Raw genomic sequence first — 144179 nt, forward strand, 5'->3', positions numbered from 1 at the left:
AGTTAGAATTAGTTCTAATAATTCTTTTATAAGCACTCATAGATAAAGAAAATCAAATGAATCAATGTTTTAAGTTTAAAATAGTTTAATCACCTCAATTTTTTACAAACTCTCATTTAATTTCATCATATACTAAAGTATAAATTAATTTTAATTACTTTTCTGTAAATCTTTGGAGATAATTTATTTAAACTGAACCTTAATCTTATTTTGGACTCAAACATAATTCAGATAATTGTAGTCTTAGATAAAAAAAAACGTTCCATATAGCTAGCTAAATGACATAAATTTACAAACCAGAGTAATCTTTTTCACCATCAAGGTCATTTTTTTTTTTCCCAGCATGTGACTTCCCAGCTAATGGCCAATCGACCACTGCAAACCCTTCTTCTCATGTAATCTTTCTCTTCTCTTCTGCTGAAACATTTTATTTACGGTCCCCACAAACACCTTCAGTCAGCATGGTGCAACAGACCACTCCATTGAATCCAAAAGTCCCATGGTCCTTTCTTTTTAGGATCAAGGATGTTTCTCTCCATCTCGTGTCAATGTCCCTTCAACTCAACCACTTCTTCTTACCCTTTTACACTTACACAGTGACACATCATTTTATTATAACAAACTTCTCAGCATGCACACGTATTCCCATGTAATTGGACTCACCACACTTTCATTCTCAACTTAAATACTTAATAACCAATATCAATGCAACAAAGAAAAAAAAAGAGCATGTGTAATCATCAATCTCATTAGTTCTTAAAAGCCTTTGTATTTCTTTCTGTTGGACAAAGATAGCTATGCGTTTTATTTTAATCATTGTTGGTTATTCTATAAGAAAGAACATAGTTTTTATGAAGTTTTACAATGTTGTAAATTTACACCGACAACTAATTAAAAATTATAATTTGGATGACTTTTAAGTAGTAGTTATTATAAAAATCACTAAATTTATCATGCATGTGATAAATTATGATTAGATGAGAGTATATACCTAATTTTTTTATAACTTATTACCCATTTTAACTATTTAAGCTACAACTTCATAAGGTCTATTATTAGTTAGAGGGTACTTCCCAAGGACCGTGAAAAAAGGTTGAAATTCAAAGATCTCATTCTCAACTAGTCACAACTCACGATGGATATAATGATTTGGCTGAAAGAACCATCTGTGAATGGGATTGTCAGCACCATTTGTAGTGGCTGCTATCTAGGAAGTGGAAACTCTTTTCCTCCAATGCTAATGCGTAAGCAAAGTAGCCAATGAGCTCTTCTGTGGGAGCTACAGAATTTTGTTAGAAATAAGCATTTTACATTGTAAACCGAAAATAAAAAGATACTATGGACAAAATTAAAAAAAATAAAATAAAGAAACAGCTATTAGGTCTTCTGCAACACTAGAAGAGCATGTACTGTATTGATGTACACAGATTCTCTCTCTCTCTCTGTTTGTTTGTCTCCTGTTACTGTTTCTATTATGCAATGAGTCCTGTAAATGGTGAGTTTTTATTCTTTTTTCTTGGGATTATATCTCTCAAATCAGTTATAGACCCAACCTGAATTATCATCACAATTTGCCACTTTCTAGTTGTACTGTACTTGCTTTAGCCTCAGCTCTTTCTAGAGATCTAAAATTCCATGAGCTTTTGCTGACAAAGATCAATGTTTTTGGCTTTTGTAGTTTACCATTCTGAGAATCATCACTTTAATCTTTTACCATGGTCCACGCTTGCAACATTGTTCTGCTCTCATTGCACTTTGCCGGACCAACAATGCTGTTATATGAAAAAAAAATAGAATCCTGATTTTGCTTTCATAAAAATAATAACTCTTTGCTGAATCAGTGAATCTATTTTCAGTTCTTTGCAGGTAATCGAGGATGAGCTAGGAAATACAGGTAATGGGTTTGAGTAATTGAATATATTTTCTTTCTTTCATCAGTGCTTGGAAAAACACTTGGCTCTTAGTCCAGGTTTTGAGATTCCTTGGGAATATTTTGGGATTTGGAAACTCCATTTCCCTGCTGGTGAAACTAGTGGGTTTAACAATGTTCAAAATGAAACCAGCAATTCCATCTGTCCATTTCAATGAAGACAACCTGTTTAAAGCGTTTTGCAGCTTTTCTTAGCTGGATAGTATACTTATAGTCAACCAAGACCACTGTTTGGATTTTCTGGAAGCTAATGCTAGAGACTAGAGTCTTAGTCTTACACTAACCTTCTTTTTCCAATCACTTTCACAATTTACTTCTCTTACTACTTCCACATCTCCTTGGTAAATATGTAACTTACTCTAGAAGCATGCAAAGTGTGAGTTCAATTCTTTCTCTATTTTGACCGCTATATAAATCAGTGTACTGTGTCTAATCCATTTCCCATTATGGCACTTCATTACATTTCTTGGTATGTTTCATTGCTCACTCATGAGCATTGTCCCTTGTGCTATTTCTTGTTAACAAATACACTTCCATTGTAACTTTGAGGTGTCTCCATTATTGTGTGCTAATTTCTCTGTGAAATTTGACTGATACTTACTCATGTTTCACATTTATTTTCGCCCCTTGAACATGTCTTATGTGCATATATACTTTACTATGTCTCTTGAAGAGCTTATAAGAATGAGTTTTTTCTTAATATTTAATGTATGTCTTTTGAAACAATGTAGGGGTGGATCAGGGACGTTTCAGAGGCGAGTTTGATGCCTTTGCTTTTAAATAAAACAAGAAGAAACTGAAACTGAAAATTCATAAGGAGTTCATATGTAGGGTGATGCAAGTTTACAATGCGATTGCTATGGGGGCTAAGGCTGCCCCTACTCATACTGATTCAACTTTTATACCCCAACAAATCAACCTACAAATTATACGGTAAGCTTTTGTTATTTTTTTTCTTCCTTATATCATATTCAAGAACAAGTTCTCTTTATAATAAGGTTTTGGGAACTTCAGTCAAAAGTGAGCGAATTTTCCATGATCTTTGTGTTTAATTTATTGAGTTCCAAGTGCTGCTGGCTTGGTATTTCCATTAGCATGCTTTGAATGTAATTGACATGGTTTAGATTTTGACTTGGGTAGAGTGCAGTTAATTGGACCACTTAAATAATAAATTTTAAACTATGTTCTCATTTTCTCATGGAAGTACACATAGAATGTGGGAGACCCAATGATTTCGCTAGTTACCAGAACTGAATATGCATTTATTAAGTGCAGCTGAGGCTTTGTTCACTTTCAAGGGTTCTATTGGAGGTCCACAACAATTAGGATGCAGCATTGTGAAATATCCATGTCAAATGCAATGGCCTTGTCTTGACTGCTATAAACTAAAAGATCCAGGTGCTTTTTTCTCAAAGTCTCTGTAAGCTCCTTCTCTCCGTCTCTCTGAATTTGTGTGTAGTGATTGATTGTCAGAACTGAGTAAAACATTGAGGTTCACTCTAGAATTTAGTTGCTGAGGACATTGATCATTATGTCCATACAACAACAACAACAACAATGAGAGTACTCTGTTATGTTTACTTGTTTATATATTTTTTTAACTTAAGGTTTGGGATATTAAGAGCATCTTCAATGAGAGTTGTTTGGTGCTTGTTGGGTTTCTTAAGAGAAGAAATTATTTCTTTAAGAAACCCCACCTTTAGAGAGAGTTTACACGGCATAGTCAGTTTCTTTGGAATAACAATAGTTCTTTATATAAGAAACTGGTCCTTAACATTTAAAAATGATTTTTTTTTCTATCAATAGACACAACTATAATTAAAAAAATATAAAAAATATAAAAATGTGAGTTTTTTAAAATTTCTTATTATTGAAACAAAATTGTGTATAAACATCTTAAGAATGACATGATACTCTAAGACCACAAAAAATAACCTTATATATGCTAAGAAATTCATTTAAGAAACTTATATGAAGATGCTCTAAACACTTGTTTCCTCTTCTGACTCCATAATAAAAAATTGGCTAAAACACATTTTCCCCCTTATCTTATTCTTTGATTTTAGTTTAGTTTGTTGAGTTTTAAAAAATTCATTTTGGTCTTCTGAAGTGTTTGTGTCAGACAAAATTGATTCTTCAGTTAATTTATCCACTAATTTGATCAACTTGATAACACTTGACTAATTGTAGGAGATGTCTGATCATTTGAGCATTTGCCACATCAATTAAAATTAATTTTTTGGTGAAAAAACTGTCAGAAACACTAACTTGGTCTAATAGAGAACACTTTATGGAATCAAAGCCAAAAATTTTCATACCTAAAAATAAAAAAAAAACGAACAAAAGTGTATTTAAGCCTAGAAAATTTCACTTTTCATTTCAAATGTTTTCCTTGAAAAATTCCAGTTCAATCATAAGAATTGTAAGGAAAGCTCTCTACTTGAGAAACAGGTGGAATAACAGCAAAGATAGATGGGAATAACGACGTTCCAACACTTACACCTCTTCAAGAAACTCAAGTTAGAAAACCAGGAGGAACAAGGGCTGCTGCCATAGTTGGTATTCTTGTTGCTGCCTTAGTCGTCATTGTCATTTTGGTGACTGTCTGTATCTGCTTGATGCGTGTTAAAAGATTTATGAGGCAAACATCTGAGGCTGCTTCTTCTATGCCATCTCCCACTGGTAAGTGAATTTAAGCACTTTAATATGAGTACAGTAGATAGAATTAACTACCTATTCAGAGTTCTGATTCATTTTGTCATAATTACCATGTCATTATTTTTTGACAGTTGAGATGGGAAGAGTCAACAACACTCAGAATGTTAATGCTTTCCCTCCACATTATACGCTGAACACAAGACAGTTAACAATTTTGGAACTAGAACAAGCTACACGAAATTTCAGTCATAGTAATATTATTAGTGAAGGTGGATTTGGTTTTGTATACAAGGGCTTGCTTCAAGATGGATCCATTGTGGCTATAAAAAGGCGTCTATTTGCTCTGACACAGGATTTCGTCCTTGAGGTAATAAAATATGTAATGAAGTGTCTCTTTGAATGTCATAATATATGTATGAAAAATTGAAAACTAGCATCCATCGCTCCAATATTGCCACATATGAAGGTTTAGAAAGCTTTTACTAAGTATTTTAATTGAATGGCAGGTGAATCAGATAGCTCATATTCACCACACCCATCTTGTGAAGCTCATAGGCTATTACGAAGATAGCTATCAACAATTACTTGTATATGAATATCTCCCTAACGGCAATGTAGGGAGTCACTTATATGGTACTCTTCCCCTCTATGTTCATGTGACATTTGTTTCACCTTGCTTTATATATCTTTAATGCTTAATGCATGTGGTTATGCAAATGTGCAGACAGTGAAGGTTTACCTATTGGAAGGTTAGACTTGTGGCGAAGGATATCTATTGCTTTAGGCGCGTCCAAAGGTAAACTTATCTTTATCTTGACTATGATTTTTGCTTTTTGTTGTATTTTTTCTATTAGAATTCAAAACAGTCAATTCAGTCTCTACTTTGCAACAGGTGTGGAACATCTTCATAGTTTGGTCCCTCCTTTGGTTCACACAAATTTTAGAACTAGCAATGTTCTGTTAGATGAAAATTACACGGCCAAGGTTGCTGATTATGGATTCTGCAAATTGCAAACACAAGTTGATAATGCTGGCTCATCTTCACATGTAGACTGCTTTCTAGACCCAGAGTATGCTACAATTTACTCTTTTATGGAATCCAAATCATTTTGACTTTGCATGTTGATTTCAAATTAAATAATGGACTTTTTCATTTCCCACTTAGGTTGAGCTTTCCACAAAACTATTCGGAGAAGAGTGATGTACACAGTTTCGGGGTCTTCTTACTAGAGTTGATTAGTGGTTGTGAAGCACACCGCAAAAGCTTGTCAAACCCAGATGAAAACATAGTGTTTAAGGTATATCAAATTATATTTATACGTGCTTCCAAACTTGATGGATGCTGGATTTTTCCACTTTAAGTTTACTTATCCAAACTTTAATTAATAATTTGAAGGCAAAAAATAGCGTTGACTTGGACAACTTTGTTGACATAACGCTGGGAGAGCAAGAAAAGCATGGTGCTAGACGAATGATGAAATTGGCATTGCTATGTGTGGATGTGACTAGTAGAAGACCATCAATGGCGCAAATTGTGCAAGAGTTGGAGCAGATTCAAAGAGAAATTGCTCCAGTGTATTCTCAATTCAACGAGGAGATTGGTGCCGTGACTCTAGGGAGTGAGCTCTTTCAGTAAGCCTTGCGAAATGCGAATTGCGATGTATTCTCACTTTAGAAACCATTTTTTGTGTTTGTTGCACAACTATTATTGTTATGGTAATTGACTTATTGTAGGTATAATTGGTCCTGGAAGGATGTTATTCATTTGTAATTACTTCAAAGTAAATAAAATGTTGAAAATAAGTAGATTTAGATAGGATAATTATAAATTTGAGCAAAAGACGTTCAATTTCAAAATATCTTGGGTTCCCTCGCCTAACCTGTAGAGGGAAAAAGAAGTGATATCAACATATCATGGATTGAATAGAAACCAAACTATATATTTGTTTTTCTTTTATCATTAAACTATATATTTGTTTAAATAGCTTTTAGAAATGATAATTTTAAAACTATTATAAATTAATCAAAACAAATATTTGGATGAATAAATTAATATGTACAATAATAATTTAAGTTAATTAATATTTGTTGGGTAACATTTGTCTTTATTAATGTTGGCAGACTGTTGTTGCTTACAAAAAAATCTTTTGATCTCGTATAATTTTATCAATTTTACTATTCATATTTATTTTAAAGTAAATAAAATTGAAAAAGAGAAATGGATATGCTCTGTACCATGAGAAAAAAAATCTATTTAATTGACGTATTCTAAAAAATAAAATTCTCCCTCCGTCCCACAATATATAATTATCATTATAAATTGTTTTACATACACAAAAAATATATATAGATAAAAGGAAATTATTTGTCGACTTTGATATGTAATTTGCTATATTATCATGCCTATCAAAATGAAAAAATAGTATTTATAATATATATTTGTGAAATTAATTTATGAGTTTACAAATGTGAAAAAATATTTAAAATGAATTTTAAATTTTAGTTTATTGATAATATAATCAGTATCTAATTCGTAATTGAATGATCATAATTAATTGTTAAATCTAATTTATAATTTTTAAATTAGTAATTATGGGTTTCAATAATACATATAAAATATAAAAAATATGGTAAAATTGCACTTTTGGTTCCTCAGTTTATCTCCAATTTCGAATTTGGTCCCCCTATAATTTAATTCACAAATTTGGTCCCCTAGTCTTATAAATCCTGCAAAATTGGTTCTGGAAGCCCGATTTGGACGTTGACTGTCACGTGTCAATGCCACGTGTCAACGTCTGAATGGTTCCCTGTAAAGACTTCATTTTTTATAGGTAAAATTACACTTTTGGTCCCTCAGTTTTACTCCAATTTTGATTTTGGTTCCCTTATAATTTAATTCACACATTTGGTTCCCCAGTTTTATAAATCCCTTTATAAATTCAGCCAAATTTCATTATTGGAGAAGTTGTATTTCAAATTTCAAACAAAAATACCATTGTCATATATAAGTCACTTAAGCAGTCGTATACACATAATATCGCATAGGAGAGCAAAAAAAGAAAAAAAAAGAGGGAGTTATTACAAAACTTGTTAAAGTAAGAGATCTGAAAATTTCAAACCCAGGTTGGGATTCATGCGCCACTTTCCCACGTTGAACAACCTCGGAAGTGGGAGAGAGACGAAGAGTGATTTTTCTCTGGGTTTCAAGTGAGTGAAAAACTTGCGATGAAAACGAAGTACGAGATTTATCAAGACCTACCATGTCTTTAGCATCAGTGGTTAAACCATTCAAAAAACCAATTTTGCAGGAACAATTTATAAAGGGATTTATAAAACTGGGGGACCAAATGTGTGAATTAAACTATAAGGGGACCAAAATCGAAATTGGAGTATAACTGAGGGACCAAAAGTGCAATTTTACCTACAAAAAATAAAGCTTTTACGAGGAACCACTCAAACGTTGACACGTGGCAGTCACACGTGGCAGTCAACGTCTGAGATTAACGGTCAACGTCCAAATCAGGTTTCCAGGACTAATTTTGCAGGGATTTATAAAATTGGAGACCAAATTTATAAATTAAATTATAGGGGGACCAAATCTATAATTAGAGATAAAATGAGAGACCAATTTTGCAATTGCCAAAAAATATAATCAGTATCTAATTCGTTGTTGCCCTGGACTTGACACATGTCTAACGTAGGTTTATATAAAGTTTCTAATACTATATATGCCCAAAAAAACAAAAAACTTAGCCTCCATCTTGGAAATTGCTTCTCCATTCAAACAAAAAGAGAAGTCAATTCAAGGAGCTTTTATTCCAACTATGGATATACTTTCACGTCAGTGTCTCTAGCTAACTATTTTGTTAGTTCGTTATTAATATACAAGTTATTGACTTATTTAATTGAAACGACAACATTCAGTATGTTTCCCTTAACAATCATAATTATGGGTGACCAAAGTTTTTACAGTTAATATCGATATAAGATATTTTTTATTGATGTTGATCAAGATTTTTTTGGTTAGAATTTTTTTGTATGATGTCAATCAAAGTAATTTTTTGTCGATATCGACTAAGTTTTTTTTTAGATGATGTTGGTTAAGGTTATTTTCTCATTGACGTCAGTCATGAGAATTTTTTGTTGACGTCGGCCAAGAATTTTTTGGCCGTTGTCATCCAGGTTTCTTCAGTTGATGTTGACCAATGATTTTTTGATCGACGTTGGCTAGATTTTTTCTATTGACATCGGTCATGACTAACTTTTGAGTAGACACCTGCTAGGGTTTTTCAACCGACGTCAACTAAGGTTTTCTAGCTAACATCAACCAAATTTATTTTTTAGTCAATATCGGCTAAGGTTATTTTTCAGTCGATGTTAGCTAGGATGTTTTGGCTTATGTCAACTAGATTTTCTTAGCCAACATCGGTTAGGATTTTTTTTTTTTGACATCGACTATGATTTTCTGACTGACATCATCAAGAGCTATTTTTTAACCACATTAGCTAGATTTTTTGGTTGATGTTGGCTAGGGTTTTTTTTGCTAACACCAGCTAGGTATTTTTTACCGACATCGAGTATGACTATTTTTAGTCGACATCAATTAGGTTTTTATAGTCGACATCCACTAGAGTTTTTTTGATCGACATCGGTTAGAGCTATTTTTTAGCCAACATCAGTCAATGTTATTTTATAGCCGATGTTGGGTAGGTTTTTTTTGTCCGACATTGGTCAGAGCTATTTTTTAGCCAACTTCGACTAAGGATTTTTTGGTCAACATTGACCAATGATGTTTTTCGACCGACATCGAGTAGGTTCTATTGATTGGCATCGACCAAGCTATATTTTAGTCGATATTGGATAGATTTTTTTGTCAACGCCTACTAGGAATTTTTAGGCCAACATTGGCTAAAAATAACCTTGGTCAATGTCGTTCGAAAAGATCCTAGCCGGTGTCGACCAAACAAACCCTAGCCGACGTTGGTAAAAAATACCTAGTCAACATCAGCTGAAAAATAGACTCAACCAACATTAGCCGAAAAATAGCCTTGACTGACGTCAACTAACAAATATTCCCGACATACTTTGACAAAAATCCTATTTGATGTCGACCGAAATAAAGCCTTGGTTGATGTTAGTTTAAAAACATCACTGGTTGTGGTCAGACAAAACAACCCTAGTTAAAATTATCAATATTTTGTATTTTAAATTACTAAAAATTGAAAAATATTTTCAATTAATATTTCAAAATTAGATTGTGTTTGTTTTCTATAAAGTTTAGTATTAAAATTTTATCTATTTAAAATATAAAATTTAAATTTTGCATATGGAGGAAATTGAATCGCCCTATCCAAACAAAGAATTTAAAATTGAAGAAATTTGAATTGATTTATCCAAACAAAGTATTTAAAAAATGACGGAAATTAAAATCAAAGCAATTCAAATTTTAGGTATTTCAAATTTATTGAAATTTTGAAATTTCTAATCCAAACACAAGTAAGTAATTTATTAGAGAATTTAAATTTCTTTAATCTAAAATTCATTGTTTTGATGTTTTTTATAAATAATTTAAATTTTTAGAATTTTAAAACAGAATTTTAAACAACTAAAAATGTGAAATTTTAATTTTCTTCTAAAAGGTAAGAAATTAAAGTTCTCTTTCTTGATGAAAGAACCTTCCAAAATGTTTTTATATTTCTTTTATAACCTTCATTCTCTCTTTCACCTAAAATCTTGTTCTCGAACTCGCGACTCATTTACTTTCACCTTAATAATTTTAATTTTTTTATCCAAACACACAATTTAAATTCTTAAAATTTAAAATTTCTCAAAATTTAAAATTCCTTCCTCCAAACACACTCTAAAGATTTTCCAAGACTATTTTTTTTCTTCTAATGTTGCCAAATTTTTCTCTCTTTCATCAAACAAACTCATCTTCGTTTTGATGCTTTCTCCTGTGTATTGAACCCTCAGAAATTACTCATTAGAATTGTTTCGTACAATTGGTTAAAAATATATTTTTTTCTCCATTGTTGCTTGTGTTTTTATTCTGTTTTTCTGTTTCGCATGCAGGATATATTATGTTGGGCATAAAAGAAAGAACTTTGATGTGCTTTCATACCCAAATTTTATAAGTGTATTTTTTGTTTGTAAAAATTGTATTGTTATGATAAAAACAAAACTTTGTTAATGAGCCTCTAGGTGCACAGGTAGTCTTTCATACCCAATACAATTGTGGCTTGCAATGGCCTTGCGGTTATTTTTTCAAATGATAGAAAGTGATTTAAAATTCTTTTAAATCTTATAAATTTTTTAAATCTCATAATTTAAATTCATCAAATTCAAACTAATAAATCTCTGATAAATAATAATATTTTTATGTAATATTTTAAATTTACGTGATTAATCTTTTAAAATCTGAATCTAATACACTTTTTAAGTTATCGATTTGGTAATATAATTTAAAATTTATTATATAAATAGTATTGTAAATAGATATTGAAACTAAAAATATTCAACACAACAATTAATTATCAATAAAAAAAAAAGCATTAGTGTAGTGGAATAAATTTAATTAAGAAAACCAAGATTTGAACATGTCAAGGAATTTGCAATAAAAAGTCCAAGTGTTAAAACTGGATAGTTTTTTGAGGCAAGGAACGGTGGCGTGATAAAGAGGATTGATTTCCGTTTTGTTCAGCCCGCAGTTGAAAGTCAACCAAGTCTCGTAGCACACACTCACACACTCAGATCTCTCTTCTCTTTCTGCAATTCCATTGTTGTTCTCTTCACTCTCACAATGCGAATCCTCGTTGTGCTCTCTCTCGCCACCCTCCTCCTCTTCTCCTCCCTCTCTCTCACCCTCTGCGACGACCTCACCGACGACGAGGACCTCGGCTTCCTCGACGAGCCCTCCGCCGCGCCGGAGCACGGCCACTACCACGACGATGACGCCAATTTCGGCGACTTCGAGGAGGACCCGGAGGCGTACAAGCAGCCCGAGGTGGACGAGAAGGACGTCGTCATTTTGAAGGAGAAGAACTTCACCGACACCGTCAAGAGCAACCGCTTCGTAATGGTCGAGTTCTACGCGCCCTGGTGCGGCCACTGCCAGGCCCTCGCCCCCGAATACGCCGCCGCCGCAACGGAGCTCAAGGGCGAAGACGTAATTTTGGCGAAAGTGGATGCCACGGAAGAGAATGAATTGGCGCAGCAGTATGATGTTCAGGGTTTCCCTACTGTCTACTTCTTCGTTGATGGCATTCACAAGCCTTATAATGGCCAAAGGACCAAGTAACTCTCTCTCTCTCTCTCTCTCTCTCTCTCTTTCTTTCGTTACAACTTTTGATTTTTATTAGATCTGCCGATTTATTTTTGTTTAAATTTGATTGGAATGCAGAGATGCTATAATGACGTGGATTAAGAAAAAGATCGGACCTGGTATATACAACTTGACTACAGTGGAGGATGCTCAACGCATCTTGACCAACGAAACTAAAGTTGTTTTGGGCTTCCTCAACTCTTTAGTTGTAAGTATTAACATTCAGATTTCTTTGTGCATCGTTGGATTCATGTTGGTTAATCTAGAATCATGTTGAAATACCAGTTAACGTGAATTTAGCTAAATGTTAACATTTTTGGTTCCACATTAGGAAATGATTTTATTTTGGTTCCAGAATTGGTTTTGAGTTGAAGTAACTTTGGATTGCTGCTACGTTGGATCAAAATTTTATACCGAGTTTTGCTACTAATTTGTTTAATTGTTTTTAGAATAAAAACATTCTAAGCATAACTCACATTACTTTAGAATTAGCTTTAACCAAAATCAATTTGGTAAACACTCACCCAAAAAACACACGAGACTGACGTTTTGGAATATAAAGGCCTTTTGCAAATGTTGATTTGATTCTCTGGATTAAATTACAGGCTTGACTCTTGAGTTGTAATACTTGAATGTATGACATTGTTGAATTTTATGCTTTATTTATCTTGTGATGCATAATGTGCAGGGTCCTGAGAGTGAGGAGCTTGCTGCTGCTTCAAGACTTGAGGATGATGTCAATTTTTATCAAACTGTGGATCCTGATGTGGCAAAGCTTTTCCATATTGACCCAGATGTTAAGCGCCCAGCTTTGATCCTCGTCAAGAAAGAGGAGGAAAAACTTAACCACTTTGGTTTGTTTTTTATTTTCTCATTCTTAATCTTTGTTTCCCTTTGCCAGGTTTTTTCCTTCCTTGTAGACTTGATGTATTTTCACTCTGTCTCTGCAGATGGCAAATTTGAGAAGTCGGAAATAGCAGACTTTGTCTTCTCCAACAAGCTTCCTTTGGTAACAATTTTTACAAGAGAAAGTGCCCCATCCGTCTTCGAAAATCCAATCAAGAAACAGGTAGGTATTTATATACATGTATTTTATTATATTGTAATCTCTCGAAGAAAAATATTCTTGATAACATTGCTCTGTGTTTGAAACTTCACTTTTAGTTGTTGCTGTTTGCAACTTCAAATGATTCAGAGAAGTTGATCCCTGCATTTAAAGAAGCTGCAAAATCTTTCAAGGGAAAGGTATATTTTTTACAGGCTACTGACTATTACACTCTGTTATGTCATTCTTTCTCCAGACAAATTTGCATGTCTTTAATTTCAGAAATCAAAACAGTACAAATAAAATAGAATTCATTGTTTTAAATGTGAATTCAGGGGCGGGGTATTGCTTAGTAGGTCATGAAAGTAGATTGAGAGGAAGGAGTTCTGAAATATAGTTAAGAAGATGGCATGGGATTGAGTTGAGTGGTGGATGTAATTTTGTATGGTTGTTTGCTAACTTATAAAGTGGATAACTAGGTACAAAGTAGGTTTAAAATCTTACAAGTATGGTAATTGCTGAAAATTTGAAAGCAAGTTCTTATTTGATTAGCTTATGTCAAGATGAGTACAGAATTAAGTGCTGTGCAGAACTGTTTCTAAGCTAATCACTTTTAACCTTCATCGTTTCTTGTTTTCTCTTATCTCTGTCACTATCCATCTGTTTCATTCTACTTTATTTGATATTTTAAAAAACGCACTAACATGTAGCTAACAAATATATTGTGTAAAGTTTGTTTAAAACCAATTTTTAAAAACAATTAAGTACAAGTGAAACATGTTCAAATTTATATAGATTGGTAAAGCTTAAACTTGACCAGTTATGAATTTTTGACCATAGGTGTATACCTTACTATAAGTAGTGACACTGCCCGATTTTACTGAGAAAAATCTCATATATCTTTCATTTAGCTCTTGCCCCAAAAGGGTACTTAGATTTTTCATAACAATTTAATTGTGTTGCAGTTGATCTTTGTATATGTGGAAATGGATAACGAAGATGTTGGAAAGCCTGTTTCAGAATACTTTGGTATCAGTGGGAATGCTCCAAAAGTATTTGTTTCTTCCCTGCTCTAATTTTTTTAATGATAAGTAATGAAATTCATTACATTAAATATTACATCCTTTATATAATTTGGAAGTATATTTAAGTAACCAGTTGAATTTCCAATATAGGTACTTGGGTACACTGGGAATGATGATGGAAAAAAATTTGTGCTTGATGGAGAGGTGACTGCTGACAAAATTAAGGTACTTTTTGCTTCCTTTTTGTCTAATGTTCAGTTAATTTTGCTAACATGTTAATGTTAGGAAAAGTACATGGATGGTTTATCTATCACTTAATAATGTTTGAAAGCAATATTTTGACTAAGATTCTAATCTTCATTTTTCCACAGGCATTTGGGGACGATTTCCTTGAAGACAAGCTAAAACCTTTTTACAAGTCAGATCCAGTTCCTGAAAGTGTATGTTACTTAATTTTTCCACCATAATTATGTTCTATTAATTTAGTTTTTCATGTCTAACGTGTTTGCTAACTTGGTAACAGAATGATGGTGATGTGAAAATAGTAGTTGGGAATAATTTTGATGAAATTGTCTTGGATGAGTCAAAGGATGTTCTCCTCGAGGTAAAATTTAACCCTTTACTTTTTGTGTTATATTTGCATCTGCACATTGATCATGTTATTTAATGCTTGTTGGAATCAGATTTATGCTCCCTGGTGTGGCCATTGCCAAGCACTGGAGCCAATATACGACAAGCTTGCAAAACATCTTCGTAATATTGAGTCTCTTGTAATAGCCAAGATGGATGGAACAACAAATGAGCATCCCAGGGCTAAGGTAAACCCAACTTTTAATCGCAAGTATGTGGTACATGCTAGGTTTTGGATTTTCAATCAAGAATCAGAAGCCGTTATTCCTTTCATAATCCATCTTTACTGAGTAATGATGAAAGATGTAAAAATTTATTGATCAATACTGATTTGTTTTAACTTTGCAGCCTGATGGATTTCCCACTCTCCTCTTCTTCCCGGCAGGAAACAAGAGTTTTGACCCTGTACGTGAATATTTAACAACAGTACATTTTTTTAAATCAATTTTGCTATTCCAAATATGCGTATGTATGCTTTATCATTGGGTGATTGAACTATATATAATTGGTTAATTGTGTCTGCAGATTACTGTTGATACAGATCGTACAGTGGTAGCCTTCTACAAGTTCCTCAAGAAACATGCATCAATCCCATTCAAGCTCCAGAAACCAACCTCAACTTCTGATGCCAAGGGGAGCTCTGATGCCAAAGAGAGCCAGAGTAGTGATGTGAAGGATGAATTATGAGGAGTTAAGTGATATATTTTTATTTATTGAAACTGATTCAGACAGATGATGACATGGTGACTGAGGGAGAAAATACCAAGCTGCTTCTCTCCCCTAGCCAATAAAAACAAACGAGGAGTGGGGGGAAGGAGACAAATGCGAGGCACATATGTATTACTATTAACTTAAATTTTTACAACTGGGCATTTTAGAATTTTGGGTTGAGACTTCAATAAATTCCCCCTTAAATTTTACATTTTTCCTCCGCCCTTGTGTAATAATAAACAAAGTTTCATGTATACGCGTTGGTTAAATATACGCAAGGGAATCTAACAAATCACACGGACATCGCGGAGAAAAATGCTTGAAATTTTAGGTTTTCTCAGCATAGTCACCCTTCCAAGTAATTTTTTCCTTGTGCGAAACTGCATCTAATGTACAGAGGCAGTGTACAGGCGAATTGGCTATATGGCTATAGTGATTGGCTTAAAATTGAAAAATTAACTCATCCATTGGCAGGCATCGAGTTTCTTATCTTAAAATATTTAGAGTTAATTTATTTTTATATGAAAAAAGTAGGATAGGATCAATTGATAACTGATAAGCATCGAATTGTGTACCCTTATACATTTAAAAATGCTTTGAATAATTATATTATTATTATTATTACAAGATTTTATCATGAATGATTTAGTTAATGAATAATTATGATTTAACAGTTAAATTTATAAAACATTACATCATAAAATTATTGAATAAATGTATAAACAAATTAAGTCTACATCAATCCCTTCTTTTATAAAACAAACAAATAATTAATTGCCGTGCGTGAAGGAGCTTTAATTAAAATTTTTGAAATTGAAACCTATAAATGGCGTTTGCGTGTTTTGAACATGGCATTCCATCACTGCCATTGATAGCTTTCCATTATTTAAACCAAGTTGACGTTTGGGAAATCAGAGTGGACGAGGTTTCCTTTTCTTTTGTTCCTTATATTTAGACGCCAAATTATTATATAACAAATGTGCGAATACACTATCAACATATCTTATGATTAGAAGGAAATTTTTTATTAATAATAAAGAATCAGATTTCCTAAAAAAAAAAGATTAATCATATGCAAAGTTAGTGGAATTTACACCACTATAATAGCGACCCAAACAATATGCAAATACACTAATTAAGAATAAAAAAATGAAAATATTAAGAAAAATTTATTATTAAAATACTAAATATTATTTTTCATCAAATTTTTTTCACTAATCAATTCTTTCACAAATATTTTCAAAGAATAATTATAAAAATCCTCCTATAACATCTTAGTTACTAATCCTGCTACTTCTAATGTGTTTTATATTTTTTAAAACATAAAATATGTACATTTTATTTATTATTTTTTATTTATAAGATAATAAGATGTGTAAGAAGACCTTAAATTTTGGAGCAATTGATGTTTTTATATGGATATAGTTTTCTATTATATGTTGCAATTTAGATTTAGGAGCACAGTTCGTGTTTTCATTTGTTACCAAACTTCAAAATGCAATTGGCAATTTGGGGGAATTATGTTATATATTAAATACCAATTTCATATCAATTAATTTAACAATCAGTCAGTGTATCCTTCAGCTCACCCAACTAGTTATTCAATACTCTCATTACTCTATTTCAGTATATTCTAGATGGTTCTACTAGATCATGTATATTTGCGAAGGCCACTTTAATTATTCCGAAAGAGAAGTAATACCAGCTCACTAACTAAATACTTCTCTGCTTTGAAAATATTAAAAGATTGTGGTCATTTTTTTTTATAAGGATATCAATTTCTTATTTTTCTTCACAAAGAAACTCTCGCACTACTCGCCTCCTTTAAACGGCAAGCAAGAACATGACAAGACCATGAAACAATTTATACCCGGTGTGGGATAAATACACGGCGTATGAAACTATGAATCAACATGCGCAGACGTAAAATAGACATGCATATTGAAATTTAAACCCGCAGAAAATGTGAACATCTTTCCTAAATTACATGAAAAGCAAAGTTTGCTATCTCTTTAAAAAACGCTTCTGCGTGTGTCCAAATACATAGAATCCAATCGACTTTTCCTTTTCCTTTGCATGTACACCACACCATATCATAATTGGTTAGTCGTGTATGTTTGATTTGGCGTTAAAAAATTTATTTGAAGTCTATAATTGATTTTAGATATATTTTCATATATTTGATTAAGAATTTAAAATTGATTTTAAATTAAAATAACTTTAAGTAGTTTTCTTATTAAATCCATTATTATATATTAAATTTTTTTCATAGTTTAATTTTATAATAAAATATCTAAATACAAATTATGTCAGTTTAAAGTCAATCTTACAAAATTAATTTGATTTAAAATTAATTTTAACAACGTTACCTATCAACGTGATTTTGCATCACGTCAACTCTCACGCTAGCTTCTTTAAAACCCCTAAACTCTAGTTTCTTTTCCGTTGCGTGCATTTCCTTCCTTCAGCTAATACGAATCCACTTTTCCTTTTCTACACTGCCACGTGTCCGATTCCATGCCATTCTGATTTTCTCGCATATTTAGGTCTTCCCTCGCTTTTTAATTTGTTGCAGACTCAGATCTATTACGGTTTTCCATATATCTTCAACTTTTCAAACACTTTTCTCATTCTCTTCAGAATTCAGATCCACATTATCTCTTCTTTTTCTTAGAAATAACTAACATATGTCAAGTGCAAGATTATTCCTTCTTTCTCTTCTCTTCCTCTCTCTTTCACTGCACCTCGCTCTCTCCGCACCATCTCCGTCACCGTCTCCGTCATATTCCGTCCATGCTCCGAATGCTTCCCCCGCCAGCTTACCTCTAGGTTCATCACCGCCTTTTCGGAGTCCCGTCGCCTCTCCGGCGCATTCACCGGGATCCTCTCCGGCGCCTTCTCCGGCGGACGGCAACCACATCGACGTGTACGAGGATGACAGAGCAGAGAATTCATCATCGAGAGGAGGATTGAGCGGGAGCAAGAAGGCAGGGTTAGCGATCGGAGTAATCGTGGCGGCGAGCGTGATCGTGTTGGCAGGGATGGTGTACAAGAAGCGGAAGCAGAATATACGGCGCTCTCAGTATGCATACGCCGTAAGGAGAGAATTTCTCTAAACACGTACATGCATACACTCTAATTCCTCTATAGAAGGTTTTTTTTTTTTCATCTTATATATACTCCTTCCTTCCCTTCCATCTTATTCTAGATTCTTTCTTTTTGCTTCTCTTTCTGTTCCCATTCACACATTAAGTGTAATAAACATTTTTTATTCACAGATATTAATTATTAGAATGTTAATTTTTTTTATAAGGAAGAATTATGGCTTTTTTTTCCTCTTAACCAGTAAATTTATCTTATATCTTTACTTGTAATAAAAATTCTGATATCTTTATTTTTATATTTTTCAAGATTAATCATTCGATTTCATAATTTTTCATTTTATAATGAAAAAATATGAAATGCATTAATTAGTGTGATGAAGAAGAAGAAAAAATTATAGGAAATTATACATTTTTCTGATATCCGTCTATGGGTTGGTTGAGTGCACCCTTGTTAATCCATTTTATGTACCATCGATGTTTGGAAATTGGAAGTTTATTGATGTTAAACTGAACTCCTTCTAAATATATACAACTTTTTCTTAAAAAAAAATGATATAAACAATTGTTAAACATTTTGTAGAGATTATTAAAGGAACAATAAATAAATAAAATAAATAGAGAAGAAAAAACTATGTACTAATAATATAAAAGTTTTACACCTTCATCTAATAATAAAATATCATATATGATATATTTATTATCTTTTATAAAATTATCTTAAAAATCATATTAATGATAATTTATAATTAGATGATAATATCAAATTATTTTACATTATCAATGTATTATCATTAAATTCTATTAAATATAATAGAAATATATTGATAATGAATCTTATATATATATATATATATATAAAACCTTTTACTCTATTCCTTATACATTATTCTTAACATAATAATTAACAAACTCAAGAATATAATTAATTTCAACATGTTTATATTAAAATTAAATATTTTATTGTATAATTAACTTTTGTTTATATCAGCGAGTATAGTAGAGATTTGGCATGTACTCAATTTAGCTTATTATAAAAATATTCTTTATTATTATCATTTTTTAAAGATATTTTTTTTATAAAAATGGTTGTTTCTCTAGAAGCAATTTAACTAAATAATTACTTAATAAGGTCATTTTTTTGTGAATCTTAATAAGGTCATCTGGTCGAAAGTGAGAAAGAGAAAACGTTACAACTACATCAATGAATACAGGTTTGGCTTTCGCATTGGACAGTAATTGCACACCAATACTATTTGCTGAAATTTTCGCTCCCAAAGAAGAAAAAAAAGATAATTCATGTATTGTGGTTAATTTGGTTGATTTTTTTTATTTATAAAAATAGTCTAAATCAAATATAAAAAATACAAGTATAAAATAATGTGATTCAATTTAATTTAAATGTAATATCAAATTCAAACTAAATTCATGTATATTATAGATCACATATTATCATTAATAAAAGTTTAAATTAACACTATATAATACTAAAAATCTATTGAGTAAAATCAATATAAGTATACTTAATAGTTCAATTTGATTTTTATAATAGAAACCAAAAACTGAACCAAATCATTAAAAATATGACTTTTTGTTTCTTTCACCCATGGTTTATAACGATTTTCTGCTAGCATTAATACCCTTACAATCTACTCCCCCTTTTTCTTCATTTACAAAAAGACACATGTATATTCTTGAAACTGATGAAAGTCTTCTCCATTTCTAAACCATAAAGCAATGTCTCTTACATGCATAACCCCTTCACATAGTATTTATTTGCTTGTATCTTCAGTAAACATCATAATTCAATTCAAATCCATAAATATTCATCCCGGTCTAAACCAAATTTTAATGAGAAAATCCACTTAAATCAATCATACGACTTATGACCTATATTAATCAAATAAAATTCTTCTTTACTACATTATAGTTTATAATTTTAATGTTTTTTTGTCTATATTAATAAATAGTAAAATACAAGCAAGATGATTATGTTATACAATTATCGTACCCCCTGCATAAAAATGCACCAGCATTAAAATCCTACCCAACAAAATATATATACATATATATATATATATATATATATATATATATATATATATATATATATATATATATATATATATATATATATATAATTCCGTTTAGAGACATATCCCCAACCCCATAAATACCAAACCCGAGCCAACAACATATGTCTCAGTTGCTATTCATCCTACAACATTAAAGCCTCAACTATTAGAAATCGGAACCCGTGTCCCTCCCCATCCATCATAATTAAGCATTGAAACAAGAGAATGAGGAGGTTTGTATCACAGAATTATATTGTATTCCAGAGAATATAAAGATATGTATGTTTATTCCTATGTTTGTTGTTAGATGGTTATCTAAAAATATTAATTCCCTTTCGGGAAAGTTGTATTTTTATCTCTACGTAATTTTTATTCTCACACCAATGAGAACGGAAATTTACATTCTCACGAGAATGTGATAAATTATTTTATAATTTCACTATAACTTTCCTTTTTTATTTTATTTTTTATTTATTATTTTCCAATTGTTGGAAAATCTAAGAAAGATAAATACCGGAAAAATTAATATTAATGAGACTTAAGGTTTTATGTTAAAATATGATATTAAATTTATTTATGTGATTGTTTATGATTATTATCTTTTTATGTTTTCTCGTTTGAATTTCCCAATAAAAATTTTTAAAATATTTTTAAAAATGTTAAATAAACATATTTTATATATGTCAAAGAATAACATTTCCAAGATATGATTCCCAAAAATATAAAATGATTCTTATGAAACAAACATAGAAAGGAAAGGAAAAGAGGAAAGAAAAGATTGAGTTTAGCCTCCAACCCAAGACTTGTATCTTATTGCCTCCAAAACAGAATCCAGATCAAGTAATTGATGGCGGAAGATGATGTTGAATTGTAGTGCGTGAATGAACAAAAGAAATGTACTGTAAGGAACTAATTCGACATTTTCATGTGATATCCTTAATAAGTTTTTTTTAAACGATGCTATAACAAATTATTAAAAGAATTAGAATAGATAGATTTATACCAATATAAATTAAATTATTTTTTCACTATTTAATAACTTTCTTTAAATAATTGTTTTACAAAATGAATTATTAAATTAAAATTTTATATCATATAAATATAAAAAAATCACAATATATAATTTGAAATCATGTAATATTTTATTGATGTGACAAAATTAATGTTATATATGATTTAAAAATATTTAATTATATTTTTTATTATTTTAAACTTATTATATGGTTTAACACAAATAATTTAAATAAAGAATAACTATATACTAGAAAAAATATTTTTTAGGACGGTGAAATGATGACGGTTCCTTAAGAATTGTCTTGGTATATATAACTGTGACAATTTTGTAATATGAGATTTCTCAACAAAGACAGTTTTACCGAAAGACTGTCATTCTAAGACAATTTTTACAAAATCGTTTTAGAAGTGAATGTATTTTTTAGTTTTAAATGTCTTCGTCTACCCTCTTGCGCTTCACTCTCCGACTCCTCTTCTACCTCTTTCGGCTTCTCTCACCCACCTCTTCCACAACAAATCCCCTCTCCCTCCACCTCCTCCACAGAATCTCCCAAACCCTCAATGATGTCGTTTCGCTCTCCGCTATGGTTCCTAATTTCTCTCCCCCTTCCCACCAAAAACATGGCCACTAAAACCCTAGAAGACACCAAGCCTCCCCTCCAAGACGGCGTCCGCGCAAAAATGCGTCCTTGTTGTCGGCATTGGCGTCCTCAGATGTTGTAGCGACGTTGTCCAAGGAAGCATCATTCTCAGGAAGTAGAAGAGGAAGACGCTGCTAAGGAGAAGAAAGAAGAGATTGGCGAAGACGAAGAAGAAGAAGAGGAAGGCGAAGCGGAAGAGAAAGAGAAAGACAAGAGTAAATGTAATAAAAGTAAGAAGGATATATAGTTACGCCAGCGCTGAGTGAGAGGCCCACGATGGAGAGGAAAATGGTGGAGCGCTTCTCTATTTATAGGCAATGAAGAAGGGAGACACCATTTTTATCCATCAATACTTATTCACAGGAAGTGAAACTGTAACAATCGTGTCTTTTGACTTTTCTTTTAAATAAATAAATAAATAAGAGAATTAGGTCATAAGTTTCCTCACTATATAAAGGAACTTTTTAACCCTAAGCGGCTTTAGAAAACATTTCTATTCCTTTTTTTTAGAGGAGGAGCTCTAGAGAGCACCAGAAACACCACCATTGCTAACGAAGAATGCTTGAGAGACTACATCGAGATAAGGGGTGAGTTACTTCTGCTTGGGGACTAGAATGAACATGGGATTCCTAGAGGATCAATTTTGAGTTATTTTGAGTTGTTTCTTTTTTTTTAAAAAAAAATAAATTAAACTCTATTTCCCCTAAATTTTTCACTTGTCATTGTGATTAAATTTCACTCGTGCAAATTTGATTTATTTACATATGTTGCAGGTTTTGATTTCACTTGAATTATTTACACGTTTCAATGCTTTGATTTTAATTTGAATTATATAATAGTAATCATATATATATAACCCAAAGTGACTTTCCAATTTGATTTTCACTTTCTTAGTGAATTAATTCTAACCATTTTGTTGATTTGCGCGTTCATGTTTACGAATTGCAGAGAAGAAAAAAAAGTGGCGTTCCAATTTGCGTGGTCCTGGTTTTCTTTTCCTTTTGGTTATATGTATATATATTAAATATATATATATATATATATATATATATATATATATATATATATATATATCAAAAATATTTCAAATAATAAAAGTAATAAAAATAAAAATTGAATAAAGTTATAGAAATTATTAAGTTGTAGAAATTGTTGCTTAATAATGATTACTTTTGCTAGATTTTAATTTGTTTGTAGTAGAAGTTCTTTTTAATTAAAATAATATAGTTTGATTTAATTTATACATGTTTTGTGCCATGTAAATATTAGTACTGGGTGATATGTGTATGATTCATGAGATGTGATAAATTATTTTATTGAGATCATGAAATTGTGATTGAGATTGTGTGTAAATGATAAATTTTAGTATGTAATGAATTATGAAATACACAGGTGTTAAAGATGTTATATGTATTGAGTTGTGAGCTATGAATTATACAATCACATAATTGTAAGACCCTTTAAGGACGACGAGCGATGAGTTTATGATGGGTTTCACTGTTGGAACCTGACGAGTTTAATCACTTAAGGCGCGACGAGTTAAAATCATTTTTTTGAAAATAATTGAGATTTTGAAAACAATTGAGTAGTTGTATGTATTGCATAGTTTATAGGCAGTGTGTTAAAATATTTTTTGGGTTGAACCTGAATTAGAAGGGAAAGACCCTGACGGACTTCTTGGAGTCTAGACTTTGTGGGTAAATACACTCGGTTTGAGTGTTCCTTTAAGTCTATGCCGATCTCATATGGTTGGATCATTCTCGCAAGATAAAGTGACCCTGACGGGTCTCCCTATGATTTTACTTAATGAGAGTGACCTGATTTACCCATTGTGAGGCGTGTCTTGTCATGTACTCCTAAACATCCGACGAGGTTTTTCACTGAAAATGGTACCACATTGCATGTAGACTTGAGTCTAGTGTATCTGTTTCATAATGTTTGTGTTTGACTTTCATTGAGTTTAACGACGGATGTTTTGATGTTATTTTTTGGAGTGTGTGATTCATGTGTAATGTGATTGGTGATTGAAAATAAATTTAAACGATAAAGCGGTGAAATGATGTGGATTGTATTAAGTTGAGATATGTTTTAAATAATTGTACAATGTATTTTGCTTATATTTTTGTTTATCTGTATTTTATTTATAAATGTGACAACTCATTCGTGGTGTATGTTTGTGTTTGGATTGATTATTATTTTGTTTTAGATGAGCCAATATATGACGAGTTTCATGTTAGAGATGGAGAAGCTTAGCATGTGCCAGGAAAATGCTCTGATTGGGGCATAGGGTTTTATTTCATATGTTATAATTTCAAGAATAATATAATTATTTTATGCTTTCTGCTTTAGTGTGACTTCTTTTCATTCAGAATGAGCGACCTTGTTTTCAGTTGAGATTGATTTATCATTATTTTTATCACTGAGCAAATGTGAATCTTTTATCCTTTTGAAATGTTTTTATTTAAATGTGTTTTAAAATTTTCAATTTATTCCACATTCTTATTCCTTTTTATTATTATTAATATGTGTGTGGTAGAGGGTGTCACACAAACTACTTCTGTATGGCTAGAGGTAATATCATTGAACCCAGAATGTTAACTTTACTGTGCAATAGGTCACTTTTTATTATTGTTTGTGTTCCACAATATCTTTTCAAATGATTTATTTTGCTTTATTTGTTTCAGGTTATAAGCACCTGGGGTGTTAAAAACAAATTTGGAATTCTGTCACTGTCATATACTCGGCACGCTGAAGATGTTCGCCAGGTAGTTTGGGATCCAAATCCTTTACTTTAATTTGTGATCTTAGATTCACTCATAATTGGTAATTTGGTATTTATATTTATCGATGTTTCAGGTTTTCTACTAACAACCCTTTTGTTTTGTAGTTTGTAGTCCTTGTTAATGAGTATTATAATGTATATTATCACAATTTTATAATTGTAGTTATAATTGTTCTCTCCAGAGTGAATTTGAGAATGGTGCTTGTGCCTGATTGGTTTCTGTATTATGGGAAAAATAGATAAAATGAAAATCTGAAAAAATGGATGCAATGAAAATGGGAAGACACAGTGAATCTATGGCCATGTGCTGCCAAAAGATGGTGATCTTGTTATATATTGCATTGGTGAAAGAAGTGAAGTTGGAATGCTTGATACAGGAAAAAATACAGTGGAAAAGCATTCACAAGCATTATAATACTTACCTATTTTGGAAATCTTTCAAAGTTACTATGATTCCCACTAATCATAACTCGTAAGATCATTTCTTGCATGAGCACATGATAGGCAAAGTTCTGAATTTGGAAGTTACAATTTTGTATTAGGAAGTTATAGCATAATTATTTTATATTAAATTCAAATTAGACAGTTATATGTTATGATGTAACATTTGTGTAATTAAAATGGAAACAAGAGACATTTTCTGAATTCAAACTCCCCCTTGTGTATCTTTATTCTATGTAAGATCTTGTGTGCTGAAAAAAAGCTTTTACAAAATAGAAGTCTTTGTTTTGAACTTCGTGAGTTTTGGGTGTTTGATGATTTATTCATTGGAAGAAAATGTTCAGCTGATTTGATAAAGGCAGTGTAATTGTATGGGTAAACCCTCAACTTTGTCCGTAAGATTGTATCCGTCAATCACTTTAGTCCCTTTTGTCCCTTTTTAAAATTTACTCCCAAACTTTGTAAAAAGGCACTCTCCTTAGTCTTTATCTTTCGCTTCGTCCAAGCAGGATCTGAAGTATCTGCCTTATTGGGTCGAATGCCTTCTGCTGTGGGTTATCAACCCACTCTTAGTACTGAAATGGGTTCTTTACAAGAAAGAATCACTTCTACCAAAGAGGGGTCCATAACTTCTATTCAAGCAGTTTTAGTCCTTTTCTATCTCATTTTTCATTGACATTAAGGACGACAATGAATGACTACAAACTCAGGACTAAATAAGAATCTTTAAAAGTCAGGACTAAAGTGACTGACACCAAAAACTAATTTAAGGGTTTACCCATTATTGTACAGATGCATATCAAAGACTGGTTTTCTTCTTCCTTGCAGAAATTAATTCCCAATGATAATGTACACTTCAGAAACACCCTTTTTCTTGGCTTATACTCATTGTATTATAATATAATATTCATGATCACACAGGGTGATTTCTTAGTACATTTTATGGATATTGCCCGAGATGAACTGGCTAAAAAGCATGATGAAGTCTCAGTTGAGAAGCTGCAGGTATAGTAATGAAATATCCTTCAATTTACCCTAAGAGTGTGTTTGGATGGAGAAATTTTAAATTCTGAGAAATTTTAAATTTTAAGAATTTCAAATACTTCAATTGAAATTCTTTTATTTTCAAAATTTTGTGTTTGGATAAAAAAAATTAAAATTATGAGGATAAAAAAAATGAATGAAAAAAAAAGAAAAGATATGATTGGTGTGCTAGTTATACGTGTTCCTCTATGCTTACACCGGAATAATATTTTAGGAGCTCAGACCGTATTTTTTGAAGAAGACGGTAAGAAGAGAATTTCAATTTCTCACCTTTTAAAAGGAAATTGAAATTCCAAAATTTTAGTTGTTTAAAATTCTATTTTAAAATTTCAAAATTTTAAATTCTTCATAAAAAGTATTCAAACAATGAATTTTAAATTACAGAAATTCAAATTCTCTGATAAATTACTTTCCTCAGTTAAAATTTTCTATCCAAACACACTCTAAATTTTTTGTTCTCCTAGTAAATTTAATTTGTCAATTGCCTATTTTAATTTTGAAAGGGGCCTATATTCTAATTATGTGGTTTTCCTTTTCTATTTTATTGTTTTCCTCTCTGTTGTTTACTTTCTTCTAGACCTTGCATTGCGTACTACAGCAGCTTCACCAGATCTTTTTCATGAAGGCTTAACCTGTGTTGTGGTAAGTAACTAACTCAGCTTGCACGAAACTCTCAGAGCTGTAAACTTCAGTATTCACACATGAAATGAACATTTCACTTTCAAGAAAGATCTTCTCAGCTTAGAAGGTTGGACACATTTAATGATCTTGAAGTTACTCTGAGAAACTCTGGTGTCAATGATCTGGAGGAGCCTGTTAGCATCACTAGCCTTGAAACATTTTCACTAAGTTACAATGTCTTTTCTTCTCCATAAGTTTCTCAGTGTCCCTTGCATTTGCATCATTAATGCTCTATTTTTGGTTTTGGTTTCATGTGCACTGGCCACTGTCTATAGTGTTATCACTGTATAATGGTTTGCTCTCTATCACTGTGGGTTGTCTGCATTATTCTCAATTTATTATATTTCAATTAGCACTAAAATCTTCTATTATCTTACTTTGGTGACTAAAATATATTTTATTTCATAAATCTCTCTTGCAGGTCAGGTGGTCTTAGATGCACCATTGCACCTCAAAAGTCCGCAAAATTGTCAAATTTTATGCGTTAATCCACTTGTTGTTTCTGCAAGTTCAAGTGCTCAATTGACTTAGTGTTAGAAATGTGAGGTTATTATTGTTTAGTAGCTTTAGCAGGTGTGATATTGTTAGATAACAAAAGCTCCAAAAATATAATTTGTCTGAGTGCATTTGAATGCTATAACTCTCTCTTCTCAGTCTCTGAATAAAGTTAGAAGACTGAAAGGCTCGTTAGTGGTAGTGGTTTTAGTTCTTTCTACTTTTGAGTATGTCATGGATCAAGGAAAAAAAGCCATAAAAGAAAAAGTCTAAGGTTGAAGTAGGAGCTTTCCAATATCGTTTATCAAATAGAAATAACTAATTTAGAGTAACAAGTATTTCTAAGTTGTTCCATTTAATTTTACAGTCATATAGTATAGATATGTGAACATTATTTTAAGTTCATGTAATTTTTTATTTTATAAGTTGTATCCAGATTGCTCTGTTTCTGATGCAATCCTACCCCGCAAGGGCATTGGATAGAAAACTCCAAGTAGATTGGGCCAGATATGCAAGAGAAGGCCCTAGGGTTCTTATGAGCCTTAGGGTAGATTTCGGGCCCATGGGCTAAGTACGAGCCCACTTATCTTTGTAAATATTAGATTAAGGTTTCATTATTTTTGGGCCTTGTATTTAGGGCTCCATAATGTAGGTAGGGTACTCTAGAAATATAGGATTTTTCAGCCCTTGAATTTTAGGACACCTAGACTAGTTTTTGTATTAGGGGTAGTTTTGTAATTTCACATGCACTAAGTGGATATTTGATGTGTGTGGTTGGAAATAAATTTAATTGAATTGGTAGAAGCCCAATCCAATTAAATTTTAGAGGGGGAGGTGAGCATTTGCTTACTACACCCCATTGCCACATCATATAGTCACATTTTGTGCATGTCCTTCATGCTTTTCATGCCTCATGACACCTAAGCACACTTAGTGGAGAATCTTGAAATTAATCTTGGATTAGTGGGCTGAACCATAACTAAAATTCACTAATCATAATTAGTGAAATTTTGGCTCCAAAGTTTGGCTCCACAAATTCAATTTCAAATTCAAGTGAAATTTGAATTTCCTTCCAATTTTGTGTGACACTTAGGCTATAAATAGAGGTCATGTGTGTGCATTTTTTTCAACTTTGATCATTTGAATATTAAAATTCAGATTTCAAAGCTCATTTGGAGCACAAAATTTTGTGCTCTTCTCTCCCTCTCCCTTCATTCATCTCCTTCTTCCTCCAAGCTCTTATCCATGACCTCCTATGGTGGTGAACTTCTTCTAGACTCATCTTCTCCTTGAAGTGGCGTCTCCTCTCTCTCTTCCTTCTCCATTCGGCTGTCATTCATCTTCCAAGAAGTAAAGGAATCCATTGATGAAGAAGATCCTAGGCCTACAAGCTCCAATGGAGCTTGCATCAGTTTCTCTAATAATACTGTATTCTAGAGCACAAAATTGATCAAAAGGACACATTACTCATTCAGTTCCCTTCATTGATAATTAGTCTCATAGGATATGCTTATACATTTTTTTCCCGTGCTACTTAGTTTATTATTGATATACTATTATTTGTTTTGACTGATGAGTTTTTCTTGCTCCACCAGGTTAGGAATTGGGTCCGGTTTCACCTCACCTAATTTGGCACCCTCCACAATTGGACCAATAGTTTTGAAGGGTGTAAACTATGCCTCTGGTGGAGGTGGAATCTTTGTGACCATCATGATATCAAAACTCGGAGTTCAGCTCATTGTAATATTTTTCAGCATTATAATTTTATAAAGTCCTTTGTTTTGTTTCTAAATATTTCTCCTACAAATTTTGGTGTTATGGTTACTAACTTACTATTATATTAACATTTCACCACATGCAAGGGTTATTCAATCTGGGAGCTAAAAAATTTGTTGTGGCAAATCTGGGGCCTACTAGTACTGGGTGTGTATACCAAGCCAAATGTAGTCAAATGACTGATAACTTGAAAGATGGAAAGGAATCAAATTATAGTTTCGGAAAAAACTACACATACATCTCAAATTTGGAGTATACATGTATGAATGGAAAAGGAAAAAAAACAAAAATAAATAAATGAAGAGAGAGAAATTAATAAATTTAACAAATGATGTGGTGTGAAATAAATATAAAAATAGGAGAAAAGGATAAAAATGAGATAGAAAAATAAATCTGGGTGTATGAATATAATAATCATATAGTTTCTAATTTATTCTCAATATCACATGACTGAGATTTTCATGTGGATGTTGCAGGTTCTTATTATCAATTCCTTCAATTCTCTTAGTGTTACCAACCTGAACATGATTAATAGTCCAAAATCTCACATACACGTAAATGGTTGTGAGAGTGCCACATTTTCTCATATTAATATTAGTGCTCCTGGTGATAGTCCTAACACTGATGGATTTGACATTTCTACTTCCAAAAATATCATGATCGAAGATTCAACTATAGCAACTGATAAATTAAAAAAAGTTTTCATCTAATGAAAATATATACAGTATCGAATTTCAAATTAGTGTCTTTTTTTTTTACTATATGTGTAATTTGAACTTACACTGTCTTTATAATTAAACAGGTGATGATTGTATTGCCATCAATGGTGGCTCCTCCAACATCAATTGTGCATTTGTATGTAACATTTTTTGTTTCTAACACATGGAGTGATGCATAGCTTTTCTTGGGAAACAAAAATAAGGAGACTCCATTGCAAGCTACGTCTCCACCTGGAACTCCTAATGGTCTAGTGAGCAACTTTGAGATGAAATCATTTGATGGTTCTACCAATCCATACTTGGGCTTAACTGCCATACTTGCTGCTGGCATTGATGGACTTTGTAGGAAGCTTTCTCTTCCTGAACCTGTTGGTAAAGATCATAAATCCTTTTATTGGTTGTTATGAGATTTAAATAACTTAAAATACTAATCTCAGGAGGGAGAACATATCCGTTTTTGGTAGTTTGATTTTTCTCCTTCAAATTTTTTCTTGAATGAATTTCAAATGATATTGAATAGAAATTTTTTCTTGCCTGTTCATACTGTCTTGTTTATAATTACTTATTGTCTAGTTAGAGAAACTAGACCTGCACAATGCTCGCTACCTTGTAAAGAAACAACTTGCTCGTGGTTTAAGGCTCAATTATGTTGAAATTCTGGCATTAAGAGGTACAGTGTTTTTCTTTTTTTGCTGCATTTCCTGTAGTATACTATGATTGAAATTCCTGTGAAATTAAGATTGAAGAAATAATATTTATTGTTTTAGGTTGATTGATTATTATGATTGGTATATAGATGTTTTAGAGGTTTCAAGGAAGGAGTTTGCTACCAAGATCAATCATTTCCCATTTTTATTTATTGGGCTTGATTATCATGAAATGATTGGTTTAAAAATATTTTGATGAATCTAGTTTCTATTTTTTTTCTTCAGAGTATCGTACCATAGGCCTGAATAACATGAATCCAAGAATTTTTGTTGCCAAATGTAGCTTGTTTATCATAACTTTCATGGTTTCAAGTTAAGATGTTTCATAACTTATATAAAGTAATTTTCCTGGATCATGAATTCCTGATGCAACAATGTTGCATTTTTCAATGAATGAATTTTACTCCTGATGTTGTTACTAATATATTCACTATGGATTAGCCTTATGCAGTTTTTTACTGTTGGCAGGATCATGTGGGCTTTATTATATTAAGCCTGAGTAATTTCATGAGTTTGTCTGACCTTTTTTTTTTTAATTTCACTATTCCCTATGATATAGAAACATGGAGCATGTTCTTTTTCATATTACTTATACTTATGTTACTTGTGCATCACAAAAACTTGTGTGGAAACAGCATTCAAGGGCCTATTCTTTCCTCACTTGGAACAATAACTAGCTTGCAAGTGCTGTAAGTGATTTCTTGTTCTTCTTAGTTCTTTTGGCAGATTGATTTATTTGTCTTTATTTCTTAGGTCATACAATATATGGTACAATGCCAATATGATATTCTCATCTTCAGCACAGGAATATTAGGAATTGATGAAAACTCCAATCCTCTCTTCAAATTTTGATTTTGAATTAAGCCTTAGAGGAATTAGTGGACACAATGTGCCTTCTAGATGTGTATGTTGCTTTGCATCTCTTCCTTTCCCCTTTTTCTGATGTTGCTTATTTATATTTTTGTGTTTGAACTCATTGTCGAGATTAAAGTTTTGTGAACAATTACTACTTGAAGGCTAAAAATAGTTTACATCTATTTTCATGGCATGTCTTGTAAATATTGTCACTTTGATATTTATTTATACAGGAAAATTGTGAGTCTAAAAATAGTGCAGTTGACTGAGTCTTTAGACAGGTTTGTCCATATACAGATATCATTGAAATTGCTTTTAGATGGTTTTAAAATTTGGAATCAAATGGAGCTGAAATTTTTGTGGGTTTCTCTTAATAGAAGGAATTCGGATTCCATTATTTTTTTGGGATGAAGCAATGATGGCTGGAATTCCTCACTGTTGTAAATGCTGATAATTTAATAAATTTAAAGATGAGTTTTTATTTTATTATTGTTTTGCTGGTGAAGATGGCCAAATCAAATTTTGGGACATGGATAATATTAATCTTTTAACAAGCCCTGATGCAGAGGGTGGACTATAGGTGGAGTTAACTTTTTTTAAATCTTTTGTATTCAAAATTCTTGCTAATGCTAATGGTCTTAACTTAACAATTAGAAATTTATATTTAAGTATTATGACTAATGTTTCATTTCTATTAATATTTGCACAAGCATGTTGGATTAGCTTGTTATTTTTCTAATTTATTCTACTGGTATCTTAATTCCACTATGCCATACCCTTACATACCGTGGAGGACTTGACATCTTTTGGATATCTTTATTATTTGATGTCTGTATTTCTTTGTGAAATTATTTGGTTTAATCAAGTTGTTTGAAGTTACTTTATTAGACATGAATTATGCATTGCATCTGTTTTTTTTTTTTTCATTTTAAATGCTATTATTTTTAATTTGTCTCATATTTTCTCTTGGGGCTATCTTCTACTTGATATCTAAATTGTAGGGTCATTAAAAGCGAATTACTGGTTTGGCCTTTTCAACCTGTCTTGACATCCTGGTTTCATCTAGTGCTAATGCTCAAGTACTTCTTTTAACTATTCTCCTTTCATTTTGGATTCAAGGTGATTTGGAAAACCTCATGCATAATAATTTCTTTTGGAGATCTCTGTTAGTTATCTGTCTTTGGATTATTTGTAATTATTCAATGTTACCTTAGATTTGCTTCCCAGTGTAAAGGATAACAGGATAGGCTTAGAGGAAGTTGCCAATTCTTAATTTGTTGTTCAGTATAATTTTTTTGTTTTGTTTCTGTGAATGTATAGTGTCTTTTCATAATAATTTACTTAATTGAAATAATTTCCGTACAACTTTTAATTTTTAATTGTTTTTACAAAAAAGACATTCTAAGACTTCTTTCAATTTTTAAAAGAGAAGAGAAAAATGGTGTTGGCTATTGAATCTAATACTGCAACTTTTTTCTCTAAGAATTAATTTGGGGTATTAGGGATTTACTATTATTTATGAATTTATACGAACATACATGCATGTATTATTTTATTAAAACTTTCCATTTTTTATTATTTTATTAGAATTGATATAGAAATTTTGTTATTAACCTTATATATTATTTTATTAGAATTTTCTATTTTTGTATTATTTTATTAGAATTTTTTTATTTTTTTAAAAAAATATTCTAAGATTTTTATATAAAAAAACGTATTAGAAAGTGTATATTCTAAGACGATTTTTGGAAAAATCATTTTTGAATCCTCCATATTTTAATTTTAAAAAAAGAGACTTTTTTAAACGGTTCTTTAAAAAACAGTCTTAGAATCTTTAATTTTTTTGATTTTTTAAAAAGAACTAGGATTCTTAGATGATTTTTAAAAAATCGTCTTAGAATCTTCATTCTTTTTTATAAAAAAACATTCTAAGATGATTTTATGTTTAAAACCGTCTTAGAATGATAATTTTTCTAAAATATTTTTTTAGAAACTATTATAAAAAGTCTCGACTTTCCACAAGATTGACTACAAAGACGATTCAAAATCGTTTTAAAATTTATTAGAAAACCACCATGGAAACAGGTTTTTTAGTAGTGATAATTTCATAGTTAAATTGATAAATAGATATATTTTATATAAAACTGCTAAATAATTAATAGTATAATAAATACTAAGTTTATGCACATCAATCCCTTCTATTATAAAAAAAAATATATCAATCCATAAAATAATGCATTGGTCCTTTATAATGCTCAATATGCAATTTTAATCCATCTATAAAATAAAGAAAGAGAATATCATAAAAAAGATAGATAGTAAACATAATTAAAAATATTTGACAACACATGGGACCAAAGCGTGCAGGTTCCTCCCCTCCCACACTTATTATTTGCAAGACCACAAATAAAGAGGTTGAAACTCTTCATAATATATTGAGCACTTTTGAGAAAGCGTCTGGCCTCTGTGTTAATTTTTCCAAGTCAAAAATTTTCTTTAGGAAAAATACTCAGCAAAGCGTCAAAGATAATATTTCCAGCTTCCTAGGTGTTTCTAAACGCTTAGGAACATTGAAATATTTGCCATCAATGATAGGAAGAAAGAAAAAGGCTATGTTCAACTGTTTGAGAGATAGGATCTAGAACAAAATAAATCGTTGGTCTAGCATACACCTATCAAAAGTTGGGAAAAAATTTCTACTTAAACTAGCCAGTTTAGCCCGTGCCAATCCATGGGCCTGATACTTCTATTTCAGTATTGAAAAGTTAAAATAATTAATATTGAGTTACATGTAGATAATAAAGTATGATTTTAAGGTAATGTGTTAATATTATATATTGTTTGATATATTGTTTGAAATAAAAGAAAGGATATACAATAAAAATATGTGGATCAAACGCTTACATTATTGGATAATATATACCTCACTAAGTCATGAAACATCAAGAACACTAAGTTATGAAACATCAAGAGACAGAAAAAAGATATGAGAAAAATATAAGTTAACGAATTAAGTCCATTATTAATCAAAACAAATCATAAACTGTTCAGTCAAAATTAAAAAGAAATTGAAAAATTATTTGATACTGAAAGGTATTGAACTTACAATATTAATAAAAATATGAAAGGAAGGCACGTGAAAGAACCTTTGGGATGCACATAACTAAAATTAGATATTAGTAGTGCTAGCCCATGTTTTCAAATTGTTGGATGCATTTTTTTTCTTTTTTTTTTTATTGAAGAACCTTTGGAATGAACATAACTAAAATCAGATATTAGTAGTATTAGCTCGTGCCTTTAAATTGTTGATTGTATTTTTTTTTTATTTTGATTGAAGAACCTTTGGAATGTACATGATCAAAATCAGATATTAATAGTGTTAACTCGTGCCTTCAAATTGTTGATTGCATTTTTTTCTTCTTTTTGATTGAAGAACCTTTGAGATGCACATGACTAAAACCCGTGCATTTAAATTGTTGATTGCATTTTTTTTTAAAAAAAATAGTATTTGTAACTAAAATTATTTAAATGTCCTAACAGAATACGCTTATTAATTTGAAAATCATGATAATTTTAATATCCTAACAAAATAATTAAAATTCATTAAGTACCTATTAATTTGGAATGAAAACTAACAAAAATACAAATAAAATATGCTTATTAAGTAAACATTAACAAATTGACAACGATTACGGCAAAAATAAATACAAAATCGAAGCTGATTTAAATAATATGTTAAAATTGATAATACAATATTTAAAATTGATCGTTAAGTAACATAAAATTTTTAGTAACAAAACAATAACTGCATCCACTTGACATTAATGGTTAAGGAACAGATTTTAAATGTCTATTAGATCGTTTTAGCTTGTGTTGGTTTAAGATTTAATAACAGAAATTTTGTATTGAATATTACATTGCATTAAAAATTATGGCAGGGTATGTCATTACTGTTTTCAATAATTTTCTTTTTAACTTTTGATGACATTGGTTAGTATTTATCTAGTATATCTATTAAGAGAAATCTTATCCTTTCTCTCCCCCTCCTGATTTTGTAATCTCAATACATTTCTTTTTTACTTAAATATGTTTTCAGGATCCATAAATATTTTTTTATTATTTTTTATCCCTTTAAGTTTATATTTCTAATTTTAATCGTTCTTGTAAGTTGATTTTTTTCTTCAATTTGATCCTTATAAGTTTTTTGTTTGTTTTTTGTTCCTTTTAAGTTTGTGTATTTTAATTTCTAATATTGTTTTGGAATAAAAAAAAGAATGGATATTAATTTGAAATTTATGACGGTTAAGTACTTATTAATTTGAAATGAAAATTAACAGAAATACGAATAAAATATGTTTATTAATAAAACATTAATAAATTGACAATGGCTACGACAAAAACAAATACAAAATTGAAGCTGATTTTAATAATATGTTGAAATTGATACTGTAATATTTAAAATTGATTATAATAATAATTATTATTATAATAATAAATCATTATAAATGATTATTATTATAAATCATTATTATTAATTATTATTATTAATTATAAAAAATATTTTTGTTATTATTATTTTTTAATTTATTATTGTTATCAGATGCAAGGGGAATATCGAAAAGCCATCATGTCACACAGTTAAATTCAAAATGGGATTGGAAGTTCAACATTATTTTTATTGGAAACATTAATTCAGCAAAATAAACATAAAAGACAAAAAATAATAAATGTTGATTGACATTGACGAAAATAATAAATGCTGATTGACATTGATGAAAATAATAAATGTTGATTGATATTGAAGCAGCAAAAACGTAGAAGACATAAAATAGTGGGAAATTGAAGGAAAGAAAACACAGAAGCATTAAAAATAATTTATTTTTATTTTTAACCTGTATAAGCACAAATGTCAAGAATATCTACTTCAGGGATTTTGTACACGTTGATACGTTACCGTAATAAGAACAAAGATATTAGAGAAGATTGAAGATCACTCGTGAACCTCAAAATTAATCATAGTAATAAACGTCATTTTTTGTAAGTAATACAAAGATGAACACGGTAAAGAAATGAGTCCAAACATGGAACACAAAAAAAGATAAAAATAGGCATTTTTGTTCGATGCGATTCAGTGACTCGCCGTTGTCCCGTTTCCCATTTTCGTTCTTCTCCATTCGTCTGAACTCTCCTTTCTGTTCCTCTCCATCACTAAAGTTGTAACCTAAATGCATAAATGAATCTAACATCAAAACTCCATTACCGCATTAATAAACAAACAAATGAAGAAATGGGGAAGAAACAAAGTTGTAGTTATCGGATACCTATGAATGGCGTCCGTTTCTGAGAGTTGTCGTTGTCGGATTGTTTGTTGTTTGTTGTTCTCAGCCAAGAAAATAGCAAAAGTGCAGTCAGTATATAGAAAAGTTAAAGATGTTAAAGCAAAGAATAGAAGAACATGCAACAAAAATAGGGGAAACATATGGGAAACATTCGAATCTGACCGGCAAAACCCCAAGAAACCCAAAATGTTGGACCACAGTCAAGAAGGGTGAGGAACACACAAAAAAAAGCAGACAATCGAAGAACACATGGAAGAACATATGAGAAACTTATGTGAACCATTCGACCGTCACAGGAAAAACCCCCAGAAACCAAAAAAATTAGGTCTTGGAAAAGCACAAAAGCGAAGCACACAAAATGATGAACATGCAATAGAAATGAAAGGCAAAAAATTTGAATTTGACCAAGCAGGAGGAACAACAAAAAATTTCATCTTTTGTACTGCGAGAACAAACAAATAAAAAAAAAGGTAGAGCAATTGAAAAAATAACAAAGCCTTTGTGTTCTAAAAGATAATAGGACGAAGGCTTTAAAAGTAAAATAGTTAAAAAAAGTAACAAAAATGTGGGTATAGGCCACAAAACAAAAGCAGAACAAAAGAAACACTAAATGTAAAGCAAGAACAATGCTCAACCTTAGTCAAGAAGGGTGAGGAACAAAAAAAAAAAATCTTTTGTACTGCCAGAACTAACAAATCCAAACAAAGGCAGAACAATGGAAAAAAAAAATCAAGCCTTTGTGTGTCGAAGGGTCATGAAACTAAAGAAAATAGCCCAATGATATAGATTTGAGCTGTAAATTCAAGGCAAACAAACAGGATGAAGGCTGAGGAACTTAGAAAACATAACAAAGGCAGAACAAAAGCAACACGAACCTGTTGAGGTTCTAGCTCTAGCGTAGCTAACGTCAAACACGAAATGGAAGAACATCTATTTTTTTCTTCACGTGATGAAAACGGAACCGGTACACAACAACACCAAGGCATTGTCTTCCATTGCAGTGGGTTATTAAGAGAGAGAAAGAGTGCAGACATTTGGTGTGAAGTGTAAAAAGAAAGAGTGTTATGAAGAGAGAGAATGAGAATGGAAAACGGTGAGTGAGAACGGGAAAATGGTAAAAAAAAAATGGGCGCTTGACATTTCTTATGGGAAGCAGAAGAAATGCAATAAATTAATAAAATAAAAAAAATAAATGTTTGACAATGACGTTTTTGGGCAGGAAGGTGGATTGTTGGCAAGATGACCCGTGGCAAAAAAAAAGGCTCAGATGGCATTGTCAGAGCCTTGTTTGTATATATATAATAGAAGATTAGTGGCCCAGGCAATCCCATCCTATTGCATGAGTACCTTTTTGCTTCCTAATTCCCTTGGTGATGAGATTCAAAACATGCTAAATTCTTTTTGGTGGGGCCCAAATAAGAATTCTGGAAGAGAGATAAATTAGTTTAATTAGGATCACGTAACCTAGAAAAAAGAACATGGAGATTTGGGTTTTCGTCATCTTTATGGCTTTAACTCAGCCATGCAGAGAACCAAGGTTGGAAATTCCTATCTGACTAAGATGCTATTGTAACTAGAGTCTTCAAAGTTAAATACTTTGCTTAGGGGAACCTTTTGGAAGCTAATTTGGACCACAACCCAAGCTTTATTTGGCGTAGCATCTATTCTTCACAGGTGGTCGTTAAGCATGCATTAGGTGGCGTTTGGGAAATGGTAAAAGCCTCATTGCATGGAATGATCCTTGGTTACGCGATACTGACAACCCGAGATAGTTTGGAAGATCTTAGAGTTTGTGAACTCATTGAGCCTACTACTAAAACTTGGCCCAATGATGATATTCAGCATAATTTCAATTCGAGTGATGCTGCAAGATTCTATCCATGCCAATCCATTTTGTAGAGGATGAAGACAAACTGGTGTGGAATTATAGCAAGGACAAAGATTACACCATCAAGTTTGCGTATTATCATGCCATGGAATTATTGATTTCTCACTTACGTGTGGAAGGTGACTAGAAGCTCATTTGGGATATGCATTTTCCTCAAAAAATAAAGCTCTTCATATGGAGATTGGTTTGAGATTGCCTCCTAACTAGACTCTGGTTATCTACAAAAGGAGTTCAATGCCCCATCATTTGCCCAATGTGTAACAGGGAGCCAGAAACGACATGACACACTTTCTTTGGATGCTCAAGAATCACTACTCTTTGGGTTGAAGCTCAATGTCGATGCATAATCCAACCAATAGTGGACAACTTAATTTTATTTCCACGCTTCGCACTATTACATGTGACTTTTAACAACAGTTTTTGTGTCTAACACTTAATAAAAATGTTACTAAAAACCTTTGGTCACATTAAAAAATGTTGTCAAATTATAAATAAATGTTATTGATATGTTTTTACGATACTTTATTAAATGTTGTATATAGTTCATGTTGCTAAAGCCTAAAAATATCACAAAAAGATTTTAATAACATGGATTATGCAACATTTGGTAAATGTTACAAAAACATTAGTAACATTTATTCATAATTTTGTGACATTTTTCGAATGCCATAAAAAAACATTAGTAACATTTATTCATAATTTTGTAACATTTTTTGAATGTCATAAAAAATTTTTAGTCACATTTTTATTAAGTATTAGATAAAAAAATGTTGCTAAAGATTACATTGTGGTAGTGTTGGTACATTTGGCATTGTCAGAATGAAAAAGTATGGGATGATATTGAGAAACCAGCTATTGTTTCATTTAATTTAGCCAAGGACTATATCCTTCCCAGGAGGAATTCTTCCAAATCCAGAATTGTTGGAGCACATTCACATATAGTATCCTAGGGTGCTAGCATTTCTCAATGGAAAAAGCCAACTGCAGGTACACTAAAGTGTAATATAGACACAACAATTTTTCAATAGGAAAAAACCGTTGGGCGTGGTGCTTGCATTGACAATGCTGAAGGTGCTTTTGTAGCATCCATTAAATCCTACAGAACTGGTGTTCTTCCAGCACTAGAAGCAAGAACTTCTTTATTGGTTGCTATAACATGGGTTCATGATCTGATGTTGCAAAATGTTGTTTTCAAAATGGACTGTAAGTATTTCTTTGACAGTTTGCATTCTCCATCCTCCATGGAAAGCAAGCTGGGTACTGTTATTAGAGCTTACAAGAATGCTGTCACCTTGATAAGCAACTCATCTTTGAGTTTGATTCCTAGACAAGTTGTTAGGAACGCAATGGACAATTCTGGACTTCGAGGGCCAGACCTCCTAAAATAAAAGAAAGCTAAGTTTTGTGTTTTCAATTCATACTCTACCTTATTTCATTAGATGGTATTTATAATGGATTACAATAACAAAATTTGTAATTCTATGATGACAAGTCCTAACAGAAATGAGAGAATATTCCTAGTAATGGCAGACAGGATCAAGGCACAGATCCTTAGATGTCCAGCTCAGCAGAAACGGTTATCCAGCTCAGCAATCCTGCTCAGACAAAGTCCTTGAGGGATGTTGGTGCTCTGTTCTTCCTTCTTGGTCTAATTTCTCTAGCTGCTGCTGCCTTGCTATCATCCTTCACCCCTTCCGGAAGCACCTTGTCCTCAAGGTGATAAGCTTCACGCAACTGATCCCAGTTCTCCCAAGTGGTATCATCAGGTGATAAACCTTGCCATTGAACAAGGACCTCTAGTTTAGAATCTGCAGAGTTACGCGTGTTGAGGATGGCTAACGGGGTAATCACAAGGTGATCATTCTCATAGCGAGCAGGCAATGTGCTGCAATACTGGTCATTATCGGGCTCTGGAGAACGAAAAGGCTTGAGGAGTGAACTGTGGAAGACAGGGTGTATATGAGCATCCTCTGGTAACTTAAGCCTATAAGTTGTTGGCCCAATATGCTCAATGACCCGAAAAGGCCCATAAAATGTCTTGTCATGTTTGGAGAACCCACTGGGTTAACCCGTCACTGACTTCTGACGATGTGGTCGTAGTTTGACCAGGACCATGTCGCCAACGTTGAAGTGAACATCGCGCCTTCTAGCATCAGCAAAGTGTTTCATACGACTCTGGGCTTTCTCCAATTTCTTCTTAATTTCCTCGAAAATAGCTTGACGATCAGTGAGCATGTCTTCAACGGCAGCAATGGTGGAATCACCTTCCAAGTATCGTGGAAAATTGACAGTCTTCTTACCAAAAGTAATCTCATACGGGGAGAGACCGGAGCTTGAATTCCAAGAGGTATTATACGACCATTCCACCCATCGCAAGAGCTTGCCCCAGGAAGATGGCTTCCTATGAACAAAAGTGCGAAGGTATTGCTCGATCACTCTGTTCAGGATCTCGGTCTGTCCATCAGATTGAGGGTGATATGCAGAGCTGAGCCTGAGCTTCGTGCCACTCAAATGAAAAAGCTCCTGCCCAAACCTACTGAGAAATAAGGGGTCACGATCGAAAACTAAGCTGCGGGGCATTCCATGAAGTTTTTCGACGAGATTCATGAAGAGAACGGCCACCGTGTATGCAGTGTGTCGCGTGGGCAACATTTCGAGATGAATGCCTTTGGAGAAGCGGTCAACGACCACGAGAATAACGGTATGGCCTTGGAACGCCGGGAGCCTTGTGATGAAGTCGAGGGATAAGTCCTCCCATGGGTGCAAGGGTATCGGTAAGGGGCAGAGCAATCCCGCCGGCTTGCGAGTTTCATACTTTGTGTGTTGGCAATCAACACAGGAAGCGATAAAGCGTTCTACATCCTAGCGAATTCCCTTCCAGTAGAAGTTCTCCGTCAATCGTGCTAAGGTCTTGGCTATGCCCATGTGGCCGCCGGTTGGGGTAAAATGGTACTCCGAGAGCAGTGTTGAAGTAAAAGGTAGAGCTTGGGGAAGCCAAATACGTCCTTTATGGAGGATCAAATCATTAGTGACTGAAAAATCTTGATGGACATCTGGTTGATCAAGGATAGATTGGCGGAGTTGAACAAATTCATTGTTTTGGTTCAATTGTTGTCGGAGTTCCTGCAAAAAGGTTAAACAGGGCACTGACAAAAACATTAAATTAGTGGAAGAAGATTCCGGCAACCTGGAAAATGCGTCTACAGCCTTATTGGAACTACCGGAACGATACATGATGGTGTAATCATATCCCATCAAGCGAGCGAGATACATTTGCTGCTCAGGTGTTTGAATCACCTAAGTAAGCAACTCCTTCAAGCTGCGATGATCAGTCAGGATATGGAAACGGCGACTGAGGAGATACTGGCGCCATTTCTTAACGGCAGTAGTGATTGCAAACAATTCTCAAACATATGTCGAAGCACCCATTATTTTCGGAGGAAAAGCTTTGCTAAAATACGCAATGGGATGGCACTGTTGGGACAACACAACTCCCATGCCTGTCCTAGAAGCATCTGTTTCCACCGTGAAGGTGAGGGAAAAATCTGGCAATCATAAAACAGGAGTAGATGTCAGCATTTGTTTAAGGTGAACGAAGGCAGCATGAGCTTCCTCAGTCCACTGAAAAGGATCCGCCGTGACCAATTTGGTCAGAGAGGCCGCAATGGTTGCATAGCCGTGAATGAAGCGTCTATGGAAACCAGCAAGGCCCAAAAAACTCCTGAGAGTGCGTGCTGACTGCGATTTCGGCCATTGCTGTATGGCCTGCACCTTGGCCATCACTGGTTCAACTCCCTGTGTCGATACCACATGGCCCAGGTATTCAACTTGAGGTTGAGAAAACATGCACTTGGAAAGTTTCAGGACGAATTGTTCCTGCAACAAAATTTGAAAAGCTTGCTCTAAATGAAGCACATGATCCTCCAACGTGGCGCTGTAAATTAGAATGTCATCAAAGAAAACAATAATGAATTGACGAAGGTAAGGACGAAAGATTGTATTCATTGTGGCTTGGAAGGACGAGGGGGCATTGCATAGCCCGAAGGGCATCACCCGGAATTCAAAGTGCCCATGGTGTGTGCGGAAGGCAGTCTTGCAGATATCTTCTTCAGACATGAGAATCTGATGATAACCTTGTAATAAATCTAATTTAGAGAACCAGGAAGCGCCACCTAATTCGTCCAATAGCTCGTCTATCGTAGGTATTGAAAAACGATCCTTGATAGTGAGGGCATTAAGTGCTCTGTAATCCACGCAAAATCTCCAGGTTGCATCGTGTTTCCGAATGAGGAGCACCGGAGAAGAAAATGGACTCGTACTTGGGCGAATAATCCCCCTCTGCAACATAGAAGCTACCTGTGATTCAATCTCAGCTTTCTGATAATGTGGATATCTATACGGGCGCACATTAACAGGTTGTGAATTTGAGGTTAAGTGGATATGGTGGTCTGTTGGCCGGGAGGAAGGGAAAGTAGTGGGAGGTTGAAACAGTGAGGCGAATTTGGTTAAGAGTGACTGGATTGCGGGTGGGCAGAGAGGATTGGATGTATCGGAAGGGGATACGTCTAGGGGGATAACGAAAAGGTGGAAGTAAATGCTGGCTTCGGCAGTGCGAACCAGACGCCGGACTTGGTTGGAAGTGAGAGGTTGGAGGGTGGAAGTATCTTCGCCCGTGAATTCAATAATGCGTCCATTATGCATGAATTTCATCGAGAGTGAGGTGTAGTCCGTTAAGATTGGACCTAGAAAGCGTAACCACTGGACCCCCAGTACAACGTTGGCACCACACAGAGGCAACATGTGAAGGTCAACGAGGAAGACAATGTTCTGAATTGTCAGTGGCACCGCTTGACAAACTTGGTGGCAATGAAGGAATTGACCATTGCCCACCATAACTTTCAAAGGCATGGTAGGACGAGGAATAAGGCCCAATCCAGCAACCATGGAGTCTTGAATGAAATTATGGGTGCTACCCCCATCTACAAGGATTAACACCTGATGATCAGCAACAAGGCCGAAAAAGCGCAAGGTTTTTGGTGCTAATGGTCAAGTGAGAGAGTGCAAGTTGAGTTGGGCTTCGTTTAGAACAGATGGGTCAGGCGGGTCGGGTTCCAGGCCCAACACGTTATATTCTTCAGCGGGTTGCTCGTCCTCATCAGCCACTAAGAGGTTTACCCTAGAATTGCAACGATGACCACGATGGTAGCGTTCGTCGCAATTGAAGCATAAGCCTCGCTCTCTGCGCGAAATCAGTTCCTCTGGGGTGAGGCGTTTCAAAGGGATGATGGAGAGAGGCTTGGCTGCGGAACCTGAAGGAGAAAGAGGTAGCGAAATTGGGGGTGGGCCTGAGGGTGGAGGCTGAGAGGGAAATGGGGTCGAGCGAGGGCGCATCGCCCGTCGCGCCTCGAAGAGCTTTTCTTCTTGCAGTCGTGCAAGACCAGCAGCTTGGGTAACCGTTAATGGTTGCAATGGCTGAACCTCGCGACGAATATCCGCATTGAGGCCTGAGACGAAGCAGCTGAGGAGAAAGTGAGGTGGGAGACCCACGACGCGGTTCGCGAGATCCTCGAATTCAGAGAGGTAAGCCTGCATTGTGGTTTTCTGGGTTAATTTGAACAGGGCTCCAGTTGGATCCTCGTACTGGGAGGACGCGAAACGAGTTTGCAAGGCATGAAGGAAACTCTGTCAGGAGGAAAGTTGGCCATTACCGGCCATCCACTGATACCAGGCTAGAGCACGGCCGTCCATGTAGAAGGACGCGATGGTGAGCCGGTCGTGGTCTGGGGTGTGGTGATATTCAAAAAATTGAGTGATTTTGAATATCCAACCCAAAGGGTCAGACCCATCGAACCGGGGCACATCAAGCTTGACTCGAGGAGGATGGGATGGGGGTGAGGATGGGGAAGCATGGTGAGGTGAGGTGGGTGAAGGTTCAGGGGATTTAGTGGCCAAGGTTGAGATGAGAGTGTCAAGTTTATGGGTCATGGTCTATAGGCTTTCGCTGAGGCTGAGCTGATGGATGGTAAGCTTAGCGATGGCATCTTCCAGTTTGTCAGAATTGGATTTCGAAGCCATGAGTGCGAGACGAGAGCACCAAATTGTTAGGAACGCAATGGACAATTCTGGACTTCGAGGGCCAGACCTCCTAAAATAAAAGAAAGCTAAGTTTTGTGTTTTCAATTCATACTCTACCTTATTTCATTAGATGGTATTTATAATGGATTACAATAACAGAATTTGTAATTCTGTGATGACAGGTCCTAACATAAATGAGAGAATATTCCTAGTAATGGCAGACAAGATCAAGGCACAGATCCTTAGATGTCCAGCTCAGCAGAAACGGTTATCCAACTCAGCAATCCTGCTCAGACAAAGTCCTTGAGGTATACTGGTGCTCTGTTCTTCCTTCTTGGTCTAATTTCTCTAGCTGCTGCTGCTGCCTTGCTATCACAAGCAAATCTAATTCTTCACACTCTAGCTAGGGTGCCTAGATTTAATGCTAATCCACTTTCTTTTGATATTGTACCAGATTGTATTCATCAATTGATTATTAATGAAATGAGATAAGTTCTATGCATTAATTTTTTTTAATAATACAAGATAAAAGAATCAAAATAAATGAAAAATATAAATGCTACTAAAATATAAAATGTAAGAGAAAAATGATTATGTATTGATAGTGTAAAATTATTTTAAATGTAAAAGCTTTTAAAAATAAAAATTAATTAATAAGTTTAATGTATATACACCGATAATGTAAAACTGAGTTATTGAATTAGTTTAGTTGAAAAAAAGTTGAACCAATTGCAATTAATTTATTTCATGTTTGAAATAAAATTAGAATTTAATTTTTATGTATTGCCAATGTAAAAACTTACATAGTGAAGAATTATGATATTAAGATAAGGCTTAAATATGTTTTTGATTCCTAATATATACTCGAATTTTACATTTGATCCCTAATATTTGAAAAGTTTTGTTTTAGATCCCTAAAATTCTGAATGATACTGCTTGGCTAATATAGACAAGTTGTATAACTGGCACTATTCTAAGAGATTCTCATTATTATTGATGGCTGATGGGGCAAAGCAATACACTGTTATCTGTATACATGTTCTAGCTGTCGATTTCCTCACAACAAGCTTTAATTGGGATCTTTCTCAAAAGGAACTTAAAACTAGGCTCAAACTTAAGCATTGAGTGTTATCTTATATTACATGTGTACAATAATTGGATATGACAATGCTCATCTTACTATGGCCTTGAATGCCAATCTCAAAATTAAGCTCTTGCTTTTACTCCTCGGCAGGAGGGTCCACCCATCGTCCATGTTCTTTTATTAGATCGATCAAGGCATTGGTTGCATGCTCCATTGCAATTCCACGCTTCACCACAGTCTGTAATGGTAATAATTCCATTCAACTTGTTGTCAAAATCCATTCAGCATATATAGAAAATTGAAAACAAGTTTGGTTTTCTTTTTCAGTTTGTTAAGATTTAGTACTTGGGTATAAAGAACATGTTACCTTCCCAACATAGAGGTCAATCTTCCCGGGAGTGCCTCCCACATACCCAAAGTCTGCATCAGCCATCTCCCCTGGTCCATTTACAATGCATCCCATGATTGCAATCTGATGCAGGAGAAAGTAAACATTGTAAATAAAAGGCTTTTCTCATTTTGTGCAGATAAATCAATTTACATGGTTGCAATTGGATGGTAGGAGCATGATTTAGAGAGGAAAGGATAAGGAGATTACCGAAACACCGGGGAGGTGTGATGTCTTCTCCCGAATTTGTGCACTTACTTCTTGAAGATCAAACAATGTTCTGCCACAGGATGGACATGAGACATACTCCTGCAAGTTCAAGTTAGGCATATCAATAAATAACAAGGCTATTTCTATTTCCTAGTCAATCTATTTCTAGTCTGTGCTTGAATACATACTGTCTTTGTATTTCTCATTCTGCAGCCTTGCAACAAATTGAAAGAAGTGTTTCTAATAAATTCAAAATCCTTGTCTGGCGCTTCCAAAAGAAGTCCATCTCCAAGCCCATCCACCAGAAGGGCTCCAGCATCAGAACCAGCACCAATTACCAAGTCATCTCTATAATAAGAAGAAATGATTAGGTTTCACAAGGACTACATATTTGTTGCAAATTTACCATGACTAGAAAATTACCTGTGAATCCCATTTGGGAACTGAATATGGTGAATAACAGGGAAGTTTAGAGAATTGTCGGATAGGTACTCAAATAACCTGACACCAATTCAAATTTCCAAGATAACAGGATTAGAAAATTTCAATGAAATAATAAAGCTGTAGCATTTCTTTCTTTCCTTGTGTTATCTAAAAATAAATAAAGTTAGTTTTATGGAATGGAATCATATATACAAGAATCTCAGATCAATGTAGACTTGTAATTCATCAATTATGATTTTTACTATTTAGTGCCGATCAGTGAATTCAGAAAGCAAGGTCAGCCAGTTATTCAAATTGGATTCACATTGCCATATTGTTGCAACAAATAATTAATCATTTGCAGTATTCTCACCGCCTGGCCGCATGCACTCTGCTAATTTTGTCTTCTGTATAAGGAAGGTCATGGAGAAGCATAGTAGCATCAATGCCTTTAAGAATGTCCAGTTCTTCATAAGGCTCATCACCTCGTACAGACACAACCAAGCGTGTGCCTAAAAGGTCACCAGTTGATATAAGATCACATGTGAGTTTTGTAATGGAAGAGGAAAAGATGTTATCAAAGTACATGTTAAAAAAAATCCATGGACCTTCCTTTAAATTTTAACAGATGTAGATCCCCCTTTAGCTTTTATGTTATAACTCAAAGCAAGGGATCTCTACATAATTTTCAAAACAAGGTCTGCTTAATGTTATTAAATCTGAAGAGAGGTCCATGTAACTTATTTAGAATCTAAAAATAGGGGTATCAAAATGAACAGCACCTTGTGGCAAAAGCTTATAAGCTCTGGAAGATATTTCCTTAAGGTTTACTAGAACCATGGCATTGGGTAATGGCTTTGTTAGCTGTTCTGACAAAGGAGTTATAACCCCCATGCTAATATCTATCAGTCTCTTGAGTGCTAGTCGCTGATCACAGTACCCAAAATCACAAGGAGGAAACAAAAATCATTTCAATTGTCACATTGACATAGCAAAAATAGTTTGATGGATAATGAAGCAGAACAAGTAAATGCTTCTATTTAGACTTGGCTGCCAAAGTAGAGGTTCTTACAGCATCAGCATCATCTACAGGAGGAACTTCCCGTAATAAAATTGAATCTACAGTTGCCAGATCCTGAAAATATAAGACATACTATGTCAATAACTACTTATATAGATTCACAAGAAATTCATTAAACAAAATAGAGTAACAAAAACCTTAAATGGCATGCCAACAATGAGTTTGGCAGCAAGTGACTTGTAGAGGACCTCTGGCATCTGTAAAAATCAGTGCAGGAAAAATTTTCAGAACGACACTACGCAGCTCCAAATAATATAAGAAAAATAAAGAGAAATAAAATGTGATGCACATAAACAGATAAACTGATAGAGAAATCCAGTCAGACAAACAGAAGGTGAACAAGGGAAGCATTATCCAAATGTTTAATTTTATCAGCCAACAAAGCATTATCCAAATGTTACCTTTAATTGATCCAAGGAGACTGACATGAGAACAGAACCATCACGGTGCAGTACACCTCTGTAATCCACCTCCTCACCCTATACGAAGATGGAGAGTTCAGTAATCAATGTATGCGCAGTGCCAAAAGAAGGATAAAGTAAAAACAATTTCAGAGTTTGAGTGCAGTGTTTAAATAGTTTTAAGGTTTAATTTACCAATTTAGTCCCTATAGTTTTCAAATTTATCCCTTCTAGTTTCTATAGTTAATAAGTGGATGTTTTAGTCTCTTGAAGTTTGATCATTGAATATTTTAGTCCATGAAATTTACATTTTAATTTCCAAAAGGTTCCTATAGTTAAATTTTTTTAATTCCGTTAGTTAAAGAATTTTAACGGTAGAGATCTTTTGGGAATTAAAATATAAACATCAGGAATTAAAAAATTCACTTATTAACTATAGAGACTAAAATGGATAAGTTTGAAAGCTATAGGGACTAAATGGATAGTTAAACCTATTTTTAAAGAGTTTACAATATAACCTCTTTTTGCACTGGCAATTGACCAGATCGGCGCTGAAAGTCAAAATAATGTCTGTGCTTTTCTTCAAAAGGTTCCTGATGGAAGTAATGTCACCAAAGGTAAGTTCTTAGTATTTGAGGAAACCAGACTTTAGAAAGTTTAGGCATGTCTGGTTGAAGTGTTATTTTGAATCATACCACCCCCTTCTGGAGTTCAGAAGCTATCATTCCAAGATTTGCCAACCTTCTGCAAGGGTCTATCTCCTCCTCTGGTGGTTCTGTGAGAGAAACCCTAATTGTATCACCCAATCCATCCTAATGAACAGCATATTGTCAACATACACTGTAAGTTGGTAACGAATGCTACACAGATGGAATAATATTTTCATTTTTATGGCAATTTGAATAAATTTCATTTAATATGAAATCAATCACATGCATACCTGAAGAAGAGTTCCAATGCCTATTGCAGACTTCATCCTCCCATCCTCACCTTCTCCAGCTTCAGTAACACCCAAGTGTAATGGATAATCCCAGCCTTGGACATACATTTCAGCCACAAGTAAGCGGTATGCCTGAACCATGATAACTGGGTTGCTTGCTTTCATAGAAAAAACAAAATTGTGATAGTCTAACTTTCGGCATATCCTTGCAAATTCAAAAGCAGATTCTACCTGTCCAATCATTGCTTTGTAAGAAGGACAATTCTTTGAGGGACACACGTGAATACACAAAAGATGTGTACAGATGCAGAATAAGAGGTGGAAGAACTGCTTACCATTCCCCTAGGCGAGTCTCCATAGTAGCTCATTATACGATCAGAAAGACTTCCATGGTTTGTCCCAATGCGCATTGCTCTCCCATATTTCTTACATTTCTCAACCAATGGTGTGAAAACCTGGCATTTTATAAATCTTGAATAGGTCAACAACTTCATATTTCAGTCATGGTATAATTAATTCTAACAGATTGAAAAAAAGAAAATATACTTTCCAGTTTCCACACATCAAGGACCAAATACAGATATGACAGACATTTCTGGAAATGTTTTGTTTAGACTTTTGTTCAACTTCAGTAAAATCATATTCTTCTTTTTTTCTGGAAAATAAAGGATAAGGATAGAATCTTGTGGACAAAATGATACAGTATCCCACATCCATTTTTTGCATACTCAATTTTTAAGCACATTTACATGATACATAAATTATTCCCACATCTTCAGTAAGGACTAAGGAGGCATGTATGAGTGTATGACAGAAGAGGGACCTTAAAAGAAGTACTGATAAATTAGCATACAGCATGGTCTTCACCAAAAATTGAGTTATAAAACCAACAGATGGATGATTTAACCTTTTCAATATGCTCAAGTTCTTTCTGATAGTCTTCTTCTGTGTACTCTAATGTTTCAAATTGAGCCCGTCTATCAGCTGTAGAAGACCAACATCTTGGAATCAGAATGAAAGCCAACACATGAAAAAAAAAGTGAAGGAAAAACATATAAGACTAATGAATTAGGAAGAGATGCTTACCAAAATTTCCAGGGTTTACACGAATCTTATCAAAGCATTCAGCTACCCGCAAAGCAACAGAGGGAGCAAAATGAATATCAGCCACCAACGGTATGTTGTAACTGGGCAAAGATAAATAAGGACTCAGATGAATGCATAAAAAATATAGGCCTACAGCATCAACCATGTCGTATGACCTATATAGTTCACTATAATTTATGCTTACTTTTTCTGAACAAGGGTGTTTTTAATCTCAAAACAAGCATCAGCTTCTTTCTTCCCTTGAACTGTTATCCGTACAATATCAGCTCCTTTATCTGCTATTCTCATCACCTGCCAATAGACACCAGATAAATAAACATAACTACTCAATCCATGAGGCAGTTGTATTGGAAAAAATAGATAGGCATAACAGTATAAATTGGCCAGAAGCAAGTGTTATTAGTGCAAAGTAGAATAACAGTTGTATAACCTGTTCAACTGTCCCAGCAACATCCTTAGTGTCAGTCGTAGTCATGGTCTGAATTCTTATAGGATGCTCGCTACCAATAGCCACGTTACCAACCATCACTGTGTTTGTTTTTCTCCTGACAGTTTTGTGTAATGATTCACAATACTTTTGCCTAGGAACTACATTCAAAATATTATCCATGGATCAGGCCAAATGAAACTAACATAATGAGATAACTACTGTAGCATAAACACCCAAATAATCACTAGAGATGACATTTAGGAATGGAAATTGATGCACAAACAAAAAAGGTGATTGGTTCCACATCCATGTTTACCGATAAGCTAATAGTTATAGCTTTCAGATCACAGACATAATTTCTTACTTCTCAACAGGTCCAAACACACTGAAAGCAATCAAAGCTTTAAATGGCTCAACAAACAATAAACCAAAGCTAAGAAAGAAAGCAAGCATACCCAAAAGAGGGCTTCCTGGGGATGCAGGTTGAAGTTCAGCAATATCTTGGCCAGGATTTGAGTTCCTGATAATTGACACCCTTTTCCTCGCAGAAGATTTCATGCTCTTCAAATCGGAAACTCTCACAAAATCCATGCTTTTTGCAAACCCCAAACTGGAATCCCATGTCTTGAGGGTAGAAAACGTAGTTGGCACAGCTCCGGAAGCCATTTCTGAAGCGCAACAACACCTTAATCTCGCAGATTAGAAATTCAAACAAATTGAGTCGATGTTGGCAACACCATAGAAACCACGAAGTTTCAGAATTTAATCAAAACAAGCAGTCAAACAAACTGCTAACTTGTGATGAATTTCAAACTCGCACAACATATTTTATTTAGTCAACAAGAAAAAAATGACAGAAAACATTGACTACAAATTTTTTAATTGTAGCAGAAAAAGTTGAATTGAATTGAATTGAAGTAAAGTGAGTTTACCTGGTGTGGTGGAGATGAGAAGAAGGGTGTGGTGGTGGACCAAAATTCAGAGGCGTCTTTACAAATTACTACAAGTCTCTTTGCCTCTGATTTACAAAATTGCCTATGCAATGTAATTGAAATCAGTGAGCTGAATGAAACTAGGAAATAGGAATACACGACAAAAACATGGTTCGTAGGCATCTAAATCCAACATTCAACATTAATATTATCCTTTACTGCTAGCAGCCATACATGTGATTTCTGTTTTTAATTTCTCTCAACTTCCATTCTTGTTATTTCCTTTTCTAACCCCCTAATTTTTTTTTATTAACTATATTTTGTTTCTTTTTACGTACATGCTGGATAAGTGGTTTTTGTCTTAAGACTGCTTTTGAATTATTATCATATTTGAATTGTTATAAATTTCTGATACTTGAATTATTATCTTTTATCATTTTTGTTTCTCTCAACATAGTATGATATTTGAATTATTATAAATGTCTGATATTATATTTAATTTTTATAAATACAAAATAAAAAATAATTATTTTATATTGATTATTATTATTTAAAAATGAGATGTGATGTACATATAACTATTTTTATTATTTCTCTCCATTATATTATTTATTAACGGTCAAAATTTGTTGTATAATTTATTGTACTGTATAAATATAGTTTCGATCACTTGAAAAATTACTATGCCTCATATATAAAAAAGAATTAATTAACACTATTCATGTACTAACAAAATATACATCGAGCATGAAGAATACACACGCCCGAGGTATGCAAAACGAAAAAAATGAGTTCTAAAATTGATATTTGAAGGAGTTTCTCAATTATTTTACTATAAGAGAAACAATACCAATATATATTTTCACACACTCTTTTAAACATACTTTTTAGCTTTTATTGAAATAAAAAATGTAAATATCATTTCTTATTTATAATTTTATAATTTTTAATAAAATTTAACTGATAATAAAAAATGTGTTGAAGAATTTGTTCCTACCCTACTATTATAATAAAATAGATAAATCCAAAGAGAATATAGTGAATACCATAATTATATTAGGGATATAAAGGATATTCCATATTCTGCCATTAAAATAAAATAAAAAATGCCGCCATCGGCAAACAGGTCAAAATCGTCACCCAGCTTAACGAAAGTCCACTATAAGAATTAAATTGCATCATTATTTTGTTAAAATAAAAAATAATAAAGATATTAAGTGAAAAGGTAAAAATATTTAAATAATTTAAAGACAAGGAAATTATTTTTGTTTTTTTCTTCTAAATTTACCTTTTTTTCTCTCTTGTAAACACCTAAATTTCAATTTCGTAAATAGTCTCTTATATTAAATTGGAGTTAAATTTTATCTTTTTTGGTTATTATTTGTTGATCACTCTATTTAAATAAAATCACATGGTTTATAATAAAAACAAAAGTTAATAATTTGACCTAACTATCATTATTAAAATCTCGAGCAAACTTGTTAACTTTAATTCTGTGAGTTGACTTTTAGTAGGCTTTATGCAAAATTGGTAGACTCATGAGTTTATCATGAAGTCACTGACTCAACAAGTTAAAAAATTAGGCCAAAACACAGGTTGATTTGAGTTGTTTTCTACACATTTAGGATTTAATATACATTTATTTAATGTATTATTTTTAAATTGAAGAACTTTTATCTTTAACAACATCAATCGCTTGTTCTCTATCAACATGAAACTCTCGATGGGAATGCTCTGCCATTACTGTTACATCCGCAAGTTATTATTTAGTTGTGATGCTTCACTAGATTTAATTATTTAAATATTATAAAATTTATGATTTATTATTTTATTTAATTATGTAGTTAAAATGCTTAATTGTCATATTATTTTTAGGTATTTTGTTATTATTTTATATAAAATAAACAAAAATCTACCAATCAAGTTCATAAGTTAAGTTTATGAAACTCTCACAAATTTATTTAAACTTTTAAGTTACATAACTCAACCTAACTCAATTTAAATTTGATGGAGTTGATCCTAAAGTTATTCTAAACTCATTTTACTTGATTTTTTTTATGGATAAGGACTCACCACTCCAGGAGCATGATCTTTAGTTACCCTTGAATGTGAGATTTTTAATCTCCTCCGAACGATATGTTTGTAGTTGTTATACATTAGTGAAGTTTTGATGAAGATCAAAGTTGAAGACTTATGTATATTGTATAAACTATCCTTATCTTAACTAAGTCCGACTCAAATGATCCATCTAGGACATTAAAATTATAATTGGCTTAAAAGAAAGACTACAAATTGAACCTAAAATTGAACCTACTTTGAAAGAACGAACTTAGCCATTTTAAAACTTTGTTGTTGGACTAAAAATGTCGAGAGATATTGAATCCAAAGTGAATCAAACCTTTTCTTATCATATGTAATCTTTTGCATTATGAAATTAATGAGTTTTAATCATTTATAATAACTGAAACACGAAAAGGATCTTGAAAGATATTGATTTGACTTTTATAAAACCAAATTGAATTCTACGGAATTTTGAAAATTAATGGTTCTATCTTTTTAAATTTTAAATCCTAAATAAAGGAAGCCTTCTCATTGAAACAAAAAAACGAGAAAACCAAGCTAGAAATTAGAATTGGATCATCAAGTTTTCATTGAGCTTTTGCTTGGATAAAAAATAGAAAGTGCTTAAAGCTTTCAAGTTGTGCTATTTTATTTCACAAATAGGTTTTGTCTCTACCAAAGATTACCAAAAAAAAAAGGCTTCTTGTTTTACTGTGGCGACAATGCTTAGTACAAAGAAATAAACAAAATGATTCCACAGCAATAGAAACTCTAGTCCTAAGTTATTCTCTATAACGACAATATAAGCTGTACAATGAAGTTTGGTTCTTATGTACACAGTAGTAAAATCCTTCCAAAGCTTAATCGCCTATACAATGTCAATTGACAATCAGTTCTGCCAATTCCCTTAGCTTGATTGATAATAAGAAAGTTAACAAGCCATACAGACACCGATTCAGCTCTGACTTGATATCCCTTCTTGTGTCATCGCTGAAGAACCACGCTGCAGCTCTGATAAAGCTTGCCATCTTCTTCTCCATCTAGAAGACTCCAAAAGAATTGAACTTCCACTCATCACCACGCCAAACCCAGCAAACGTTGCAAGAAGGATTGCCAAAACCGCATGCTTACCAACCTGCAATTGACCAAGTTAATTGAATGAAGTTTAGTAAATTTGCGATTCTTCATGTGGGACCATGTTTTGAACACATTGTCATACATTTGACTAAGTTCTAATGTTCGAATTTTGACTAATTTTATTTTCCTTTTGGTAATAAAAAATTCAGGTGAATGAGAGGTGGTCTGATTCTATGATCAGGATTCAGGACATGTTATGAGCCTGAGGGCTTAAAGTGGTAAGCTGGATTTGGAACCAATTTTTTGTCACAGCTATTCCATCTTACCAATATTTGAACTAACCCTCGATGGCTGATCCTGATTCCTTTGACTATCTATTTCTCAAAACAACATTGTCAATATTGGCGTGATGTGAAAATTTGTGTAATAAGAATTTAGCTTATATCAAAATATATTATTACCAAGGGGTAAAATATGTGGGCGAATATGACCACCAAAACAAATTGGACAGATGCATAAATCCAGATGAACCTGCTCTTCACTGGAAAACAAAATTGAAGTTAGGATTTGCATATGTTAGTGAAACCCAACCAAGCATTAACAAAATTAGTAAAAAACAAGTATCATGAATAATAATTCTCTAAAAGTATCGTGTAATATGATACAAACCAATAGCAATAGCCATTTTCAGTGTGATGAGTTTCACAGACAAGTATCTTGACAATATTTATCGAGTATCTTTAGTGAACGTACCCATGGTTGATGATGTTACGGAGGAGAGTAGACCCAGTGCACAGGCAAACGGAAGAGAGATGAAAATTGCCTTGGTTCTCATTCTTCCAACCTGTAGAGAGTTGAATAACTTAGACTACACAAAATTGTAACTTTGATAGATCTGACAGGATTTTTTTTCTTACCAACAGCTGCTCAAGGAAACAGAAATAAGCAAGCATGTTGACAATGACAAGCACTGGGAGTTCCTGCCAAGCCCTGTCAAATTAAGCAGAAAAATTAAGTTATTCTGTGTAACAATGATCTATAGCTCAAGAAATACACAAAAAGAACACTCTATTCAAGCCGTGTCTTGTAAAAACTACTTGAAGTATGAGAGTTGCAATTTGAACTAGAGATTCCAAAGAATAAACCTCCAACTTCAACAAGAAGTCAGAGATCTGAATCTGATTGCTATGAAAGTAAAACACGTGATTCACGTCATAAAGTTATCATAGGATATCCAAACCCTGTGAAAATTCTGAAATGATATGCAAGTTTCTTATTTCAATTTGGACGCAGGACAGTAAACTTGGCCCCATATTCTAGATAGTGCCATAAAAATTATGGCGTATATAAAGTGAGAGTGGTAACTACGGAAAAGTAATGCAAAATTTAGTTAAATAATGACTGAGTGGAAGGGTTGGTACATGATTATTGACATATTGAATTAGCATGATTCTAAAAACAAATTGGCCATAAGATTCTATGATATCGATTTAGATCCCAATCCAAATGTATTAGCATGACTAATTCATGGCATACTAGTAAGTAGTACTGATATTTAATTATATAAGAAATAAGAAAATAACTACAAATAAACAATAACAAAGCCTTATTCTACTAGATGAGATCGGCAACATGGATCACACAATGACATTCGGCACAGTTAAAAATCAAAGCTTCAGGAATATTATATAAGAAAATAACTACACATACCTGAAATCATCTCCCTGCTCGGACCTTGCTCTAGTATTCTGAGTTCGAACACTTCGGATCCATAAGAGAGTGACAGGGAGGTTCCGAACCTCATCCTTGCACACATCACAGGTCTTGTTACCCTTGATACTAAACCATTTAATAGCACATTCTTGGTGAGCCAGAGCAAGTTCACCCTTGCAGCTGCATTCCATCTTTAATGTCTCACCTCCTTCACATAGATCAACCAGACAAATTCTGCACACGGCTTCCTCTTCAGCAATATCTTCACCATCATCACCATTTTCTGAACCAAAAAAGGCTTTCAAGTTAACAAGTGCATGTAGGTTCCAAAACAATCTGTTCTAGATTGAGAAATTAAACAAAGATGCATCGAAAGATAGTGGGGAAATTTTTAAAAAGGAAAACTTTTAGCTATTTTTAAGTGCCAAGAAGACAAAAGACACCCCTCCATAAAATAAAAAATTTATTTTAAACAGGAAGTTCTGGGAATAACACAACAGAAACAGATAGATATAATAGATATAATAGATATAAATGTATACAATGTAATATGAGATGTCAATTTTTTATATTCAAATAATGCATATGCTAAAAAGAAGTCATACAATAACAAATATAATGTTAATATTTTTCCTAGCTAACAATATTTGACAATGACATGTCATAACTGTGTCAATCCAGAGAATCTCGTTAGAGTTTGGACATGAAAATTTTATTATTTGTCATGAGTACTTATTCAAGTGCTTATAACAAGATACCTGTATCCTTTGTTGTTTCATTCACTTCAATTACGCGAGGAGTGGATGGAATAATGCGGAAAACCGAATCCATTCTCCTTATGCCTTTTTCTTTGGTATTAACAGGCACTGAACGAGAACGAGCTATCATCCCCTGGGTCTCTCTTCCCTGCAAAAGAACCAAACAGATTAAAGCAAAGAGTACACATTTATATGATACAAGACTCAATTGAGATTAATTGGACCATAACCACATAGTGATCATCATTCCTATTCACACATAATTTTCCATTTAAGCAATTATTTATCTTGCTTCTAAGGTCCCATGAAACAACAAGTTTAATTTCAATAATTAAATCCTTATTGAAAAGACAAGATGCCCATTAAGTAAAGAGTGATTTGAAAAATTAAAACTTTACAGCTATAGGCTAGAGATCTTACACATGGAGAAGCACCAAGAGTTCCACAAAGAACAGATTCTACGTTTGCACGCCCAAGTTCTTCCACTGGCAACGAAGACGTTCTCTTAATCTTAGGAGTAAACATCTTCGTGAGAGACACTGATCTTGGGATTGAAGGCTTCTCTTGATGACCAGAAAAGGAACCTTCTTGAGCTGCAGTAGTAACAACCTTTTCAACATCGGGCGATGGTGCACGATTCCGGAAGCCGAATTTCGGTAAGATGTTTCTCATGGATGATTTGGCTCTGGTCGATGAAGAAGTAGGCCTTGGAGCATCAACAGAGCGAGAAGTCGCAAGAAAATTCACTTTCTTCTGACTAGGAGTTGGACTTGGCGTCAGTGGCATCCTTATTCTTACAAGATCCTGAGAAGACTCTTCCGATGTTCTGGTCGGTATTTCCAGCTGCAGATTCGGTCGCTTCCATTGATTATTAGAAGCACGCAAGGTTTCATTTTCATCGGTTACCTTCATTGGATCATCAACCTATAAACACAACAACAACAACAACAACAACAAGAACATGGAACAGAACTGAATTGAAGATATGATGTTGGCTAAAGTACAAAGGAGAGCAACAAAGTGAAAAGCAAAAAAAAATAAAAAAAAATAGTAATATGTATGTATGTATGTACCTTGTGAAGTGAATGAGAAACCGTTGGTTTGGACGAAGGTGCGTTGTGTTTTTCTTTTTGATGAGCACTCATTTTCTGGTGACGAAGCAAAGCAACAAGTTGGAAGTAACCAGAAGAGAATAGTACTAGTTTGCTATTGCTTAGTGCGTGTTGTGTTTGTGAATTGAAACAGCTTAAATTGGGTAACGGAGATAAAATTGAGCATTTACGAAACAAAGTGGGAGGCTGTCCTGCTCTCACTCTCCCACACACACACTCTTCTTTTCTCCACTATGCTCTGGACTCTCGCCTCATACATTTACGTACCAAATTTTTCACTTGCACTCACTTTTGTATTCATCATCAACTCCTAAAATAATATTCTATCTTGCCTTTTCTATCCTCCTTTTCATATTATACCATGTTTTAGAGAAAAAAGTATTATTTCAAAATAGATGTTATTTTAAAAAATTAACGTTAGATTAAAAAAAAATCGTTTATTCATGTTAATAAATGTTTAGTGAGAATACTAATATATACGAAAAATAAATAAGTCATTAGTTAAAGAGATAAAAGGTATATTTAGAAGTTATTAATATTTTATTTAAAATTTAATAAATTAATTATATTTATTAATATTTGTACCAAAACCTTAAACGTCATATAATTTGGAATGAAGTGAGTAAGATAAAATTTAATTTATTGACCAATTTTGATTAAAAAAATGTATAGTTTTAAAATTTATTCTTAATATTAATGAAATATATTTTATTTTTTTCAAATATTTTTATTAGTTTTAATTTCTTTAATCTCTTTCAAAAAAATTGTTTAGTTTTAACTTTTAACATGATATAATTTATTTTATCATCACGGCAATTATAGGTGTAAGATTTTTTTTGTGTGCAATTATAGGTGTAAGACTAGTGTGCAATATTTGGTAATAGTACAGAGTAAAGTACCGAATCTCTGATGATTTAGAATGAGACGTCATATTACTTACAATATTACAGAGTAAAGTGCTAATCTATAGTGAGAAAGAAATAGAAAAGTGACAATATTTGGTAATAAGATTAGCATTTGAGTGTCACAAATTTCTATTCTTATAAACCAGCTGGTAATAGAAGGTTACTGATTTGAATATAAGCTTTTGTAACAATTGTTATGATCGGAAAGTTCAAAGTCGGTCATGTGAATTAGCACTAGATTAAACATTTTTCATTTTTATTTCATTTGTAATTCCTTTAGAAGTGTTTTGATTAAACTCATCGAGATTGAGATGACCCATTTTAGAAACCCTTGTGTTGAAGGTACGTGTCTATGACTTTTGGACCCTGGCAAGAACAAGAAGAAGAAAAGAATTAACTGAAGCGTTAGATAACTTTCATGAGTAGTGCTTCTCCACTATTCCAACGTGAGATGATGACGAATGCCGGTGCATAAGGTAGGTTAGTTATGCACTTTCCCATAGTTTGAGCTTGTTTTCAGGATCAGTAACCAACTTCCTTTTGAGTCACGCAATTCTTATGAAATTTCTTCAGACAAGGTGTAAAAACTCAATCTTTTTCTATTGTTTGTTCTTTAGTGAGAGGGGAAGGAGAAAAGGAGCAAAGTAGTTTTCATCTTTTTCTATTAAAACGAGTAAGGAAACATCATCATTAAACTCAATCTTTATGTATTCGTACTAATAATACATAATTAAGAACTATATATATAGTTTGCGTTCATTTACAATATTATTTCAGTTTGAATTAATTTGTTAATTGTCCCAAATTGATATTATTAAGTACTATTTTGAATATTACTTATATTTGATGATCATTAATTGATGTCAATAGAAATAACACATGCGAATTCTTGACAACACGAAATAAATTATTTAGTGCTTGTATTTAATGACTCTAGAGCTTTCTTCCGGCATAAATATGGTAGGGTTGCGAAGATGACCTTTAATAGTTTTATTTGGATACTCTTTTCCTACTAGCTAATTTGGTCTTTAGGGAAAATTGAGTGGAATGTAACCTCAACTAGAATTACATCTTGGCTACATCATTGAGATAACACATATTTGATATATTTATCTAAAACAGAACAAATATAAATATGTATTAGTATATAGATTTTAAATATTTTTTTATTTATTCATGAATTTTATTAATTTTTATCATATCTTATACTAGTAAGTTCTAATGAAATAATACTAATTCAATTTTTATATTTGTTTGGATAATATATTTTAACTATATTTATAATTTTATATTAAAAAGGTTATCTTAAAATATGACTAGATTTAAATGAATATATCTAGAATAACAATAAGTTAAATAAAAGTCTTACAAAATATATCATTGAGATGAGTTCTTATTTGGTCCTTAAAATTTAAGGTTGTCTTATCACTTCATAGAATACATGCACATAATACTAATAGTATTCTAATGATATATACAATCAAAGTTTAACGAAGTTTGATTGTTAAAAATGAAGTGAACTAGTAATAGTAGATTTTAAGTTTACTTACCTTAGTTACCTATCATAGAGTATAAGGGTCTAATGTACTATAATATTACCTGGAGTTATAGATAAATTCAAATAAAATTATATTGATTTCATTTAAATTAAAAAAGGGTGTGTTTGTCCATATATATGTATATATGAAAATATTAGACAACGGGTATTTTTTGTTTTGGGTACATAAAAAAATTAATATTTTAGTTATCAACTTTTATTTTCATTTTTTTACCGCAAAATTTAAATGTTATTAAAAATATTATATTTTCTTAAAAAACACTTCTATTATAATTTATATGAATTTCATTGTATCTAATTATTCTTGAAATTAAAGTAAAAATTAATATTGTAAAAAGATTATATTAATTTAATAATTAATTAAAGCACAAATTAAATATTTGTACACCAACAAGGGAATACAGAATTACAATAAGCGTGACCACTGATAAGTCAGCATACTCAAGTTTGTCTTTCACATTTATTTTCTTTAGACCCATTTTCTAGGGATATATACGTGAATCAGAGGAAAGTTTAATGGTCTACCCATTATCATCATTCTCAATTTCATCGCTTCCACATTGAATTAAAATTAACATTGAACATTACATAAGTATTTCGAGTGGACGGCCATATGATTATGATTATTCAGAGTTGTGCTTTTCCCATGGATATATACTTGTGGTTTTGATGCAACCAAAATAAATATAAAAATAAAAATAAAAATTGAAGAGTACCCTTTAGCTTTCTCCTACTGCAACCACTTTGATTACGTGTTAGAGACGACACACAACATTCGAATGGTCAGATTAATTACAAATTTACGAGTCCTCCAACAATGTTAGGACTGATCGTGACATAGTATATAGTATTTTCTTTGTTTTGGTTCATAATTTGTTTAATATTTTGTGTCTTTAAATGTGCCATGTCATTTTAAATTCGGGATGCACAAACAAAATGTAGAAGAGGTTGGGCCACCGTCACCGACTTAAATTCATTTATATGACAAGGAAGGAGCAAGGTATGATAGTTGAGATCTCATGGCACCATTAATGTCTCTTCTTTTTTTTGGGTAAAAATGTTTTTTAATTAATTTGTTCATTCCCAAATATAGTTGGATGAGAGCTAGTATTTTACTTCTGGATTCGTCCGTGCAACCTCAATGCAACGTAACTTATTATCATTATTGCAAAATGTGCTGCAAATCACAATTGGTTGCTTCTGGAATTTGACAAAGACGGATGAGCTAGGCTAGCCTTTCTAAACTTGTACATATTGATTAAAAACTTAATACTAGTTATAAACTTATCATTAATTTGTTATTTAATCATTATAATTATGTTTTTTAGATATAACTTTCATTTTAAAGAAATTAAAAAATTGTTCGTATGAGAGAGGTGTTGGCAACAATCACGAGTTAACCGACACCATTAATAAAGTCGCTACTTTAGCGAATAGAAGCAAAATATTAATCATGTGAGCAAAGATAGAGAATTAAGAAAATAAATCACCTTTCTCCAAGATAGAAGTAATAAATATAAATCAATGACTGGTTGACAGCATATATTTGTTCTTTTTTTTTTTACTGCATATATTTGTTCTTATACAGCTAAAGAAAAGTTGTATATTAATTGCTATATATTACTCCAAAGTTGGAGAATGTTGTTTGTTTTTAGTCTCTCTTGGCACCATTAATATATTTGTCCCTCGAACTTTTTGAATGTTGTTTGTTTTTAGTCTTCTACAGTGAATTGAGGAACTAAAAAAATATATTTTTTAGTTTTTCTTTAGTCTCTTAAAGTAGAATTGAGGAACTAAAAACAATATTCCTTGAATTTGAGGACTAAAATAAAAATATTTTAAACTAAAGGATGAAAATAAAAATTATCCTAAATTTAAAGGAGTAAAAACTTATTGATTATTTATTTTTGTATAGTTAAATTTATAACAAATAAATGTGTTTAAATAAGTAAATTATTTATAGTGAACTATTTAAATTATGATATAAATTTTAGTTTTAATTATTGATTTTTTTTATAAAAAAGCTATTAAGTTTAATTTAAAAATAGATATAAAATATGCTAAATTGAAAGACATAGGCCTTGTTTGTTTTCTATTTCCAAAAACAATCTTTTTTTTTATCACCGTAGCATATTTAAAAGTGTTTGTCATATAAACATAATTTTGTTTTTTAAAGATTTATCTCTTGAGCACTTGAACATAACACTTAAACAAGAGGACGGAAAAACATCTCATAAGTGTTTAGGTTTTTTGAAAAATTATTTCTGAATAATATAAAATTATTTTGAAAACATTTTTTTTTAAAAGTGAGAAGTAAAGCATAAAAGCTATTATGGCAGAATATTTGCTCAAACGATTTTTTCAGTTCGATTCTTGTCAGAAATTGTTGGATGATCTCTGCTAAAAGAAGAAATTGTTGGATGATCATTAATCGATTACAATACCGCATGGAAGAAGTTCCTTGGGTCAACGAGTAAATAGTACATCTTTACAGGCGGAGAGTTTATATACTTGCTTTATAATGATTTAGCCAAAAAAAATCTTGTTAGACTAAAATAGAGTAATTAAAACGAACAAGGTTGTTGATGGTCAAAAGTGAATTAATTACAGTTTAAATTATTGTTAGAAGATGTGGTTTATATTGAGTACTATTTAGATTTTAGAGTTATGATATGTGATATTTCATAAATTTAAATACCTTATTAATATTCTTTACTTATTTTTATCACTTATCATGGTTATGTTATTCTTTCTTTTTTTCTCTCTTCATATGTGATGAACCACATTTTGGGGTATATAAATAAAACATTTTCTTATATTTAATATTTCACCTTATTTTAACTTAATCATTGCTCATTGGATTGTTTAGCATTATTCATTTTCTTCTAAGTTGATACTGACTTAACTAGTTAATATACATATAAGGTGGGCTGGAATAGTTTTTTTTTTTACTAAATCTAATATTTTTTTACGATAAAAAACTAATTAACATACTATTTGAAAATCCGACTTTATAATAACTAGTAAAAATAGAAGGGTTATCGCACCAGTTTACTCGTATTTTTATTTCATTAAGTTCAATATATTGTAAATTTATGTTATTATGTATTGATGAATGTATTAGTTTAAGTTTATTATTTTTTTCAAATACATGTATATGGTTTTTTTTTTTTACTTTTTTTGTGTCAACTATTTATGGTACTATGGTAATTTGATTTTTGTGCATTATTCTAATCATATAAATATTTTTTTTAAAACAAGCAAGCATGTCAAAGATAGTTAGGTTTCTTAATTTCGTGTTTGTATATCCACATTTTTACTAAACTAGCTGAGTCACTAGCTTTCGAGCGGAAAAACACTCGAACCATATAACGTTTCCATTGGTCCATGTCGATAGGGAACATAACGACCGAGTTTATGCTCCTAGTTGATGGATGTCTCCCATATGGACCTACCTGGCCACCAACGTCCTACCCCAAGAGGCATCAGAAGCCAGAAAGGTAAGACACCAAGCTTCACACTATGTTATCATTGACAATGAAATGTTGAGTCATCTTGAAGCCATTGCTGAAGTGTGTCGACAAAGATCACACGAAGTATGTCCTGGACAAGCTAGGTACACAGAGGAATTTGCCAAATGCACACAGGAGGTCGGAGCATGGCAGCTAGAGTCATCTGCATCGGTTACTTTTGGCCGACCTTGAGAACAGACTGCGCTGAGTATGACAAAACTTGCAAGGAATGCCAAGAATTCAACAATGTTCACCACATGCCACCCACATCACTCCATAGCATCACATTCCCTCACGGTGCATCCACTTTTTTTTGTTCTCGATATGTTTTATCTGTGCAAATAAAAAGGCCAATAAACAAACAGAAGAATATGGAATAATTACAACTCCAAAAAATACTAAGTAAAAAAATCTAAAAACAATATTTTCGGCAATAAAATCAAATAGTAATTAAAAAACCAAGCAAATAACAATCATAACAATTAATTGAACAAAAGAATGGGCGTGCTTACATTCCTCATGCCCTTTTCCCTAGCAATATAACTAGAAGATCGCCTATCTTGCAGATCACATCCCATTTTCAGAAAGTTTCTCAAACATTCCATAAAAATGTGCATAATCATAAAAAAATCTTATAATTAACCCACTTGTCGGTGCCATTGTCCTTCTTTGCTCAGTTTGAAATTGATGGAAGTCAAGGTGGTGACTTCACAATTTGTTGCGCATAAAGAAAAGGGACACTAGTACGAGGATATTGAATTGATAAAAAATAAAAACAAATGCAACGTACACATGTGTGAAGTGAGTAGTGAGAGTAAATATTTAAAAAACTGGGGTAACTAATTGCATAAATGAAGGGTAAATAAAATATTTGAATTATATACACCAAATGGGATAATATAATTACATTTTTTTGTATTATTATATACTACACTTGAACAAAAAAATTCACATGTCTTTCAAGTGAAATAATTAAAAGAAAGAAAACCTCAAGTTGTCCATCAAGTCTTCAGAATTCTCTCTTAACAAATCCATCATAAAGATTAATTTGATTGTCTCCAAACATTGATTAATTTAATTTTTATCATATATAATGGGGAAAGATATCGCACTCCTGTTTGGATAGACTTTACTAAAAATTCTAATAATTGAAATACGTGGAGAAACTCAACTCTTCACACAACAGAAACTTGGGAGTAGTGTAATCAGATATCCACCAATTACATTAATGCTAAGCGTATGTAGGGACTCATGCTTGGTGTGACATTATAATTTTGACCAATTGCATATCTTCACACTAAGAAATGCAATTTTAACTCAAAACACAATTTCTTCAAAAATATGTTTTTTTTTTCTCCTAGGCTGTTATAAACACAAATCTTCTTGGATAGACTTTGTTATTATTTTAGAATTTGAGTTCACATTCAATGGATTCCTTTTGAAAAACTTGACGAAGGGTGTGTTAAGGCAAAATAGAGGAAGAAATAAACCAAAAGAGAGAGAAAGAGAGGGTCTTGCGATATTGCATGCACCCATGAAAAGTACTTACAATTTTTACACAAGTTAATTTGCCTCTTGAACAAAACATATCCTCGATCTTAGTTCCTTGTCACAAACATCATCATCAATGTTCCTCACATGCCTCATATTTCATTGTAAGGAACAAATCTTGAAATACAAGGAATCAAACATTTAGGTGAAGAATTTGATGATGTTCTTCCAGCACATGAAGACCAAGAATAAACACAACGTTTCTAAATTGTCGTGAAATTTTCTCAAAGTTCAAAACTGCTTCCCTCCGGAACCTTTCCAACTTCATAATCATCATTTTCTAAATACCTATACCAAGAAAGAAATATGTACAGATCATATCAGATATGGTGAAAAAAAAACTGGATTTGATTCTATTAGAAAGTACTCTATTTTTTTTAGTTAACTTAATTGTTGTAATTTGTGCTAGCTTAAAAAAAAAAAACTGTTATAAGAACAGTTGTTGCAGATTTAAGAAACTTGGCCATCAAGTGCAGCTTGCTTTAGATAACACAATTATCTCTAATTAAACTCATATCACCAATTAAGTTATTTTTTTTTATCTCATCTAGTCTATGCATATTTGAATTAGTTCTTATCTTACGAACTTGGTTTCTCAAATCATTTTCAATTGTTGTATCCATATATATATATATATATACTACCTACACATTCAATGTAATTCATGCACATTTTATTTTCTCCTTTATTTCTTTCTTTCTTGGTATCAATTGGTGTTCAGAAAATGGAAAGGTTCAGATAAAAGGGAAGCAATTCTCGAGTTGAGAAAATTTGCAGCCACGGCTAAAAACATTCTCGTAACTATTTATAAGTAACATCATCATCAAACTTTTAGGTAAAGGACATTGATGATTGTGTTACTGGCAAAAAACTACGAGATCTGTTTAGTTCTTGTGGCACAATAACTATCACATAAAAGTTATGCAAGAGCAAGAGAATTTGTTTTTGTATTCTTCTTCTCTAACCCTGAGGAGGCTAATAATAAACCTGTAAGTACTTTTCTTGGCTGCATGCAAGACCAGTAGGGGCCTGATAGTGTGCTTTGTTAAAATTTCTACATGCATTTTTTTTTGGATTGGATGGGTTAAAGAGTAAATCATGAATTTTTTGTAGCGCTTTTCAATTATTTTCTTCTTTTTTTTCTTGCTTCTATTTGTATTGATTAATTTAGTCTATGGTGAAATATGTATTCGATTTTGAAGGAATTTCTTTTTCTTTACTCATTTGCATCTTATGTTGTATTGAGAATTTTGTGTAATCTTGTAATTTGTGAATGAAGAATTTTCCAAGTTTCAATAGAAGATGGGGCATAGGTTTGTTTTGTATTCTTCTTTGTATGTTTGATAGTGTTTCTTTAATTTTTATCGATTATCATAAAATGAGGTTTTACTTGATTCATGATAATTTCGGGCAAGTCATTTTATATTAAACCAGCAATTGAAAGAAATTAATTAGTAACACTAAATCACTGAGTTATTCAATTCCTAATCAATTTCTTCCATTTAATTAGTTTAACCCTAATTCCTTAGTGATAAATCCTTTTTTTCCTTACTATGAATCATAATCCCTTAAGTGAGCAAGATTACTCATAACTCATAGGCATTAAGAGAAGGAAATTCACATGGAAGCATACAATATATTAGTATCCCTAGGCTCAAGAATTTTAAAGTTTATTGAACTGAAAGAGTCTAAATTCCAATAAATCCAATAATTAAATAAAAAAATAAGAGAAGGATTTAGAAAAGAAATTAATCAAAATAAATTCAAATAAAGATTCATCCTAACCTAATCTAGAAATGAAACAAAATTTATGAAAGAAAGATGAAAATAAAGTCATTAATCTTCAAGTAATGTTGTAAATATTAAGATATTTTAATATCTCAAGATTCTTAACACGCGTTCACAAGTCACACCCTATATTTTTTATTTTTTAAAGAGGAGAGTGTATACAGATTTAGATTTATGATCATAATGTAAAAATACAATGCTACTCAACTCTTAAAAGCCCCATAGGCAAGAGGCAAAACTTAAGCATACATGTTTATACAAACCAAAATAGCTTTACTCCTTGGACCTGGCGAATTCAGACACTGTCGTCTTTTCTGTATATGAGTTGATAAAAGAACTAACTATACGAACTGCAACATCAATCAATTTCCAAGCTAACTAAGACTACAAGCAGAAGAAGAAGGTAGAGGAGTAGAGGATAAAAAGAGAACCAACAAATGGAAAATACCATGTGTCGGCAATGGAGGACAGTTATCTCTCGGGGTTCTGACAAACAGAATTCACAATCTCCACCAGATTCATGGCCATCACCATCACTAGCATTCCCGATGCCGCCGTATATCTGCAGTTCATACCTCCTCTTCCCACTGACCCAGAGAAACTGTTTCGTTACTTGGACCTAGTACTCACCCCTCTCCCTCTTTCAAAAACCAGCCAAGGTAATTTGAGAAGATGGGTTCCCCTCATTCTCATAACGGTTTAAATGTTTCAGCCTCAGCCTTCGGCAAAAGGGGATAAACTTCTGCATCACCTTCTTTGGTCAGTCCTGTCTCCTCTAACATTGAGATTTCAAAGTAGTTCCAGAAGGTTGTCTGAATTTCTGTCAAAGACCTTGCTGAAAAGGCATTGAGATTTGTTTGAGCGACCTTTTCTCTACTTCTATTAGCTTACCATCTAAAGTTTCCTCGGCAAAAAACATCACTGTAATACTGTTGCAGGACGCAGAACACGCGTTAAGCATTAAAATACATGAAAGAACAAAGCACAGGTATAAAAGGTACGCTGTATACACAAGAAGTATCACATTTATTTTAGAATGAGAACTATCTCATACACTCATGTTATATGAAAAGCATAAACACAAAAATAATGAAGGGTGGCGTCTGAGAACATAATAGATTATTGATCAAGCAAAGTATACTATATAAGAAAAATTTCCTAACCATGTTTAAAACATTCAATAGCTGGTGGTGTCTCTATAACAAATCTCACACTGTTGGCCATGGCAAAAATGTTTTATTGATAAAATCATGGTATCTCCTCATCCAGAATCAAGGCCTAATTCCCTGTTGCACATAGATCCATTCAACATCTTTCAATAGATATTTTTCCATACATACAGGACTAAAGATTAAACCTCTGATGACATTCTTAAATATTAAGCATGGCACATTATTTTAGTACATTCTTAATTTTTATCATAAACAACGTGGGAAGATATCACGCTCTAGTTTCGATCGACCTTACTAAAGATTTTAATGTTTGAAATACGTGTAGAAAATTTTCGCACAGCAGAAGCTCAGGAGTAGTATAATTAGAAATCCAATTAAATACTTTAGCAAGTAGCAAGTGGAACCGGAAGAGAGGCAGAAGCCGGGGACTCTATCCATTTTAATTATTAAAAGAAAATACATATCAGTCCACCAATTACATTAATGCAAAGTGTATGGAGGCACTCATGCTTGGGGTGACATTATAATTTTGACCAATTGCATATGTCCCACTAAGAAATACATTCTTGACTCAAACCACAATTTATATATGTTTTGTTATTCTCCGATCCTGGGTTGTTATAGACGCAAATCTTCCTGGGTAGACTTTGTTGCTATTTTAGAATTTGAGTTTATATTCAATGGATTCCTTTTGAAAAACTTGGCGAAAAGTGTGTTACGGCAAAATAGAGGAGGAAGAAAGAAACCAAAAGAGAGAGAAAGGGAGGGTCTTGAAATATTGCATGCACCCATGAAAAGTACGTACAACTTTTACACAAGTTAGTCTGCCTCTCTTCTTGACATATCCTCGATCGTTCTTTGTCACAAACACCGTCATCAAAGTTCTTCACATAAATGTTTGATCCCTCATATTTCATGTAAGGAACAAATCTTGAAATATAAGGGATCAAACATTTAGGAGAAGAATTTGATGATGTTTTTCTTGATGGAATTTTTGGATGGGTCCACGTTCCTTTATTTTTTCCTGTTGTAGTTTTTTAGGGAATTTATTTTCTGAATTTGGTCCATTTTCATCCCACGTTCAATCCTTATCTCTGTAACATTCAGTAACAAACTCACGTCCTTATTCTCAAACTCACGTTCTGATCAAGATTGGTTGAGTTCTGTGATGGACAGACTAAATAGGATGAGGTGCTCTTAATTTTGTATCACCAAGTCTATTTCTCTATTAAAAAAAAATAAACCATCTATTTTGAGTGAGTAAGGGTCTATAAAAACAAAGCTGACTTCGGGTTCGTGTTTGCGCTGTTTCGTGTTTGATCTGCAATGGGTGGAGGTACGCTTGTGCTGTTTGATTTGAATGTCATTTAAATTCATTCACATGTTTAGATCAGTATGTATATCTATTACATTTGGTATCAAAGCAATGTATGCCTTTTCCTTGCTTCTGTTTTGGAACTATATGTCAGTAATGCTATTGATAACTGCTAAATAATTTTATTTTGATAGTAGAAAATTAGTCAAATATTGGCCTGAAATTAATTATTTAGCAGTTATTTGTGATTAAAAGTTAGAAAATTAATTAAATTGAATTTTTAGTTGCAGATATAAAAATTGGAGGTGTAACAAGCAAAAATGACAGAAAAATTGAAGAAAAGAAGAAAATTTGAAGAAGGCCCAGTCCAATACGCGCGTTCAGCGCGCGTCACGGGCTAAGCGGGCCAGGAAGTACACGCGCTAAATGCAGGGTGTCGCGCTAAGCGCGCCTACGAAGGCCCAAAGCCCACTTCAGCAACTATAAATAGAGAGCCAGTCCAAGTGACAGAACACACCACAACAGAACCCCCTCTCCTAGGGGTTTCATTTACTCCCTTTCTTTCTTTCACCCATCTTCTCATTGTAAAACCCTCAATGGCCATGAGTGGCTAAACCCTTAGTTATGGCTGGCAGGCCTAAAAAGTCAATGATGTATGATGACCTCTTCACTATTTATCAATGCAATACCAGGTTTTTCTTTCCTATTTTCTTTCTTATTTATCCTGTATCTCAGTTTTTATTTTCTGTTAGGGTTTAGTCCACTCGGGAGAGGGTAACGCTTAATAGAACAATCAAAGAAAAGAAATCATAGGGTTAGCATTGCTAGGCATAGAATGATAACCCAATGCCCATGCTTTAACAAACATCTAGAATTTAATCTTAATGCACCTTAGTTATTGAGTCTTTGCAAAGGCCATTTGGAAGATAGGTAATTAAGGTAGGCTTGTCATCATGAGGCATCAGGGGCAAGTAAATAAATAGATGTGAGTAGGATAGAATCACTTGAATTGGTAAAGAAAAAATCATAAACTCATGCATCCTAGGCAGACAAGGCAAGTCAGTTCCTAACACTATCTTATCTTGAATTTATCTTTTTTTATCTAAATCTTTTATCTTTTTTATCTTCTAATTTTATCTTTAACTCTTTTATCTTTTTATTTATCTTTTAATTTTATCTTTACATCTTTTATCCTTTCTTTATCTTATCTTCTGTCTTTCTTTATCTGTTATTTTAAAATTTATTATCTTTTGCTTGAAAAATTGAATTTGCATTAATCTAAGTACAAACAAAGTTCTTGTGGATTCGACACTCGGACTTCCGAGTACTTTACTACTTATGACAATTTGGTGCACTTTCCAACGAGTTAACAACTATTCTATTCAATATGGGTATTTTGTTTTGATGGCTTTTAATTCAAACTAATATGAGAAATTTGAAGTGTGTGTGTGTGTGTGTGTGTGTGTGTGTGTGTGTGTGTGTGTGTGTGTGTGTTAATTTTGGTATTTAAGCATGCAATATTAAGCTAAATAATTTATGCACATTAAATTTAATGGTTAAGAGCTTATATGGTTTCAACTATTGGATAATCGTATGCATATATTATTTATTTACTTTTGAAGTTTTGTGTGTATGATTTTATACATGCGAAGTTATCTTGAATATTTTTATGCAATGTTATTCAATTTATTTATATTATTTAGAATATTATGCAAATATTTAGCTCTTTATTAAGAATTAATGTTAGGTGATTAATATGATTTAATTAATTAGAGAATAGCCACAACATCTTTAATTGATTAGGTTTATATATTAAGTGTAAAAATCACATTTAAAAACATTGGTTGTGGTTAATCATATTTAATGTGATAAAATATACCCACATGAATTTTGTTATGTTCGTATGATTAATTAGGATAAAATATCAGGTTATATTTCTTAATTTACCCACAAGAATTGAGAAAAAGGAACATAATTTGATAGTTATATCATAAGTATGAATCTAATTGAGTAGAACTTTGGCAGTTGTATGTCATTGGGTTCATAAACTAATACATATTTTACATTGGTAAAACATGACAATTTATTGAGTCTCAAATTATGAGTAATGAGAATGTATCTTGAACTTTGTAGTTAATCAATCTGCAAACATTTCTGATATTAAGTGTGATATTTTTGAATTGAAAGGGAACAATTATAAGGTTTGGAGGGAGAGAATTCTCCTTCATTTAGGTTCGATGGATATTGACTATGCTATTAGGAAAGACGAATCGTCAGGCATGACTGAAACTAGCACTCCAGACGTTGTCGATCTTTATAAAAAGTGGGAGAGATCTAATTGTTTGTCCGTAATGTTCATAAAGACCAATATATCTACTAGTATCCATAGTTCCATCGATCAGCATAAAAAGGTCAAGGATCTTTTGAAGGCCATTGATGATTAGTTTATTACATCTGATAAGGCCCTTGCCAGAACCCTTATAATGCAATTCTCATCCTTAAAGCTCCAAGGGATAAGGGGTGTACGTGATCACATCATGCACATGAGGGATATAGTGGCACAACTAAAAGCCTTGGAGGTTACCATGTCTGATTCTTTCCTAGTACACTATATTTTGTGTACTCTACCCTTGCAATATGCTCCCTTCAAAATCTCTTATAACACACATAAAGACAAATGGTCAATTAATGAATTGATGACCATGTGTGTTCAAGAAAAGGAAAGGTTAATTATGGAAGAGGGCGAAAGGGTGAACTTAACCATTCATGGAAAGAAGAAAGGGGATCAACCCAAAAACAAGGGCAAGAATCCTGCTCAGCCAGTCATAAAGAAAGAGTCCAAGTGTTTCTTTTGCAAGAAGAAAGGACACATGAAGAAAGATTGCTTAAAGTTTAAGAGCTAGATGGACAAGAAAGATACTCCATTTACTTTTGTTTGTTATGAATCTAATATGGTTAGTATTAATCATAACACATGGTGGATTGATTCTGGTTCTACAATCCACGTTTCTAATGCCTTGCAGGGTATGGAAAACTAAGGAGGCCAATGGGAAGTGAGCAGCACATCTATTCAGGAGGCAAGATGAGCTCACATGTGGAGTCCATTGGGACGTGCAATTTGGTTTTAAGCAGCGATTTCATTTTACGTTTAGAAAAGACTTTTTATGTTCCAAGTTTTCCTAAGAATTTGATTTCTGTATTGAGACTTGCGCCATTGGGTTTTTCTTTTAATTTTTTGGATTCCGATTTTAGTTTAATTAATAAATCTAGAATTATTGGTTCCGGTGCGTTACTAGATGGTCTTTACTATATTGAATTGCAAAAAGATGTTGCTTATAATTCTATGCATGTTGCCGCGGGGTTAAACGATGTGTTGTGAATGAGGAATCCTCTATGTTGTGGCACCATAGATTAGGACACATCTCTATCAAGGGAATTAAGAGATTGGTAAATGAAGGAGTACTTAGTACTCTGGAGTTTGCTAATTTTGAGACTTGTGTGGATTGCATTAAGGGTAAGCAAACTAACAAGTCTAAAAAGGGTGCAAAGAGGAGCTCAAACCTATTAGAAATCATACATACAAATACTTGTTATGAATGCAAGTAGGTCGAAATACTTTATCACCTTTATAGAAGATTATTTATGATATATGTATCTCTACTTACTTCATACTAAGGATGAATCTTTGGATGCCTTTAAAGTTTTTAAGGCTGAAGTCGAGAAATAGTGTGGAAAGCAAATTAAGATCATGAGATCTGATCTAGGTGGAGAGTACTATGGTAGATACATGGAGAATGGAGAAGCACCTGGTCTGTTTGCGAAGTTTCTTCAGGAACATGGGATTGTTGCCCAATACACTATGCATGGTTCTCCGTATTAGAATGGTGTGACAGAAAGAAGAAACCAAACTTTAATGGACATGGTAAGAAGTATGAGAAGTAATAGAAAGCTTCCTCAAGTTTTGTGGATTGAAGCATTAAAGACGACTGTGTATATATTAAACTAAGTCCCAACCAAGGTTGTCTTAAAGACACCTTTCGAGTTATTCAAAGGTTGAAAATCGAGTTTGCGACATATACGCGTTTGGGGATGTCCATCTGAAGTGAGAATTTATAACCCATAAGAGAAGAAACTAGACCCAAAGACTATTAGTGGGTATTTCATTGGATATGCTGAAAAGTCCAAAGGGTATAGATTCTATTGTCCATCACATAGCACTAGGATTGAGGAATCAAGAAACACAAAATTTCTTGAGAATGACTTGATTAGTGGGAGTGATCAATTTCAGGACATTGTTTTTGAAAAGGATCACTATGAAGCTCAACCCTCTAGCTCAAGTGACAGATTGATTGTCATTCACACTCCTCAAGTACAAACGGGTGTTAGACAACCAATGATTGAAAATCCACAAATTATTGAAAACAATCATACAGATCAAGTTATTGATGAGGAATATCAAGATAATGTTGAACAACCTATTGAACAACCAGTTGAGCAACAAGTTCCTCAAGAAAATGATGAGGTAACATTAAGAAGATCTACTAGAGTCAAAAGGTCAACGATTCCTAGTGATTATGTAGTGTAGTTGCAAGAATCGGACTACAACATTGGAGCTGCAAATGATCTTTAAACATTTTCACGAGCCATGAGTTCTAAAGAATCAAACTTGTGGTACAATGCCATGAAAGATGAGATGGATTCTATGGCATTTAACCAAGTCTGGGATCTTGTACAGTTGCCTAGTGGTGTAAAAACCATTGGATGTAGATGGGCTTTTAAAACCAATTGTTGCCAAAGGATTCACTCAAAGAGAAGGAATTGATTACACAAATACTTTTTCTCCTGTATCTAAGAAAGATTCCTTTCGAGTAATTATGGCATTAGTAGCTCATTTTGACTTTGAGTTACATCAAATGGATGTGAAAATGACATTCCTTAATGGTCATCCAGAGGAAGAGGTTTACATGAAACAACCTAAAGGATTCTCCTCTACTAAAGGTGAACACTTAGTTTGCAAGCTTAATAAATCAATCTATGGTTAGGAAAGGATATTCCCAAAACAAAATATTAAAGGAAAGAAGGCAAATTCCAAAAGTTCCTCTCCTGACTCAACTCATAAGTTTTGCTACAAATGAACTGCAAAAAGAATTTGCTATAGGGAGGGATATTTTGAAACAGAAATTAAAGAAGAAAAAATGAAAAATGATGAGAATAAGTAACAAAGACTCCTCCTGAGTACTGCCACAATTCCTAGACCTAAAATGGCTAACACCCTATACGTGTAAACACTAGCATTGATCCTTTCTCTAATAATCTATGTTTCTTTCAACAGTAACACACAAAAAATAGGCATAAACAATGAACAAAACATGCATCCAGATCCAAAACAAACACTAACCTTTCGAGAGTGGCCACCTAGAACGAGGTTGGTCGTGAGTGGGAGCGAGACTGGCCACGAGCACTCAAGTGAAAAGGGTTTGTGGAACACGAATAGTAATTCATACACGTCTTATTTTTTCCTTTCTTTGTTTGTTTGCTTCTTGGTATCAATTGGTGTTCAGAAAATGATGATTCTGAATTTGGAAAGGTTCAGATCAAAAGGAAGCAATTCTGGAGTTGAGAAAATTTGCAGCGACGGCTAAAAACACTTTCGTAGTTCTTTATCGGTAACATCATCAAGAGTTTCAATAGAAGATGAGACATATAAGAAAATTTGCAGCGACAGCTAAAATAGGGAGGCAGTTATCAGTGGCAGTGAGTACTGTTCGTGTTCCACAAACCCTTTTCACTTGAGTGGGAGCGAGACTGGCCACAAGCACTCAAGTGAAAAGGGTTTGTGGAACACGAACAATACTCACTGCCACTGATAACTGCCTCCCTATCATGGTGCCACCCGCGAATGGCGGAGTTGAGACAGAGCAATCGGGTGAAAAGGGTTTGCAAAAGCTCACAAAAATAAGAAACGAAGCAAAACACATACCTTGCGTTGATGTCGGACTCCAACGAAGGATGCTCCACTTCGCGACAGTCACAAACCCCAATGACAGTCACGAACAACAAAGATGGTAACGAGGAGATGGCGGTCACAAGTCACAAACAGCGGTCACAGGGTCTTACGGGTGAAAGGGAGAAGAGGAAGGTTGTTTGCGATACTAGGAGCGCGAGTGGAAAACAGCTTTTAAGTAAATAATTTGAGTTAACATCGGTTTTTTAAAGAAAACTGATGTTAACCTCAATTCATTAACATCGGTTTTCTTTAAAAAAAACCGATGTTAACTCAAATTATTTACGAAAATTGGCACCTTGCTTTTGTTAACATCGGTTTTTTCAATAACCAATGTTAATCGTGCGATGTTAAATGTATAAATTCTAGTAAAATTTAACACCAATTCCTTAGATGATAAATCCTCTTTTCACCTACTGTGAACAATAATCCCTTGAGTGAGCAAGATTAGTCAAAAGTCATAAGCATTAAGAGAAGAAAATTCACATGGAAGCATACAATATATTTGTATCCCTAGGCTCAAGAGTTTTAAAGTTTATTTAACTGAAAGAGTCTAAATTCCAATAAATTCAATAATTAAATAAAAAAAATAAGAGAAGGATTTAGAAAGGAAATAAAGGAGAAAATAGAACATGTGTGCATAGCATATATACGATACAACAATTTGTTAGGTTCTGTAAAACTAACTGTCAAATTCAAAAGTGTATAGATCAGACCAGATCAGCTATGGTGAAGAAAAAAAAAATTGAATTTGATTCTACTAGAAATTTCTTTTTAGTTAACTTAACTGTTATAATTTGTACTTAATAAAAATTGTTATAAGAACAGTTGTTGTTGCAAATCTAAGATATATGTACACATTCATTGTAATCCATACGCATTCTGTTTTGGCCTTTCGCTCTTTCTTTCTTTCTTTCTTTTTTCCTTTCTTGGTATCAATTGGTGTTCAGAAAATGATGATTCTGAAATTGGAAAGGTTCAGATCAAAGAGAAGCAATTTTGGAGTTGAGAAAATTTGCAACGACGACTAAAAACACTCTCGTAGCTCTTTATCAGTAACATCATCATAAAACTTTTATGTAAAGAACATTGATGATGATGTTACTGATAAATAACTACGAGATCTGTTTAGTTCATGTGGCACAATAACGATCACCTGTAAGTACCTTTCTTGGCTGCATGCAAGACCAGTAAGGTCCTGATGTTGTTGTGCTTTGTTGAAATTCCTACTAGCTTCTGGATTGGTTGGGTTAAAGAGTAAATCATGAACTTTTTGTAGCACTATTCAATTATTTTCTTCTTTTCATTTTTTGTCTCGCATCTTTTGGTATTGATTAAGTCAGTCTGTGGTGAAATATGTATTCAATTTTGAAGGAATTTCTTTTTCTTTACTCGTTCGTATCTTATGTTGTATTGAGAATTTTGTGAAATCTTGTAAGTTGTCAACAAAGAATTTTCCAGGTTTCAATACAAGACTGGAATACATTTGTTTTGTTTCCACCTTTGTATGTTTGATAATGTATATTTAATTTTACCGATTATCATACAACATGTTATCTGCAGAGGTTTTACTTGATTTATGATAATTTCCAACAAGTCATATTATGTTAAACCAGCAATTGAAAGGAACTAATTATAAGTAACCTTAAATCCATGTATTATGCAATTCCTAACAAATTTCTTTAATTTAATTAATTTAACCCTAATTCCTTAGATGATAAATCCTTTCTCCCCTACTGTGAACAATAATCCCTTAAGTGAGCAAGATTAGTCAAAAGTCATAAGCATTAAGAGAAGAAAATTCACATGGAAGCATACAATATATTTGTATCCCTAGGCTCAAGAGTTTTAAAGTTTATTGAACTGAAAGAGTCTAAATTCCAATAAATTCAATAATTAAATAAAAAAAAATAAGAGAAGGATTTAGAAAGGAAATAAAGGAGAAAATAGAACCTGTGTGCATAGCATATATATGATACAACAATTTGTTAGGTTCTGTAAAACTAACTATCAAATTCAAAAATGTAAAGATTAGACCAGATCAGCTATGGTGAAGAAAAAAAAACTGAATTTGATTCAACTAGAAATTTCTTTTTAGTTAACTTAAATGTTATAATTTGTACTTAATAAAAACTGTTATAAGAACAGTTGTTGTTGCAAATCTAAGATATATGTACACATTCATTGTTATCCATACGCATTTTGTTTTGGCCTTTCCTTCTTTTTTTCTTTCTTTCTTTTTTTCTTTCCTGGTATCAATTGGTGTTTAGAAAATGATGATTCTGAAATTGGAAAGGTTCAGATCAAAGGGAAGCAATTGTGGAGTTGAGAAAATTTGCAGCGACGACTAAAAACACTCTCATAGCTCTTTATCGGTAACATCATCATCAAACTTTTATGTAAAGAACATTGATGATGATGTTAATGATAAATAACTACGAGATCTGTTTAGTTCATGTGGCACAATAAAGATCACTTGTAAGTACCTTTCTTGGTTGCATGCAAGACTAGTAGGGTCCTGATGTTGTTGTGCTTTGTTGAAATTCCTACTAGCTTCTGGATTGGTAGGATTAGAGAGTAAATCATGAACTTCCTGTAGCACTTTTCAATTATTTTCTTCTTTTCATTTTGTGTCTCACATCTTTTTGTATTGATTAAGTCAGTCTATGGTGAAATATGTATTTAATTTTGAAGGAATTTCTTTTTCTTTACTCGTTCGTATCTTATGTTGTATTGAGAATTTTGTGTAATCTTGTAAGTTGTCAACGAAGAATTTTCCAGGTTTCAATACAAGACTGGAATACATTTGTTTTGTTTCCACCTTTGTATGTTTGATCATGTATGCTTAATTTTACCGATTATCATACATCATGTTATCTGCAGAGGTTTTACTTGATTTATGATAATTTCTAGCAAATCATATTATATTAAACTGGCAATGGAAAGGAACTAATTATAAGTAACATTAAATTCATGTATTATGCAATTCCTAACCAATTTCTTTAATTTAATTAATTTAACCCTAATTCCTTAGATGATAAATCCTTTTTCCCCTACTGTGAACAATAATCCCTTAAGTGAGCAAGATTAGTCAAAAGTCATAAGCATTAAGAGAAGAAAATTCACATGGAAGCATACAATATATTTGTATCCCTAGGCTCAAGAGTTTTAAAGTTTATTGAACTGAAAGAGTCTAAATTCCAATAAATTCAATAATTAAATAAAAAAATAAGAGAAGGATTTAGAAAAGAAATAAAAGAGAAAATAGAACCTGAGTGCATAGCATATATACGATACAACAATTTGTTAGGTTCTGTAAAACTAACTGTCAAATTCAAAAATGTACAGATCAGACTGAATCAGCTATGGTGAAGAAGAAAAAACTGAATTTGATTCTACTAGAAAATTCTTTTTAGTTAACTTAACTGTTATAATTTATACTTAATAAAAACGGTTATAAGAACAGTTGTTGTTGCAAATTTAAGATATACGTACACATTCATTGTAATCCATACGCATTCTATTTTGGCCTTTCTTTCTTTCTTTCTTTCTTTTTTTTCTTTCTTGGTATCAATTGGTGTTCAGAAAATGATGATTCTGAAATTGGAAAGGTTCAGATCAAAGGGAAGCAATTCTGGAGTTGAGAAATTTTGCAGCGACGGCAAAAAACACGCTTGTAACTCTTTATTAGTAACATCATCATCAAACTTTTATGTAAAGAACATTGATGATGATGATGTTACTGATAAATAACTACGAGATCTGTTTAGTTCATATGGCACAATAACGATCACCTGTAAGTACCTTTCTTGGCTGCATGCAAGACCAGTAGGGTCCTGATGTTGTTGTGCTTTGTTGAAATTCCTACTAGCTTCTGGATTGGTTGGGTTAAAGAGTAGATCATGAACTTCTTATTGCACTTTTCAATTATTTTCTTCCTTTCATTTTGTTTCTCACATCTTTCTATATTGATTAAGTCAGTCTGTGGTGAAATATGTATTCAATTTTGAAGGAATTTCTTTCTCTTTGGTTGTGGATGAAGCGAAAATACATAATTCTTTGCATGATGATATCGGGTCCAAGACAGCCAAGGAATGATATTGACGTCTATCTGACTCCGTTAATTGAAGAGTTGACAACATTATGGGAAGACGGGGTTGATGTCTAGTGTGGTAATCTGCAGCAGACGTTTAGGTTGCGTGCAATGGTTTTCTATACCATAAATGACTATCTAGCATATGGCAATTTAAGTGGTTATAGTGTGAAAGGTCATCACGCATGTCCTATATGTGAGAAAAATACTACATTCTTACAACTAAAACATGGCAATAAGACAATATACACAAGGCACCGAAGATTTTTGAACCAATATCATCCATATCGATGATTGAAGAAAGTTTTTAATGGATCTCAGGAAAATGAAAGTGCGCTGAAACCATTAGATGGCAAAGAAGTTTATGATCGAGTGAAGGACATCATAACTATCTTTGGAAGACACAAAAGAAATCTGCAACTAAGACAAACATATGGAAGAAAAGGTCCATATTCTTTGATCTTCCATACTAGTCTGATCTTCATGTTAGACATTGTAAAGATGTCATGCATGTGGAGAAAAATGTTTGTGATAGTTTAATTGGCACCCTCCTTAACATTAAAGGCAAAACAAAGGATGGTTTGAAGTCTCATAAGGACTTGGTCAAAATGGGTATATGAGAGCAGTTGCATCCAATCTCACAAGGTTCCCGAACGTATCTACCCTCAGCATGTCACACAATGTCAACAAACGAGAAGAGGATTTTTTGTCATTGTTTGCGTATGCTAAAAGTTCCACAAGGATACTCTTCAAATATCAAGAGCCTTGGGTCCATCAAGGATTTGAAATTGGTTGGCTTGAAATCTCATGATTGTCATGTACTAATACAACAACTATTACCTTTCGCGATTCGGGGAATCTTTCCTGACAAAGTTTGGGTTGTCATAACGCGTCTGTGCTTTGTTTTTAATGCTATATGTAGCAAAGTCATAGACCCAACAACATTAGATGAATTGGAGAACGAGGCTGTCGTTGTCCTTTGTCAAATTAGATGAATTGGAGAACGAGGCTGCCTTTGTCAAATGGAAATGTATTTTCCTCCATCATTTTTCGACATAATGGTCCATTTAATTGTTCATCTAGTAAGGGAAATCCAAATGTGCGGTCCTGTTGTCTTACAGTGGATGTATCCAATTGAGCGTTACATGGAAGTGTTTAAAGGATATACAAAGAATCAACACCGACCAGAAGCTTTAATTGTTGAAAGGTATGTTGCTGAAGAGTGTATCAAGTTTTTCTCTCAGTACATTGAAGGTGGTAAAGCGGTGGGCCTTCCTAAAACTCGTCATGGTCGGACACCGGGGGGGTAAGGGCACACGAGGATTCAATGTTGTCACAATGACTCGGCACGAGCTCTCACAAGTGCATCTGTATGTATTAAACAACACAGCTGAGGTCATTCCATACATAGATTCTCACAAAAAAAATGACCGAAATGAACCCAAAAATGAACATGATGAGGATTTTGCAAGTGCATAATAAATCTTTCATTACCTGGTTCAGGGAAACAATATTTGCCGATGACAGTGCTTCGAAAACGTTAAGGTTGTTGGTTGTTGGTCCAAATCTTAGTGTAGCAACTTGGAAAGGGTATGATATCAACAATTATTCCTTCTACACCAAGTCTGAAGATGAAAAAAGCTCAATGCAGAACAATGGTGTGAGTGTTGATGCCGACTCCGATCACTTTTCTAGTGCATCAGACAACAATCCAATTCGAGCAACCATGTCTTACTTTGGAGTTATTCAAGAAATCTGGGAGCTTGACTATACTGAATTTAGGCCAGTTGTTTTTAATTGTAAGTGGGCCAATGGCAATACCGGTGTCCATCAAGACGAATTTGGATTTACCTTAGTAGACCTAAATAAGGTGGCTTATGTGGACAAACCTTTCATTATGGCACAACAAGCAAGACAAGTGTTTTATGTCCAAGATCCTTGTGATTCAAGATATTCAATGGTTCTACAAGGCAGACCAAGTGGTTTAAATGACTCACTCGATCATTGCACAATTGTCATTTGTGAAACACCACCTTTTCCCACCAAAATGCCTTCTATCAATGACTCAGACTACGTCGATGACGTGCACGCAAATCGTATTGATCATGATGAAGGACTACGGGAAAACAATGTGGCTTAACTAAATTCTATGAAACTAATGTAAAATCCTTTTTCCTTTTATGTTGGCAAATTTATTATTGTTCATGTTTCCAATGTCATTTGAATATGGTCTTTGTTTGTGATTGTTGTTAACATTTTAGTTTTTTTTTAACAGGGTCATGGGAACTCCACCAGCATCCCCTTCGCCGTCAAATGTGCATTTAGAGGCGGCATCTAGGAATACTAGACGATTGACACGTCTAAGGAGATTGACTTTAAGAACGTTGGATCAGCCTAGACTAACTGTGAACATTGACGCTGCAACTGGACAAGGATTGGGCCCAAATAAAGAGATATTCCACAACTATCTAAGGGTCGTAGCTAGAGAAAAAATTCCAATTGTACATAACAGTTGGAAGGAAGTACCAGACTCCCTAAAGGAGCTTGTATGGAATGACATTTTGGTAAGTTTCGTCATGCTGAAGTATATGGTTAAAAAGATTTAAATGTTTTAAATTATGCATATATTACTAAACAAATTGCCCTGTAGGCAAAATTTGATATCCCAGAAGCCCTTAATGCAAAGAAGAAGCTTATGTCCAGTGTCGCCACTAGATGGAGGCAGTTTAAATCATTCCTCACTACAAAATTTGTGTATAGTAATTCTGAGGGGGAACAACAAGAAGATCCTTCACTCAAATATGGCCTAGATCCACAAGCATGAGAGGAATTTGCAAAAACCCACAAAACCCCTAACTGGCATGTTAGATGTTAATATTCTTTAATTTTAATACTCTCTTGTAATTATAAAGGCAATTAGATTTTATTCATGCGACAACTATATGGTACTCCACATAGAAGAAGTGCATCTTGGGCATAATTGTAGCTAAATATAAAATTGACAGAAATTAATCTAATAACATAAATATTTGTGAACTCATAATTACACGTCAATTTCTTATGCCAAAAAGTATTAATTACATATATTGTCCTTTTGCCAATCATTCATATATAACATATGCACTTCTTGGGCAATTCCATTCCTTTTCAGTCCCTCAAACTTGACTGTAATAATAATAATAATCTCCTCCAACTTTTCCTTTTTTTATAATTAATTTTCCCATCTTGTGTTGTTTTTTCTTTCCTTCTTGTCTATGAGTGTGCTTTAAAGATTTGTAGGGTGTGTGTGATTGCTGAGAAGTGTGAAATTGTTTTAGAAAAAAAAATTTAAAACCGAAAACTGAGAAGTGAATCAATCAGACCATTATTTTTTGTTCAGTTACTTTTCTTGTTTGATCATTCTTCTTAGAGTTTATTTTTCCATTTATTTTTAATTTCAAAGTGCCAGAGTTGCAAGGAGAACCTGAAGATATCTCCAAAGAGAAGGCTCGAATTGCTGCTCTTCAGGTGCATTGTTACATTTTTTTGTCACACATTCCTAAACTTGTGTGAGTTTAGATTGTTCTGTTTTTTCTTTGTTATCATTTTTTTATACTTTTTTTTGTGTTCATGGCAAGGTGAATGGACCTGTGTTGGTTGAAGACACTTGCCTCTGTTTCAATGCCTTGAAGGGCTTCCAGTGGATATAATTGTTATTTTTTTTTTTTCATGCTATGAAAGTTGGCATTATACAACCTGACTGGTTTTGATTGAATGTTTGAAACTTCTGCAGGGCCTTACATGTAAGTTCTCTTTCACCCTTAACCATTGTGCTCTGGTGAACTTTATACCCCTTTATTTTATCATAATAGTTTAGATCCCCCCATATGATTGTTATTCATTTTACGCTGTAGTTTTTTTAGCATAACTCTGATATAAGGACAAGCATATAGTTTCTTATAATTTGCTGAAACTACAGTAGGAAACTGGGGATGATAGAGAATAGTTATTTATGTATGTGCTTATTAGGTTATTTTATATTAAAGGCCTGGGCTTATATTTCTTGCGCTGAGACAGTTTGAGAGAGAGTTATCTTGTGATTTGAGAGGAAATTGGGGCCTTTGGGCATTGGGAGGCACAGACCCTCTAAGTGTGCTCTCTGTTCAGTGATTTGGGGAGTTCTTCCCTCATGATGTGCTCTTTATCCTTAATAGCCTCCTACCTTTCTTTTAGGGTTTAAGTCTATCCATCTTTAAAGGGATATTGGTTGTATTCTTGTATCTTTCCAAGGCATATATAATCCACTATTTTATATCCCAAAACCATCTTAACCACAAATACCTCTATATGGTCCAGCACTCAGACATTCTCCTTAATGTTTCTTATCTATCCTGGTATGCTCACTCCTTTATCCGCTTAAGCATTCACTGGTTAACTTTAGGCCTAGCAGATAATCTTAGTTTGTGTATCCAACATGTTTAGGCTTTCCCATGGGAAAAAGAACAGATACAAATTGGAACGTGAGAGATATTGTTTTTGTTTGCATCTAAGATTTTGACTAAATACTGTCATATAGAGACAAGGAATTTGGAAAGGACACGTCTCACCAAACAAACAGAAGAGAGAGAATGGAGAATGAAAAAAATTGGAGGTTGTCGGGAATATTGTGTGGGGGAATTTGGACAATTTTAAATGTCCATGTCTCTTTAATAACAGCACAAGCAGTCAAGCACAAAGGTGCAATGTTGGGAATAATGGTTCAAAATCTTGCATTCATTTGGTGAGTTGGTATTATGATGTCTGAACTAATGTGTACAACTTGTAGGAAATGTTTTATATTGAGTAACATGTGCAAAGAGTGTGTGCAATTATAATTTATAAACCAAGTCAAAGGGTGTGGTTCACTTGTTTGAATGGGGATCACAATAGGGCTTTCTGACTTGTGCAAACCACCTCTTGTTAATCCTATTTGGTCAAGTTTTGGATCCTATGGGTCTAAATGGAGCTATCTAACTCTAAAATGCTTCGAGTTTTGCAGTCCAGCTTATTATAGGGTAGGGTAGGGAACCTGTGTGTGAAGGTTTCATTCTAAGAGCAAGGCAGATTTGGGGTTTGTGCATTGCATGCCTCTAGTGCTCTTGATTTGGCAATGTTTAGGCAATGGTTGCTCAACTTGGGAAATCTGCAAGGGTTGCTTCTAAAATTTGGTATTAGAAATTATGACATGGCTACTGATATGTTAATGCAGCTCCTAAGGCCATTTTACACAGAAAAACTAATTTGGACAGCTAGCACAAGGGTTCAACTTTTGAGCATTAGGCAGGATAATGCATATATCTTCCAAACTTGATTTTTAGGTTCACACTTGCCTCTTAACCTTGTGCAGCAAAGTAACTAAACACCAACCACATTTTGACATTGAAACACAACTTGGCAGACCCTATATCAGCAAATTGGACATGAGAACCACCCCTGGTGGGGTCGCTGCATCCATGGCTGCAGCAGCAAAACTTAATCAAAACAGCTACCATTTCTTCCTTTCATCTCTTTTGATTATTTCAACGAAAACAATGCAAATTCTGCTGACATTTTAATCATTGTGTACATAAACTTAAGTGGTAGTAGGTTTTCATGTAATAGCTAATTCAAGTTTATGGTTTTGTGCAACACGTGCAGGACAAGTGACTGATGCGTGAAGATCTCAAGTTTCCATCCAGTGGAGTTAAGTGCCATACCCTGTGGCTGCTGGGGCATCCATGGCGATAGTGTGTATATATAATATATGTATGTTGTAGAGTTTAAAGCTTAAATAAATAAATCAAGTCACTCTCAAGATTAATTTCTGTCAATATTGTATTTACATAATATTTAACTGGATTAACTTAATTTCTGTTATTTAATACTTCATTTCTGTCAATTTTATATTTCTGTCAATTCCTGGGAAAGATGGACTAAGTGAGAGCTCTTTGAGGGATCTTCTCCATGGATATGAATATGTTCTTATATATGAAGATAAAGATGGAGACTGGATGCTTGTGGGTGATGTTCCTTGGGAGTAAGTTATTTTTCCTATTGTCATGATTATAATTATAATTTATAAATTTTAAGATAATGTTGTTTTTCAATTATGATAGCTCTGGTTGAACTTGTTAAATCCTTTGTTGTTCACTAATTCACCACATGCTAGTATTTTGTATTTTAGGAAATTGTCTTAGGAATTATAATAACCTTATATAAAAAAAATTATAATAACTTGTATTTGTATGAAATTGTCTTAGGAATTTTTATTTTCTTAAAATTTATTTTAAAAATTAATATTTAAATGATAAATTAAATATAAATAATACATAAACCTCTTATTTTTTATTTAATTTATCATTTAAATATTTATTTTACCATTAATATTAATGACAATCATGCTAATATATATTATTTTTAATTATTTATATTTTTCTGATGGGATATCAATAAGAAAAAATATTAATAATTAAAAATAATATTTAATTCAAGGATGGTGCTTACCTCAACAACGTCTTTGAAAGTGAGTATTCTAAGACGGTGCTGATGTAAGCTAGAAGATAAACTTTCAAAGATGATGTTTACCTCAGCAACGTCTTTAAAAGTGAGCATTCGAAGATGGTGCTTACCTAAGACAATCACATGTCTAACCCCACAAACCATTCAATGAAGCCACCAAGTAGAAAACATCTTTTTTCCCAAACACCATCAATATAAATAAACAACAAAAACTAACCTTTCCAATGTCTGATAGTCTCGTTGCGAATGAGACCATCGAATATTCGTTTTCTGCTAACGTTCTCTGATTAAGTTCAATACCTTGTCGGATGCTTGGGTGAACGAAACAGATAAATATAGTCATGGGTGACCATCGATTTTGAGAATGACACAAAGCTTGGGAACATGTGGTTTTGGGGAGAACATTTAGGAACTAAAACCCTAAATTTGACCCATACATAAAATCAATTTTTAATTGATTTAACTTAAAATTAAAATTAAAAATTTCCCTACGGTCAACGAATAAAAAAATAAAATTTAAAATAAATACCCACTTGTCAAGTACGACTCTGCCACATCATCAAAATGTACACATGATAACAAAAAAATTGACAAGTGCTTGACGGGTGATTGGACGAGTAGAAACTTAACAATGCAAGTGATACTAAGGATAAAAACAATGAACTAAGTTTAAGTTTGGGGATGTTGACCGGTCTTCAAAAAGTTTAAGGACCAAAACAAAAAATTTTGAAAAGATAAAGGACTAAAAACATAATTATTCCTAAAAATAAAAACAAAAGCGTTGATCCTTTCACAAAAATACTTACCTTGAACATAATTTTTCACCTGATTTCCAAATATGCATTAGATCAAACACAATTATCAATATACCAAATGGATATGTAGCTACAAACTTAAGTAAATTAGAGGCTAAAGATGGCAAAAACAATTGATGAAAAAAATAATGAAAAACTAAAAGTTGTCAAAAAAAAAAATCAAAAGGACAAAAATTTAGGAGTTAAAAGATTTGAAGGATTAAAAATTTAATTTGTCATGTCCCTCTTTCTTATGTCCTTGTTTCTTCACTGAAGCACTCCCTGCTGTTTCATACAATTTGTTATTTAAAATTGTGGCACAAAAATTAAGAAATAAAATTAATATTTTTATTTTCATGATAATTGTTATTATTTTCTTATTTGTATCTAGTTTTTTTATTTTTTTTTCTTGCTTCTTTTTGTATTGATTAATTCACTATCTTATGTTGTTGTATTGAGAATTTTGTATAATAGTGTATGTAAGTTGTTAATGAAGTAGTTTTCAAGTTTCAATAGAAGTGGGGACATACGTTTCTTTTATTTTCTTTTTTGTATGTTTATATTTTAGCACCTAGTCCTTAATAACTCGCGATAAAAACTCGATGGCTACGCGGTGGTTTCCTTACTCAAGGTAACTCGTGATTAAAAATTTAAAAAACAAATAATAATTCTTAACATTAGTAAAAGAAAATAAAAAATATTAAATATGAAAATATATTAAATAAAATAATATAGAAAATATTAAATAAAATTAAAAAAATATACATTAATTTATTAAATAATTAAAATAAAAAATTATTTGTGATTTTTTAAAAATATTTTAAAAAAATAAAAATTGTAAAATAATTTATGACTCGAATAAAAAAATTTCTTTAAGACTGGTATTTAAAAAAATAAAAATTTGAAAAAAAAAATTACAACTTAAATGTAAAAAAAAAGTTATAACAAATAATAGGACTTTTAATTCAAAAATCTTAACTTCGGGATATTCATTTAAATTTTACTCCCAAAATGATAAATTTGAAAAAAAATTAGCTTGATTGATCGTTTGGCCGTTACCAATTACATTCCGGTAAACGGCCGCTGAACGTAAAAATATAAATTCTTCCTTCTCAGTCTCATGTGTTGGAATGTGTCAAACCCCGTTTGCAGTGATGGAAACAGGTTCCCAAACACACTTTATATCATTGCAAATAATAATAATCAAACGAACTAGTTTGAGTACAATTCTTAGGAATCATTACAAGTAATAATAAATCGGAATTGTATTGTTCTCTCGTTCTCGTACATCCCAGGGCTCTGTATGTCCTTAAAAAGATGTGAAATTTCAGTTTTTTTGTCCTTCTCATATTCGTAGAGCTCCTAGAGAGAGAGAGCTGCTAAAAAATTCTAATCCTCTTTCACTAGCTCCTTTTATACAGTACATGGGTCATCTTCCAACATGGAGAGAAAGCTTTCTTGTTTGAGAAAAAGTCAACTCTTGTGAGTTTGAGATTTCTCCTTTTTTTTTTGTTCATTAGAAACCTAATTTCTTTTTTTTATTACCTAAAATTAAAATAATAAAATAAAAGAAAATAAATAAAATTTCAAATTAATTTTAACAGAAAAAACAGATAATCTCTTCTATTTTTAATACTTTAAAAATCATCTTTTTGAAAGTAAATCAAGTTACAATTTAATATATGTAGCTTACATGACATCCCTTTAAAATAAAAGGAATTGGATTATCATATATTGCTTTGATTTTTCATTTTTCTTCCCAATTCTCTCTCTGTGCAGAAAAAGAAGTCCTAGAAAATTGGTAGACTGTTGGGTTCGAATCCCTTTTGATTAATTGGCACTGTCTGCATATCATTTCTCTAGTTGGGAGTTAGTTGCATCTGTCATTTTATAGCACAAGATTCCAAATCACTTACTGGAAACAGTAAGCAATTTACTCACAAACTCACAGTTGTCCAATAAAAAATTGGCTACCCGAATAGTTCTTGTTGAAAAAATTTGGTAGAAGGAAATTTTAGTTCTTTACAGTAAAAGTGTGCAGATTCCATCCTCAAACAATAATAAATAAATATGAATCCTATTCTCTAACTCACTGCTGTCATACATTGTGAAAGAAAATAAAAAATAAAGAATGACTACACTTCATGGATTAATATGAGAACACCTCATGACAGTTAAAAAAAAGAATAAGAAAAGAAAAACTTAGTATAACTCAAATTGGTCATCTAATGACTCAAAATAAGTGTGTAAAATGCATGCGCAATGATCATTAATCAATAAACAAAGTGGGCATTGCGCTGAGCCTTGTTTCATGATTCACACAATCACGTAGTTGGTTGGCGGGGAAAGAGGTCAAACTATCTATTCATCTCAACATCAAATTGATGATTAAGTGTACTAAGGACTGTGAAGCATTAAATAATGGGTTACAAACGCAGAGGACAAAGGAATCAAATAGAGTAATGACGCATGGTCCCAATTAATCTCCCAAGACTTGAGAAGAGAAAATCATTTTAAGGTCATGTTGTTGATTAAGTGTATGCCACATAAATAGGAAGACGAAAACATGACCTTAATTAAGGAAGAACAGCTGGAATGGATGGACAAGGAGCACGAACACATTATAGACCTGAGGGGACCTCGTTTTCATGTTACACAAAAAGGTAGCACGAAGAAAAGGATTTCAAAATAGTTGGTAACTTTGTTTTCACCTATGCTTGAAATGTAAACATTAAAAATTTGAGCCAAATGTGATGATAGATTGCTAAGCAAAAATATAAGGAGCAGTTTCTATCATTTGACTTTTCTTAGCACCTTAGCTACAGCCTAAGCTCAGAGAAACTCAACTCTAGTCAGACAAAACAATTTGAGAATCCCTTCCCCTACAACACACTAGATTTCTCTAATAATGAACAATGGGCATAAATTTTGATAAATATACTACATATATATACAACATGATTGAAGAAGCAAGCAATGAACATTAAACAATGAAAATCCTTCATTTATTGGTTTACATATTTGGCTAAAGAAGATAATAGAACATATCTGTGTAAGCCTACTCAGTAATATCAAATGCAATTTAGTAGTATTATGGACCTCGAAAGTGAGAAATACATCCAAATAAACCATGTTAAAAAGAACGAAACCAAATTCTGAGCTAGGGAAAGCTATCCCGGCAACAATTAACCCAGTAAATGAGGTGATTGAACATGGAGGCACCCTTCAAGGCTAAGTCAGATTGTGGATACCAGCATCCTCTGTTGAGTCAATCTAAAATTATCTCAACAACCCATAACAGCACAATTATACACGAACACCCCGACATGCTCCTTCACTCCAAGTACCTGCCAATCTATGGTGCCATTGCTGATCCCTGACTTAGGACACCATGAACTCAGCACAATAGATTCACCCTCTGGACCCCTTTGTCCACCCACAACCAAAAGTTGCTCTCCACAAACCTTGAAAGCCAACCCCCAACCATTAGAAGAATCCGCCCTGACTGGAAGCCTCCCCAATTCATTCCAGGTGTTCTTTTCCTTGTCATATTTTTTCACCATGTTAGTCAGATGCTCAACTGCATATAGCTGATTATCCACAACAGCCACAAGTGGAGGTGCCTGAACACCCACGTTAACATACGGATACATCCCCTCTATTTTCCGCCAACTCCTTGTCTTGAGATCATACTCCTCTCCACAACTTAATGAAACAGTTGTACTTGACATTCCACCAATCACGTAGAATTTGCCATCCATAAAAAAACCAGAACACAATCTACGCGATGTGTGCATGTTTGGTAAAAGTTCCCACATACCTGTTGAAGAGTCATACAACTCAGCTGATTTTAGAACATTTCCATACTTATCACTTCCCCCAGCAACAATAGCAATCGATCCAAGACTACTAGATCCAAACAAACACCGAGGCTGGTTCATCTCCTGGCACTTCACCCAACCACGACAAATCATGCTATACTTCCAAATAGCAAACTCCATCAGTTCCCGACCGAAGACTAACAGTTCGCAGCCCACGGCCAAGGACTCCTTGTCTGCATGGTTAAAGCACTCATCACAAGGTATCTTGGGTAATGACATCCACCTGTTTATCTTGGGGTCAAAGGCCACCCATCCTCTTGGATCACAAACCATATACACCAAATGCTCCACAGCCCCCAATTGTTTCCTCAACCCATATAGATACCCACTATTGATCAGTTTATTGAACCTTTTATTGATACACGATAGTGCGGCATAATCGGATCCACTAACCCAAGCAAGACAATTCAAGGCAACATCATCAATAAGACCAGGAAGAAGCGAATCATTTGGTCCAGGTCCAGAAAAACCATCATTCGCTCCTTCCCCTCTATTCATTTCCAGAAGGTTATTCACTTTCTTTCCATCCTCCTCCCCCTGCAAAGAACAACCCAAACGTAATTTCTTTGTCATGACAAGGAATCCTCACCACACCCAAACAAAACCATAGCAGATGCAAAATCAACCATGAAAGGCAGAAGAAAAAACCATTATTATTATAATCATTCCAACAATCCCTTTAATTCATGTGCCGCCTCTACCCACAAAAACAAATTCATCACACCATCGACATGCCGCCAATCTCTTATCTATTCATTTATTCCATAATTGCCTTTATACTTAATAAAAACAAACCACCCCTCCCTCTAGAAACGAAAAACCATAATCTCTGACGAAAATAGAAAGAGAGAAACGCGAGTGCAATACCAAATGAATCAACGACAGGATTTGAAAAATTGAAACTCTCCCCCAGCAAATTCTCCTGTCGTCTGATTCCGAGCTACAGAGACAGAACCATCTGCAAAATTCACGAAAACAGGAAATGAAACAACCTTGATTGAAAGGGTAAAAGTGTGCCAAAAAAAATCAAATTTGAGCAAAAGGGTATGCTCTGATCCAATTCAAGGAGCAACAACCAGATTCGGATCCGAAAAACACATTATTTTAGAAAAAGGAAAATGATTGATTTTGTTAAGCGGGTAAGAGAGGAAATAGAAATGTGGAAGAAGGGTACCTGAAAGTGAAGAGAAGGCGCGGATCTCAGAAACAGAAAAATTGATGTGAGGGGCGAGAAAGCATGATGTTTTGTTGTTACTGGAAACGGTGTGTGAGTGAAACACAAACTGGGCTTAGATAACTTGCAACTATGGACACGGAATGACTGAGGGATACTATGTGCGAGTTACGAGCGTATAAATATAAATAACTCCAATACAACACAAATGTTTTTGTTCTTCGCTCTTGTAACCCCACTTCTTGGTGTAATTCCAACTTGTGATGCCCTTTTTCGCTTATTCCTGTTCGCACCCTTTGTTCTGTCGTTTTTGTTTTGCTGTAATCACAATAATAAATTCGGAATTTATATAGTCTGCGTAAACTGTTCAAGCACTTAAATTTTGGTAACTTATCATTCATCTTGTCGTTGGACGTTAACAAAGTCCAAAATTACACACGCCACGCGTATAGAAGAACTTGTTTATATACTTCAACTTATTTTTTAAAAAAGAATATGTGCGTTGGAAAATTATAATCTTTAATTTGCTAAAATATTTTTAGAATGAAATATATTTTTTCGATTATCCTAATTAGAACATTTGACTCCAATATATTTTCACAAGCTTGGACTCTTTGCATCGATTATATGACTAATATCGAACCTATGTTCTTTTTCATAAATTCAATGTGTATTGATAATTGAGCTACTCTTGTTTGTGTAACTTTTATTTTTCTTGAGATGTTATGGATTTTCTTTTCACATTTTCTTCTTACATTTTTTATTTCAAGAGTTTTTTTTTTACTAGAGTTTAGTCAAGTTATCAATTAAGCGTATTTCATTTTTTTTGGGGGGAAGCATTTTTCATTTTTATTTTTTGAAGAAAAAAATATTAATTGTATTTATTTAAGTTAAGGAGATGTATAATATATTTGAAAACATATTAGTAATGTTTTAATTTAGGATTTGTTTTGTAAAATGTATAGTAATAAATTATTAATGATATATAATAAATCACTCCTTTAGTTCATTTAGCTCATTTATTTAGGATTAGTAATAAATTTGAAAATGAACTGGTGGTATTTTTGAAAGAGGTTCGTTTATATTAAATTGACTAAAATATAATTTATAGTGTATAAGATTTTTTAAGATTAGTGTGTTATTTTTTTTATAAAAAAAATGCAATAAGAATATGTTCTATGTCGATTTGTATATTTTTTATGCTAAAAGAAGTAGAGTATCGAAGAGTATTTTAAGTTAGATGTTATTATATAAAAATGTTAAAATTATTATAATAAAAACTATAATTAGAGAACAAGATATTTTTTAACTTGTATACTTTTTAACGGTTATCTTTAGAACATTTCATTTAATAATCAATGAAATTAATTTAAAATAAAAAAAATAATACCTATTCATAAATGTCCTTTACATAATATTATACAAATAGAAATTATAGCTTCAGGTCTATTGTTGTAAACATTGGTTTACAATTTTTAGAAAGTCAGAAAGATGCACTTAGAAATCTAATATTGTACATATTTAAGTTTTTATTTTTACTTTTTAAAAAATCCATTATTTGAGTTTGAGTCGGATAATACTGTTAAGGGCAACAAAGCTTTTTGAAATTGAGTTATATACTACATTTATAAGACTTGAATTTTAAAATTATTGACTAAATTAGATTAAACAGAAAGAGCATACTTATCTTAGTTTATTTATGCGCTTGGTAGATTATGATTTTATTTTACGTGTATTTTATAAAGGATGAAAATTCATTACATATATCATGATACATTTAAGTTTAACTTAGATTTTTCTATATTATGATATTGGTGAAATTTCTTTTTTAATAGAGTCTTCCTTTTAATCATATTTTTTTCATCCATAAAACTCAAATCAATACTTTATTTAAGGGATTGAGTCTAGGACTAGTCAAACTAACAACAAACTAAACTTAGATTAATTTTACTAATTGAAACGGAAGAAGATCGAGTAGCTAATTTGGTTCATGGATTTTGCCTATTTTTGACCTGGTTAAACTTGTGAAGAGAAATATAGCTAAAAACTTGACCAGGTCAACATTTGAAGTTGTTCAATTAATGGGTTGGATTCAATTCTCAACACCTGTGTCTGTGTGATTGATGAATAACATGAAATCTGTTGGTCAGCGGTCGTAGTGAATAAATTGTTGGGTTTCTGTTAACATTTGTTCTTTCACCAGCGTTGCATGTTTGGTGTTTGGTACTTGGTACATGGTACATGGTACATGGTAGTAGGACAACGTCTTAGTAAACTAACGCACCAATAACGTCACCCAATTATCTTATTACAGCAATTTATATTAACAATAATCATTTCTATTTCAGGATTTGGGAATAAGAAGAGGAGATGGAAATGAAATCCAGATTTGTTTTTCTAATTCTAGACTTTATATTACGTGATGAGATACATTACGTAAATTTTATGTGCACTATTAAAATAACAATAATTAATTTGTTTAGTGAGAGAAGAGCTGTACAAATAAATACAGAGAGAAAGAATATGTTTTCTTTTTCTATTTATTATTAAATAAAATTAATGTAACTCTCACTATATAGCAGTCTTGTAAGTAGGAAATTATTCAAAAATAAATTAAGCAAGGTGTCATATTATTCAATATATAGCAACCTGCTTAAATTTTCTTATGATTAGTGGAACGAGTTAATCAGAGGCAAAAGTAATCTTGATTAAAAAAATCAAGAAATAAAAAACAATACTAACTCAACTCAAAAAACTAATTTATTATATGATTTAGTCTCAGGATTTAAGTACCATATTAAGTAATTTTTTATTCTACTGAAATTTTAAATATCGTTACACCTTTTAAGGATAGACGATCATGATAACACATCTGTAAAGTTTAATATAAATTTGCACAAGATAAGGCAAATTATTTGAATTTTCAGATAACACATACGTACACACATGTAGGTGCACAAGATGGAGCAAAACTTTAATTTTCAAATGAAAGAAATTAGCTTTGGTTTTGCTTGATAGTTTGGATTTTGGGAGTATAATTCTGGCAAAAAAAAATTGACAACTGGGTGTTCCACATAGGATTGATGTTAAAAAAGCACCTCTATGATATTGATAATTAATATAAAATAGGACAAAGGACAAGGAAGAATTGACATGCGTAAAAAGATTAAGAATGAAGATTGGAAAATTCAATCCAATCTAATCTAATCACTAATCAGCACCAAAGTTTTGACTAGTCGACCCCCGTGTCACTTTTCTCTCATTATATTGAGTCTCCATTCCTTAATTGCCACCCCAAATCTATATCCAAAAAGTCATTTTCCAAACCTCATTTCCTTTTCGAAAAATGGAAAAAACAAATTAAATACGTTTATGTCTTTGTGAAATGAATCCCAGTTGCCACGTTTTTTAATAAAGTATAAATAAACTTTGATAGGAATTGGCTACCTGAGGCGTCTACATATTTAATTTAATATATTTACATGTTTTTAAAATGTAGTTTTATTATTATTCTTAGTTTAGATAATTATCAACAGAAATTTTTTTGTTCACACATTATTTTGAGTTAAGGTTATAGCAAAAGTTTTACAGGTATATATGAACACGGAGATGGATTAATTAAGAAGGCTGCAAAAACTATTTTAAACACTGCACAAATGAAAAACTAGGAAATGAAAGGAAAATATCAAATGATTAAAAGAGTGATTAATAAGTTAAAAAAATGATTTAAAATACAAAATAACTATTCCACCTTTTTTTATATTTGTATCTATATTAAATTAAATACGTGCAACTATATATAGTGTAGTTAATTAATAAGTGATTCTTTTTACAATTTTTTAATTTATACTTCCTTTTTTTAGAGGAAATTAATTTATACTTCCCAATAAATGTAATTTCATTTTTTTTTCTGTTACTCCCAGTTTAGAAGAAAAGGAAAAATCTAGCAACATATCGATCAAATAGTTTTAAATATGTACTATGTACAAACTCTTATAAAAAAAAATCAACAATATAAGATTTTCGAGATTTATATCTAATGTCGTCGACGAATCCTGTCTATACAAGAAATAAGTCTCAAACTATAACGTTACACATAAAAAAAAAAGTTTCAACGACATCAAATATTTGAAAACATTCAACAATTTACATGCGAAAGCGTGGGAGATATATTTAAGAATAAACTATATTCTAGAATCTATTTCAATTGTCATATATATTATATACAGACCCAAATTTTAAGAATAATTGTAATAAAAATACTTAACCCGTTTTAGGGCCATAAGAATAAAAGTATTATTGAAAATTTGATAAAATCATCCAATTAACGAGAGTAAGCGTGATATGTTAGATTTTCTGTTGGGCATGTCATGCTTCAATCATTAATACAAATTGCAATTGATTTGATAAATTATGGAGAAAAAGAGGAGGGGATGCTTTTTTTTTTTTTTAGCAAGAAGAGGACGGGATGCTGGTCACCAGAAAAACAAACAAGTACATGAAAGCGGAAAATAATTGTGCATAAAAAAATAATTTGAAAATATGAAAAAGTGCCTTTTCTTTGTAATTTATGGAGAAATGTTCTATATATTCTAATAGTTAAGTAATAGTTTTATTTTTCTTTCTAAAACTAACAAGCAAGGGTTGAAATAAGTCGAGCCTAGTGAAACCAAGTTTTATTAGGCTTGAGTTTAACTTATTATGTGTAGATTTTTTTCAAAGGTTTGGCTCGGATAAAAGTGTGACTTGTCCTACAAACCTATTTAAAAATGTGCTTAAAGACATCTTTGATCAATTAATTATTTTAAAACAGAAATACTAATTAAAAAAAGAAACTTATAAAATTTCGTATAAATAATGTACAAATCCAAAAATAATTGATAAACAAAATCATATTAAATTCAAGTCGTTAAAACACAAAATATATCAAAAGAAAATGAAAAAAAGATAGCATAATATTAAAAAATATATGGATTAAAGATGATTTATACTAATATAGCCAAACAAAAATATTTAAATTATCTGAAAATATATTTACAAAACATTTTTTTCCCTAGAAGTATTAATCTAGTTGCATTATCCTTTTAGCTTGAGTTGTCTTTCTTTTTGAAAATTTTTCATATGCAAGTAAATTTTCTAACCACTTTATGTCATTTCATCCTGTTATCCATAATGTCATAAAAATGATATAGATCATTGAGTTGCTATAAAGCTAACAAACAAAATATAATTCAAAATATACACCTTTAAACCAATAAATTAAAGTGTAGATAATCATCATTTTAAAAGTTTTTTATTTAATAATAATAATTATTATTATCATTATTACTTAAACAGACTGATTTGTTAATTTTAACAAACTTTTTTTATAATTTGGATTTAGTTTTTTATCTAAAAAAACTTTTTAAATAACTTGAGTTTGATTTTTATAATAAATAAGTCAAGTTGAACTTTTAATTTTAATTAGATTGAACTAAATACTTTGACAAACTGGCTCGATTCATTTTCTATGAGAAAGTGGAAGAGAATCTAATACGTTTTCTTTATTCCAATAGAGAGCCACATGAATGCCGAAGTCGAACAAGATCCCAACAAAATAAAAATGAAAACTAATACTACTAGTAAACTGCCATCATTATGCCATTTGTCGACCTTCAAAAGCCTTATTGCTTTTTTGCAATGCCACTACTTGATTCTGAAAATGCAAAGTAATAAGTGCATTAATCAAACTCCCCAAAACTTTTATAAAATGTACTTGTATTTATGCTATGCCCCCTCATATTTTAAAGGACAACTTAAATTTTTTTTCATTGGCATATATAGCAGCAGAGTTCACCTCAGATAGCGATACCACAACTGACATTATTATTTTTAGGAAATATGTTTGATTGAAGATTGTGTATGTGGTGTCGGGGGTATTAATTCATTCAGGGGAGGTATGCATAATTTTCTCTAATAAATATAAACCTGTAAAAACATGTAAAACGATAAAGAATTTATATGGATATTTTTTAGCTTATAAAATAGGTTTTGTTAATTTTTTTTTTCCAATAAGTTATTTGCAGACTATTTTAATAAACTTCTCAGTGAAGCTTATCAAATATGTTTTAAAACTCATTCTAATAAATTTTATGATTAAATTTATGGCATGCATGAGCTTTTTGCTATAAAAACTTGTTAAATAAGTACTTATTTAAGCACATAAATGCACTGAAAATAATTTTAATATTTTATTTTCAATAAATAATATGAACAATGTTGTAAGCAATTTTAAAATAAATACAAATATAGTTTATAGTTTATAAATAATGAAGAAAAAACTAATTTTTTGATATAGTTTACTACTTGTAATAATTTATTTGATAATTTGTTTAGTATCTTCAATTATGAAAATAAATCAACAAATCATCAATATAAAAATGCTCATTAAAATTTTTTTTCTTTTAAAATTAATATATTATTTTTAATTGATCCTGGTTCAAAGTTTTTAATTTTTGAAATTCAAATAAAAAATCAAAACGTTAAGAAAGGACGGAACGAGAATTAAAATATTATAACAACAAGATAATAACTTAGATATAAGATAAAAAAAATTGTAATTATTATAGGATAAAACTTAGATACAATTTAAAGATGTTTTTGGTACCATTTTATTAAAATCAAAATTTGAGCTTTACTCGAATCTATATTGACTTTTAATACAAATGTTTGTTAAGCAAATTACTTATATACAAATTTAATTCTAATGGTAGAACAACATCAAAACACTTAAAAACACTACTACATCTATAAGTTGTCCATTATTATATTGATGATAAATTTATTTGAAAAACAAAATTGTTCCATAAAAACCATTACTATAAACTTATTATATCTAATAACTCAAATTTAAAAAAAAAAATATTTTTAAAGGCGTTAAGTGATTGAAAAATCTTAACTCCTAAGGAACTGCTTCGTTAACCAAAAATACGCCACAGCCTGGATAAGTACCTTTGTACATATGAGAGATAAATTACAAATGGTATGTTTTGTTTAAGAAAGAAAGTAAAATGAAAGAAAGTGAAAAAAGAGAGTAAAAAGTGGAATGAATTTTTAGATTGTTTGACAAGAAATAAAATAAAGAAAAAAATATTTTTTTTCTTCTTATTTCACTGTATAAAAAGTGCATATAGAATGGTTTTAGATTTAATTCGTGTAATATATTTCTCACTTGAATGCAACAAGTTTTTGTTTAAATTATAGTTTTTGTTTTCGAAAAACCTAAATCTAATAACGCATTGTAGGAGATATAAAATGAATTGGATGAATAAAAGAGGAGAAAAATTATAAATTTAACTTAATTTTAATAAAATTAATATTTATCAATAAAAAAAAATCAAATACATTATATTGATCACAGAAACATAGTTTACTGAAATGCCCAAGTAAATTTGTGTTGGGCATGATCATCCATGCATAGGGATAAATGATAATCCATTATGGTGCGTGAAATTAATACTAATATGATCTAAAAACAAAATAAAAACCTTATCACAGTTGTTGTACTAATCTAATTAGAACATTACAGGCCACATGTTGGATATCCCGTTCATTTTGTTAAAGTTTCGTTTTCATGTCAACGTCACTACAGCACCGAACGAACAACTTTATTCTTTTTAATAAACAAATTCATTCGAAAACTTACTATTCTTCGATTTCTTCGTCTGCTTCTGCCGCACCGAATGTCGACTCATTATGTCAGTCATGGTAGACCTGTTACGGCTGTTACCACATCGTACTTCCAGTTGTCATGTTAACCTTATCATTCTTTACCAATATTTTTTACATAAAATAAATAATTAAATATGTTTTATTTCCTGGAGTTAGTATTTTTTTTTCATTTTATAGTTCTTGTATTTTTTTTTAATTTTAGTTTATGTAATTTTTTATTTTTTAATTTTTATTTCTATAAAATATTTTTATTTATTTTAATTCGTGTAAGTTTATATTTTTTTTTTAATTTTGATTTATGTAAGTACAAACATATAAAAATCATAAATGAAAAAAATTAAAATTGAAAAAAATTAAAATTTACTAGAACTGAAAATGAGAAAAATATTTTATAAGGACAAAAATTAGCAAAACACTAATTTACATAAAATAAATTAGAAAAAAAAACTTATAGAAATAAAAATAAAAAAAAACTATTAACTTTTAAAGAAAAAACATATTTAAGTATAAAAATAAATGAAAAAAGAATAAAAAATAATTAAATCATAAATCATATATACAATAAATTTATTTACTTTATTAATAATTATTTTAAAATGCATCAAATTTGATTTTTAATTGATTAATAATATAAATTTTCAACATACATATCTATTAAACTCAAGTAAAGAAAAAGAATGAAGATGTTTTAAATTTAATTGCTTGTTTTTTAAATAAATAAAATACATTAATATTCATATTTTTTCCGTCATCCAAATAAATCTAAGATTTGACGAATAGTCAATCAAGATTCATGAGTTTAAGTTCACGTTGAGCGTGTTTCAGCGTTGATATATACACGCTTTTGGTCAATGATAACGTTTATCAATTTCTACATACAAATGGTTATGGAACTGTTATGTAGACAGGAAGTCTTTTCTCATAAACTTACAATTTCTCGTCACAATTATTTAATATTTTCTTTTCTGAAAAGTATTTTACGAATCTGTGTATAAGGATTGTTTACTTGTCTAATGTATTCTTCTTTTTTTAATAGAAATATGTTCATATAAGTTCACTAAAATAAATAGAGTTTATAATTTTTAATAGATTTATAATTTACTTACATTTATTAAAATTTAAATCTTAATTTTAATTTTTTATGCGTCCTTAATTTTAATTTTAATTTGATATAGTGCATGTTTAATTTTACATTAAATTCTTCACAAATCATGTTAAGATACAAGTTCACATGATTTTAAGTAAATCTTTATATGTTCGATCCTACGCTATTGAGATGATTATAAGTTTAATTATTTTTTTTATCAACCAATATTGATTGTTAATTTTTTTTAGAAGGTTAGTGAAATAATTTGAATCACAATTGTTCTTTTTCCTTCTTCTTTCTATCCTTAAATCTTTATTCTCGAACTTTAAACAAATTTATAACTCCTATTATAATTTTAGAATTGGCTCCAAATTAAAAAAAAAAAACTCTAAAAACTTTTATAGATTAAAAATTTGATATTAAATTTCACTACTAACTTTTATTATAAAAAATCTAAACATATATTAGATCACTTCAAAATTAATAATTTTAATTAAAATAAAATTTATTTAAATCAATTTATTGTTAGAACACACAAACTGTATTCAGAGAATGTTGATTCGGCTGACACAGGTCTCATCAATCAGTCACTGGTTGACGTGTTCCTTCTTTTTATTTATGTACTTTCACCTTACCTCTACAAAATCATATGCATTTTTTTAATTTTAAAATTTCCGATTATTCCACTCTTTCATTTCTTTTATTCGTTACACTTTATTTTTATGAAAACAAGCCATAAAAAATAAACAAAAAAAAAAATAGATTCTACTTAATAATTTTTTGAAGTCAAGTCCACCTTCAACTTGTATATACTGTTGGTGCCGTATGAAACTTAAAAATATACTTAGACAAGGGAGCTTTCGATATTTGTTGAAGGAACCTTTCCTAGCGACCAAAATGCACGTTTTCTTTTTCTTCAAACGATACCAATATCTTCCATGCACCAGCTCATGCTAGCTACTGGATACAGTGAGAGAAAGAGCCGTGGAGAATGGGACTTGTCAGTTATAGTTGAAGATCTTAAATTGCAAGTCAAATGGTAAAAATCCCAAATATATATATATATATATATATATATATATATATATATATATATATATATATATATATATATATATATATATATATAAAACCTTAAGGAGGGTGGTGACGACAATACAGCCAAAATCTGCCTCTACTTTTGTTTGTTTCCGTGGGATGAATAAGACTTTTCTTCAGGAGTACCACGCGTTTACGACAACGAGAACCGAACTTATGGAACGAATAACAACTTTATCCCATTATAATAATAGTTGCAATGGCTTTTGAGTTGGAACTTCTAACTTCTCATCTAAAAGTAAGTTCAATTGCCAGTTGCTCCGCCGGGAGGTTTGGCAAGAATCCACTATGACAAAGACCTTAAGAGTGGAGTTTCATAAAATTTGACAATCAAAAACTAAGTTCATGCTTAGCGTGGATTGTTGAATAATCAAATTCTTTGAATGTTAAAGCAAAGCTAACAAAAACACTCCAAGGAATGTATAAAGAGTATGAACTGAACACAATTCGGCACGTGTTTGAGAAATAAAAAAAACAAACAAAAAAAACTCATTCTATGCGAAAGAGCTGTATATACAAGACCTCTAAGTCCGTAGAAGACACAAAATGCTCCTCAACACAAAAATAAACATGACTTAGTTGACTACTTATCGTTGGCAACATGAGCTGTATTTTCTTAATTCCCAAGGATTCTTTGGAGACTCCCTCTACAATCATAACATGTCTCCGTGGGGAAAAATTAATGGGCCTTTTCACTGTACATAAGAAATCCAACTTAGAATCAGTGTGGGTCAATCAAGTATATCGCTCCCATCAGAATCTTCAGTAACCATGCTCTTACGTTTGCACCAACATAAGTACCCGGGAATTGGCCCATCGTCTCCAATAACCCAGATATGCTCAGCAACATCGCCCAATGTCATCCTTAGTTCTGGGTCTGCAGAACACAGTTCAATTGAGAAACATAAAATGATGGGCCCCCCGAAATAAAATCAGGATGATGATGAAGTTTGTGTGTAACGAAAGGAAGAGCAAATTGACATGGAATATAATCAATATAGTTATGTCTGAGAAAAGTTGAATGCCACATACCTTTGCATAGTAATCCTTCTATTAAATTCTTTAACTGGGGGTTAATGTCCTCTGGCAGAACTAAAGGATCATTGACTATCTGGATAGAAAAGAAGGAAAACTGTAAGCTCAGATTTCTGTGGTAAGGTTAAAAACAGGTAACATGAATACTACGTAATAATATTAGAGGGTAAGTTAACATATGTCTTACTTTGTCATATGTGTCTTGAAGTGTGTCTCCAAGAAATGGGTATTCACCCAAAATCATACAGTACAAAGTAACTCCTACTGCCCACGTGTCAGAAGCTTTACCATGATAAGTAAGACCTAAATAATATCAACAAAAACTGCAGTGAGAATATGTACTTTCATACATTCCACAGAGCAAGCATGAAAAGAAGTCTGTAACCTAAACAACATTCTGGTGCAGTGAAAACTGGAGTGCCAGGTGATCGACGAAGTTCGTCATTGCCATCCTGCAAAATGAAACGAAAGTATTGATTCCTATTAGTTGTGAAGATAATCTTAGGACACATGTAAATGTCACCAATATATCGAAGGAACAAGTGCAAAAGGGTGAGTAATGTACTTGGGGATGTCAAAAACATTAATTAGATAAGATATCTCTATGATTAATCATTTTCAACTTCCTTGGTCCTGACCTTCTCAGACTAGCTAAATTCTTCTATATACCATAGAAAATTCAAAATTCCCAAGAGTGGAGTCATAATCCAATGGATTTGCAAAGATATGATATCAGCACAATGAAGCAAAAAATTAACAAAAAAAAGGCTTCAACCTCTTAAATTATGTAACCGACAAATTAACAAGGTACCTACACCAGCTTGCTTTCAAGTTTCAACCAATCAAATTTTAAATTCACACATAAAATAATGTCACAGGCTTGGAATAAACTCATCAGCTTTCATATCTTTTGACGTATCATTAAGCTCAGTAATTACATCACCTCAAATGCCTGGCTGACACTGAAATCCCCTATTTTTACAGTGCCATGACGAGTAATCAACAGATTATCAGGTTTTATATCCCCATGCACTATATTCTGCATTGAAACAAATCAATATCAAATCACCGTAGTAGCATAGTCAAACTATTTCAATGCATGTAACATGAATGAGCCTGAACACGTACAATAAATGATATGATGGTTACGACTTACGAAGTTTTTTAAGTACGCCTATCTAGTATCATGTATTTCCAGTGATATGCAAAAAATATACTTCAGTCAACTTTAGACATAAACATAATATTAACAGCTTCACATAGACAAACAAAACCAATTTTAATTTTTAAGAGTGTGAAGGATAGCATACATTAGCCTACAAGTTACCAAAATAAAAAAATTGCAGCAGTGCCAACTTGTTATCCAAATCATAAATGTTTTTGGTACAGGAAAATCCTAAAATGTGAAATACATAAACTAAATAACTGAAAATTATAGCCATAGGTAAAAGTGTGTGTGTGTGAGAGAGAGAGAGAGGGGGGGGGGGGGGGGGCACCGAGTCATCATAAACCAGAAAAAGATTTGGTTGAGACAATACATGAGCATGGAGATATGTTAATCCTGAGACTATATCACGCAAGTATTTCCTAGCAGTCTCTTCACCTAATGCACAAGGATGACCTGTACCCTCGCACACCCATTTGCTTTCCACATATTCAAGTACTGTAAAAGTAAACAACGGCAGTTAATCATAGAACTTATTGGAGATTCTTAATTAAACTTGAGGCTCAAAACATATGTACAAATTACAGGAGCTGTCATCACTAAATAACAAAACCAAGAAACTAGCATTGGGTACCCATGTAGAAGTCATCCGACTCTGGATCATCAATCACCTCAATGAGATTGACTATATTAGGATGTTCCACCATTTTCATAATCAATACCTGAAAATAATGTATTTGTGTCTATAAAATACTGCAGGAACAGTAAAGAACATCCAAAAAATTGAGTTAAACAATATAATAAATCATAAAATGAACAAAACAGGAAGCAAAATAAAAAGTTCTCTTGGCAAAAGATAGAAGTAATGTTGAAATGTATTGGGAAAAACCATGTCCCACATTATTAGAGACAGTGCCTGAATAGTATATATAAATGGAGGGCAACCCTCATCCTATGAGTTAACTTTTCGGGTTAAGTTAGTCTCTAAGCTCCAATTCTAAGATGGTACAACCTATCTTAGCAATTGTTGTTGGGCCTATCGAGCCACCAATTATTGGGCCGTTATCGGACCACCTGCAAATGTTTAGTCATACAAACTTCACACTCGAGATGTCTAGTCCTTGACACAAGAGAGTGTGTTGGTGATCTCACATCAACTAGTGATATACCCAAAATAGAGTATATAAATGGGGGACAATCTTCGCCTCTTGAACTAACTTTTGGAATTGAGTTAGGCTCAAATCCAAATTCTAAAATGGTATCAAAGCCTATCCTAGATCCATTATTGAACAACCTACCATCTTATCAATGCATCAAGCCTAATAGTGTTAGACTAGAGATAATGACAAAATAATGAATATATATATATATATATATATATAAATGGAGGGCAAACTTCACCCTATGAGCTAGCATTTCAGGTTGAGTTATGCCCTAAGCTCAAATTCTAAGAAAATGGACCATAAAACATTGGCAACAGAAAAATGTTTGTTTTCCAAAACTGACCTATATGCATGCTATATTGCTACGGTATTAAAAAATCAAGGAGGACTATATTCCATAAGAACAGTACATCTCTAGCAGCAGCAAATTTAGTAGTAGTTTCAATATATTGTTAGTCAAGATAAAGTGCCATATGAAGCAGTAGCTGCTAGCTTCTAGTTGCTAGGTAATAACCAATGTGTTGGCATAGTTCATTAGTTCAATATATTTACATTTGTCAGGCACAAATTATGATCAAAGATAATAACAAGAAAAGCCCAGTGCCTGAACATAAATGGGGACCCCCTGGATAACCCTATATTGTTCATTTTTTAAAAAAGATACTAAAAAGAAATATACCTCACGTAGAACATCAGTCATGGCAGTCTCAGATGGTGCAACTCGAAGCTTTTGTAAGTGAGACTTGTGAAAGGACTGCAGTTCAAAAGAGTTAACCTCTAAATATCTGTGCCCTTATCTTGATAATAACATTACACACATGCATGTAGCAGTGAGGCAGTGAGCCTTTGATTAGTTCTTATGTCCTTATGTAATACAGTGCAATCTGTCAGTCACACTAGCTAGTCCAACAATCTACCAATGTCGCACTTCACTACTGTCAGGAGCAGTGATTACTGCCCTTTTACAAAAATCCTGCTATTATGAAGTAATCTGCCTGCTCATACCAAAAAGTGTCCTTACCTTAATTGCATAATGCTTTCCATCAACACTACTTCGATAAAGAGCCTGCGATGCGTGTCAAGGAAGGGCTCAGGACAGTGGATTCCATGAGAATAAAGAAAAGATAATTCTGCAAAAACTATGCTTACCACTTTGCCATAGCTTCCGCAACCAATTTTATACTCTCGAACATATTCATTTATCATCTTGTTCCCATTTTCATCCTGAAGGGATGAAAATATTTAAATAAAGGCAATGATAATAAAAAAAGATATTCGTTACAGCAGACAAACTTTGCCTGAATACAGATCACACCATTCAGATAGGTTTAAAAACACTGACAAGACAAGAAATTCAAGACCAAAAACATGTAGACTGTAATCTCTATATTTATGGTTACAACTTACAAGTGAAGGAAAGTAGAACAAAAGCAACAACTAGGGAGAACAAAATTGCACCAAAACATTTCAAAGTTCATCCCTGATTCAATGTCATGTCAGGAAAAAAGGTAAAAATAGTGTCTAAAAATAAACTCAACTTCCCTTTATCATGTAGCAGTCATTAAAAATTAACAAGAGTTCTTTTGTAATTATATTAAATAAAATTAAAAAACTTCACAAAAATTCGTGAAGGTCTGGATACAATAAGGTGATCAAAACACTAAGAATTCAGTTTTCACCAACAATAAACTCAAGACCACTCACATCAAAACAAGCCAACCTAGTCTTGACGTTTCACTATAAATAGAAAGCAACTTTATAGCAAAAACAAAAATGATACTCCCATGGATACCTCTGAGCGATCAAGTTTGCAAGTCTCCTTAACAGGAAACGGCCTGCAAACCATGCCATTCTCAGCTCTGAAGTTCAAAATATCCTCTGAACGGTTGCGTACAGCTTGCACCTCATTATCATCTCCACTGGTGCAGTTACTAGTAACATCACCACTATATGTCTCTTCACCTTCAGTTTCTCCATCCAATAATAGCCCCTGGGAGAGAAGATTACTGATGCTACGTTTAGCCCGACGCGGTCTTGGTTTTTGGACAAATCCAAAGCAACCACAGCAGCCCATCATTTTGGAAAATGAAAAACTCTTATAATCTCCCATCACAGCATCAATCTGACGCACCTCAAACGGCCAAAGCCAATATCCTAATAACTAACTTCTCTTTTCTCTGCACTCTGCTGACCCTGCAAATAGCTTTCACAACATGAATCTCATCAAAAGGGTGAAAACCAAATTGGGTTACCAGAAACTGCATGGATTAAGCACAATCACAAAACAAGATTGTAGTTGCTCCTTAAGAAAGATGATTACCTGATATGAGAGGAACGGAAGGGCCTCAAGCCCTGTTTAGCATTGCTATTCCAATGGATGCCATTCAGCTAGGTGGATTAAACGGCTACAGAAATTAAAGCCACTACGATTCACACCCAACATTGCGATAACTCCAGTTTATAACAACGGTTGCAGGCTCAGCCCACAACTCACCACCAAAAATTCGTTGACCTTTTGCATAAACAGGGACAGGAAAAAAAATTTAAAATTTTAAAAAATAAAAAATAAAAGCTACAGATTAATAAAAATAATATTGAATATTGGGAAAATAGAAATAAAAGAGAGAACAGAAGCTTCGGACGCCATCAAAGAGAAACGTCAACGACAGAGTCCATTATTATAATTAAATTATAATAAATAACAAAATGTTCAACAATTTACCTCTCTGTCTCTCTCTCTCTTTTTCCTTGGGGAAAATGACAAAATGGAGAACCCTATCTCTGCGGCTCCGAAAGCCTGAAATTCCAGGACGAATCGACGACTTTTAGAAGTCAGACTCGGAATCGGAACCCTAAATCCAAAATTCAATGGAGAAAGCTGCAAATGCCACAGAAGCAAGCCGAGGGAAACGAAAACCCTATTACAATTGTGATTGTTAATGATGAGGGGAATGCGGTGAAATGGGGGGGGGGGGGGGATCGTAATGCAGAAAAACCCTAGGCGGAAGAAATCGATCGATCGGGAAGACAGAGAGAGAACAAAAAAATGATTAAATACAGCGAAGCTAAAAAGAGGGGCAGAATAGCAATTAAATTTTTTGTTCAATTTTTAGGAGGAATCCAACGACGGTAACAGGTTGGCCACGTTGGGGATCACTCATTTTATCACACTATAAATACAATTTATAACTGTTTCTACTTTCTAGCATAGGATTACAACCATATCTCATTATTAGACACGCCATGTAAGCATTTTTATAGCAGTTTAAATTAATATTTATAATTTATAATACATATACACAACAATCTATTGAAGTACTTTTTTTTATTAATTTAATGAAAGACAACTTTTGTTTTCTTAATGTTTTCTGGTTCAATGACAAAGAAATAAACGTTTTTTGTTCTTAGTGTGACTAGTAACCTTTTTAAGTTTTTTTATTGTATCAAACTCAAAATTTAGTTGAAATTGACAATAAGAGATTATTTTTATCTAATAATATTGGAGAGGTTCAACTACTTGTTAAGTACTTAAGTTTGTTACACATTAATGTCTCAGATTTGAATAATGTTATACTGTATTTTCTTATAAATCTCACTATTATTTTCAGAAAAATAAAGTATTCAATAAAAACCTTAATATTATCGTATAAAGGAAGTAGAAGAGTTAATAAGAAAGTATTGTAAGAAGATTGAGAATTATGCAATCATGATCAAAACCTTAAAATTTGTTGAAGTTGTGGCATCTCAAATCTCAAATTCGGAGGAGGGTTTTCTTCTTTCTTAGTATGTTTTTTCAAGTTCAACTTGCTACTAACGAAGGGTTGCGTAATACTGATATCTGTCATGAGTCATGACAAAAGAAGACATATTCTTCATAAACGAATTGTTCATATGCTGTGTAATGTGTATGTATCCAAGGCAAATACATGGCCTACCATAATGTTTCACATCGCAATCATTTTCTTAACTCTTGTACTGGTCACATGCACTAAAGTTTTGCATTTATTCCTTAATAATGGAAGGCTCAAGTTGTTTGAAAATGCTCACAGTTTGTTGATGACTTTACGACACATTAAGATTGAAACCACTACCCCTGTTTAATTTACGAAAAAGCACTTGGAGAAGCATTGGCTTGATTTCTATTTTCTACTGATCAAAACTTAATGAATTTTAAATGTTCCATACATCCTCTTCCAATTAGTAAAATTTTGCCATACAATTATGCCAATCCAACTTCTCTCTTGAGTGAAAGTCAACACTCCTAAGCTCCAACATTTTAAGCCGTGTTTGGAGAAGTTTATCTTTTTTTTTTTCTTATTATCTTATCATGTAAATGCTTATATGTTGAAATTTATCTTTACAGGACCTCACTGTCTAGCTTCCTCACACCAACTAATGAGAACAACTTGTCTTGCAAGTTGGGAAACCAACCATCCTTTTCGGCCAAAGCAAAAGTAAAAATACCATTTATCACGTACTATCTTGCATCAGCTAAGAGACTTTTCGTTAGGAAGGAGTCTCAGGGTCAATATTACACTGGACCGAGGCCTTTGTTAGTGTATAAGAGAAGAAACAAAGGGCAATGAGTTGTAACAGAAATACAGTTAGGATAGTTAGCTGTGGAACAGTTATTCTGTTAGGGGAGTTTGTTAGAAAAAGGGGGGATAAATAGCCACTTCTCTTGGAGAGGAAGGGGGGATTTTTGAGAATTGTATTGTTAGACCTTGTGAGAGAAGAGTGCTACTCTGTGCATGGTTCTGTTAATCGTTCATAATTAATAAACTGATTCCTTTCTTGAGTCCATACAGAACTCATCTCTGAGTTGTGTTAGAGGATTTATTGAAGAAGAATCCTAACACTTTTCTCTTTCATTGCATGTGAAACTAGACTGTTTTAGTTGACTATTTTTTCTTGGATGTTCCTAGAATTGCAAATCTAGTTTTGCTTATTAGCAGGAATCATCTTCAGAAAATTGGGGAGTGTTATTGAAGCAACATGTATGTCTATGCACAAGTAGCTTCAACTGCTAAACTCTTTGCCATTCCTCTACAAGGGTCTCCGAATGTGTCACTTGATACTCCAACACTACAACTGCTTGATCCAATGCAGGCCTGTTTTAAGATCATTTGAGTCAGTTTAAACCATAGAGAAACATATCAATGTAACAAGGGAAAGAGAGAGCTAAAAATATTAGATAATACCTTCTGCACAATAGATAGAGCCTTGTTGCTGCTGCATCGTCCATGGTAGAAGTTACCACAGGTTCCAAGGGGTGTTCCATAGCTTGCAAATTTAATGGAAGAGATGACTTGGTTATCATGAGGGCAGGTGAGTGATAGTACAGGACCTACTTTTCTTCCTGATTCTGTTTCTGAGTTCCACAAGTCTACAGGTGGTGGGTGAGAATCGGATACATGCGCACACAAACTTTCTGTCTGTTTTGTGACAAAAGATATTTGTGTTGGATCACCTCCCCTTTCCTCAAACAATACAAGAATGTTGCCACTTGGTTTCAGCCACGATCGCGGTACATGGTATCTGCAGGATTAGTGTCTTAGTGACATCATAAACTCAAGATTATCTTCATTTTTCAACTCCTCTTTTATGATATCCAACACTTACAGTGTCTGTGATGGCTTTTCACAATTCTTGCGACATTTGGATGCACTGTAAGGTCCTCTATAATTGCATGAGTCCGTGCAACTAGCATCTGAAGCGACATATGTAGGCCAGTATCGCCCGATGCGTTGCCCATTAACCCAAGCCTCGCCTTTTCCCATCCCCGTGAAGTCAATTGCAACTGGATCACTGCCGGATGGAGCAGAAAAAGTTGTCTAATCCAACATGTACTACATTAGTTAGTAGCAGAAATATTTTTTTCTTATATTAGCATTCCCTTAATTTAATTGATGTATGCTATTGCAAGTTGAAGATAACAGTTGTAGACACTTCTGTAAAAACTATAAAGATGAAACGAGAGTTTATAAGAAGTGGCCATCAGGATGGGAATCATTTAATTGTCTGTAAGTATGGGATAAGTATAATTCCAAATTCCCTTACTTATAACCAGTGAAACAAGAAAATGGAAATCTGATTACCTTGTACCAAGTCAATGGTTGGTTCTTAGGGAAGGTAGATTGCAAATTCCACTGTCCCGAACTCCCACTAGACAGACCCAAATCTTCCCCTTGGAGGCCAACCTGTATCAAGAAAATTAAGACTGCATTCTATGACTTCAACCAAGAAGGAAATATGCAATCCAATTGACTTGAGTTCTACTTCTTCAGGCTCTTGAAATAAATAATAGAATTTGATTTCTTATAGCATATAAACTTGTTAATCTATGAAATTCATAGGTTGAGAAAGAGAAAATCAATGTTACATACAAGTAAGCTTCATGGATAGATTTAAGTATCACATGAATCTCATCGATGTTTACTCGATTACGTTATAGAAAGGAGAAAGTATGGTCTTTAACCTGATAGGTCCACTTCTGGGAGGAGAGATCAAGCGTGTTGCCATTTGCCAAACCTTTCAATATCACTGGACCAGTGATCCCCACTCCCCATGTGTCAAAAAAGGCTCCATAGTTCTGATGCATATAAGGTTTAATTAGTTGATGTTGTAATGACCAATGAGATAAATCACTAGACGAGCAAGCTAAATCATGTGGACAGGAAACTAACAAGCCAATGCATAATTGCACACTATAAACCATAATTTCCCCTCTTGTAAATGCTTATACATCATGGTCAGAAAATCTGAACCTGAAGTCCCACAGTTAAACTCAAGAGATCAATTGTGTTCTTTCCAGCGACTAGTGTGACAGGGATGTCCACAGTGAACTTATATTTGCCACTGTTGCCTGGTTGACTCCCTGAAAAGATTTCAATAATATCGCACATAATTAATATTAGTTAATTCTAGAACAACTGAGAGCAACTAAATTGAATGAATATACTCTTTTAACATTTTAGGAGGGAGCAACTGTGAGCAACAGCTCTTGTGTTCTTACTTAAGTTCAAATCAACCTTTGATTTTATTTTCCCTACATCTTTAAAGTGATTCAAATTTTGCATGACAAGAAAAAAAATTCAAAATTACAATCATGTTAAAACTTGGTGTATCCTCTTCACATTTATTAAATCTAGACTTAATAACATATTTTCAACCGTTTCGAGTAGAACAGAGTAGTACTTAATGTTCCATGTAATTTCAGTGATTTGATTTTGATTTGGGTTAGATAGTTTGAGGTCATAAAATTGGGTGAAATTTTATCTAACAACTTTAGTTATGTCTTTCTGATCTATAGCCAGCCAAACACTTCTGATTGCCTCCCTACAATGAAAGGCAAGAGTAGACTTAGGTTGCTTTACACCTCTCTAAGTCTAACTTCGTTACCAGCACTTTGAGAGGTGTGCCAAGAAAATAGGAGGGGAAGAACCCATTTTGAACTGCGGGCCTTAAAATGATACCAAGGTGTACATAACCAGCAATTAAAGAGGAATCTCACCTAACTAAAGAATAGAATACATAGGGACATTCAATTATATAAAACATAAAAACATATGAATATTTAGGAAGAACATTTGTAGAGGCAGAGTGATCCAGACATATAATCAATTGACAATGCTTAGTTTGTATTTACCTGCAAGCTTCCCATTAATAAAGGCATGAAGGGCATGACCAAGTGATTCAATGTGAAGGACAGTTTGAGAACTAGCATCACCCTTATAATCAATGCTTTAAAAAAACACGAGAGCAGTGCAATCAAGGAGCAGAAAATTATAAGTCAGAGGGAATGTCTTTCAACCTTGGAGAGGCCTATATCTACCTTAATGAGTACCACAAGTAATCACTTTTATCAGCTGTTGTATTTATTTGCTCCAATAATCCAGTTTGTGAGAATGAATCGGTCTTCGAAATACCCACTGGTTCACTAATCCAACTCCATCCTGTACTAGAAGCTTCTGAAGAACCAATATCTTCTTTTGAAGATTCAGTTGTAAAGCTTGAAATTGCAGATGCAGAATTAATCTGTCAAACAAAATGTTATTTTTACTACATGCTACTTACTTCTTGGACTAGCAAATAACAGAAATGTTTTTGACTTTCGATACACTAATCACAAAATGACTATTAATTACACATTCAAAGTAATTCCTGCCAATAAAACTATCTATTTTGATTGGGAAAATCAACCAATATCACATTTTTTGTTACAAAATCCATTTGTGAAGCCACATAGACACGAAAATGAAGTTGGTGAGGCAAACCTTTGCAGTATTAAGCACTACACTCTTGCAGTCTGGTAAGATGCTCACAGACCATGCAGGCAAGTGATATGAATTGCCACTGAAGTTTACTGTTACATCAGATTTGGTGCCTACGTTAGCAAGGAAGGCCGCACATACAGATCCTGTCTTGTAAACTGCAGCCTGGGGTTTAGATATTATAAAATACATTATGGAGAGACTAATTTTTCATAAAACATATCAAATGTGGTAGCATGGAAGAGAAATAGGCATCAGCATACAGCAACATTTTGCCACGAACAATAAAAAGCAACACTCAGGAAATTGCAAAGGAGGAGGTAACCAGAGAAACCTATCACGATGAGCCTGTATACAATTGGTGATTGTGTCAAAATTCCACTCCATGCAGGTCATTTCCAGGGAAAGAAACTTCCAAATTTGAAAAACTAGGAGAACTTCAGGTTCAATGGTTCATAATATGTTTACCCAGAAATTCCATCCCAAGACATGGAGTAATATGTTTTAATGGACCAAAAGTTTCAAAATAAACCATTTATACCTCTAGGTTTGGACCAAGGGATGTAATTGTTGGATCAGTAGCTATCAATGCTTCTTCACAAAGCTTTATGGCCTTGTGCACTTCTTTAAGGTGGCCCCACTTAGGCTGTCTAATAATTCCTGAAGCACACAGTAAATTTTTTTATAAAAACCGTCACAATATTACCCAGTGTAATTTGCCTTCTATAAATAACAAATAAACTGTACATGCAATACTGTTTATTTATCTTCAATGCATATGGAAGATAAGCTGAACTCAACTGACAATTGGTGGTGCATTTGTGATGTCTACGATGTCAACAATAGATATGCAATAAGAAGGTAGAACGAATGCATACCATACTCGTCAATTGGTGCATCATAATCATAACTTGTAGCAATGAAAGGTCCACCAGAAGCTCGGTCAAAGTTGGTTCCTCCATGGTACTGTTTCAGTGCAAGCAATAAAAAATGTTACAGATTTCCTCTTAGGGCCAAACTCGTTTTTGAAGTATCATATAAAATGAACTGAAACCACCACATTTAAGATTGCATTACCATATAATAATTTTGAAATGTTCCTCCTCGCTGGAAAAAGCGTGCCACGGCAAATGCAAGATCTTCCACAGGTCGGTAAGGAACAGCACCACCGAACACAAGAAACCTACCATTCCAAAGAATTCAAAACAACAATAACAACTAAAACCTTATTTCAAATAATTCAAAAGATAAAAAAAAAAAAAAGAGTGGAAGTAATAAGATACAAAACTGATCAGATGACATTTCAAGGGATACATTTCATTGAATAGCCAATTGATTTAAATAGAAAAAGACCCTAACCATCCACTCCAATTCTCAGTCCACATTTTTGGTTTTGTGTTAGAGTTTGGTGTAAATTCATCGCCGTAAAATCCATTCCATGTATTAATCTGCGGGTGGTTACAGTATTAATAAAGTAAAATGAATGTATACATCATACTGTGATTGCTCTTTTCAGGATGACAAACAATCTAGGAAAACATCAACCAGCAACACTTGATGTTGACAAATAAAAGAGAAAACTTACAATTGGATCAGGAGCATCTGCTTGCAGACACATGACCCATGGAACCCCTGTATCAAGAGATGTAGCCATAGTTGCTGCCCACTTAATGTAGGATTTACCCGCAGCACCGTAGGCCGTATCAATGTTTCCATACTCATTTTCAATCTGACATTAGTAAGTACAATTATTCTCATATTGATCAAACATAACCTTTCGCCCAAAAATAAAAAATCCAGAAAAATATTATGATTTATAAGATAACAATACTTCAACATCTGGTTGTTACTAATATCATTAAAAGAAAACACACACGCACGCAAAATTGACCATGTATATAACCAAAAAACATGAATTTATTAAATCAGAAAACATAAAAACCTGAGATAAAATAACAGGTCCTCCTTGGGAGGCATATAGCTTCTCTTGCTTGATCATATCCACAATTTTGGCAGTGAATCTCTTCATTTCTGCCTGAAGAAAAAGGTTTTGGTGAGTGAACTTGGATCCAAGGAAAATATCACAAAGTAGAAGGAGATGGTTACCTTGAAAGGTTCATTGTCAGTTCGGAACTTGATTCCCGGAATGAAGTGCAGCCAAACAGGGAAACCACTGTTGAGAAATGAAACCCCTCAATTAGACATGAACACCCCTAGAAAATAAAACACAAAAAGGACCAAACTTTACCCATAGTTCCATTCAGCACACACGTACGGACCAATGCGGAGATGGACATAGAGACCAGCTGCAGCCACTGTCTTCACAAATTTCACCAAGTCCTTCCTCCCATCAAAATCATACTGCCAAATTTCTTTTCGACTTCGTTAGTCTTTTCATTCAAAATCACACACACACACAAAAAAAAAATGTTCAACTTTTCATGCTTTCAACAAATGCAATGCTGAAACAATAAGCCATAGGAATATACAAAAAAAAGAAGAAGAAGAAGAAGAAAGAAAATGAATGGGAAGAGAAGAAAAAGAACCTGGCCTCGAACTGGTTCGTGTAAGTTCCAGAAAACATAAGTCTCAATCACATCCAACCCTCCATCTTTGGATTTCTGAATAAGGTCTGGCCACATCTGCGACATTACCCTCTTTAAGTTCAAAGAAAAGAAACACAGAAACACACGAAGAGAGAAAGAGAGAGAGAGACCTCTGGAGTACTACGAGGGTAATGAATGGAGCCAGAGATCAAGACCCTGCGCTTGCCGTCGATGACCAATGCTCTGTGATCATACTCTACATTGGCGCAGAACAACTTGGGAGTGTGAATGCAGAGCAACCAAAACAGAACCAACACAATCTGTGCCGGTCTCATTTTTTTGTTATTTTCTTTTTGTTTCTGTTTCCCAGAACAGAGACAATGGAGCAAACCCACAAGAAAAGGAAGACACTTTTTCTGAACCAAAGTGGCAACAAATAATGGGGTTGCCCTGTTTGTTAACACAATGCAAAGCAAGCTTACTTTGCTTTATGTGTTACTTGGGTCATGTCTCACATGCGTGTGAAATGCAAGTGCAAATGATGTTGCTTTGTGAAGATATATAAATGGAAAATAAAAGTAGTTTAGGAAATGACAGAGATCATAAAACTTGGAGAGAGGGAAGGGAATCAAATGGGAGAAGAAGTAGAGTGAAGAATATAGAGCTAAGCTAAGCTAAGCAGCTATATATGTAATAATATGTACATTTATTTGTTATTTAATAGTAGTATTTATTTATTGCGCAGTGAGAAAAGGACACGCCAGGTGACAGATGTGTGTGTTAACGAAGACAAAAAGGTTGTCGGTGAGATCGTCGTGTTGCTCTGCGTGTCAATGGTGGAGGGTGGAGAGTGGAGCACAGAGGAAAATGGGGTCTTTTCAATCAATGTGAGAACTGAGAACAATGGCGGTCAAAAATGGATAGTGAGAAGAGAACTGAGAAGAGAAAGTGGGATGTGGCGTACGGTGAAACAATGACTGATGGATTTTATGACATAAGGACAATAATTTGACAAAGCTAAGGTTAAACTATTAAAGAACCGCTGACAGAAAAAGGCTAGTATTTCAGAAAACAGGGCTGCAGCTGTAACCAGTAACGACCAACCTATTTCATGCAATATTCACCCTAATTTGGTAACATTATAAATATTAGGAATATATTTTTTAATATACTTTTTTATTAATTAAAAATCATAAAATTTAGTATATCTTATATCTTATTTAATAACTCTTTCTTGATTTTATAGTTTTCTAAAAACTTTGATTAATAAGAAAAAATGTGTTAGGAGAATTGTGTTAGAGAGTATATTTTTAATAATTATATATATATATATATATATATATATATTTTACAGCATTTGGATATTCTACTCTTCCTGTTTTTGGTCGTGATGTTTTCCTGCTTTTTAGAATTTGTTTTGAATCAGGGAAGAAAATGAATCATTAAAACCAAACCAATACTTAAAATTCTGAGTATGCGCTAGGAACAAAGTGTATATCATTAAAATTCTGGATTTGTAGTTTCCAAAAATATTTAATGGGAGAATTTTACTGTTACTTAGACAAAGTTGTTACTTATATAGATATAGATATGCGATTTCTACTAAAAACCAGCAGTTAAAATCAAATATAGTCCTTCTACACCTTTTACTTCCTTTATGTTTTCCTAAAACCAAAATCCACACTTAAATACTAAAATGTACACTATGTTGGACATAATTAGTATAAAAAAGAAGAATGTAATTAGTCCTACAATTTATTAGGGTAATTGTTTTTTCGTTTTAACAAGACCATATATTATATATAAAATATGAAAAAAATATCATATATAAAATAGCACATTTACTAAATAAAGACCTGAGTGATTATAAAATTTATTAATTATATTTGATAAAATTGTATCTTTTGTTTATTGAAAAGATATATTTCTTTCTCCAACATAATTATATCAGATTACTTTTTTCACTGTAATTATTAATCATACCAGAAAAATGAAAGGTGTTGCTAGGTGCACCCAGCATTATTGCTAGTGCACCCAGCATTATTGCTAGTGCATCCCATGTGAAAAGACAAAAATACCATCGTGTATTTTTAATAATATTTTTATGCACCCAGCTCATTCAGCTTGATTCACGCGTAGGTTTTTTTGATCCGCAGAAGCTATACTTGATCTGTAGTTGACACAAATGATTCGCATGTTTGTTACGGATCAAGTTGATCCGCAAATGAGTTGCTGATCAACTTGATCCGCAAGAAGCTTGTGTCTTTGTTTTTTATTTTAGATGGGGATTTTATTTTATTTTTTAATACGAATAACATAAAATTTGCATGAATTCAAACGTAAAATCATTCCAATCATAAAATAATATTGCATTAACTTAAAGAGAGTGGAAAGAAATAAAATTAGCATCAAATACGACAATTAAGCCATGCTAATTTTGCGACAAGGACATAGACATATTATCTTCCATTTCGATTACATGCTTACTAAAAGCAGCTAAAATTTCTATTGGCTCGAATTTTTTCCAGTAGTTAGAATGCACTAACACCTTTAACACGTCATCATTGATTTTCAATTCAATAATTTCGAATTTGATAATTTTATCTGAATACTCATAGTGACTTGGTTGTCGGAAAAACAATCGTCTTACCGTTTGTGTTTCACGAATACCATAAGGGGGAATCCCATGAGGCACAACTTCCTTGATCAAATCCTTCAATTTATCCATGGTACATCCGAAAGGAATATCAAACTTTTTGGGATTTTTTCTTGTGAACGAGTAACCAACAAACTCATTTTGGCGTCGCATGTTCCACCTCCCATTGTAATATAGCAGGGCATCATGAGTAAGGGTCATAGTGGCTTCAAGTATGTTTAATAAACCCTCTGGTGTTCTACCAATAGTGCATAATAACTCAATTGGACCAACACTTGAAAATTGATGATTACATATTAACATTGTATTAACATCATCATCATTTTTCAGTTGCATACGTTGAAAGCAAAGATGATTACCTATATCTGTGAATGGTTGCCGGTAGTAAATTTCATCGAAATATTGTCCGTCGATTAGCTGAAGGGTATTGTGTATTGTGGTTTTTAACGTTTGAAAATTACAAGCGTTAGGTACTCGAAAAGGCACTGGAGTGGAGGTTTGAAAATAAACACCATTGTCGTTGTGAACAATAGAACCATTTGGAAGAATAAAATCGAATATGGAGTTCACAATTGTCTGACTGCTTGTTTCTCCTAAGAATGTCATACTTTGTTCAAAGAGTTGAGTTAGGAATGAATGTTTGATTTTTGACAGTGTTCGACTGTATGATATATATAGATGAGTTTTAGTATCATTGATTCAATTTTTTAAAATAAATACATACGTGCGCACATGATTTATGTCTGTGTTGTCAACCACACCAATGACGTGACATGTTAACACGCTTTATGTTAACACGCTTGCATTTCCCAATGTGTAGTCAAGTCTTACAGTGTCCTGCACGCTTTATGTTAACATGCTTGCATTTCCCAATGTATTGTCAACACAGACAACGATTTATGATACATGCGTACTTTATTTTAATTGCACCAATTATTTTTTTCCGAAAAAACAACAATTAACTGATAGTTTTTATGTTGACATAAGAAATAAACAAAGGTACATTTTCAATCATCATTTAAGTCAACATAGTCTCTTTTGTACATCGCGAAGCTTCTATAATGTTGCATTCTACTAATATCTGGAGTTGGCCACTGCTTCGCCTGAAGATGACAATTGCTAGACCATAACAATGTTATTGGCAATAAAGGACAACGGTATTTTAAATAAATCTGTCGTACATGCAAAAAAAAAATATTAACTCAATCGTACACAAGTGATTTCATAAATATAAAAAAAACTTTATATCTATAATGTACCTGAACAAAATGATTGTCATAGACGTGACCAATACAAATTATGCGATGTACCGAAGAATCTCTCGGTGGTTGACTTCTAAGAGGAAAGAATGTCATGCTTTGTTGGTGAGACAATGATACAGCGATTACATTATACCTTGATGCAATCACATATCTCATGTCGATTATATCCATCCACTTGTCCATAGTGACTTGAATGAAACAAATATAGACGTCAAAGTTTATTTTAAAGTTAAGTCTTAAAAATCAAAAACATAAATTAAATACCGTGGTTAACCCATCAACATGTAGTGACATCCTCAAATCTGTCTGTGCCACCAAAGAGCTTGATATAGTCTTCTGAGAAATTGCCAAGTTCTATAAGTAGATGGGTGTGGACCAATGACCAAGAGTCTTCACTCATTCCTAATAAATCGGCAACTGTCCAATATCCACAATTTATGTCAGCTTTGACATCAACAAAATTATCAATGGATAAATGGCTAAAATTGATCCAACATAGGCATCATCCTTCTTGGATTGGGTTGGTTAGAAGATGATGCACTACGCCTCACTGACGAATTGCTACTTTGTTGAGAATGAAAAGTATCTACATACTCTCAGTAAGATGGACCACGCTTTGTTGACCTTGGGTTTCTGTTCATCGGTTTCTTCGGTGCACCTTTTGTGTTAACCTTTGCTTGAGGAGGACACATCGAATTTTGATCAGGGTATGCAATCTCCCAAAGCTTAGTCTTTAGAGTAAACTTACCACAAACATCAAGTTCTTCAAATCTTTTGGATATAGTTTCCATTACTTTCCTTGATGCTCACCTCGGGCTCAGATAACCCTTGGTCTGAAAAACTGAGTCTCCTCTAGAAAATATGGATTGAATCTAGTGGGATGCAACCAACAACATATTTGGATAGCTCACAAGCATAATGAAGACCGTGCGTGATTCTCATCACACAATTACAAGTGGAAGGATTCTTGCCAGCAAAGTGAACACGCTCAAATTCAGCAGCAATCTGATTTAAAACATACCTTGAAACCATACCAAGAAGCCTCTTGTATAAGGTTTTTTTGAAGACATGTCCAACAACATGTGTACTTGTTTCAAATGATGCTTTAATTTTCGTGTGTTGTAGCGTTATCATATTGTTCATGGCATCCCAAACACTACATAAGTCTCCAAGGCTATTCTATAACACTCTTTTTAAAGCCCAGTGAGCAAATTCAACCTTACATTTCAAATACACAAATAACAATAAACATATATAACAATAAAAATCCATCAATTCATCAACGTTAATAGAAATAAGTAAACAATTTCATATATGTTTGTTGTTGTGTTCCCTAAGTACATCACCTTATTCGTCCACGCGGTAACAAATTTTTCCTTGTGTGGGATTATCCATGTATCCTTGACATAATCAACAAACATTGGCCAAGGTGAACAAACCATTTCAAACCTCTTTAGGCATTCATCAAATTGCTGCTCCGAAGGACAATCAACAAGAGTTCCTTAGGCATTCATGACATAATCCCAAGCATTTCTTTGACCAATTAACGATTTACATTTGGCCTTGACGTTCTTGCTTATGTGAAAGTTGCACAACAAATTTGTAGACTCAGGAAATACAGTTTTCACTGTATTCATCAATGCTAGGTCTCTGTCAGTGACAATAACTCCAGGGAAGACATCACGTCTTAAAAATATACCTCGAAAGCATTCTAAAGGCCAAACCACATTATTAAGATTTTCACTCTTCAGATATGCAAAACCGGCAGAGAATGTCATCCCAGTTGGTGTCACCTCAACAAAATCGAGCAATGAGAGTTTATACCTATTTGTTTTGTAGGTACTGTCTATCAAAAACACAAAATTACATGCGTTGACTAACTTCACTGCATCAGGGTGACACCAAAAGATATCACGAACCACGTCTTAATCCTTTAATCTGTGCCAATGAATATACTGATCTCGTTCAAAAAGCTTCATTAGATGTTGTAGTTTAGTATCACTTCCTCTTATGGAAGAACGATATGCACTTCTTGTATTGTATATTTGTTTGATGGTCGTACAACTATTGGCATTGTGCTCTTTCAGAGTCAACAGAATGTTTCTTGGTTTGACCATTGACTTCGTCATATCAACAATAAGTGTCTTTTCATCTTTAGTCAATCGCCCAGCATATGGATGTCCAACTAATGACTTGGCCAATTCATGATTATGAATCCCACAAATCAACTTCACCATCCAGCCTTGTCCTCCAACCACTGGCTTGCCACGAAGCTTGAAGGGACACCCACATTTCCTAGTCCCAGTGTCTCTTCTAACAAATTCTTTCTTCCTACACCTATACTCGCCACTCCTTTCACAACCAATTAACACAAACGAAGTCTTTCCTCTACTACCTGTGTTTGTGTCAGACCTTACAATCACCGCCACAAATCCATTTTCATAAGCAACGGATCGAGCCCACTGCAAAAGATCCTCTCGGCTGTTAAACACCTACAAACCAATCCAGATAATTTCAGTTTCCTACAACATATTCATTTTATTAAATCACTCACAATCATGAACATTATTACCTGAAAAGTATTGAACGCATCCGAACAATCAACATGTGGTTCATTCACACCACATTCTTCTTCATTTTCATAATCCATATTCACTTCTTCAGGCATTATATCTTCATACATCCACTGATCTTCGTCCATCTTAACAATAAATAAAAAATTTCAACACAAACATAGAACACATAACCGAACTACACATAACATACAAAACTATACATCATTAGTAAAAAGCCAAAACCCTATTTCATTCTACATGTATAAACAATTCAAATAAAAAATGACAATACAAACAAAGTAATAATTCAAATTAAAATTTCAAAAAATATAGCCTGTTACAGATCAAGTTGATCCGCAGAAGTCTTGCGGATCAACTTGATCCGCAAGCCTTTTGCGGATCAACTTGATCCGTAACAGACAACTTGATCTGAGGCAATGAAATATACATGCGGGTCAAGTTGATCCGTAAACTTCTTACGGATCAACTTGATCCGCGCGATCTGCCTTACACCAGAACGTACCCAACACTGTGTACCTCATATGTTGTATGCCGCCGACGATCACCGCAACACCGAACACCAGAACGCACCTTTACCTTCACGCAACCTAACCGTTCACCAAACCAAACTGATCACAAGGAAGGAAGCATTGCGCATCGAAGAGAGAAAAGAAGGAGACAATGCGCAAATGGAAGCATTGTGTCGTTTTTAAAAGCCGGACGCTGGGTGCAGTAAATGGAAGCACGGTTCATGACGACATTGTTCATGAAAAGAGAGAAAGAAGGAGCAGCAGCGGCAGCAGGCAATAGGGGCAGTTTTGGCAATTTCAAAAATTGTTGGGTGCACCTAACAACTTCCAAAAATGAAATCTATATTTACATACTTTTATATTCACTCTTTTTAATTGAGAGGGTGTTTTGATTTTTTGTTATAATAAGAACTATAAAAAGAATTGAAGAGAAGCGAAATGACATAAAACAATATTTTACACTAAAATTGAAGGGGACGTTCAGTTTTACCGAACAGATTTTTTTCGTAATGAGAAGTGCACGGAATTAGCCATACCGTGAAATTTGTGATTGCGAGCAAAATCTCATTCAGAAAATTACTTCATAGGCTTAAGTCGCAAATAATTTTACTCTGTAAATAAAAAAGTTCAACTTCTTCAGAAATTCATTTTCATACCTGTAAATGAATTCTATATATAGTCAAATCTTGATGGACTTATACTTTTTTTTTAAGGAATGATATATAGACATAGTTTTGTTTTTTCGGCCGGAAGAGAGATGAACTTATATTTATACTGAAGAGATAAAAGGAAAATAAAGAATGATACGAAATAAATGAGTCAAAAGTCACAAATATAAAAAAACAATATACTTTGTTGGAATAGGCAAGAGTAGTGGCTACGCCAAAAAAATAACAAAAAATTATACTAAATTAAAAGAAGAAGAGCTAGGCCATCCAACTAATAACTACTTCACCAGTATCAGTGGTCATAATTAATTAATTATTAATTAATTAGGACAGCAATTATCATCAGTTATTGGATTATTTTTAAATTGAATAAATTCCAATAAATAATTTTATCTGAAAGATAAGTAAATATAAATGTGTTAACTTAAAATATATGATAACTTTGCTGTATCAAAATTAAAAAAATACACCATTACTTTAATTTTGTATTATATATATATATATATATATATATATATATATATATATATATACACCCATTTTAAAAGAACTATTATTTCAAATATTGGTAAAACTAGAAAAATTAAACAAAGATAGAGAAAACTTTAGATCTATAAAAAATATAGAATCAATAATTAATAGGCAAATATTTAAAAATATAATTTTTCAGTTGAAAGGATTAATGCATAACTTATAACAAAAAATAATTAAGATCGAGATCGAATACTATATATATTATATATATGTGTGTGTGTTATATATCGAAACAATGATCGCTTTTATAAACTAAATAATATTATATTATTTTAAAACATTAGATAATGTAAGAGTGATTGTTTCGTCGGAATAAGCATTAATTTACAAACAGAAATTAAAGGATGTATTTAATTTGCTACAGGAACAGTAACATGCACAGGTATTAGGAGTGTTTGGGTTAGATTGAATTTTGTTTATTTTCAATCTAATCTAATTAAATTTAATTGGATTGGACTAGATTGTATTTATTATTTTTATTTTTTCAACCCAATTTAACCTAATTCAATTTTAATTGGATTCGTTATCCGATTGGAGCATTAAAAAATTGTTACTTCTTTAAGTTTTGAAAAAAAATTAAAGAAATTCTTAAATTAAAAATTAGTAAAAATATTCTTTTTACAAAATATTAAGGATATAATTTTAACCATTAATATTTATAAAACATTATACTATCGATGTGATAAATAGAAAAAAAATCATAAATATATACTCACAGTATCATTCATAAAAAATGTATTATCTTAAAATAAATAAAAAAAGATAAATTCTAAAATAATATATTATCTTAAGATAAAAATGTATTACTTTAAGAATGATATATGTTTAGTTTAAGGTTTCTATTAGTAATTTAATTATATGCAGGTTGGATTAGATTTTGGTAGAATATGAAATTTCAAATTTGTCGCTCAATCCAATTTTAATTGAGTTCATTAAACTAAAATTAATTCAATCTACATGTAATTAGGTTGGGTTGGATTGACTGATTGAGTCTGATCTTCTTACACCCCTAACTATTAGGAGGGGGAGGGGGGAGTTTTTCTGATCTGGAATAGTTGCAGCCACTTCATGTTTTTTATTTCTTTCAAATCATGATTTTAGTGTGGAGTACCAACTTTGTTGATAAACAATCTCATCTGAGTGATTACATTTAATGAAATTTCTCTTTTTAATTATCTTTTTTTTATCCATAAAATTTAAACTCAAAATCTTGCTTAACAAAATTAAACTAAGATACCACTAAAGATTTGCTCTTATAGGATTATGACATTTCATTGGAGTAAATAAATAGCAGAATTCAACGGTTGATCACTTACTTCAATTTCATTCATCTACTTCCACACCTAAATGACAAAGAAGTGTCTCCTTTAACAGCCTGATTAGATACTGTATGGCTTCTTACCTATTAATAACACTCAATTATCTATTAACAGGGTTCATTATAAATGAAGTATGATTAGATACTGTATGGCTTCTTACCTATTAATAACACTCAATTATCGATGCCAATTAACTGTTATTACAATTTCGGTGGACAAAGCTTTTCTAAAATAAGAAAATGTTTGAAGTATAAATGAAGGTGTATTCATCTTCAAATAGGAGATTCTTTTGTTTTTAACTTCAATAACTCATAATCGAAAGAGACATGAACGATTTATAATATGGAAAATAATTGAGTAAAATACATGAAATGTGCATATAATGTAAATAAATTTAAAAGGAAATGATACCTTCTCATTTTTGGCTTAAAACTTTTTTAAAAGGTAAGAAAATAAGAAAAATGAAGATAAAAATAACTCATTACATATAGTTTTAGGGTTTGAACTCAGCTATGTGGTCCATGAGAAGAATGAACAATATTGGAACTTGGTAGCCCATGCATGTCACGAATTGTGATGGTTGAGTCTTTCGACAATTCAGCTACCATTTTTTTGCAAAAAAGCAAAACAAATAAAAACACCCTGATTCCATTGAAGTCGTGTTTGATTGGTAGGGGCCTTGTTCAAAAGCATATATAGTATAACACATGCACAGCCAGCTTCCATGCGCTGTATGCGTGAAATATATTTTTCCTGAATTACTCAAATTTGTGAGCGATTATGGAAGATATTAATTTGCAAGTTGGATGAGTATTTCCTAAGCAGGAAGCAGCACACCCACATGCAAATATTATTATAATTAGGGTTGATACTTCACTTTTTCACCTAAAAAACGAGAGTGGGACCATATGAAAGCAACACATACAAATTGTGAAATTGCGGGAACACTCGCCCTAGCAACTATAGGAACTTAATTGGCAATTGATAATCGCTTCTTGTGTTGTATTCAGCACTAAAGTTTGTGTTTGATATATACATTCGTCACTATAGTTTGAACGTAAGAAAAAAAGGAAGATATTCGATTTCCCAATTTGCCGTGTGAGATACACTTCAGCAAAGTGAAGAATTACAATTTACAAATTAGTAGATTCAAAAGTCATAAATTAAAATTGAAGTTAAAATAACCATATTTTTTTTTATCAATTTATAAATTAGAATGATATTCTATTACATTTTTAATTAAAATTGTATGTTTACATTATTATTTAAAATGTATCTCTTATCATAAAAGGGTTAATATCCAAAATATTATTATATTTTTTGTAAGAACAATTATTGGGATTTTTAACTCCTTAATGAAACCCTAATATATACTCCGATCATTTTATGTTGACTATGAAACTAATTTTTAATTTAAAATTTAATCACACTATCCTCCCTAAATATATATTCTATGGGACTAATTAAATTATCAATTTACGCTTCAAAGGTATACTATTTGAATTTGTATTTTAAAGTTATTTTTTGAATAAAACTTTGAACATTTGAGCCATATTTTATCCTATATGATTTATAACGTACAAAAGTTGTATAAAAGAATTGACGAAAACAATTTGCATGAAAAATAATTGAATTAACATTTGATTTATAAAAAGAATAAAATAAAATAGAGGTGTATCTTTGAAAAACATTATGCATATATAAGCATCTTAATTGACCATGGAGCACCCAAATCCTAGCCTTCCAGAGAATGGGTTATGGGCGGTGCGAGAAAAGTTTAACTTTCTCTGTATTTACCTCAGATTTTATTCTATAAAGAAAAAAAAAAAAGTCAATGATATCATGATGCATTGATAAAGAGAAATTAAGTTGCAATATAGCGGAGGTTAAAAATCTAAAAATTAATGCTAGTGGGAAATCATGGACATTTTGTCTATAACATCATTGTGTTTGTGGAATGCTCTACTATCTAGTTAACTTTTTAACGATTGGAGAATAGAGAAGTACAAGACGTGGGTTCCTTTTTCTTTGTCCAATATTTCTACTTTTTTAATGCTTGATTTAGATTATGAACTTGTCTGTTGAACCCTCAGAGTGCACGAGTCATCTTTGTTTTAACGAGCATTAAAATAATTTGAATTTTTTTGTTACAACTTTATATTGTAAATATACAGTATATTGCTTTTTCTTTGATATCAAATAAAACATGTAACTTCTATTTTTGTTTAAATTGTTTTACATTTTGAAAAAATATTCCCAAAAATATTAAAAATGCAACGAAACATATTTTTAAAAAAATACTCAGGAATAATATTCTCATATTATATTTCTATTTCTAGAAATATCCTTTTTAAAAATGATTAAAAAAGAATTGTGAAATAAACGCTCACAAAGTAATCTAAATTGACGAATTTAAGTCCTTTTTTCCTAATAATCTATTTAGAGTTAAAAGCTAGATTGCAGGTATAGATAATCGGCAAGAATTCAGTTTTTAAAAAAATGATATAAAAATTCAGGCATTAATCTATACTTAGAAAACAATATTGTCAAGATAACATGCATAGCTAATCATACATAATAAAAAATGAAAGTCTTATCCATACATTTTTCCTCATCATAGCAACTACGAACTCTTATGATTGACATAAGCTCAAGTTCATCCATCAACATATTCATCCGATGGATAAATTCGTGGGAAATTGCTGATGGATTTATTTGTCAAAAATTATCGACAGTCTTTTTTTGTTGGAAATTCTACAAGTATTTTACTGATAAATTTTGGTTCATTGGAAATTTGTCAGAAATACTGAATTATGGATGAATTTTTGAAGTTATCGATAGATTTGTGCGTTGGAAATACCATTTTTTTGTAGCGAATGGAAAATCATTGGAGGATTAATATCATTTAAGTGACACAAAACAATCCAGATCGTACACTATGCTATGTATTTCCTTTATCTTTCTTGTACCAAGTGTGCTCACATTTATAATAAAAGTTATACCATTTATCAACTTTCTTTTGGGTTTCTCAAGAAGATTGATATGGCTACTTCCCATGTGGCTGAGTTGTGGGGTGTTTTGGAAGGGTTGCAGTTAGCTAAGCTTAGGGAATTTCCTAAAGTGGAGCTGCAAATTGATTCGGGGCTGTTGTTATGAGTATCAAAGGGAGTCATGTTGGAAACTCTAATAGCTGGAGGCTTATTATAGCTATTAGAAAATTGATGGGGATTTCGATGGGACTCGTGTGGTTCATATATACCAGGAAGCCAATATGTGTGCTGATGCTTTGGATAATACTGTGCATGACATTGAGGTAGATTTTGTGATGTTTGATTAGCCACCTGCGTGTTTGCAGCTTTTGTTGTTTGCTGATTTGGTTCGTATTTGGTCCTTTGGCCCGTTGATTGTAAAAAAAAAATTAAAAAAAAATCACAATTCAGTAGCAATTTGGAAAATAATCTAGATTTTATTTTTCTTTTAAAAAAATCCGAGGCAAAAATATATGGAAGAATTGATACAAACAAAATGAGGTAAATGTCCTCTATTTTCATCGACACTTCCATTTTATATCGTGTACTCTATTTTCATCCAAACAAAATGAGGTAAATGTCCTCCTATATGGCGAAATGCAATTTTTGACTTAAATGCGTATTCCATCAAAGATGAAACTCATTTCCTCAACGACCATCCAACTGTAGCAGCTGTCATTTTCCTTCTTTAATTTCGTTTATTTTATTTATTTATTTTAGTAATGTCTGTGTTTCCTAAAAGATTTGATAATAAGCATCTTTATTTAGCTGGTTTGTGTATTGCGATAGTGCCTTAAGTTGCGTTTGATGCACGTTGTATTTACAGTACAGAAAATGCAAATCTGAAACACAATCTTGTGTTTAATTAATGGAGCCCCCATATTTTGTTAGCTATAAAATAACCACAACAATCTAAATTGAATTTCACATGATTTTTTATATTTTTTATTTTGTATAGAAATATCTCAGAGCAGTTCAATTTCTAGTTTTTTTTTTGGTCTAATTGTCGGGGACCCATGTATATTTTTGTCCAGCATTTGAAGTTGATGGAATGCTTTTTTAGCTTTCATTTTTTTAAGTAATTCATGGTGAGTAAATATGAAGCAAGTGAACCAGGCATATCACATGACAAAACTGTATTTTTTATACTTTTAGGTTCTTTGGTTTGATTTTTTTTTTAAAAAGGTTCTTTGGTTAGTAAAATATTCATTTTCATAATCATTGATTAAAACAAAAAGTGTTGTCTGAAATTTAAATTGGTATGCCCGCAACATTCGTATTGCGGTAGCTGCGGCAACTGTATTTGGCGGTGATTACATATTGCATTGGTTGCAATTATCCCCCAACGCGAACCTCAATTTGAAACCTTAATACACAAAACTGAAGCTATGTTGGGAGCCACCAGAATGCATATTCTAAAGAGCCACAATTGATGACCCATGCACACACAAGCAGAAGCTTGTAACTGAATTTCATTTTAATATGAACCCCTTTTCCAATTAAAATCCAGTGCACGTGAAGTGTGAACCCTCTTTTTCATGACTCCAGCAAAGTGGGATTGAGATCATTTCCTGTTTCAAAATAATGGGATATGATTTTGATCCGCAGAGATGCATTCTTTAACTAATAAATCATATATTCAATAATATGATGAGTGCTTACATTACATGATAGACTTTAGTCTTCTTTTATTTCTCTTTTAATAGTATCTTATTTTATCATTTAAGATTAAAAGATGATACAAATTAGACATGGCAAGAAAACTCGTACCCGTGGGTATCCGTCCGAATTCATCTCGACTTTGACGGATAATATCCGAGTTGACTGGGTATGGGTTCGGGTTTTCCTCGATAATCAAAAGTTGGATACGGTATGGGTATGGGATTCCTAGACCCGTCTCGACCCCGAACCCGAACCCATCCTGTCACTTAAAATCTTTAGCATTTTTGCATAATTTAATAAAAAGACATAGAATTTTTATTAGTAGTTAATTTTATTTTAAAATTTTTACATAATTTAATATTATTTTCTTAACTATTTTTGTATACACACGCGTTATAATAAATTTATTGATATATAAGTAGTTAAAAATAAATGTTTAACAATCAATTTATTTTTTCTAAAATCAAATTTTTAATATTTTTTTACAAAAAAAATATTTTTCTAATTTGAATCGTGTATGAGACGGGGTTGGAAATATCCGATACCCGACGGGTACGGGGATGTGACAATAAACTTAAACCCGTCGGGTATCGGGTATGGATATGAGGATATGTTGGGGAGTCAGGTTAAGGGAGTGGGGAGACAATACTCGTACCCGCCCCGCCTCATTGTCATGTCTAATACAAATCGCTAAATTGCCCGTTCAAATGTAGCATATTAATCATAGCTTGTTGATAGCTAACCAAAGGGGGAAATAACTCTAGAGACCTTGATCCAGTTTGCGGGAGGTTAACTTGAGCTGAACCTTTCATGTTTCAACACTCACAGCTAGTTTTTACAAGCTGATATCCTGTAATAGATTTCCTCCTTAGTTGAATGGTCAAGATCAAGTCAAAATGAGTATTTGCTATGTTAGCTTTAGTTATCAATGTAACATCAGTTGCTAATTTTAATATAAGTTGTTCCACTTTTTAAACCAATTTAACCTTGGTCTCATTGGTTTATGGCCATGTGCACACAATCGGCCTGGAGCTCCACAGTAACTGAATTTAAAGATCAAAATATCTATACTTGATCATATGATGCAATAAAATAGAACCTTCCAAGTGAAATTTGAACTTGCAAAGAAAAAGGGTTAAAGAAGCATTTGACAGTTAGTTACATTTCCTTCTTTGTACATACACAGGACAATGAGAAAATTTTCTCAACAAAAGCAAAGGACACAATCATATACATGACCCACAGGCATTGAACACCGAGCAATTAACAATGCAACGTAGGTTAGAGGTTACCATCCAATATCCATGCGGAATTTGATCAGGGAACCCAACTCACGTTACTCACCCAACCCAAATTATCATTAAACTTGCTCAAACTAGCAAAATAAAAATAAATAAATATGAGACTTGTTCCTTAAGATATTAGCAAACACTTGATTCTCTTACCAATTTCAGAACAATTTCAACTTACAAGCGAACGTTAAGCAATCATACTCATCTTTTTTTGCCCCCACCCCCCCCACTTGAGAGATCCCACTGTTATTCCTGCCTTCTCAAGCAAAATCCAAGTGTACATTACTACCACCTCTCCTCCATTGACACACACACCCCACCTTTCAATAATGTCCAAGATGATATACTAACAGCCAAGCTTGCTAATTGGTAACAAAACATTCCACCTAATTTCAACTTAATCCCTTATGAATCCTCAATAAATTCCACACTCCTTCCCTCACTCCCACACCAAGGACCACTCTTCCATTCAGTTGTTCACACCTCACTCACTGATTCTCAAAAACTCAAAAGATGGTGATGAAGAAAAACCTTCTCTTCTCACTTTCACTTCTCCTAATGGTTCTCTTCACTTCATCTCAAACCACCCCAGCACCATCACCTTCCTCAACCCCAACAGACATCATCAGAATCCTCAAAAAAGCCGGAGGATTCACCACCCTAATCCGTCTTCTCACCACTACACAAGTCTCAACCCAAATCAACGCCCAACTTCTGAACTCAAACAACGGATTAACAGTGTTTGCACCAAACGACAATGCCTTCCAAAGCCTCAAACCTGGTTTCCTCAACTCCCTCAACGACCAACAGAAGAATGAACTCATCCAATTCCACGTGCTACCGACGTTTGTTTCCATCTCAAACTTTGACACTCTGAGCAACCCGGTTAGAACACAAGCCGGTGATGACCCTGATAGGTTGGCATTGAACATCACAAGCTCAGGGAACCAAGTGAACTTGACAACCGGTGTTGTTAACACCACAGTTGGTGGCAGTGTTTACTCTGATCACCAGCTCGCGATTTATCAAGTGGACAAGGTTCTTCTTCCGAGGGATTTCTTCGTTCCCAAGCCTCCTCCACCAGCTCCTGCACCTGCAAAGGCTAAGGCTTCTTCTGCAAAGAAATCTACTGAGGGTCCTTCTTCTGCAGCGGATAATGACTCTGCTGCTATCAGCTTGAATGGAATTTGGCTGTCCCTTTCAGTGGCTACTATTGCTGCAGTGTTTTCCTTGTGACAATGATACGAGTTATTGGTACATCAAGTGTGCTACTTGGGGTTCGATGTTCTTGTGCTTTGTTAAAATTTTCTACATGCTTTGTTTTGGGAATGGTTGGATTAAAGGGAAATCATGAACTTTTTGTAGCACTTTTCAATTATTTTCTTCTTTTCTTTTTTCTTTTTGCTTCCTTTTGTATTGATTAATCCAGTTTGTGGTGAATTATCAAGTATGTATTCGATTTTGAAGGTTTTCTTTTTCTTACTAGTTCGCATCTTATGTTATATTCAGAATTTTGTGAATTGTAAGTTGCCAACGAAGAATTTTCTGAGTTTTAATAGAAAATGAGACCCAAGTTTCTTTATTTTTCTAATTGTGAGTGTAAATTTTGTTTAGTTTTATCTAGGGAGTGAAAAAAATAAAACTCATTCATGACATTGTAATCGAACTGAAATCGAATTAGTTTTACTCTAATGGATTTGAAAAAAAAGATACAACGATTGTACTAAATCGGTTCGATTAATCAAATTGTTTCTACAAAATGGTTTTGACAAAATCGTTTCGGTTAACTAAATCGATTTTTACCTGAATAAGTTTAAAATCAATTTTTTAAAATCAGTTCGATTTTAAATGAGTTTTCTAAAACAATTCAGCTATTTGGATTAAAAACCAAACTGCTGATTCGGTTGGGCTTTTTTAGACGATTTTTGCACACCCCTGGTTTTGTTCTATATTTTACCAGGAGTCTAACTTAGTTGACTAGGTAGTCGTATATGAATTATCAGATATTAAATATAAGCGTTTTTTCAAATAAAAAGTTGAATAAAATGAATGACTAATCCTTGAAGTGAACCTAAACCCATTAATATTTTTTTTCTTTTCTTTTTCATTATCTTATAAATATTCTCCATGACAAATAATCATGTTCAATGACGTAAGAACCAACTGTGTCTAGAATAAGGTGCTTAACACTCTACAGAAAACTAACTTCCTATTAGATATGTTGGCCGGTGTTTATAGGAAATATTAAATACTACTATGCTTTTCTTCATTTTTCTGTCTCTATTATCAACAAATACAAATTGAAGTGCCAAAAATAATTCCCACTATGGTAATAAGAATGATGGAAACAAGAGAATCACTCTCCACTAAAATCCTCTGGAAAGTGAGTTGTATAGTCCCTTATAAGACAGTACCTGATCCCAAAGAAGAAGAGTACATGATCCTAAAGAAGAAGTGAGGCCTATTATAAAATGGCCAAGGTATTATCCCTGAAGATGCAACCTGCAGCAGCCTTCTGAGTTTGCACATTCAAAGCCCCATCACAAATAAAGTTTCGCAATTAGTTCATGAGGGGGTCCCCAATAGACTCTTTTACTTAATAAGTATGGTGGAGAAAATGACAATTCAAACAAGATGGATTTAAAATGGTGTTACTACACAGATCAATCAGGTTTATAGATTCTTTCGTTTAGAATATAGTTAGCATTGGATGAGATGTTCAAGGTATAGATCGACTGGGAATGATTAGACATCTTGTGATTTGAACGCAAATCTTATATAATAGTAACAATGAGAATATTGATGACGGTGTTAGTGACAAAACCACAAGCATCTGTTAGTCCATAAGGATAAGCAATTGTCTTCTTCAACTGCTAACAAATCTGTAAGTAGTTTTCTTATGTTAATAATGTTCCTAACATATATGAACTGCATGAATCATTGAATTTTATATGTTAGGACAGTTCTTGTGTTACCTAAGAGGGCTCCTCCGTAACCTCCTTTGTTGTTTCTTTTCTCCAGACTCCCGTCACATTCTTTGCGCAAAAACTTCATAAACAAAAACAACTATGTTATTGACTTGAACAATCACATTTCTTTCTTTGAGTTGGATGACGTCCCTTGGAGTAGCTTTCGTTGTAATAGTATGTTATTGATTTGAACCAACACATTTGTTGAGTTTCTTTCCCCCTTTAAATTTTGTTCAGCTTTTTCTTTGTATATTTTTTATGAAGCTGGTGGAAATAATTGCTAATTGTCCTTTTTCGCTTATAAAAATGTTTGGCTTGATATGAGTAATTTGATTTAATTTAGAATGAGTCGAAAAGAGTTTGTGTGGATGCCAAGAAAAAATACAAAAGAAGATTTGTTCGAGAATGGACTGTGTGTGTTTTTTCATAACGCTAATTAACTGACTTTGTTATTTGTGACTTTTTTTAATACAAAATAAACAAATACTTATTCGAATAATATATCATCTTAGCAGGTGAGAGATCGGTTTTTTCAAGAACCAATTTCATAATGTGTTTTTTTCCCATGGCTGTGGTTTTTTATGTTTTTTCTATTTCTTTTAATTTTTTTGTTTTTTAAAATTATTTTTCTATTTTTTAATGTTTATTTTTTTAATTATTTATATTTATGTTTAAATTGTTTAGACTGAAAATGATTTTATTCTTGTATTATTGAAAGTGAGAACATAATTTTATAACCATAGAAATAGAAACATTATGCATAAGGGTGAATTTACAACCATGTGTTTAGAAGATAAAGAAAGACATGAATGAAATGAAAATAAATTTTTAACATGATACAATTTTTTTTATAAATATCAAGAACACTGACATACATTCGTTTGAAGACATCCATTCATATATTTTATTTTCTAATTCATATTCCAATTATTAAATAGATTTATTTTAAAATATTTTACTAAAATGAATATAGTTTATTTAAAAATCATTTAGTTAAAAATAACAATATTTAGCATTTCATTACTTTTACATTCTTAAAGTAAAAAAGATTGGACAGCTCTCACCCTTACCTATATTTCATGTACTGTCACTATAAATACAATTTTGTTTTTTTATATTGTCTATTTCTATCTCTTAGTTTAAAAGTTTAAAAGTTTCTCTAGTACAATAATTGATTGATTGGTCATGACTCCGTGAGTAGTCTAGTGTAGTCTCATTACTCTCAAACTATAATATTTTGATACCTAAACTAAAAAAAATAGTGTTTTTATTTGATTATTAAAATAAATATTTAAAATTAAAAAATGTATGTAACTAACAAGTTGAATTGAACTAAAATAATTAAATTACAAAAAATATATAAAATTACCAATAATAGGACAAAATATTTAAAACACAAGGAATATAACATAAATTTAATGTTATTGGCTTGAACCTACACGGTTGGAGCAATTTTTTATTTTCTTTCTCGTTATCTTATAAATATTCTCCATATGTTGCATTATTAGAAAATATGTTTTTTACATCGGTTATTTATGACTTTTTACATTGATTTTTAATCGATGTTGAAAGTATTATCGTTAACATCGGTTTTCAAAAATCGATGTTAACAAAAAAATAACAACATCGATTATTTAAATAACTGATGTTATATAATAAGCATTACACCCAAAAAAAAATGTATGAATGTATACAGTTGACATCGATTTTTATACAAAATCGATGTTAACGTATACATTAACATCGATTTTGTTAGAAAACCGATGTTAGTTATTTTAATGTTAACATCGATTTTGAACAGAAACCGATGTTAATGTATAAGTTAACATCGGTTTTTTACTTAAATCGATGTTAACATTTTTTGATATTAACATCGGTTTTTTCATATACACAAACAACATCGATTTTTTGAAAAACCGATGTTAACTTATACGTTAACATTGGTTTTTTGGAAAAACAGATGTTGTTTTTAGGAATTTTTTTAAATACTCTGTCTGTTTTTACAAAAAACTAGGGGTGGGTAAGCGGGTCGGCCTACCTCGTGTAAGGCCCGCCCGCATAAGCTCGCATTGGCAGCGGACCGGGTCAGTCCGCCCCGCTTCTTACACGGAACAAATAAATTGATCCGCCCCCACCCCGCGGACCCCGTGGGTCAAATGGATCGGTCCGCGGGCCTAGTTTTAAAAGAATTTCAATTTTAATAAAAATACAATATAATCAAATTAAGTTCAATACAGATGTAAATAAAATCTCAATAATTAGTTAATTACATCAATAAAATAACTAATGTCTTAACAAAAGAAAATTCAAGCAATAAATCTAAAATATGAAATTTAAACATCTCCAACAACAAATAATTCCATATTTGAAGTAGCTTGAGCCTTTTCCATCTCCACATTTAAGAGTACAACAACAATGAATCAGCCCCAACAAAATAGGATAAAAACAAATTCTAGAGAGAGAAGAGATGTACTTTGCGTGGTGGTGCAGTGGTGGGCCGAGGCTGTGCCATTGTGGTGTGTCGCGTGACTGTGTGAGTGTGAGTCGTATTTTGTTTTCCTTGTAAGGGAAAGAGTTGTATGACTTGCACGCGTGCGTGACTGCATGGTGGAGAAAAATCGTGAGGAGAAAAAGTATTCTTAGTCTGCTACAATGATAACTGCTAAATATGATGTGAGCTATATTTTATAATAAAAATATATTAAAATATCTTTAAAAATATTTATTTAACAATTATTTTTAGCTTAAATGATAAGAATTGATATTTTTATTATTTACAGCTTGCAGATATGAAAATGATAGATTAAAAGAAAAAATGATCGAGAAAATATCAAAAAGGAAGATTTTTAGCATGTTATCACTTATCTTTTTTATCTTAATCTTTTATTTCTATTATATTTTATTTTTCTTATCTTATCCTTTTTTATCTTTATCATCTTTTAATTCAAATCTTTTATTTTTATCTTATCTAATATATTTCTTTATCTGTTATTTTAAAAGAAAAGTTTAAAGTGAAAAAGAGAAAATTAAACCTAATATAATTAGGTTAGGGTCACACAAATCAAACCTAATGCGGGCTGCGGGCAACCCGCGAACCCCGCGGGCCAAACCTGCATAGTCCGCGGGTTAAGCAGGGCGGACCCAAAAATATAACATAACCATGGACCATTTAAAAAAATTGGTCTGTAACCTAAGTGGACCGCGGACACCGCAGGCCAGTCCATGGACCTGGGCCCATTTACCCACTCCTACAAAAAAAACCAAAATTTAACCTATAAATATAAAATTAGACCACACAACACATTATGTATCATTTGCATTCTACTTTCAAACGGGTTTTAGCATAAAGCTAGCTAGTAAACTATATCAATCGTAAAAAATCAATTGATATTTATTAATAACTATCAACAACAAAGATTATTCAATGTTAAAATGAAACAACAATTGTAAAAAAAAATGTAATGCAAGCTATGGTAAACTAATTAAGTAACCTAAAGTTATATAGTTTCCCTAACATCCTATGTTTGATTTCTAACTTTTAGATAATACTGTGTCCATTAGATGTGAAGCGCCTTCAATCTCTCTGGTTCCAACAGTCTAACATCATTAAAATATAGCATGATTGTAACATCCTGGAAATTTCTACCCGGAATTTTTGAAAACGATGTATTTTGAATGATTATATATATAAGTATTATTCAGTGTATATGCATATATGTTCTTGGTTAGAGTAGGAATGGTGGGGGCAAGATATGCGGGTTGGACTAATTAAGGGAGAGAAATCCATAACTGGGAGGTTATGGGTTAATTCCTAATTAATTAGTTAAAAATCATCGTTTTGCATGCGACTTAAAATTTAACGAAACCAACCTCTGAACCACGCTCGGGGTTTTATTCTGAGCGTTTTGATATATATATTGCTTGCTTTCGAAAACTGGCCCCGGCGGACGCAGAGAAACGCGAGAAACTGGAATCAGAGAAACAACACGCAAACCGAGGCAGGATTTTAGCGTTTCAAAGGTCAGATTTTTTTCTCACTTTTGTGACTGAGTATGGGTCACAGTCAAAAAGAGAAAGTGGACCCTTTTTGCTCCAATCAAATAGGGACATGTGGCAGAGCTTGAATAAAATAATAGAAAAAGAGGAAAACCTTTTATTTAAGACCAAAAAGCTTTTCTCTCTCCTCACTCAGCAAAACAGAAATTTCAGACAGCCCTCTCTCTCCCTCACGTTGCCATTCTCTTCTTCTTCATTCTCCATTGAAGCTCCACACAAAGCTTCAACCTTTGGTGCTCATTTCTGCCCCAAATCGTGAAAGGAGAGCATTTTCGGGGTTGTCAAGTGCGTGGCTACGAGTGGGACTTCGAAAATTCAGGTTTGGGTGGACTTCTTTCTCTCTTAAATTTCGTGGGTATGGGGTTTTGAGAGATATGATGGGTGGTTTTGTCAGTTTTCTGCTGTGTGATGATTATTTGTGAAGGAACTTGTTGAAAGCTTGTCAAAAATTGCCATGTTGAATGAGTTAAACATACCCATTCTGTTTTAGGGTTTTTGTGATGATGTTTGTGATGTTTATATGTTGAAATTGCTGATGGAAATCTGTTAGAGACAAAGGGTAGAACTAACCTAGGGTTAGAAAGTGAGAATGTGATGTTATGAGTGGAAAAAGAGTGAGACTTTGGGGGTTGGAAGGCTAAGTCTGAATTCTGTGGTAAATGGAGGTTAAAGTGAGTTAATACTAGCTTGAAATGTCATTTAGGACTTATGAGAAAGCTTGGACTGTGCTAGAGAGAAAAATAAATGACCGAAGTGAACAAAGAGCCATTTCTAGGGAAAATTTGGGTGTTGAAGAGTCAAATTATGATTCGGTGAGATTTTAGGTGTAAATCCAGTTTGAACAAGTCTAAATAGATGTTATGGACTGGTGGGAGGTGAGAGTTTGCTTCAAATTTACCTCATTCTAAATTTCACTTTTCAAACCTAGAAAACCCATTGAATTAAGGGGTTTTGGACACCTAGATTTTGTGTTGCTGTGGTTTGAAGCTTGGCTTTGGTTTAGACATGTTTGATACATGATTTGGGACTTGTAGGATTTGATTTGAGCAAGATTGGATGAAGGGAAGTGTGATTTTCGAAATCTGCACTTATGCAGAATTTTGCTGTCAAAATAGGCAGCAGGATTTTAGCTTGGTGCAGAAAATGCTTGTGTGTGGTTGGCTGTGGAAAGAGTAGTACAGAATGAGTTCTGGATGTTTGCTAGTAGATCCCAACGGTCACAATGTAGGCTTATGCACTATAGACTTCCAGTAAAATTTTGGAGTCGATCCAACGGTTAACGAATTGGATCGAAGGAATTGTTACTGGGGTCTTAAAGTGAGAAAAGCTGCGATTTTGGTTGATGTGTTGAGCAGAGTTTTCTGCTTTTGCTCTGTTTTGCTTGGCTGTGATAGCTTGTGCTGTTTGAATGTTGTTTTGCTTGGATGTTGTGGAAGCTTGGGAGGATTGATGGGGACCCGGTGTTGAGAGAAACGAGGATATGGGCTACGTGGGAGTACGTGAGCTCAGTTCGAGGTGGGCAACAGGGGATGGTGGGTTTATGCGCGCTTTGTGGATGTGGAAAACTTGTTGTGCACCATCGCCCGACCGCCACCTAGTACCACATGTGATGGGTACCCCATAATCCTACAAGCTTGAGATGAGGAAGTGTTGAAGGGTGAAACTTCCTGCTTTTATTGTTGACCACAGAGTGGTACCTGGAGATATGTCGCGGGGGTCAGGAGACCTTGGGGACGTCAGGTGGGGTGCTATTGCCCAAAACCAAGCTTGACCAATCCCGACCCAACCCGGGCATAGTCGGTCAGTGAGAACCTGTGATGTACCTAAGCAGGCGAGCTCCTGGCAGTCAACAGATAAAAGGAACAAAGACCACAAAGCAAGGAGGCTTGTGGTGGCTGGCCAGCTGTGAATTTTGTGTGATATGTGGAGTATGGCTCTAGTAATCGATTACCAAGGGTGGGTAATCGATTACAAGGCTTAAAAATGAAGACAGGAGGCTAAGATGGTCTCTGGTAATCGATTACCACGAGGTGTAATCGATTACCAGGCTTGAAAACGAAGTCAGGAAGCTAAGGAAGCCTCTGGTAATCGATTACCAGCCTGTGTAATCGATTACACAGAGGAATGGGTCACTGGTAATCGATTACCAGGCTTGTGTAATCGATTACACAGTGCATTTTTGCATGTTTTATGTTCTGAGGCTGTGTTATTCAAGTTTAGCCTCTGGTAATCGATTACCAAGGCTGTGTAATCGATTACCAGAGATGAAAAGCCTTAAGATACTCCTTTTTAATGTCATGAAGTGGTTATGAGATGCATTGTGTGCAGCGCAGTTAGATTCTTGTGAAAGAGTCTACCCCTTTCTCTTCTTTCTTGTAGATCGTGATGGCGGCGCATCTAATCCGTGATCGAGTAGAGATGGAGTGCCTAGAGGGAGCTTGGGAGACCCTCGAAGGCAACACGAGGTGCCGATTTCGGGGCACCATTCGATTCACGGCTACTTCTTTGGTGCATCCAGATGAACCTGCACGGACGTTTCAGCGCACTGTGGAGTGGATACTACCCACGCCTACACCATATCGTCTAGTGGAGCCCGTTCAAGTGATCGAGGTAACGTCATCCGAGGAAGACCCTGAGGAGGATCTGGAGGAGCTACCTCCCGAGCCTGTTGTGGATGCCCTTGACTTTCTAGAGGGTGATGAGGATCCACTTCTTGAGGTGGATTCTCCCGAGGAAGTCATGACGGCATCTGAAGCAGACTCTACGGAGGATAGTGGCCCGAGGGAGATGGCGATCAGCGGAGGCTCTTCATCCTAGTGGACGGCTTTTTGGATTAGTTTTGTATACTTTTGAGGGTGGGTGTATCTAGGACTGACTGTTAGGTTTACTCTTTTGTTTTTGTATGGGTAGACCTGATGTATAGGAATTTGATGATTGTATACATGTGGCTGAGGCCACCACTATGGACACCTTTGCTCTGGATGACACTATATATTTTGTAAAACTCCCATATTTTGGACAGCTTTAAATGATGAATGTATTTATAATCGATCTTGTTATTTGAAAAGAAAGCATTAGCAACTTTATTTGTAAAAGAGTTTATCGACCGTATTTTATTCTTTTATTTTCACGTGACGACCTAAAGTAATGACTGGTATATTCTTCCTTTTGAAACAGCAAAATAATTTAGAGAATTATGAGTGGTAAGAAAGAAATGACTCCGAATAGAGTTGTGAACTGGCCATTCAGGACTCTATGGTGAGGATTTTCCTTCTAAACCTAGTTATGGTGAAAAGAGAAAGAAATGAAAAAGAAAAAGAAGAAAAAAAAAATTTACCATGGTTTTTTTTGTTATTTAAATTATTACTATTAAACCAGTCATTAATTTAGGGACGCCACAATGATCAAATAAAAGATAAATTAATAATGTAATAACAATGATAAGAAAATGAACTTTGTTTGAAATAAACAATTATCGTTTCTCAATTATTCCTGAAAGTTCCTAAGATTATCGTGGACATCCAGTGCATGACGTAATAGCCGCACTCAGTGCTTTCTTTTTGTCTATTACACTAAATACATAATGAAATTTGAATATTAAATAAACGTTAACTACAATTAGTGTACACACACATAAGAGTATACATAAGTAGATGTTTTATTTAAATCACGTACCTTAACAACAATCCACCTAGCACCAGCCTTGGATTTAGGTTATGGAGTATCATCAAGTCCTTTCAAAGCACTGTTGAATACGAGGAACATTAAAATATTGATGTTGTTGAGTTATGCTAATGCAAATGTATTGAAAACAACACTGACCTATTAATTATTCCCTTAAGGTAGTTGTCTGGCCTGTTTTGTAAGAAACAAAACCAAACAACAAGGTTTTCCTTAGGCAGAATGACGACCATTTGCCAGTGTCCGTTGCAGTGGAGACGAATATGGGTTATTGTAGTATTATACATTATTTAAATTCAGTGGTTTTGTTTGACTTACCCATTCAGGTAGGCCCCAAGGTAGACATCGCATTTTGAACTTTGCATCCAACTCTTCGTGTAACTTTTCGAATCAAATTGTGATTACCCAGATCTCTAAATGGACTGTGGCTCGAGGAATCCATACACATTGGAATTCTCCGCTCGCATACTTGTCTTAGTCAGATGTTTGTTGTTGTTAAGACAAAGTTAATTATGTATGAATTTAAAACAATAACTTAGGTAATTAAAAATAATGTATATTGACTTACAGAATCCACAACTGTATAACAAATATGCTGAGACATTGACCACCGTGTGCAATTTCAGAGAGAACTTCGTGCTTGATGTACAACGGGAAGTCTTGATTAAACACCCTGAACATGGTAGCATCCCACATAACCTGAAAAGGCTTCAAGAAAAGTTGTGGGATGGTCAATGTCATTAGATATAAGGGATCATCGACCTCGTGATCCGACCTATCTAGAGGTTTTGTTGGAGACACAACTGCTTGTTTATCGAACATAGTTAATTAACATAATTTAATTATAGGGAAGAATTCAATTGAAAAAAAGAAGCATATAATGAGAGTAAAATACCTGGTCTGATACACGCTTCACGAGATGTGTTGGCCAAGCAAGGAAGGTGTTAAGTGTCTAT

The 144179-nt window shown here is 32.9% G+C and overlaps 9 protein-coding genes and 2 long non-coding RNA genes across 15 annotated transcripts; 5 read left to right on the top strand and 6 right to left on the bottom strand.

Annotated features, from left to right (window-relative positions):
* The first annotated feature begins 1712 nt into the window (after nucleotides 1–1712).
* Nucleotides 1713–6408, top strand: LOC114379684 (probable serine/threonine-protein kinase PBL28). The gene is made up of 10 exons (XM_028338372.1): nucleotides 1713–1894; nucleotides 2662–2863; nucleotides 3206–3328; nucleotides 4382–4612; nucleotides 4720–4955; nucleotides 5095–5221; nucleotides 5313–5384; nucleotides 5481–5658; nucleotides 5754–5886; nucleotides 5985–6408. Exons 2-10 carry the CDS (start codon nucleotides 2779–2781, stop codon nucleotides 6222–6224), a joined length of 1425 nt encoding a protein of 474 aa, XP_028194173.1. The 5' UTR covers nucleotides 1713–1894; nucleotides 2662–2778; the 3' UTR covers nucleotides 6225–6408.
* Nucleotides 6409–11225: 4817 nt separating this feature from the next.
* LOC114380079 (protein disulfide isomerase-like 1-4) lies at nucleotides 11226–15576 on the top strand. The gene is made up of 12 exons (XM_028339002.1): nucleotides 11226–11881; nucleotides 11988–12117; nucleotides 12598–12763; nucleotides 12860–12978; nucleotides 13074–13154; nucleotides 13920–14006; nucleotides 14130–14204; nucleotides 14351–14419; nucleotides 14503–14583; nucleotides 14663–14797; nucleotides 14958–15014; nucleotides 15135–15576. The coding sequence occupies exons 1-12, from the start codon at nucleotides 11388–11390 to the stop codon at nucleotides 15294–15296; spliced, it is 1656 nt and encodes a 551-aa protein (XP_028194803.1). The 5' UTR covers nucleotides 11226–11387; the 3' UTR covers nucleotides 15297–15576.
* Nucleotides 15577–17776: 2200 nt separating this feature from the next.
* Nucleotides 17777–18632, top strand: LOC114379482 (cyclin-dependent kinase inhibitor 1C-like). Its single transcript, XM_028338152.1, has one exon. The coding sequence runs from the start codon at nucleotides 18008–18010 to the stop codon at nucleotides 18434–18436; it is 429 nt and encodes a 142-aa protein (XP_028193953.1). The 5' UTR covers nucleotides 17777–18007; the 3' UTR covers nucleotides 18437–18632.
* Nucleotides 18633–36515: 17883 nt separating this feature from the next.
* Nucleotides 36516–39365, bottom strand: LOC114379704. Its single transcript, XR_003659566.1, has 2 exons — nucleotides 36973–39365; nucleotides 36516–36872 (listed from the first exon to the last, which is right to left on the bottom strand). It is a non-coding gene; the product is annotated as an uncharacterized LOC114379704 (long non-coding RNA).
* Nucleotides 39366–45912: 6547 nt separating this feature from the next.
* On the bottom strand, nucleotides 45913–52189 carry LOC114379531 (4-hydroxy-3-methylbut-2-en-1-yl diphosphate synthase (ferredoxin), chloroplastic). Of its 3 annotated transcripts, none has more exons than XM_028338213.1 (20): nucleotides 51950–52189; nucleotides 51473–51685; nucleotides 51018–51175; nucleotides 50772–50878; nucleotides 50567–50667; nucleotides 50388–50464; nucleotides 49816–49935; nucleotides 49481–49711; nucleotides 49236–49352; nucleotides 49059–49133; nucleotides 48541–48618; nucleotides 48277–48336; nucleotides 48131–48193; nucleotides 47841–47985; nucleotides 47432–47570; nucleotides 47059–47136; nucleotides 46824–46983; nucleotides 46636–46734; nucleotides 46405–46509; nucleotides 45913–46275 (listed from the first exon to the last, which is right to left on the bottom strand). In XM_028338213.1, exons 2-20 carry the CDS (start codon nucleotides 51681–51683, stop codon nucleotides 46174–46176), a joined length of 2226 nt encoding a protein of 741 aa, XP_028194014.1. In that variant the 5' UTR covers nucleotides 51684–51685; nucleotides 51950–52189; the 3' UTR covers nucleotides 45913–46173. The 3 variants fall into 3 exon arrangements, with proteins under 3 accessions (XP_028194014.1, XP_028194012.1, XP_028194015.1); XM_028338211.1 differs by having other exon boundaries at nucleotides 51473–51702; nucleotides 51950–52181; XM_028338214.1 differs by having other exon boundaries at nucleotides 51473–51708; nucleotides 51950–52181.
* Nucleotides 52190–54631: 2442 nt separating this feature from the next.
* LOC114378190 lies at nucleotides 54632–58971 on the bottom strand. The gene is made up of 8 exons (XM_028336734.1): nucleotides 58632–58971; nucleotides 57979–58482; nucleotides 57559–57706; nucleotides 56798–57083; nucleotides 56005–56077; nucleotides 55841–55931; nucleotides 55549–55628; nucleotides 54632–55145 (listed from the first exon to the last, which is right to left on the bottom strand). The coding sequence occupies exons 1-8, from the start codon at nucleotides 58701–58703 to the stop codon at nucleotides 54966–54968; spliced, it is 1434 nt and encodes a 477-aa protein (XP_028192535.1). The 5' UTR covers nucleotides 58704–58971; the 3' UTR covers nucleotides 54632–54965.
* A 24713-nt stretch (nucleotides 58972–83684) lies between these two features.
* Nucleotides 83685–84334, top strand: LOC114379613. The gene is made up of 3 exons (XR_003659543.1): nucleotides 83685–83735; nucleotides 84011–84075; nucleotides 84186–84334. It is a non-coding gene; the product is annotated as an uncharacterized LOC114379613 (long non-coding RNA).
* A 6505-nt stretch (nucleotides 84335–90839) lies between these two features.
* On the bottom strand, nucleotides 90840–93266 carry LOC114379336 (F-box/kelch-repeat protein At5g60570-like). Of its 2 annotated transcripts, XM_028337978.1 has the most exons (3): nucleotides 92934–93266; nucleotides 92627–92717; nucleotides 90840–92296 (listed from the first exon to the last, which is right to left on the bottom strand). In XM_028337978.1, the coding sequence occupies exon 3, from the start codon at nucleotides 92255–92257 to the stop codon at nucleotides 91163–91165; it is 1095 nt and encodes a 364-aa protein (XP_028193779.1). In that variant the 5' UTR covers nucleotides 92258–92296; nucleotides 92627–92717; nucleotides 92934–93266; the 3' UTR covers nucleotides 90840–91162. The 2 variants fall into 2 exon arrangements, with proteins under 2 accessions (XP_028193779.1, XP_028193778.1); XM_028337977.1 differs by having other exon boundaries at nucleotides 90840–92717.
* Nucleotides 93267–103195: 9929 nt separating this feature from the next.
* LOC114380369 (serine/threonine-protein kinase GRIK1-like) lies at nucleotides 103196–109486 on the bottom strand. Of its 2 annotated transcripts, none has more exons than XM_028339381.1 (13): nucleotides 108914–109486; nucleotides 108512–108703; nucleotides 107984–108394; nucleotides 107341–107415; nucleotides 107213–107257; nucleotides 106871–106945; nucleotides 105663–105750; nucleotides 105402–105526; nucleotides 104807–104902; nucleotides 104249–104315; nucleotides 104051–104166; nucleotides 103861–103939; nucleotides 103196–103705 (listed from the first exon to the last, which is right to left on the bottom strand). In XM_028339381.1, exons 3-13 carry the CDS (start codon nucleotides 108299–108301, stop codon nucleotides 103560–103562), a joined length of 1230 nt encoding a protein of 409 aa, XP_028195182.1. In that variant the 5' UTR covers nucleotides 108302–108394; nucleotides 108512–108703; nucleotides 108914–109486; the 3' UTR covers nucleotides 103196–103559. The 2 variants fall into 2 exon arrangements, with proteins under 2 accessions (XP_028195182.1, XP_028195181.1); XM_028339380.1 differs by having other exon boundaries at nucleotides 107984–108384; nucleotides 108914–109485.
* Nucleotides 109487–110635: 1149 nt separating this feature from the next.
* On the bottom strand, nucleotides 110636–117698 carry LOC114380368 (beta-galactosidase 8-like). The gene is made up of 19 exons (XM_028339379.1): nucleotides 117181–117698; nucleotides 117011–117106; nucleotides 116713–116825; nucleotides 116571–116637; nucleotides 116407–116499; nucleotides 116050–116193; nucleotides 115824–115912; nucleotides 115542–115647; nucleotides 115343–115430; nucleotides 115006–115124; nucleotides 114468–114629; nucleotides 114026–114228; nucleotides 113840–113934; nucleotides 112959–113068; nucleotides 112670–112783; nucleotides 112290–112391; nucleotides 111814–112025; nucleotides 111393–111729; nucleotides 110636–111302 (listed from the first exon to the last, which is right to left on the bottom strand). Exons 1-19 carry the CDS (start codon nucleotides 117343–117345, stop codon nucleotides 111195–111197), a joined length of 2523 nt encoding a protein of 840 aa, XP_028195180.1. The 5' UTR covers nucleotides 117346–117698; the 3' UTR covers nucleotides 110636–111194.
* A 15214-nt stretch (nucleotides 117699–132912) lies between these two features.
* Nucleotides 132913–134099, top strand: LOC114378050 (fasciclin-like arabinogalactan protein 12). The gene has a single exon (XM_028336560.1). The coding sequence runs from the start codon at nucleotides 133031–133033 to the stop codon at nucleotides 133751–133753; it is 723 nt and encodes a 240-aa protein (XP_028192361.1). The 5' UTR covers nucleotides 132913–133030; the 3' UTR covers nucleotides 133754–134099.
* Nucleotides 134100–144179: the final 10080 nt, after the last annotated feature.

This window comes from Glycine soja, chromosome 12 (assembly GCF_004193775.1).
Source record: "Glycine soja cultivar W05 chromosome 12, ASM419377v2, whole genome shotgun sequence".
In the NCBI taxonomy this organism is placed as follows: Eukaryota; Viridiplantae; Streptophyta; class Magnoliopsida; order Fabales; family Fabaceae; genus Glycine; species Glycine soja.

What these genes read in the sequence shown, in the direction of transcription:
- LOC114379684 (XM_028338372.1), top strand. Translation starts at nt 2,779, where the DNA reads ATGCGATTGCTATGGGGGCTAAGGCTGCCCCTACTCATACTGATTCAA. An exon ending in ATCAACCTACAAATTATACG is followed by an intron (nt 2,864 to 3,205) that starts GTAAGCTTTTGT and finishes TATTAAGTGCAG; the next exon opens with CTGAGGCTTTGTTCACTTTC. An exon ending in TGCTTTAGGCGCGTCCAAAG is followed by an intron (nt 5,385 to 5,480) that starts GTAAACTTATCT and finishes ACTTTGCAACAG; the next exon opens with GTGTGGAACATCTTCATAGT.
- LOC114380079 (XM_028339002.1), top strand. Translation starts at nt 11,388, where the DNA reads ATGCGAATCCTCGTTGTGCTCTCTCTCGCCACCCTCCTCCTCTTCTCC. An exon ending in CAAAGGATGTTCTCCTCGAG is followed by an intron (nt 14,584 to 14,662) that starts GTAAAATTTAAC and finishes TGTTGGAATCAG; the next exon opens with ATTTATGCTCCCTGGTGTGG. An exon ending in ATGAGCATCCCAGGGCTAAG is followed by an intron (nt 14,798 to 14,957) that starts GTAAACCCAACT and finishes TTAACTTTGCAG; the next exon opens with CCTGATGGATTTCCCACTCT.
- LOC114379482 (XM_028338152.1), top strand. Translation starts at nt 18,008, where the DNA reads ATGTCAAGTGCAAGATTATTCCTTCTTTCTCTTCTCTTCCTCTCTCTT.
- LOC114379531 (XM_028338213.1), bottom strand. Translation starts at nt 51,683, where the DNA reads ATGGCTTCCGGAGCTGTGCCAACTACGTTTTCTACCCTCAAGACATGG. An exon ending in TCTCCTTGGATCAATTAAAG is followed by an intron (nt 48,337 to 48,540) that starts GTAACATTTGGA and finishes TGATTTTTACAG; the next exon opens with ATGCCAGAGGTCCTCTACAA. An exon ending in CTGTAGATGATGCTGATGCT is followed by an intron (nt 47,986 to 48,130) that starts GTAAGAACCTCT and finishes TACTGTGATCAG; the next exon opens with CGACTAGCACTCAAGAGACT.
- LOC114378190 (XM_028336734.1), bottom strand. Translation starts at nt 58,703, where the DNA reads ATGAGTGCTCATCAAAAAGAAAAACACAACGCACCTTCGTCCAAACCA. An exon ending in CTCTTGGTGCTTCTCCATGT is followed by an intron (nt 57,707 to 57,978) that starts GTAAGATCTCTA and finishes GTTCTTTTGCAG; the next exon opens with GGAAGAGAGACCCAGGGGAT. An exon ending in CCCACATATTTTACCCCTTG is followed by an intron (nt 55,146 to 55,548) that starts GTAATAATATAT and finishes GGTCAATTGCAG; the next exon opens with GTTGGTAAGCATGCGGTTTT.
- LOC114379336 (XM_028337977.1), bottom strand. Translation starts at nt 92,332, where the DNA reads ATGACAAAGAAATTACGTTTGGGTTGTTCTTTGCAGGGGGAGGAGGAT.
- LOC114380369 (XM_028339381.1), bottom strand. Translation starts at nt 108,301, where the DNA reads ATGGGAGATTATAAGAGTTTTTCATTTTCCAAAATGATGGGCTGCTGT. An exon ending in GCAAACTTGATCGCTCAGAG is followed by an intron (nt 107,416 to 107,983) that starts GTATCCATGGGA and finishes TCATCCCTTCAG; the next exon opens with GATGAAAATGGGAACAAGAT. An exon ending in TTCAAGACACATATGACAAA is followed by an intron (nt 103,940 to 104,050) that starts GTAAGACATATG and finishes TTTTCTATCCAG; the next exon opens with ATAGTCAATGATCCTTTAGT.
- LOC114380368 (XM_028339379.1), bottom strand. Translation starts at nt 117,345, where the DNA reads ATGAGACCGGCACAGATTGTGTTGGTTCTGTTTTGGTTGCTCTGCATT. An exon ending in ACCCTCGTAGTACTCCAGAG is followed by an intron (nt 117,107 to 117,180) that starts GTCTCTCTCTCT and finishes GTAATGTCGCAG; the next exon opens with ATGTGGCCAGACCTTATTCA. An exon ending in TGTGCTGAATGGAACTATGG is followed by an intron (nt 116,638 to 116,712) that starts GTAAAGTTTGGT and finishes ATTTCTCAACAG; the next exon opens with TGGTTTCCCTGTTTGGCTGC.
- LOC114378050 (XM_028336560.1), top strand. Translation starts at nt 133,031, where the DNA reads ATGGTGATGAAGAAAAACCTTCTCTTCTCACTTTCACTTCTCCTAATG.